This window comes from Pristis pectinata, chromosome 10 (genome assembly GCF_009764475.1).
Source record: "Pristis pectinata isolate sPriPec2 chromosome 10, sPriPec2.1.pri, whole genome shotgun sequence".
Taxonomy (NCBI): domain Eukaryota; kingdom Metazoa; phylum Chordata; class Chondrichthyes; order Rhinopristiformes; family Pristidae; genus Pristis; species Pristis pectinata.
In genome coordinates, this window is record NC_067414.1 from 98,938,035 (window position 1) to 99,082,213 (window position 144,179).

Here is a 144,179-nt window from a genome sequence, read left to right on the forward strand (position 1 = left end):
ACTGCACTGTCCCGGTCTGCACTGTCCGGGTCTGCACTGCCTCGGACTGCACTGTCCCGGTCTGCACTGTCTGGGTCTGCACTGTCTGGGTCTGCACTGTCCGGGTTTGCACTGCCTTGGTCTGCACTGCCTCGATCTGCACTGTCCCGGTCTGCACTGCCTCAGACTGCACTGTCCCGGTCTGCACTGTCTGGGTCTGCACTGTCCGGGTCTGCACTGCCTTGGTCCACACTGCCTCGATCTGCACTGTCCCAGTCTGCACTGCCTCAGACTGCACTGTCCGGGTCTGCACTGCCTCGGACTGCACTGTCCCGGTCTGCACTGTCTGGGTCTGCACTGTCTGGGTCTGCACTGTCCGGGTTTGCACTGCCTTGGTCTGCACTGCCTCGATCTGCACTGTCCCGGTCTGCACTGCCTCAGACTGCACTGTCCCGGTCTGCACTGTCTGGGTCTGCACTGTCCGGGTCTGCACTGCCTTGGTCCACACTGCCTCGATCTGCACTGTCCCAGTCTGCACTGCCTCAGACTGCACTGTCCCGGTCTGCACTGTCCGGGTCTGCACTGCCTCAAACTGCACTGTCCCGGTCTGCACTGTCCCGGTTTGCACTGTCCGGGTCTGCACTGCCCCAGACTGCACTGTCCGGGTCTGCACTGCCTCAGACTGCACTGTCCCGGTCTGCACTGTCCCGGTCTGCACTGCCTCAGACTGCACTGTCCCGGTCTGCACTGTCCGGGTCTGCACTGCCTCAGACTGCACTGTCCCGGTCTGCACTGTCCCGGTCTGCACTGCCTCAGACTGCACTGTCCCGGTCTGCACTGTCCGGGTCTGCACTGCCTCAGACTGCACTGTCCCGGTTTGCACTGTCCCGGTCTGCACTGTCCCGGTCTGCACTGCCTCAGACTGCACTGTCCCGGTCTGCACTGTCTGGGTCTGCACTGCCTCAGACTGCACTGTCCCGGTCTGCACTGTCCGGGTCTGCACTGCCTCAGACTGAACTGTCCCGGTCTGCACTGTCCGGGTCTGCACTGTCTGGGTCTGCACTGCCTCAGACTGAACTGTCCCGGTCTGCACTGTCCGGGTCTGCACTGTCCCGGTCTGCACTGCCTCAGACTGCACAGTCCCGGTCTGCACTGCCTCAGACTGCACTGTCCGGGTCTGCACTGTCCCGGTCTGCACTGCCTCAGACTGCACTGTCCCGGTCTGCACTGTCCGGGTCTGCACTGTCCGGGTCTGCACTGCCTCAGACTGCACTGTCCCGGTCTGCACTGTCCGGGTCTGCACTGTCCCGGTCTGCACTGCCTCAGACTGCACAGTCCCGGTCTGCACTGCCTCAGACTGCACTGTCCGGGTCTGCACTGTCCCGGTCTGCACTGCCCCGTCCTGTTGCCTGTGCTGCATTGAGTGTTGCACGTATGATCACCATGTGCACTGTCTCCTCGGTGAGGCAAGGAATTCCATTGCACCTGGCGTGTGTGTGAGACAAGAACCCGGTCTGTGGGTCGGCCGGCGTTCCGGGAGGGGCGCCGGGGGAGAGTTGGGAACCGGAGCGGCGAGGCTGCTCAGGACTCGAGGGGCCGAGGGGCCTCCGGGGGGGCGGGGGGGGGGGGGGGCGAGCGGGGACACGCGGCCCCTGTCGGCCCGGCTGGGAGCTGCGGCTGGCGGGGAGCCAGGGCTGACAGCTGGCGTGTGCCTGGCGCTCGGCTCCAGACCCCCGGCCGCCCCGGGCGGCGTGTGAAGCGGCGGCCCGACTGCATGCAGCCGGAGACGGGGTGAGGGCGGCTGCGGGACCGGGACAAGGACTCGGGACAGGGAACAGTGCGGCGTCCGGGACCGGGAACAGTGCGGGGTCCGGGACCGGGACTGGGACCGGGAACAGTGCGGGGTCCGGGACCGGGACTGGGACCGGGAACAGTGCGGGGTCCGGTACCGGGACGGGGACCGGGAACGAGTGCGGGGTCCGGGACTGGGACGGGGAACAAGAACAAGAAGAGATCCGGATCCGGGAACGGGACGGAACGGGGAGCCGGATCAGACAGGGCTTCTCCACCGCGCCGGTCCCGGGGCTCAGACCGACTTCACCTCCCACAGATGAAGCTTCGCCTTCGCTGTGGGTAAAGATGGTTTTTGTTTTAAGAAAGGTTTTCTTGATGGTGAAGTTGGGCAGAGCGGGGTCCACCCGGGAGGTTCACCATTGTGTCTGACACACTCCTGCACACTTGGGTGGTGGGACAAGTTCACACACTCGCTGTGTGCATGATCGTGTCTCGTGCAGTGTCTGGTACACTGTAGCTATGGGGGTTGTGGTGCGGTGTCTGACATTGTGTGTGTGGGGCTGTAGTGCTGTGTCTGACTGTCTGTGGGGTTGTAGTGCAGTGTCTGAGTGTCTAACTGTCTGTGGGGTTGTAGTGCAGAGTCTGACACTGTGTGTGGGGTTGTAGTGTGGTGTCCGACACTGTGTGTGGGGTGTTGCAGTCCGGTGTCTGACACTATGTGTGGCGCTGTATGTGGTGTCTGGCACTGTGTGTGGGGCTGTAGTGCGATGTCTGATACTGTGTGTGTGGGGTTGTAGTGCAGTGTCCAACTATCTGTGGGGCTGTAATGCGGTGCCTGACACTGTGTAGGATTGTAGTGTAGTGTCTGACGCTGTGTGTGTGTGGGGTTGTAGTGTGGTGTCTGACTGTCTGTGGGGCTGTAGTGTGGTGTCTGACACTGTCTGGGGTTGTAGTGCAGTGTCTGACACTGTGGGGGGTTGTAGTGCGGTGTTTGACTGTGTGGGGGGTTGTAGTGTGGTGTCTGACATTGTGTGTGGGGGTTGTAGTGGGGTGCCTGACACTGTGTGTGGGGTTGTAGTGCGGTGTTCGATACTGTGTAGGGGGTTGTAGTGCGGTCTGACACTGTGTGGGGCATTGTAGTGTGGTGTCTGACACTGTGTGGGGTGTTGTAGTGCGGTCTGACACTGTGGGGGGTTGTAGTGCGGTGTCTGACACTGTGTGTGGTGTTGTAGTGCGGTGTCTGACACTGTGTGTGGTGTTGTAGTGCAGTGTCTAACACTGTATGTGGAGTTGTAGTGCGGTGTCTGACACTGTGTGTGGTGGTGTAGTGCGGTGTCTAACACTGTATGTGGAGTTGTAGTGCGGTGTTTGTGGGGCATTGTAGTGCGGTGTCTGACACTGTGTGGGGTGTTGTAGTGTGGTGTCTGACACTGTGTTGGGGGTTGTAGTGCGGTGTCTGACTGCGTGGGAGGGGTTGATATTGACATTGGTTGGTATTTCTTTATTAGTCACTTGTACATCGAAACACAGTGAAATGCACCTTTTGTGTAGAATGTTCTGGGGGCAGCCCGCAAGTGTCGCCACACTTCTGGCACCAACATAGCATGCCCACAACTTCCTAACCCATACGTCTTTGGAATGTGGGAGGAAACCAGAGCACCCGGAGGAAACCCACGCAGACACGGGGAGAACGTACAAACTCCTTACAGACAGTGGCGGGAATCGAACCCGGGTCGCTGGCGCTGTAATAGCGTTACCCTAACCGCTACACTATCATGTCTTCTCTCCCCATAACCCTTAACCCCCTTCCCAATCAAGAACAGATCAACCTCTGCCTTAAATACACCCAATGAACTGGTTATAATATGCCACATCACCCAACCAATGTCAAATGAAGGTTCATCATGATGTCCTTCCCTCTGTATAAAAATTATATAAATACCTAAAAACATTTTTTTTAATAATAAGAAAAATCCATTAAAAATATCCCTGTATCCATGTGCTTTTGTAGCCACTTTCTCAAGCTGCCTCGCCTCCTGTGGCCCAGGTCTTCCAGCTCCAGCCCCCTTGCAGACCTGCCTTAGATCTCACCTGCACATACACCTCCCTTTCCATATCTGCACCAAGCCCACTTCTGTGCTCACAGTTCACCACACTTCCGGGTGTTGTTTCCTCTGCAGATCTGGAGATTGTGTCCGATGTACCCAGGTCCACGTCGTAAAGTTTGTGAAGAAAAGCAGCTTCATTCCTGTCACTTGGCTGCTGCATCTTCTTCCATCTTGTGGCCTGTTGGGCAGCACTCAGTTACCTTCAGAAAGTCCATATGGTTCACATCGACACAACCTCCTTCTCCAATTCTCTTCATGGCTTCATCAGAAAACTTTACATTAACCAGGATTTCTCTCCAACAACACTGGCTTCCCCTAAACAATCCACGTGTCCAAATAACTACTAATTCTTCCTTAAGTATCATTCCTAAAACTTCCCAGTGCGGGAATTGAACTGACCGGCCTGGGGTTTATTCCTGCATTTTAGAGAGGTTTACCCTCTATGCATGCCCGGTATGCTGTCTGACAGCCTTGGTGTGTGCACTCATGTGCACATCTGATACTCTCTGTGCATCTGGGGATATTGTCTAATCTAGTGTATATGGAAATACTGTGTATTGGAATTGGTTTATTACTGTCACTTGTACCGAGGTACAGTGAAAAACTTGTCTTGCATACTGTTCATACAGATCAATTCATTACACAGTGCATTGAGGTAGTACAGGGTAAAACAATAACAGAATGCAGAGTAAAGTGTCACAGCTACAGGGAAGTGCATTGCTGGTAGACAATAAGGTGCAGTGTCTGATATCATATGTGCATTAGGGCTACAGTGCCTAATATATCCATCACATGTATATTGGTACAGTACTGTGTGTGATACACTCTGTGTGTGTGTGTGTGTGTGTGTGCGCGCGCGTGTGTGCGCGTGTGCGTGTGTGTGGAGAGTTCCAGAAGATGTCTGACTTGATCACTGTATCATGTTCGCAATATCATGTCAGGCTCAGACACAGTAACCTAGTTGATGTGTACTGGAGACAGTGTGTAGTGTCTGATATTCTCTTTAGGTGTATGAGTGTGTGCTGTAGAGTCTGACACACTCCGTGTGTGGATTGGCCCTGCACTGTGATTTCGTGACACGGTCTCGGATCAGCCTCCCACATCTACCACTCACTGTGGATCTCATAGAAATGGAAGCAGTCCAGGGACGGACGTTGAAGTGTCTCCTGGCCGGGGATCTGGAACCAGGGGTCAGCCGTTGAGAAGACATTTCTTCACCCAGAGGGTGTTGACCCCAGAGTCCCTGGTCTGAGAGGCTCAGTCACTGAGGCTGTTCCAGACACCAGTTGATTTTTCGATACCGAAGGAATCCAGGGATGAGGGATTGATGCGGGAACGGGGCCTGGAGATGACGGTCACCCGTGACCTTACTGAAAGGTGGAGTGGGCGTGAGGGGGAGAAGGGCCACTCCTGCCTCCTGCTCCCTGCGGTCACTGACCACACAGAGACCTGATCCGCTCTCATTCTCTGTCTGCTCTCCTTCCAGAGTCCCCCGGCGCCCGGGAAGGATGGTCGCCCTCAGGAAATCCGTTCTGGCTCTCTGTTCCCTCTGCACCTTCCTCCAAGGTCACCGGTGTTGGGCGCTGGACGGTGAGCCTTGGGGCACCAGCCGGGCAGCAAGGCTGGGGGGGGGGGGGGGGGTGGACCCATGGGGGGGGGTGAGGGCCAGGGGATCGGCTCCCCTTCGTGGGAAGGCGGGGTTTGGGGAGAGGGAGAGGGGATCGGCTCCCCATCGCTGGGGGTGGGGGGAGGGAGAGGGGATCGGCTCCCCATCGCTGGGGGTGGGGGGAGGGAGAGGGGATCGGCTCCCCATCGCTGGGGGTGGGGGATGGGAGAGGGGATCGGCTCCCCATCGCTGGGGGTGGGGGGAGGGAGAGGGGATCGGCTCCCCATCGCTGGGGGTGGGGGGAGGGAGAGGGGATCGGCTCCCCATCGCTGGGGGTGGGGGGAGGGAGAGGGGATCGGCTCCCCATCGCTGGGGGTGGGGGGAGGGAGAGGGGATCGGCTCCCCATCGCTGGGGGGGGAGGGAGAGGGGATCGGCTCCCCATCGCTGGGGGTGGGGGGAGGGAGAGGGGATCGGCTCCCCATCGCTGGGGGTGGGGGGAGGGAGAGGGGATCGGCTCCCCATCGCTGGGGGGGGGAGGGAGAGGGGATCGGTTCCCCTTCCCTGGGGGACTGAGGGGGGTCTGTGGGGGATGGGACCGGAGGGGATGGGTGTGCGGCAGGAGAGGCTCCTCCGCTGGGAACAGCATCTGAAGAGCTGAGGTGGGGTGAGCAGGGGTGGTGTGTGACCGACTCTGGTTGTCTCTCCCTCTCCAGGTGTGGAGGTCGTGCCATGTGTACCCGGCTGTAACCTCGCCCACGGACACTGTGAGGAGGCTGGTGTGTGCAGGTATGGTCCCCAGTGCCAACCACAACCTGGGCAAGGTTGTAAACACAGCAGCAGCTCCACGGGCAGACAGTTCTGACCCAAAGCTGGATCTTTGCCGGTTGACCAACACCAACTAAAGGACAACTAATCCTCATGGCAGGCAGTCGGTTACCAACAAGAGGGCGCAGGGAACTCGGCGGGTCAGGGAGCACCTGTGTAGGCAGGGGGATGGTCAACATTTCAGGTCATGACCCTGCATTAGGACGACTCCTTCCTTCACCAACTTTCCACCTTCTGCCTTCCAGCGCCTCCTGAGGAAGGGCGTTGTTGAAGACTGGTGCCCTCTGAAGGGAAGAAGTTCTCACCCGTCTTAAACGGGCAGCCCCTAATTTTAAAATTGATTCCTGATTCTAGATTCTTCCATAAGAGGGAACGTATCTGCACATCTTCCTGTCAAGAGCCCTCACACACTTATGTTTCATTCAAGTCCTTTCTCACTCCTCTAAGCTTCAGTGGATACAAGCCTGACCTGTCCAAACTTTCCTCATAAGCCAACGTCCATTCCAGGTATTAGTCCAGAACTTTCTCTGAACTGCTCCTGACACGTTAACACCTTGCCTTAAATAAGACCAATACATACCCTGCACAGTCCTCCAGATGTGGTCTCACCTGTAGAACTGAAACATAACCTACTGCCTCTTGTGTTCATTCTTCCAGTAATGCACGATAACGTTCCGTTACCTTTCGTCCCAACCTGCTCTGTCCGCCTTTCGTGAATGTGCCCTGATCCCCTTGCATCTCAGCCCTCTGCGATCTCTCATTACTTGGATGGCATCCTTCAGTCTTGCTTTTGCTGCCAATGTGCACACCCTCCCGTTGCCACATCACACTTCGTGTGCCAGATCGTTGCCCACACCCACAACCTCCTGTGTCCTCTCGCAGCAACTGTCCGATCTGAGTTTAGCAACCATTGCCTTTTGTGCCTTCACCCGAGTCATTTACATCAACCGTAAAACGTTGAGACCTCAACACCAATCCCTGTGGAACACCACTCCTACCTCGCCATCCAGAAAATTCCCATTGATGCCAACTTTCTGCTTCCTGTTAGGAGCTGGACTTCCATCTATGCCAAGTGCTACCTGGTTCACCATCAGCTCCTACTTTCCTCAATACCTTTGATGTAGCAACTGATCAAATGCTTTCTGGAAATCTAGATCTCATATGTCTACCAGTTCCCCTTTATCCACAGCATTACTTGTCATCTACACGTTCACGTTACACATTATCTACTGTTGTGTGTTTATTGGAGGGCGCAGCGGAACAGTGGGTAGTGCCGCTGCCTCACAGCACCAGAGACCCCGGTTCGATCCTGGCCCCAGGCGCCATCTGAGTGGAGTTTGCACGTTCTCCCTGTGACCGTGTGGGTTTCCTCTGGGTGTTCCGGTTTCCTCCCATATTTCCAAAAACAAGGATCGGGAGGTTAATTGTGGATTGGTCAGTTAACTGACCACTATATATTGCTCCGAGTGTGGAGGTGAGTAGTAGAATCTGAGGGGGGGGGGTTTGATTTAGAATAATAAAACCAAATGGGATCAGTGTAGGATTAGTGTAGGTGAGTGGGTGATGGGCAGCATGGAGTAGGTGTGCCGAAGGGCCTGTTTCTGTGCTGTATCTCTCGGTGACTTTATTGGAATCCTTTGAAATAGAGTCATAAACTAATGAGACCTGGTTTCCTTCACAGAACCACGTAAGACTGGCTGATTGTTTTGACTTTTTTCGAAGTATCCTGCTGTAAAGTCTTCAGTGATAGTTTCTAAAATGTTCCCTGTGACAGACGTCTCCCTTTCGATTAAAGGAGTTACGTTTGCTGTTTTCCAGTCCAGTGGAAGCCTGCCTGAATCTAGGAAATAAGACACTGTCTTGTAAGGAGGTTGAAAGATATTCACTTGCTCATTCCCTCTCATGGCAGGTGTGACCCTGGATGGGAAGGCGAGCTCTGTGAACAGTGTGTCCGATCTCCAGGCTGTGTACATGGAACCTGTCACCAGCCCTGGCAGTGCATCTGCGAGAGCGGTTGGACCGGAAGGTTCTGTGACAAAGGTGAGGTCCAAGTTGACAGAAGGGTTGGAAGGGACCGATACAGTGCAGCAGAGCTGCAACGACGGTGTTGGCAAAGTTGAAGGATACCGGGACTCGACGTCAGGAACTAATGTTGAAGAGATGCCACCCGATATGCTGCAGGGTCCTCAGTTCGAGGTGTCTCGGGGGTGAGAACATTCCAGATGTAGATACGGGCACATGAATGAAGAGGATTAGGCACACAGCCCCTCAAATGTGTTTTCTCATTTAATAAGACTGTGGCTAATCTTGCCACAACGTGGAGAGATGTGACCCTAAAGTAATTGGAAAACAAGGAGAAATGAATAATCTAGGCAGTGCACAACTAGGGGGTAATGTAAGTGACAGAGCAGATGAGTGAATGGGAGCCAGAGCGAAAACTCTCTAGTGGTCAAAGATCCTTAAGGTTAAGGATAACTCGTGGTGACCGATGTCCTGTACGAGGTCTGCAGATTCTGCTGCAGATGGGGCAGGTAGTGATTGACCAGGACGGGTGTGAGGGTGGTTCAGTGAGGGTCCGTTCTCTCGTGCATCTTGGTGAAGATACCTGCAGTGGTTGGGAGCTCACTGGACGGGAGCCAACACAACCGTCTGCAACGTGTGATTGGACGGATGAGGTTGCAGTGACCTTGGTTCTGGAGCGGAGGTGGTACTGGTTGAACAGTCTCTCATTCAGGCCACCCGAGCAGGGTGTTTACGGGAGGTGAAGCACTTGGGGCAAGGAAGAATGAGGGAAGGGTCGATGCGATGACACAGCCTTGACTAACCCCGATGTTAACTGGGCGAACCTGTCACGAGATTCACGGCCAGCCACCATGGAACAGACAGAAACACGTCTCTATTGACAGCTAAACCTGATCCCTCTCGGTCACTGGTCAGAGGAGTTTGAGAGGTCATGAAGTTCTTGTAGAATGGTGGTGACTGTTATCTGAAAGTGAGATGGAACCAGGTTCCATGGCAACTTTCAGAAAGTGATTGAGCACAGGGGACTAACTTGAAGGGTTATGGAATAGAGCAATTGGACAACCCTGACAGAAAGTCACTGAATGCATAATGGGACAAATGACGGGCTCGGCTGTGGCACTGTAGGTCAGTGGGGAGGGCGAGGAGGCATGTGACCTGCTTTCTTCATAGGTTGGGGCACAGCATATAAACGTTGGGACATTATGGGCTCCACACCCATAGATCCCTCAAGGTTGCCGTGCAGGTCAATAGGGTTGTTAAGAAGGCATATGGTGTGTTGGCCTTCATTAGTTCAAGAGCCATGAGGTGATATTGCAGCGCTGTAGAACTCTGGTTAGACCACACTTGGAGTATTGTGTTCAGTTCTGGTCGCCTCATTATAGCAAGGATGTGGAAGCTTTAGGGAGGGTGCGGAGATTTACCAGGATGCTGCCTGGATTGGAGAGCATGTCTTATGAGGATAGGTTGAGTGAGCTAGGGCTTTTCTCTTTGGAGAGGAGGAGGATGAGAGGTGAGTTGATAGAGGTGTACAAGATGATAAGAGGCATAGATCGAGTGGACAGTCAGAGACTTTTTCCCAGGGTGAAAGTGGCTCACACGAGGGGGCATAATTTTAAGGTGATTGGAGGAAGGTATAAGGGGGATGTCAGAGGTAATTTTTTTTTAAACACAGAGAGCGGTGGGTGTGTGGAACACACTGCCGGCAGAGGTTGTGGGGGCAGATACATTAGGGACATTTAAGAGACTCTTAGATAGACACATGAATGATAGAGAAATGGGGGGCTATGTGGGAGGGGAGGGTTAGCTAGATCTTAGAGCAGGATAAAATGTCATCACAACGTTGTGGGCCAAAGGGCCTGTACAGTGCTGTAGTGTTCTATGTTATGTTGCAATATTACACGACACTGGTCAGGCCACACTTGGAGTACTGTCTGCAGTTCTGGTCACCGCACTGCAGGAAGGATGCGTTGGCGCTGGAAGAGGGTGCAGAGGAGAGTCACCAGGGTACTGCCTGGATTGGAGGACTGTAGTCATGGGGACAGACTGGACGGGCAGGGCTTGTTTTTCCTGGAGCGAAGGAGGCTAAGGGGTGACCTGAGAGGGGTGCACGTGATTATGAGGGGCAATAGATCGGGGTCTACGGGAGGGGAAGGAAGTTTGAAGGGGATGTGAGGGGGTTGGTATCTGGAGCTCACTGCCAGAGGAGATGGTGAAATCAGATGGAATCATTACGTTTCAGAGGCATTTGGACAGACACAAATAGGCAAGGCATGGAAGGATGTGGAGGTAATGCAGGAAAGCGTAGATGGGCAAAAAGTGTGGGCTGAAGGTCCTGTTTCACTGCTGTACCACTCTGTGACTCCATGGTTCTGGTAATAAGGTGAAGGAGAGAATTACATGTGGAGTCATGACCTGTACTATTAACCATTTCCCCTCTCCTCCTTGCAGATATTCACCCGTGCAGTCACCAGAGTCCCTGTGAGAATGCTGGCCAATGTTTCGATGACGGGGAGGGGGATTACTGGTGTACCTGCCCTGAAGGGTTCTATGGGAAGAACTGTGAGCTGCAGGCCGGCCCCTGTGCCAAAGCTCGGTAAGGAACTGGCTTTAAGACATTTGAGCGAGTGACAGGAGTCAGGCAAGGCCTGGGACAGAGCTCACGTCTCCACGTGAGTGTGCAAGAGAGCACAAATGGGGGAAGAGTGTGTTTTGGGTTCCTGAACCAGAAGCCCGTGGATCTGTCCAACATCAGAGCTCTCAGGTATCCAAGAGCCACCTGGGGAATCTGCTGGATGGCCCAACAGACATTGGTCGTAGGGAGGAATCAGTCAGGGAGGCTGGTTAGAGCGGACTCTGTGGGGGCTCTGCTCCAGGTGGGCCTCTCTGGGAGCCACTGATCTTTTAGATAAGACCGTCATGGGTTAACTCATTTGGTGTAGGAAGGGGATACCTTGAACCTTCTAAGTACAGATCCTGCACTTTATCATCAGATTCCTGAAGGTCAGCATGGACTTGGTGGGCTGAAGGGCCTGTGACTCGGCTGTGCTGTCTTCACCAGGAGAGGTTTAGGTGGTTGATTGAGATGGTTTATTGGGCGGGATGTTGTCCTGCCCAATTCACATTGACGGTTTCTGATTAAGCTGTTGCTCTTGCTGTTAATTCTCTGATGCATCATTGGTCTCGCTTGTCATGTTCATCTTGGGATTTGTCCTGTGAGTCCTCATCATTCCACATGTCCACCGGCCAGCACCTCAGCAACAGTCTCTCCCGTCTCCTTCGGTAACGTGTCAGTGTCACTGGTCTTGGAACAGGATTGTAACAGTGGGTTTAATCATGTTCTATAAGCTGCACAATGTTGTTAAAGGCAGAAGGTTGACACAGGTGCCTGTTGGTTGGGTAGTAGGGAAACACTGACGGGGAGGCTGTTGTAGCAGAGGGTGAATGGGATCGAATAATCCTGACATAAACACAGCAAACACTCAGCAGGTCAGGCAGCATCTGAGAAACCGAGTGAACGTTTTGGGTCAACGAGCTGACGAAGAGTCTTCAACCTGAGACGTTCTCCGTTTTTCTCCCTCCACAGCTGTGGCCTGACCTGTTGAGTGTTTCCAGCATTTTCGGTTGATATTTCAGGTTTCTGGCATCTGCAGAGTCAGTCACAGAGGTGCACAGCTCAGAAACAGGTCCCACCACTGCTGCGCACTGTACCTCACCTGAACTCATCCCAGTTACCTGGTCCGGTCTAGAGCCTTCCATTGCCTTGCAGCCATCTCAATGCTGCTTCAATGTCACGGGAGTGTGTGCCTCCACCACCTGCTCGGGCAGCACCTTCCAAACCCCAACCACCCTCTGCGTGGGAAAAAATTCCCCCTCCAATGCCCTTTAACTCCTACTGCCTCTCACCTTAAACACGTGGCCTCGCCTTAGGCACCCACAGCAATGGGAAAAGACTTTTGCTACCTCCCCTATTTATCCCCCTCGTGATTTTACATACCTCCATCAGGTCACCCCCTCGGTCTCCTCCGCGTCAGGGGAAGCAGTCCCGGCCTCTCTGGTCTCTCCTTAAACAGGTTTCTTTGATTTTCACTCTTGGTTTATTATTGTCACTTGTACTGAGGTACAGTGAAAAACTTGTCTTGCATACTGTTCATACAGATCAATTCATTACACAGTGCATCGAGGTAGTGCAGGGTAAAACAATACAGAATGCAGAGTAAAGTGTCACAGCTACAGAGGAAGTCCCTAGGAACAAATGACTCAATCAGCAACATGTTTCCCAGGATCTTGCTACCTAAATTAATCGGCAAATTGGTTTATTATTGTCGCATGTACTGAGGTACAGTAAAAACACATTTATTTTGCTTGCCAACATGCAGATCATTTCATCACGTCAGTGCATTGAGGTGGTACAAGGGAAAAGCAATAACAGAATGCAGAATAAAGTGTTACAGTTACAGAGACAGTGCAGTGCAGTCAGACAATAAGGTGCAAGACCATGATGAGGCAGATTGTGAGGTCAAGAGTCCATCTTATTGTACTAGGGGACCGTTCAATAGTCTTATAACAGTGGGGTAGGGACTTGAATGGGAGGAGGCTGATGTGGAGGGTAACACTGGTCTGGCCTGGCTCCAATGGCCTTTCCTGGGCCGTGTGCCCTCTACAGTCCCGTGGAACTCGGCCCCAGTCACACTCGTGCATTGTCAGAAAAGGCTGGTTAGCAAAATGAAAACCCGTGGAGTTAAAGGTTCAGCCACACGGATAGAAAACTGGCTCAAGGGCAAGGAGTGGAGATAAAAGCAGTTGATTTTTAGACTGGAGGATTGTAGGGGTGTCTCCAGGGGTCATAATGAGGTAGATTGTGAGGTCAAGAGTCCATCTTATCGTACTGGGAGCCACAGCTTTGTTTACGATGTGGTTCTGGGCATATGGATAAAATTCCAATATTTGCAGAGGCTACTGAACCTAGAGGTGTGGTGAACAGCGAGGAGGACAGTGATTAGGTGGCTGGCAGATCAGGCAGTCATGTGGCAAGTGAAGTTTAACACAGCAGGGAGGAGATACTCTGACACAACCGGGAGAGACAACAGGGGCAAAATGGAACAGTTTAAAACGTCCACAGTAACAGAGGCATCTGGGTGATTGAATGTTGTAGGACATGTTGACACAACAGTGTTAGGGTTGGGGTTAGGGATCCAGGGCTTCATAACATGGGCATGGAGTTCAAAGCAGGATGCTGGTTTAAACTTTTTAAAAGGTGCCTTAAACACTGTGTCCAATTCTGGCCGGGACTCTGTGGAAAGGATGTGAAGGTCCCAGAGACAGTGGAGGAAAGATTTAGTGGAAGCGACGAGGGATTTCATGATGGAGCAGAGGAGGTTGAGAGGGATGGGAGATCCCGACAGGATTAGACAGGGTAATGGGGAGAAAGTGGTCCCATCAGTAGATGGTTCCAAGACTGGGGAACTGAGATAGAAAACAATGAACAAAAAGACACAGGGAGGAGGGAAGGATTTGTTTCACAAGTGAATAACCTTAGGGTGATGCAGACTATCAGGCCTTTCAAAGGGGAGCTGGAGAGCACTGAGTGGGTGGGATCAGTCCACGCAGAGCACCGAACTCCTCGGGGTTGGTGAGCTGTCCCTACCCCCTCAGTCTAAGTGTAGGCACCTTTCTCTCCATCAGCCATAGAACCGTAGAACACTACAGCACAGAAAACAGGCCATTCGGCCCTTCTAGTCTGTGCCAAAACATTATTCTGCTAGCCCTACTGACCTGCACCCAGTCCATAACCCTCCAGACCTCTCCCATCCATGTACCTATCCAATTTATTCTTAAAACTTAGGAGCGAGCCCGCATTTACCACGTCAGATGGCAGCTCGTTCCACACTCCCACCACTCTCTGAGTGAAGAAGTTCCCCCTAAACCTTTCCCCTTTCACCCTAAAGCCATGTCCTCTCGTACTTATCTCTCCTAATCTAGGTGGAAAGAACCTACTAACAGCTGTGTTGTTCTCCCTGCAGGTCTCCCTGCAGGAACGGCGGGACGTGCTGGGACGAGAATGGCTTCGCTGCCACCTTGGTGTGCCACTGCCTGGCGGGGTTTGTGGGCCCCCGGTGCGAGACGGACGTGGACGACTGCCTGATGAGGCCGTGCGCCAATGGGGCCACCTGCCGGGACGCGGTGAACCGCTTCACCTGCCAGTGCCCCGTCGGCTTTGAGGGCCGCTTCTGCACCGTCAACCAGGACGACTGCGCCGGCAGACCCTGCCAGAACGGCGCCAAGTGCATCGACCGCGTCGCGGACTTCGACTGTGTCTGCCCCGAGGGTTACTCTGGGAAAACCTGTGCTGAATCCATGCGGAGTTACCAGGAGGAGCCAGCGACCAGGGCGCTGGTCGGGGGGCGCCGGGAAAACACTCGCCACTCTGGGAGCGTGACTGACTTCCAGCCGTGGCCAGTCGGTGCCCGGAGCCAGGCTCCGGGTGGCTCTTCAGAAGGTGCCAGCGGGGGGAGGCAGGGCAGTGGGGAGGTGCGGCTGAGGGTGGCGGTGAAGGAGGTGCTGGCGGAGAGTGGGGCAGCCATCACCCACCAGCAGCTGGTGTGGCTGAGCACCTTCGGGGCCCTGACGCTGCTCCTGGCGCTGGCCACCGTGCTGGTGGTGCTGAGGTGTCGGTCCAGCTACCCTGAGTGTCTGCGGCGGCCAAGCCCCGGGGAGGATGGCGACAACGGTTTCCTCCGCACTGCGAGTCGCCCAGCCGGGAAGGACCTCTACCTGGATCCAATATAACGGGGAACGTCTCACACAGTCGTTGTCAACCCTTTCTACCGCAGAGCAAACTTTCCGAATGCATTCGCATTGGTGGGTGAGATAGAAGCACTTAGCGTTGGATGGCTTGACCTCGACTCTCTCACCCGGGGCTGGGGTGTGCAAAACTTCATCTGGATGCCAGGTCAGAGCCAGTGAATCCCATGGAGGAAGACTCACATTCAACGGAGAAATGTCCCAAGGAGCTCCACCTCTACAGCCAGATGAAAACCCACACGGAGTGGGTAACGGAGATTATCCCTGTCCAAGAACCCACCTGAGGTTTGTGTGCACGAGTTGAACTGGGACTGAGGGGAGTAGCTGCGTCGAGCACATCAACGTGGAACTGACGGCCAGGACTTCACCGACAACTTCAGACCACCCTGGTGCTGCCCGGGTCTCTGCTCCATCCAGCCGTTTCACCTCGTACACACACACACTGTGCTGGGAATGACCTTCCACAGTTAAATCAGACCACAGGGACCCAGCTACACAGCAATAGTGACGTGTGATGTGCTTTGTGACCTGACTTCGGTGGGACAGGAGCAGATCACCAGATGTGAGGGGGTGTCTCTGCGCCAGTCTGTGTTATGTTTTATGTGCTGAGTGTGTCAGAAATTTGAACCTCACCCCCCTCTCGGGAGAGGAGGTACCAGGGAACATGCCTTCAAGCCAATCTGGCTGCCGTGACAACAGAGGGGTCATCACCATGGTCCTCCTGCCATTGGCTGAAGAGCCGTGTAATCTCCATGGTGGCCTGAACCAGGCCCTTCGGCCCACCACGCCCCTGCTGGCCATCACACACTGACTGACACGAATCCCATCTTCCCGCACTTGGCCCATAGACTTCTGTGCCACGTTGATCCAAGTGCTCATCTACACACTCACGTGTTGTGAGAATACCCGCTTCCAGATTTCAAATCCCCTCGGCGTCAAAAAATTCCTCAAATCCCCTCGAAATCCACCTGTTATCTTGAACCCACCCCCCCTCCCCCCACCTACACTCTGCTGAGGGGAAGCGTTCCTCACTACCCACCCTACCTCTGCCCTCGTGCCTATCCAGAATTCCCGCTCCAAGGAAAACTAACCCAGCCTCTCCCGTCTCTCCTCAGGGCTGAAATTCCCCATCCCAAATCCCGGTGAATTTCCTCTGCGCCCTTTCCATTGGGATGGCACCATTCCTGTAATATGGTGACCAGAACCGTACACAGTGCTCCAGTTAATTAGTGCCTTATAGAGTTGTAGCATAATCTCCCTGCTCCTACAGACAATGCCCTGGCTAACGGAGGCAAGCGTCCCATTTACCCTCATAACCACCTTATCTGTTGCCTCTGGGATCCCTGGACGTCTACACCGAGATCCCTCTGTACCTCAATATTCCCTGGTGTCCTAACTTTCATTCTGTATGTACTGGCATCATTAGTCGCCCTGAAATGTTTCAGCACACAATTATCAGGATTAAATTCCATCTGCCACTGCTCTGCCCATCTCACTCACTCATCAACATCAGTCGATAGCCCAAGATCACCCTCTCACCATTAATGCTTTGCCGTCTTCGAGCTCAACTAATCACACCTCCTACATTGACGTACAGATCTTAAATATACATAATAAACAGCAAATGTCTCAGCACCAATCCCCCGGCACACCACTGGTCACAGGCTTTCTGTTGCAAAGACAACCCTCCACCGTCACTCTCAGCATCCTATCATTAAGCCAGTTTTGGATTCAATTTGCCTGTTTGCCTTGGATCCCAAAGGCAGTAACCTTTTGGACCTGTCTCCTGTTTGGGACTTTGTTAAATGCCTAACGAAAGTCCATGTAGACTACCTGAGTCGCACTGCCACTGCTACTCTCAGTTACCTCGTCAAAACACTCAAATAAACCTGACAGGATCTCCCCTGAACAAAAGCATGCCGTCTTTGATTAATCCCTGCCTCTCCAAGTGCAGATTAATCCTGTCCTTTGAATTTTTTTCCAATATCTTTCCCAACATGGACATTCAACTTACTGGACTGTAATTGCCTGGCTTACCCCTGCTGCCCCTGAATACAGGAACCACATTCACAGTCCTCCAGTCACTGATGATTTAGGGCCCCAAACTACTCTTCCGCTACCTCCCACAGCAGCCTAGGGTGCATCTCAACAGGCCCTGGAGATTTATCCACCTTTAAGCCATCAACGTATCTAATACCTCCTTTCAGACAGTGATTTGTTCTTGATATGTTTTTCACTGCACAAACTCCTTTTACGTGGCCTTTATTCACCTGAAGCCTTTGACTTTGTCAGTCGAGAGGGACTGCAGAAATTCACCTCACTATATGTTTGCTTCATGACTGTATACAAGCTGTGATCCTTCCCAACAGGTCCACAATAGACTGGATACCACACCAACACTTTTCAGTGCATGGCTGCACCTCACCCCCCACAACGTGCTTCCTCCTGGAGTGGAACCTGTCTACAGAACTAATTAACCCATGCTGCTTCCTCTCCAGAGACAGAAACCTCCAGGCTCCACCTCCAACAAGCTGTAGCGTACACCCTTGACCAGGGAGAAGGGTTTAAATTATGTGGTGCGTAGAGGTGGATAGTGGGAGCATTAATGCATGTCCTTTGTCTTGGGGAGGAGGGGATTAAAGTCCTTTCCCTCCCCACGGGTGATGCACGTACAGAGAACATGGACCGTGAGGGGTTACAGCAGCGACACTTCTGTTACCATGCATTTTGTCATTATTCTGCAGCTTCCTCCCGGTAATATTTAATGTTATGTATTTCACTCTTGTAGATAATTTATTTGAAGCACTGCTGTAATGTGAAGATGAGATGTTTGGATTTTGACTATTTTTGATACTTGGAGTTTTAGTCTTTAAAGATTTGAATAAAGGAATTATTTGCGCTGAAGAACATGATGTAAACCCACAGCGTACAGGTTGGCAGACTCCAGTCAGGCTCCTGCGTCCTTGCTGACGGATAAGGTGCCACCAGCCCAGAGGTGCATGACCTCTCTGAAGGAGCAGAACAGAAGCTACCAAGGATAAAGGCACACTGGAAGATCCTCTCCGACTCCCTCAAGTGACCACTCCAGGGATCAGGACCTCCCCCTGGTGTCAATCATCTTTTAGACGTCTCTGCCCTAACCCAGTCTGTTCTTTTTTCACACTGGAAAAGTCTTCTTTCTAGCTCTCTGTTGCTGAACGGAAATAGACCAGGTGAACTGGCAGCTGGAAAGGTGGTACTGTGTAATGTAGGTGAGGGGAAGGAAGTGCTGAGGGATGGGAATGCTGGGAGAACCAGCACAAAATTGATCAGCTGCACGGCCACCCCCGGCATCATCAGGAAGTACAAGACCAAGATTATTGCCTCTGAGTGGCAGAGGTGCTTTGAGCTGGAAATAATTCCATGTGGTGAAGTCCAAAGGAGACCCACATCACCCAGATGTTGGGGGAACCACAGCTGGGCACAGTGCACCAGATGTGGTTTGACCAGTGAGATACACATGGACAAAATGGTGCTCGATTTCTGTGGAATGGCTCCAATCCTTGTTCATTATAATACAAGTTAGTTCCAGCTACGGTTTGTCTTCCAACCAATGAGGAGTGGCTGCTGCCTGAAGACTTTGATTTCAATACTCTAGACCTTTACAGTGAGTGATTACAGTGGTATAAAGGTATTGCACTTGCAGTTTGGACTGTCTGTTGTTTCTACCACCAGTACCAAGTGACAGGAATCAAGAGCACGAGAGGCATTTAACAGAGTTGTCAGCAATCAAGGGCTGGTGCTACAGTGCTTCTCCAAGGGAACAGTCCAAGTGCTCACCCCAGCAGCCTTGGGCTTTAGAAGTCCATGCACCATTTCCTCCAGCTCCTGCTTTCGTGGTCAGGGAAGGTTTCTGGTGGTAGCTCCTTTCGTAGCTGCATGGTTCCCCTTTCCTATTGTCTCACTTCTCTCGGTGTCAGTCACTGGCTGACTGATCATTTGGCCGGCGGGTTGGTTGCTGCAGTTTTCCCGACTTGCTTGAACTCTGCAGGCTGCTGTCACTTAATCACTGAGTACAACTGTTACTGACAGAGCGAGAGACGGTGCAGAAACACACCCACTTACACTGACCCTTCGTTAATCCCATTTTTTTTCTCCCCGTCTCCTCATCAGCTCCCCCCAGATTCACCTACACGCCGGGGGCAATTTACAGCAGCCAATTAACCTAACAACCTGCCCGTCTTTGGGATGTGGGAGGAAACTGGAACACCCGGGATAACCCGTGTGGTCACAGAGAGAACGTGCAAACTCCTCCCAGACAGCAGTCAGGACTGAACCTGTACCCTAGGACTGTAACACCCTCACAGCAGACCGTAGTCACAGGGTGTTTGCTAATTCATGTCTTTCTGCAAGTTGCTTCCTGACAGCCATCCAACTGGGGCACCGTGTATCACTGATCATTATTTAATTATACCCAGTGTATTCCTGGTCAGTTTTTAATCTCCCTCAGTGCAATCCTTTTATTTTCTTCATGTTGAAATATGCAAGGCTTCTTTCGATTTCTTAAACCGTACAGAGGTTGTGATCGACATAGAACACAGAACAGTACAGCAGAGGGACAGGCCCTTCGGCCCACCATGTTGTGCCAAACTCATTAAACTAGTAATTAAACACCTAACAAAACTAATCCCTTCTGCCTACACAATGTCCATTCTCTGCACATCCATGTGCCTGTCTAAGAGCCTCTTAAACACCTCTGTCGTATCTGCCTCCACCACCACCCCTGGCAGCACATTCCAGGCACCCACCACTATGTCAAAAAAACTTGCCCACACAACTTCTTTGAAATTACACCCCCCCACCTTAAATGCATGCCCTCTAGTATTAGACAGTTTGACCCTGGGAAAAAGATACCAGCTGTCTATCTATGCCTCTCATAATCTTATAAACCTCTATCAGGCCTCCACCGCTCCAGAGAAAACAACCCAAGTTTGTCCAACCTCTCCTTATAGCTCATGCCCTGTAATCCAGGCAGCATCCTAGTGAATCTCTTCTGCACCCTCTCCAAAGCCTCCACATCCTTCCTGTAATGGGGCGAGCAGAACTGAATGAAATTCGATGAATGCAAATCTTGGTCAACCTTCTCCCACTCCCGCAACTCCTGTATTTCATTCACTCACCTTCATTTCTTCAACTGCTGTTGAGCCAAGGCCTTCTGAATCCGGGTCTGGCATTGCTGTGCTTTGTAACCAGTCGATGCACGGGGACCACCAGAAACCCAGCGTCATTGCAAAGGCTTCCACTTGAATATTTGTGGGGAGATGGGAAAAGTTCTGCTTTCACTCCGAACCTGTCAGTAATGGAATAAATGCCATCCTGCCCCAAATGATTACAAATTAAAATCAGGTTTGTGGAACATGTTTTACTGAAGGCAGGGTCCCTAAAAATGGAAAGGAACAGTTCTTCTCTTGAAAGGGAGTCCTCACCTCATGTCACTTCCTCGGAGGTGAGATTATCCCTCATCTGACGCTTCCTCACCTGCTCCCGTCCATAGACTGGATAGGTGATGATTACTGATCTAGCCAGCACACAGTGCACCCCCTAGCCAGCCCATGGAAGTGACAACACAGGTCAGTGTGGCTCACATCAACAGCTGAATCTTAACCTATAGTGAAACTCAATACATGGAATTCACTTTAAAAATAGACAAGCAAACAGCAGGAGGGAAGTCTGTGTGGGTGCTGAATTTATTTATACAGTACAGGGGTCTCATGACTGATTCACCGAAGAGAAGGCACCCCAACAACAAGTCTACAAGCTGATCAGTTATCAGACATTCATGCATATACCCTCCATTATCAAATGTCATTGCAACAGCAGACAGATCATGGGACTGAGAGACCCAGGAGAACACAAGTGCACCCAACCAAGCAGGTGCGTGGTCAATGGGCTAAATTAGGTAACAGCCCACTCAGTTCTGCCCTGGGTGGCTCTGTCAGTAGAAACGGCAGTTACCAAGAAGATTGCATCATTGAGCAGCATCATGAGCCCCATCACAGTGAATGGTGGAAGGCAATGAAGGGCAGGCACAGGGAGGGGAGAAAAGTTAACAAAAGGGAACAAAAGAAACTCAACACAACCAGGGCTGGAGAGGTAAGTGTGAGAGTGCAAGGAATGAACAGGATGTTGTGCAGGACATGAGAGGTACGCGAGGGTCTGAGGGGGCCATGAGAATGAATGCGGAATCTCGGAGAGGGAGAAACGGAGCGAGTAATGAGGGGAAGTTGCAAGAGGGAGTGAGAGTGAGACAGGAACAGGGTAAAGGGGCAACGTGGAGAACTGCAGGAAGGAGGTAGATTGGTCAGTCATTACCAGAGTGAATGGAAGGACACAGTAGCTTTTTCCTCAGATGGATTATGGTTCCCAGCCCAAGCGAAAGGCCAGGTAACTGAGGATCAGACACCATCAGCATCATTCTCACCATCTCCAATATATTTCAAACCCTGTGCCTTGTGTTTTCCCTTTGCTGCTTGAAGTGCAGACGGTGCATTTAGCTTCCTGGCTCCCTAACCCAGACCGTCAGCTCTGCGAACGTTAAGTGCAGACAGAGCTAAGACCTGAGTCCATGGTGGGCATGTCATCCGGGGGCTACAGCACCTCCACTACAGCTCATCACTGTGTATGAGATGGTAGAAGTAGGAATCCCGGTCCTCAGAGAGAACGTCCGGTGAGTCAAACTCCTTCAATGTGCCAGCGTCCATCACCAAGACTCGGTCAGAATCCATTATTGTGTTAATCCTGAGAGATACAGAACCAAAAGGGGGAATTATGCAGAGATAGCGGACACCACAAGAGAAACCATGGCAAGTGGTATGTTTACACTGCTGGTGCCCGCCTTGCCCAGGAGATCCTTTTTTCTGACCTTCCCAAGAAGCTGCCACACATCAGTGACAGCCAGAAAGATGGGACATGTCCTACCGGCTTCACCCATCTGGATGCCAAACCTTGCATTCTCCGAGCTAACTATATTAAAGGCCTCTGGAATTTGGCAACACTCTAAAAAGTAATGTTTTATAATTAACCAAACCTGCACTGCCACATGGTCAATGCTTGTTGAAGGCTCCAAGTGTCTGAGGCCATTCAACTTCGCTTCCCTCAGCAGTCCAGAGACTGGGAGATAACTGAAGATCGATCCTTGCCCCAAACCGGCAGCAACAGATCAATAATGACCTTTGCTGTCAATGTTCCCTGTGACATGGTATGGTTGTCAGTACATGCCCTGTCTGAGACATCTTCAGAGCAGCAGGGGTGGAGGTTGGCAGAAGGTCCCTGCCCATTCCGCTGGTCAGAGCCTCAGAAAATGGACAGGTGTTGAAAAATTCTAAACATTTTGTAAGTTAGAGAATAAGAAATGAAGACAGATGAAATATTTTCTCCACCCTCCCAAACGTGGACAGTTATCACAGGTCCCCGGCTGGCTAGAGAGGGCACATGGCCTCTTCCTGCCCACAGTCAGCCTGATCCTTTCCTTTCTCCTATCATACTTCCCCCCCCCCCCCCAATTCTCAGCTCCTTGCCCTCTTGTTCTTTTCTTCACTTCCGTGACATTAAATACCTGTGGGCGATCGTTAATACTGTTTTCTCTGCAAACTGCCTTCGTATTGTCTCCTGCAGCAGCTGATCTGTTTTCTGGTCCACACTGGCTGTGGCTTCATCGATGCACAGAATCTGCACAACAAGGAGAGCGTTTCAGAACATTGATACAAGGTGTTGGTCCTGACACAACTGGACTGTTGCAGGAGGTGGTGAAGCTCCAGCAGCGGATGCAGGCGGGATTGACTAGAGTGGTTCTGGGTGAGACACTTCAGCTGTAAGGTTGGACTGAAGAGGCAAGAGAAGTAGAGAGATTTGATTTGCAAAGGTGTACAAATCACGACTAGTTTAGAAAGACTAGAGGAAAGCCGTCCACATTAGTCCAGGGTTCAAAGATTGGGGAACACAGATATAATATTCTTGTTGAAAGATAGAAGGAAGATGTGAGGGAAAATGTTTGATATTAGGGTTAGTTAGGAAGTAGGACACAGCCGATAGGGACAGTGAAGGCAGAATCAATCAGGGCTTTCAAGAGGAAACTGGGAAGGCACTCAGGGGATAATAATTTGCAAGGCTGCAGGGAAAGAGCAGATAGTCTGACTAGACTGCTCAGCTATTAACTGGCATAGAGTTAATGGGCTGAACGGCCTCTTTCTGTGCAGTAACAATTTAATAATAAGATAGAGCAGATAAAGCGCAGGCTCACCACCTGTACTAAGAGGGTTAGACTCTGAGCACGAGTTGCATGGACCATCACACAGCATCTGCAGTCTCTTGTGTCTCCACTCTGCATGGACTAAGCTTGCAGCTGCAAGCATGTCGAAGATGGAGGGGTGATCTAAATGAGCTGACTAAAGAATTTGATAAAGCCAATGAACTATTTGCACTGATGTGGGACAGGAACAAGGGGACAAAACCGTGAAGTGGAGCAAGTCTGGCAGCGTGAGGTCAGGCAAAACCCCTTCACACCAAGAACAATGGAAAGCTGGAACCCACTCCCTGGCACCCGAAGCTGCTGCTGGGGAGCAGTGCTGGGACTGATGAATCTCTGTCAGGCACAGCTATTAAAGGTTACAGGATCAAGACAGTGGACTGAGTTAAGATGGCAATCAGACAATGCAATGGCCTGAAGGGTTGTTCTGTTCCCGAGGTCTCTGAGAAACCACTTTGGGTTTCACTTAACTACAACCCAATCCTGGGCCACCTCCAACAGTTGGTTCTCACTGAGCTGCAGAGAAGTGTGCGTTAACCCACAGGGTGCCACGACGCACTTCAATCAGGAATCAGCAAATGCAGCACCACTTACACGGTGTGAGCAAACTGGGCTTGGCTGGCAAGGCCCATCTCCACCTGCCCAAGGTGATGCTGCTTGACCCATGGACAGTTCCCATATCTTTACCACAGGGCACGTTTAATTGTAGACTGTGTAGCTCCTGTGAGCATCGAGGCAAGAGCAAAAGTGTTGACATCAGGATAAACTGCCTGTCGTTATACCAGTGAGGGTCTGACGAAGGTCCCTGCGACGCCAGTTCCAGGATGGTACTGGATCCACAGTGCGCTGTTAGACCCCTTCAGAGCCTGACATGTTTCAACAAGATCACCTCTTATCCTTCCACACTCTGACGAGTGCAGTCATCGCAAGGACAGGGTACTTTAAAAAGAAATTAGAAGGGCAAAGAGGGAGCATGAAATATGACAATTAAGGAAAGTCCTGGAGCATTCTGCAGGCATATGAAGTGCAAAGAGTGGGACCCATTGGGGACGAAAGAGGCAAGGTCTGAAAATACTACTTCTCATCTGTGCTCACGAAGGAGATGGACATTGCACTTGGAGATAGTAGGTGTCATAGTGGGCATAAACATGGAACAGTACAGCACAGGACAGGCCCTTTGGCCCACGACGCTGGGCTAACCTGATTAAACCAATGACTCCCAATCAATCTAATCCCTCTTCCCCGCACATTGACCATATCTCTCCCTTCTCTGCACTTTCACGTGTCATATAAAAATGGATAGATCCCCAGGACCTGACGAGAGGCATCCCAGACTGCTCGGGGAGGCAAGGGAGGAGATTGTTGGGGCTGTCTGGCCACATTTGAGATGCCAGATGACTGGAAGCCAGTGTGGGACGTCAATTCAAGAAGGACAGAAAGACTCTGTCTTTACCTCTCGTTGTCTTGGTGTAGCACTGCACTTTCCTCTGTAGCTGTGACACTTTACTCTGTACTGTTATTGTTTTTACCTGTACTGCATCAATGCACTCTGTACTAACGCAATGTAACTGCACAGTGTAATGAATTGACCTGTACGATCGGTATGCAAGACAAGCTTTTCACTGTACCTCGGTACAAGTGACAATAATAAACCAATACTGATTCTCCTAAGCTTCTGGTGTCATGTGTTGGGGGAATCTGCAATGCCTGGTGCCGTGCTGTGGCTCAGGGCCCACGTCTATGTCAGTTCAGCCACACAGCTGCAGCCTGTAATAACCCACGTAGTAGAAACTGTAGCTGAGGATGGAGGAACGACAGCAGGCAGAGAGCCAGGTGTCCACAGACATGCAGGTAAGGGAAAGCCCTCTCGCTCCTCGACTGTATTTGGTCACACACCTTACTTTTTGTGAGAAGTGCCCTCGCCAGGCACATCAGTTGCTTCTGTCCGATGGATAAATTCTTCCCTCTCTCACCCAGCTCTGCGTTTAATCCACCTGAAATGGAGATGGTCAGACCAGGTGAGGAACAACTCATTGCCGAGGGAGTGGGTGCAGTTCTCATGACTGGGCCTCACTTACCCATTCTGTGGGTGACCTCCAGTAGGTGACACTGGTGAAGCACGTCCCATAGCTCCTGGTCCGTGTGGTGGGTCAGTGGGTCCAGGTTTTCGCGCACTGTGCCACTGAACAGGAATGGATCCTGTGGGATAATAGCCATCCTTGATCTGGGAAAGAGACAGAATGCTGGGAACAGGGATGCAGTAATGTCACAAATTTGGCTCCCCTAACTGAGGAAGTAGCCGGACTCTGTGGTCCTGCTGTAAGGGCGCACAGGAGAGCAGCAGCTTCCAATTCTACGTTCAGTTGTTCACTTTCAGGACCTGACCATCATTTGGTGCTCATCCTGGATTCCCTTAAACCGAGTAAGCCTTAGGGCATTTTCTGAGGAGAGTGAGGAATCGAGCACATTGGTGTGGTTCAGTCACACACGAGCCAGGTTATGTGAAGGTGGCAGATTTCCTCCCTGAAGGACATTAATGAACTGGTGGCTATGTGGACATCGTCACGAGTAAGTCATACTTTCCAAGCTCCAGATCGTTGACTAGGATGGGGGTAGAACTCAGCTCTCTGGATGACATAGAACAGTACAGCCCTTCGGCCCATCATGTTGTGTCAGACTAATTAAGCTCATGATGCCTAATAACACTAATCCCTTCTGCCTGCACACGGTCCATATCCCGCCACATTCATGTGCCTATCTGAGAGCCTCTAAATCAGCTCTGTCTTACCTGCCTCCACCCCCACCCCTGGCAGCACATTCCAGGCACCCACCACTGTGTCAAAAACTTACCCCTCGCATCTCCTTTTAACCTTCCCCCTCTCATCTTAAATGCAGCCCCTCTAGTATTAGGCATTTCAGCCCTAGGAAAAAGATACTGATTGTATCTACGCCTCTCATAATCTTACAAACCTCTATCAGGTCTCCCCTCAGCCTCCACCACTCCAGAGAAAACAACCCAAGTTTGTCCAACCTCTCCTTACAGCTCATGCCCTCTAATCCAGGCAGCGTCCTGGTGAACCTCTTCTGCACCCTCTCCAAAGCCTCCGCATCCTTCCTGTACTGGGGCAATCAGAACTGAATGCAGTACTCCAGATGTGGAAAAACCAGAGTGTTATAAAGCTGCAACGTAACTTCCTGAATCTTGAACTCAATGCCTCAATTAAGAAAGGCAAGCATGCCATACGCCTCGTTTACCACCCTATCAACTGGTGCGGCCACTTACAGAGAGCTAGAAACTTGGACCCCAAAATCCCTCTGTACATCAATGCTGTTAAGGGTCCTGCCATTAACTGTGTACTCTTCCTTTACATTTGATCTCCCAGAGTGCATCACCTCACACTTGCCCAGATTAAACTGCATCTGCCATTTCTCTGCCCACATCTACACCTGATCTATATCCTGCTGTATCCTTTGTCAATCTTCTACACTGTCCACAATGCCACCAACCTTTTGTGTCATCCATGAACTTACTAACCCACCCAAACACATTTTCATCCAGATCATTTATAAATATCACAATGTGGAACACCACTAGTCACGGACCTCCAATGACCACAACCCTCTGTCTTCTATGGGCAAGCCAATTCTGAATCCAAATGGCCAAGTCACTGTGGATGCCATGGATCTTAATGTTCTGGATGAGCCTACAAGAGGGACCTTGTTGAATGCCTTACTAAAATCCACGTAGACAACATCTACTGCTCTACTTTCCTTTCAGGTTGCTAGGTTTAGATTCCTTCCAGATTTCTGGTAATTTAAAATGAAGACAAGACACTGAGAGCAAAAGGCTGTCGGAAATGAGAAATAATTAGGTTGAGCTGTCAGGGCAGAGAAACACGCCACATCTGTGACAGGTCAGTTCTGCACATGAAGTCTGCAAATAGTGGAAATTTAAAATAAGAACAGAAAACGCTGGAAACACTCAGCAGGTCGGGCAGTTAATGTTTCGGGTTCAAGACCCTCCTGAAAATTTGTGCCGACCCCTTGCCCCAACCCCTGACCCTGTGTCACTCTCCCTCACCCAACCCCACACCACCACTCCTCCCCCTGATCTCACACCGGTCCCTCTTCACCAGCCTATCTCGGCATCTTATCCTGGATTGATGCCTCCAAACCTTGGCGTGATGGTCACTCTCCTTCCACTATCTGTGCTCAGCCTCAGCTCTCCCAGACTGACACCCACCATCAAGCCCACCTCAGCGTAGTCACCCACTGTCCAGCCCCCATCACCACGAGACGTGTGAACTTACCGAAGTTCTAACAAACTGACAGTTCGAGTGTCAACACTGTCGATGAAAATCTGACCCTCAGTCAACTCCACCATCCGAAATAATGCCAGGAAGAGAGAGGACTTTCCTGAACCTGTCCGTCCCACAATCCCAACTTTCTCACCAGGATTAATCTTGACGTTAATTCCGTTGAGCACAGTCGGTAGTCCGGGCCGATACACAAGGACCACATCTTGGAATAAGATCAGACCACGCTGTGGCCATGTGGAAGACACCTGAACACAAAAATATACAGGCAACACTTCAACAAATCTTTCACAGGAACAAGTCTCTTAAAATGCCCTTGAAGCCTAACTGGCCTTTCAGCCGATTGCAGAAGGCACTGACAAAGAATTCTGGAAGACTGAAGAAAAATGCTACTCTCTGCAAAAGGATGTCCCAGGATGCAGAGTTAGTGATCTACCTGTGGATAGAGGAAGCCCTGGAAACAATCTGCATTCTACCCCGTTGTGACGTGGCATCTGTGTTGTACCTATGATGCTGTGGAATACAAATGGAAGATTTCTCCACAGGGTTAGTGGCTCTTCCAGAGTACGGAGGGAAGCATTCTAGCCACTGAAAGAGTCCAAGAAAATATGTAGCATCTGCTAGAGGATGTTCTAAAACAGAGAAAGATGAATTGTACCCTCTGATGTTGGTGTGGGGATTTGCAGTGAGGAACTGATGCAGGCTGAGAGGAGGGACTTTGACACAAGAAGCACTCTCCCACGGATGGTGGATGATGTGAAACCTTTCTATCCACTGACTGTGGATGTTGTGAAGCTTCCAACCATAGCCACCAATATGTACTTGGATTGGAATGGAAACAAAGTGGTACACATTATCCTAGGTTTGATCGCACCTGGCACTACAGTAAGATTTACTACTTGTACTGCAACTACTAAACAGTAAAGGCCAGCACACATTTACCTTCCCAATTACTGCTGTATTCTGATGTTCCCATGCTGTGAAACTCTATGTCTCCCCTGAGGAGTATAACAGATGTAGGAGTATACTTAAGGAAATCAGGAGGGCAGAAAGGGGACATGAGATATCCTTGGCGGACAAGGTAAAGGAAAACCGATCTGTACAAGATGTCGGTGAGACCTCACTTGGAGTGTGCAGTTCTGGTCGCCCTACTACAGGAAGGATGTGATTAAGCTAGAGAGAGTGCGGAACATCTTCATAAGGATGTTGCTGGGACTGGAGGGCTTGAGCTATAAAGGAGAAGCTGGGATGTTTTCCCTGGAGTGAAGGAGGCTGGGGGTGACCTTATGGAGGTTTATAAAATCATGAGGGGCAGAGATAAGGTGGATGGTCACAGTGTTTTCCCCAGGAACCAGAGGGCATAGGTTTAAGGTGAGAGGGGGAAGACTGAAAGGAGACCAGAGGGTAACTTCTTTTGCACAGAGGGTGGTGGGTATGTGGAACGAGCTCCTAGAGTGGTGGAGGCGGCTACAATGACAATGTTTAAAAGACAGTTGGACGGGTACATGGATGGGAAAGGTTTCCAGGGATGTGGGCCAAACACAGCAAATGGGACTGGCTCAGGCTGGCACCTTGGTGGGCATGGACAGGTTGGGCCGAAGGGCCTGTTTCTGTGTTGTGTAGTCAGTCCTCTATCCATGCAACCATGCTACCCATCCCCAAGAGCGTTTACTTGGTGTAAAGGTCTTTAGTCCAGCATCTTATCGAGCACCGTGTGAAATCACAGGCACGCTACGCCATACTGCTTCACTCTTACCCCACCCTCAAAAATTCCATGAGATTTGACAAACATGATTCCCATTCCGTACAGACAATGCTGGAAACACTCAGCAGGTCAGGCAACGTCTGTGGAAGAGAAGCAGATTTAATGTTCCAGGATGAAGACCCTTCATCAGCCCTTCGTCAGACCAAGTTCTGATGAAGGATGCTTGACCCTGAGTGTTAACGGTTTCTCCTCCGCAGACACTGCCCGACCTGCTGAGTGTTTCCAACCTTTTCTCTGTTTGTTTCAGATTTCCAGAATCAGCAGGTTTTCTGATTGTCATTTCATATAAGATAAGATTCTTTATTAGTCACATGTACATCCAAACACACAGCAGAGTGTTCCGGGGGCAGCCCGCAAGTGTCACCACGCTTCCGGTGTCAACATAGCACGCCCACAACTTCCTAACCTGTACGTCTTTGGAATGTGGGAGGAAACCGGAGCACCCGGAGGAAACCCACGCAGACACGGGGGGAACATACAAACTCCTTATAGACAGCAGCTGGAATTGAACCCGGGTCGCTGGCGCTGTAATAGCGTTACGCTGACCGCTACACCACCGAGCCAATCATTCTGTCCAACCGTAGACAACGTTCACCCCAGTGATCCGGCTGTAACAGCACACACCCCAGTCACTCCTCCCACCTTCAGCTTTTCATACAACACCCTCTCATTTACTCCCTCCCTCTCATTCCTTCTCCCCATCTCCATCCACCACCCAAAAATTTCCCCTTACCTCAACAGAGTCATCCTGAGGCTCACTGGGAATTTCGGTGGTATACTCATCCAAGCGCTCCACACTCACCATCTGTGTTTCAGTTTGTGTGAAGCTAGAAATGGCTCCGGAGAGTAGGTTTGTGATTGACAGGGCGTAGGACAGCGCGAGACCCACGAGGCCTGCGAGAGAGAAAAACACGACGGTAGTTACTCACCCCAAGTGTGAGACACACCCGTGATTGACAGGTGAAGAGACACTGCGTCGATTGGGCTTATATTTGTGAGAGTTTAAAAGAACGAGAGGAGATCTCGAAAGTTACAAATTTCTAACAGAACTGGACAGAGTAGATGCAGGATGGATGTTCCTGATGACAGGGGGGTCCAGGACCAGGGGTCACAGTCTGAAGAGAAGGGACAAGTGTAAACATCACCAATACCTTGTCCTGGTCCAACCATAAAGACACCACGGCCAAGAAAGCACACCAGCACCTCAACTTCCTCAGGAGGCTAAGGAAATTCAGCGTGTCCCCGAAACACGAGAAGTGTGTTTGCACAACCACCACACAAAGAATGAAACTGAGAATCATTTACCTTGTTAATCGGGAGGCTAAGGCATCAAGCCACAGTCCTGAGACCTGAATGTAAATTCAGTAGGAGACTTTGGTAAAGCAAGTGGGCAAAACTTTGGATGGATTTCTATGCAGGTGAGTGCAAACTAATAGCGCTCAGACTAAGTATTGCTCTCAATACTGTGTAAATGGTGCTCGGGACAGTGGAGGTCGAAAGAGATTTAGGGCACAATTAACACAGATTACTATAATTAAAAAAAAATAATCCAAAAGACTAATGGCACGCTGTTATTCATAACTAGAAGGGGATATAAATGACAGGACATTTTGTTGCATCTATTCCAAGACCACATTTGGAGCAGTGGGTTCACCTTCCTACTCTGCACAATTCAGCACCTAGTTCACCAATGTCAAATAATCAGCATTCCTGCAACCCGGTTTTCCAGGGTTCTGTTGCCAATCTCAGGTAATTTCTCTTCTGGTCTTGGTCGTTAAGGCCAGGAAGACTTTTGTCATTCAATCTCTCCTGTCCCTCACTTTCCCATTGGTTTTCCCTCCCCACCACTATGTGGGACAGTCCGTCAGTGGTGTTCCAGTGTGGGGTGTGGAGGACAGTCGGTCAGTGGTGTTCCAGTGTGGGGTGTGGGGGACAGTCGGTCAGTGGTGTTCCGGTGTGGGGTGTGGGGGACAGTCGGTCAGTGGTGTTCCGGTGTGGGGTGTGGGGGACAGTCGGTCAGTGGTGTTCCGGTGTGGGGTGTGGGGGACAGTCGGTCAGTGGTGTTCCGGTGTGGGGTGTGGGGGACAGTCGGTCAGTGGTGTTCCGGTGTGGGGTGTGGGGGACAGTCGGTCAGTGGTGTTCCGGTGTGGGGGACAGTCGGTCAGTGGTGTTCCAGTGTGGGGTGTAGGGGACAGTCGGTCAGTGGTGTTCCAGTGTGGGGTGTGGGGGACAGTCGGTCAGTGGTGTTCCAGTGTGGGGTGTGGGGGACAGTCGGTCAGTGGTGTTCCAGTGTGGGGTATGGGAGACAGTCGGTCAGTGGTGTTCCAGTGTGGGGTATGGGAGACAGTCGGTCAGTGGTGTTCCAGTGTAGGGGACAGTCGGTCAGTGGTGTTCCGGTGTGGGGTGTGGGGGACAGTCGGTCAGTGGTGTTCCGGTGTGGGGGACAGTCGGTCAGTGGTGTTCCAGTGTGGGGTGTAGGGGACAGTCGGTCAGTGGTGTTCCAGTGTGGGGTGTAGGGGACAGTCGGTCAGTGGTGTTCCAGTGTGAGGTGTAGGGGACAGTCAGTCAGTGGTGTTCCAGTGTAGGGGGTGTGGCAGTCCGGCAGTGTTGCTCCTGCTCCGTTCAGCTCACTGACTGTCTCTGGCACTGCTGCAGCTTGTGACGGTGGGGATGGTGCCGTGGCATTGGGATACGGTGGGGATACTCTGCTCTGGTCCCATCATTGTGCCCCTTATCTTGAGGTGCTAACATCTTACCAGGACTGCCACGGCTCAGGCTGTGCTCAATGACAGCAATGACAGCGATGGACGTCACTACAGTAACAGCAATCATCTGCAGCCTGATGTCGAGCCACTGCATGGCAGTATTGGCAGCGTAAAGACAGCGCTGGTTCAGTTCAAGGCGACGGCTGTTCTCCTTCTCAAACCTGAGGGTGGAACGGGAGTGGAATTAGCCAACAACTGAGGCAGCCTACGCACACGGGCATTTCTGGAACCGTAGGTAAAACGAAACGCCAACAAGCTCACAGCCACCAGGCAGGCTGGGAAGGAAAATAATTTTGAAGCATGTTTGAGGTAAATGCTTGCACCTGAGGAGCTGTTTTGGAAAATCCTCCCACATTATTTTAAATCAATTACCATTGAAAAGAAGGATCTTTTCCACACCTCAGTGGGTTTGGTATATAAATTGCCAGGTCCCTATGAGATAGAACCCAGGCTGCCATGGGGGCAAGGAGGGAGATTACGGAGGCTTTGACAGATGTTTAAACCATCTCTGGCCAGAGGTGAGGTACCAGACAACTGCAGGGCAGCAAATGAGGTCCCTTCATTTAAAAAGGGCAGCAGGGGTAAGCCTTGTAACTATAGGCCAGTGAGTCCAACGCCCCTGGTAAGGAAATTACTGGAAAAATTCTCAGAAACAGAATTAATCTGCCCTTGGAGGAACAGTCTGCACGGCTTAGTTAACGGAAGATCTTGTCCAACTAACTTGATTGAATTTTTCAAGGAACTGACAATGTGTGTTGATGAGGGTAGGGCAGTTGGTGTGGTTTACATGGACTTCAGTAAGGCCTTCAACAAGGTTACATATGGAAGACTGGTCCAAATGTTAGAGTTCATGGGACCCGGGGAAAGTTTGCAACTTGGATACCAAAATGACATGATCAGAGCAGCGATAGGTGGTGCAGAGTTAGTTTTGAGACTAGAAGCCTGTGACAAGTGATGTAGCACTGGGATCAGTGTGGAGACCTCTACGCTTTAGAACATAGAACAGTACAGCACAGGAACAGGCCCTTCGGCCCACCATGTTGAGCCGAACTAATTAAGCTAATGGTGCCTAATTACACTAATCCCTTCTGCCTGCAGATGGTCCATATCCCTCCATTCTCTGCACATTCATGTGCTTATCTAACAGCCTCTTCAACACCACTATCGTATCTGCCTGCACCACGACCCCTGGCAGCCAGTTCCAGCACCCACCACTCTCTGTGTAAAAAACTTGCCCCGCACATCTCCTTTAAACTTTCCCCCTCTCACCTTAAATGCATGTCCTCTAGTATTTGACATTCCCCACCCTGGGTAAAAGATTTTGACTGTCCACCCTATCTATGCATCTCATAACCTTATCAGCTTCTGTCAGGTCTCCCCTCAGCCTCCACCACTCCAGAGAAAACAATCCAAGTTTGTCCAACCTCTCCTTATAGCTGATGTCCCATAATCCAGGCAGCATCCCGATGAACCTCTTCTGCACCTTCTCCAAAGCCTCCACATCCTTCCTGGGATGGGGCGACCAGAATTGAATGCAATACTCCAGATGCAGCCTAGCCAGAGTTTTATAAAGCTGCAACATAACTTCCTGACTCTTGAACTCAATGCCTCCACTAATAAAGGCAAGCATGCTATAAGCCTTCTTTACCATCTTATCAACTTGTGCGGCAACTTTCAGAGAGCTATGGACTTTGTTGTATTTTAATGATATGGATTTGAATGTAGGAAGTATGATTCGTAAGTTCACAGGTGACAGGATGATTGGTGGTTTTCTTGATAGTGAGAAGGGTAGTCTTTGCAACAGAATGATATTGAGTGGTTGGTAAGAGGGACAGAGAAATGGCAGATAGAACTTAATCCTGAAAAACGTGAGGTGATACTTTTTTAGAGGTCAAATGAAGCCACGATATACATAACAAATGGTAGGATCCTAGGAAGTACAGAGAAAGAGAGACCTTGATGTACACATCCAAGGATCCCTGAAGGTTGCAGCACAGGTAGGGGAGACATACAGGATACTTGCCTTCATTAGCTGGGATGAGAACAGGGAGCTCTTGTCCAACTTTATCAAACACTGGTTAGGGGGTAACTGGAGCACTGTGTGGAGTTCTGGTTGAACATTGTAGGAAGGATGTGATTAGAGGGTGTGGAGCAAATTCACCAGGATGGAGTTTCAGATACAACACGGGCTGGGCTTGTTTCCCTTGGAAGTGGGGGGAACATTGAGTACATGATGTTATGAGGGACACAGATAGACAGTGAGAAACTTTGACATCTTTGCTAAGAGGAAATGAACAGAGGGCAAGGTTTAAGGTACAGGGTAGGAGGTTTATAGGGAGCTGAGGAAGAATGTTTTCACCTGGGGTGGTTGAAATCTGCACCTCAGTGCCGGGGGTGGGGGGTGGGGAGGTTGGTGGTGGAGGCAGGTTCTCTTACAGCATTAGAGTACGAGAGGGCATAGGTTTAGGACTGGAGGGGAAAGATTCAAAGGACAAGCTTTTTACAGAGGGTGGTGAGTATGAGGAATGAGCTGCCAGAGGAAGTAGTAGAGGCAGGTACAATTACAACATTGAAAAGACATTTGGGCAGGTTCATGGATAGGAAAGGTCTAGGCTATTATTTATCAGACGTCAGACTACACAGTTCAGCACATCACGGAAACCAGCCTCCCCTCCACGGACTCTGTCGACACTTCCCGCTGCCTCGGTAAAGCAGCCAACATAATCAAAGACCCCACCCACCCTGGACATTCTCTCTTCTCCTCCCTCCCATCGGGCAGAAGATACAAAAGCCTGAAATAACGTACCACCAGGCTCAAGGACAGCTTCTAGCCCACTGTTATAAGATTTTTGAACGGATCTCTTGTACGATAGATAGACTTTTGACCTCACAATCTACCTCATCATGGCTTTGCACCTATGACTCATTATCCCACTGCTTGATAAAGAGCTCACCTGACGATGGCCCGCGATGCCCGGACAGTGGTGAGACCCTTCAGTGTCTCGGAGAACTGTGTATAGATTGGGGAGAGAGTGATGGCAGTCAGGCGCTTGAGCTCCCTGGAAGTGAAGCGGTAGTAGCGTTGCAGGTAGAAGTAAATGATGCCCAGCGGCACCAGGATCAGCATGATCCATGGCAGACTGTAGCTGATCATCAGCACCATGCCCAGCAGGCCATACAGAGTGGCCAGGAAGATGTTGAGGATGAAGGGAAGCGTGTCGTCCACACTGTAGAGGTCTGTAGAGAAACGGTTCACAATGCGTCCAATGGGAGTTGTGTCAAGAAACGACGTTGTGGCCTAAAACAGAATGAAAACCAATTGAGACTCTGCCATTTCATTGCTTGATTTCCCTTTCTAAAGCTTCCATAGCTACCAAGGCAGGTTATTCCATTGTGGAGCTAACCCCAAGCCAACCCCAAAGGCAGTGGTGAACCTTCTCACAGACAGCCACAGGATAGAAATGCTGGATTTGCCTCCCAGATCACTAAGTGGACTCTGCCCAGTACGTAATAGGCATATCCCTCCCCACCATTGGTAGTATCTACATGAGGCACTGCCTCAGGAAGGCAACATCCATCAAAGATCCCCACCATCTGGGCCATGCCGTCTTCTCCCATCGGGCAGGAGGTACAGAAGCCTGAAGTCCCACACCACCATGTTCAAGAATAGTACTTCCCTTGAACTATTCGGTTCTTGAACCAACCGGCACAACCCTAATCACTACAGTCTGGCAACACTATGACCACTTTGATCACTTTGCACTTAAATGGACTTTTTTTGTTCGAATTGTGTTCTTTCTTGTAAAAAATTGTGTATAATTTATGTTTAATTTATTTTTCTTGAGAATGCTGCTTATCTGATGCTGTGTGCCTGTGATGCTGCTGCAAGTAAGTTTTTCATTGCACCCGTGCATGGATGTACTTGTGCAGATGACAATAAACTCGACTTTGACAACAGAGTGAAACTCCTATCCCTCCACACGGTGCAGGGTTTGAACATGTAATCCATGCACAGTCACATGTCTGCACGGAATCTACAGTCTCCCTCTGCAATTTATTTCTTTGAGAAAAAGACTGCCCAGACTGATCCTTTAAAGCTGGGAATGATCAAAGCCTCTCAATTACAGATCAGGAACTGATCCTAGTCCGAGATGAATTTGTAATCCCACTCACGCCTAATAAACAGGATTGAAAGAAACAGGTTCACATTGAAACAAACGTATAAAGGTCGGTAGTAGATGGACCACTAACCTTCATTACACGAAGTAAAAGTTTGTTGTGAATAACCACAGCGGCATGGATAGCACCACAGGCAAAGAGAAAGGCTCGAACTGCCGTGAATGCAGTGTTTGCAGCAGCAATGCCACCAAAAATTATCAGGAACAATTTGACATCTGGTGACAGTTCTTGTATGGAGAGGGACCTTGCAACAAAGACAGAAAGCAACAGACAGCAATTTTACTTCAACTGATCGATGTTATGGATTAACTGAACTTTGCAAAGCTGCCTTGAGCATCTACACATTTCCCTCTGTTGCTGAGTTTTCTAAGAAGTGACATTTGCAAACACTAAGTTTTGAATGATGAAATGCCAGAGCTCCCAAAAAGGCAAGGATTCACGATTTAAACCTTCAACCATCATATGAGACAAACACAATGAACTACACCAAACCACATGATGCGGGTACTTTACGTTATATTGGCTGACAACATGTGGGCAACAGTCGCCCGGTACTGATCCACACAGCGGGGGCAACAGTCGCCCGGAACTGATCCACACAGCGGGGGCAACAGTCGCCCGGTACTGATCCACACAGCGGGGGCAACAGTCGCCCGGTACTGATCCACACAGCGGGGGCAACAGTCGCCCGGAACTGATCCACACAGCGGGGGCAACAGTCGCCCGGTACTGATCCACACAGCGGGGGCAACAGTCGCCCGGAACTGATCCACACAGCGGGGGCAACAGTCGCCCGGTACTGATCCACACAGCGGGGGCAACAGTCGCCCGGTACTGTTCCACACAGCGGGGGCAACAGTCGCCCGGTACTGATCCACACAGCGGGGGCAACAGTCGCCCGGTACTGATCCACACAGCGGGGGCAACAGTCGCCCGGTACTGTTCCACACAGCGGGGGCAACAGTCGCCCGGTACTGATCCACACAGCGGGGGCAACAGTCGCCCGGAACTGTTCCACACAGCGGGGGCAACAGTCGCCCGGTACTGATCCACACAGCGGGGGCAACAGTCGCCCGGTACTGATCCACACAGCGGGGGCAACAGTCGCCCGGTACTGATCCACACAGCGGGGGCAACAGTCGCCCGGTACTGATCCACACAGCGGGGGCAACAGTCGCCCAGAACTGTTCCACACAGCGGGGGCAACAGTCGCCCGGTACTGATCCACACAGCGGGGGCAACAGTCGCCCGGTACTGATCCACACAGCGGGGGCAACAGTCGCCCGGTACTGATCCACACAGCGGGGGCAACAGTCGCCCGGTACTGATCCACACAGCGGGGGGAGCAGTCGCCCGGTACTGTTCCACACAGCGGGGGCAACAGTCGCCCGGTACTGTTCCACACAGCGGGGGGCAACAGTCGCCCGGTACTGATCCACACAGCGGGGGCAACAGTCGCCCGGTACTGATCCACACAGCGGGGGCAACAGTCGCCCGGTACTGATCCACACAGCGGGGGCAACAGTCGCCCGGAACTGATCCACACAGCGGGGGCAACAGTCGCCCGGAACTGTTCCACACAGCGGGGGCAACAGTCGCCCGGAACTGATCCACACAGCGGGGGCAACAGTCGCCCGGTACTGTTCCACACAGCGGGGGCAACAGTCGCCCGGTACTGATCCACACAGCGGGGGCAACAGTCGCCCGGAACTGATCCACACAGCGGGGGCAACAGTCGCCCGGAACTGTTCCACACAGCGGGGGGAGCAGTCCCACATTCTGAGGGTGGGATCTAATCCTGTTCAAGCAGTGAGGAAATGCTCACTGTGTATTAGGCACCTCTGCCAGAAAATCTACCCGTGGTGATTCACACGCTAACGGACACACAGACTCCCAGAAATACATCGAAGGAAATGTTTGGCCATCTGCCCGTGCCCGCACAGCCTGTGCTTACCGAATGAATCGCATCTTCTGTCGGGAATAGTCCCACGTTGAATGGTTGCTTGGTATGGAGCCATTTTTGTTCTGCAGGTGAGAGATCCAGTGGGAGAGCCACCAATCGGACAAGTTACGAGTGGCTGCAACGGAAGGGATTGCGAATTGTTACATTTATAAATCCGTCCTGGTGTTGGGAAGGCAACACCATCCTGGTTCTGGTGTTGGGAAGGCAACACCATCCTGGTTCTGGTGTTGGCTGTAGCTGGCACGTAGGAAGCGAAGCATAGAAATGCATGGCAACTGTAGTCAAGCCCCTGTCACAGGACCAGAGACCTGAGTCAGCAGAGCCCGCTTGGTCTCATTGGGAGGTTAGTCACCTACCCCTGCTTGACAGACATAGCAGAGACCAAGGAAAGGTGAGAGAGGAGGAGCCTTTCACTCCAATCCCGACCGATCTCAGCACTCCTCGGCCAGATTTTCAGACATCAGTGACACTCACCACACAGCAACGGCAAGTCAAACCGGCCACTGATGTACAATTGAATGAGCCTCTCTGATTTAATGCAACTAACCTTGACCCAATTTAGGACTCCAACTCGAGGATCAGTCCTATTGTTTTCCATGAATATCTTGAAACTGAATCTCTGGTTCCAAAGTGGCCCCTCCACACCCCCACCACTGATACATCAACCACTTGCCCAGCCTCATATCCTCAGAAAAGGAGAGAACAATCTGCAGGACCGAAGGGAAAGGGGTGCAGAATGGGAGGTTGGGATCACCCTCTGGCCAACTGGCCAAGACTTGATCAGCCACATACCCTCCCTCCCTGTTGATGATTCCGTAACTTTATCACTTAACAGCTCATGTTGGATGCAGAGTGTGGACACGGTCAAATATCTTACCTTGCATGAGGAACATTGAGAAGAGTATGAGGAATGCCAGCCATCTGCCAATCGACAGCCAGTATGATCGGTACACATTCAGGGCCACGGTTCCCACCTTCTTCTCCTCGTCTTCGTCCTCTCTGGCCTCCAGTTGGACCTCCATAGTTTCTTCAGCTGGCTCTTTCTGCTCCTCCTCCATCTCCTTCTCGTCCACTTCCGGGCCTTTTTCCTTTGCTGAGTTTGAAAACAGCCATTCAGACAGATGTAGTAAGTGTGAGAAGGGGAATCAATTAGGAATTGCTTGCGAGATTCGACGTTGGCTTTCAGTGACTGGGGGCAAAGACCCCCACATGTCTTTGAGCATCAACATTTCCAGTTTATTGCCAGTTAAAAAATACTCTGTTTTTCTGCTTTGGAGAGACAATCAGGTCAGCAACGATCTTGAAAGTCAGCATGAACGGCAGAGCAGGTTCAGGGCTCAAGTGGTCTACTCTAGTCCCTAATTTGTGTGTACAGTCCCCTTGTTCTCTCCATCTCTCTCCCCCTGCCCACCTACTCCCATCTCTGCAACTTAAAACAAGCTTGTTTTCCAACTCTTCCTAGTTCCAATGAAAGGTCATTGACCTGAAACAGTAATCTGCTTTATTGACCCATCTGGCCTTTGTGCAGCTCAGCCTATAGCCATCTGGTCAACTCTTAACTGCTCTATGAAGTGAACTAGAAAGTGCTTCTGAGATGTTACCTCTGTTTTTCTCTCCACAGACGCTGCCTGACCTGCCGAGTGCTTCCAGCATGTTCGGGTTTATTTCACCCTCTGGCGTTTGGAAGTGGAATTCACTTACCTGCAGCTTTCTTTTTTGACTTTTTTTTGGTCTTGGCATTTTCCTCTTCTGTTTTCAGGACTTCCTCAGGGGTACCTGCACGTTCCAGGAGGAAATGAGATTGTCAATGGAAACTGAAGCAACCAGGGGACCCTGCCTTGCTGTCTGACTCTGACCACCTGAGTAGGAGACTGCTGCTTGTCCTGATCGTTTCAGGTGGGCACCAGAGATCAGTATCCTGTTGGTCATCACAGTTTTCAAATTAGGCAAAGCTTACAAGAGGGCTGGGATATTGGTGGGGGGAGGGGGGCATCAAAGAACCCCATCCCGAAGGACAAAAGTTCTCACCATTCTGAGCTCTGCGGCAGACGACTGTGTATCAGACTGGAATTGGTCACGTTAGTTAAACAATGAGGTGGCACTGCATTCAGCAACGTAGACCCTCTTGGGAAATCTCTATGTCACTTTCTATCTTGGCTCCTGGTCCTACGCAGCTTTGCTTCCTTTCACCTATGATGAGAAGTTGTAACTAATAAACTACCAGCTAAGCTTCCTACCAAACCAAGCCTGTCGCTGTAAAAAGATAGCTTATATTGAGCAGGTACTCTGCACTAAATAGACTTCACTTTTGCACTAAAATGGACTTTTTGTTCTAATTGTGTTCTTTCTTGTAAGAATTGTGTATAATTTATACGTTTTTTCTTGTGAATGCTGCTTATCTGATGCTGTGTGCCTGTGATGCTGCTGCAAGTAAGATTTTCATTGCACCTGTGCACACATGGACTTGTGCATATGACAAAAAGCTTGACTTTGACTTTGAGATACTCATCTGTCATCACAACACCCACTTGTAGTGGCTGAGATGCTCACATGCAAGGAATAGAGTTTGACGTCATTACCAGACAAGTTCTTTGTCACAGTCTGCCCAGCTAGCTTTAACCTATCATGCTATCAACAGATTCCAAGCAGAGCAAGCCCTGTGCACAAATAACAGGCACTACTGGAGCCTTCATGATAACCCAGACTATAGCTGCAGTAAAGCACAGACACATCACTTTTTGTCAAGAGTTACTTGTGAAGTGTAGCGCTGGACACTGAGGACACCACTGCAGAGTTATAGAACATAGAACAGTACAGCACGGAACAGGCCCTTCGGCCCACGATGTCTGTGCCGACCATGATACTAATTTAAACTAATCCCATGTGCCTGCACATGGTCTGTAAGCCTCCATTCCCTGCCTGGTCACGTGCCTGTCTAAATGCCCCTCAAATGCTGATGTCGTATCTGCCTCCACCACTTTCTGTGGCAGTACACTCCAGGCACTGTGTAAAAACCTTGCCTCACAAATCTCCCTTAAACTTTCTCCCTCTTGTCATAAAACTATGCCCTCTATTATTTGACATTTCCACTGTGAGAAAAAGACTCGGGCTATCTACGGCATCTCTTATAATTTATCATCTTATGAGATGATAAATCTCATCATTTTATATATTTCTATCAGCTCGCCCCCAGCCTTTGATCCTCCAGAGGAAACAATCCTCTCCTTGCAGCTAATACTCCTTAATCCAGGCACCATCCTGGTGAATCTTTCCTGCACCCTCTTGTTATAACACACACATGAACTACACACCAGGAATCGGCGAGTGTGGCCCAGTGCTCCTTACATTGATCCGAGCTGCTTCCTCACAGAGCAGCAGAATTAGCCCTTCATCCCGTTCTGCTCCGTCAGCACCCCTCAGCAGCCTGATGGGGCTCCAACAGTTTGCTGCTTGGGGAGAGCCCTTACCGCTGACACATCAAACAACATCAGCACAGTAGTGAAGGACACGTTCCTACTTTATTTCCCCCAATTTCGCCAGCTGCTTGTCCACTGAATATTGTGCCACAGTGTCTTTGATGATGAATGCTTGTTTTTCATGTGTGAATGCGAACTGTTCAAGACAGAAGGTTAGAGGTTTCGGGATGGACGTCTGTGAGCTCTCCCTGCAAAACCACACACTCACTGGCTCACCCGTTTTTACTATCCGCCCATTTTCCATCATCACCACCATGTCAGCTTCTTCCAAAAATTCCGTCCGGTGTGTGCAAAGGATAACGGTCTTATTTTTCAAACTTCCCAGGATACAGTTCTTCATGAGGCGATTGGCCACGTCTGCATCCACTGCAGCTAGTGGGTCATCAAGAAGGTACACATCTTTGTCCTGTAAGAGACGAGGATGCAGGGCTTGAAATTGAAAAGGGAATTATTAACGCAGTTAAGCCCAAGTGGCAGGAGGTACACAACAGAATGGTGAGTAGGTTCTCAAACCTGCAAGAGACTGGATGTGTTTTCCCAGGAGGAGGATGGATAGATGTACACAAAATTATGGGGGGCATAGATACAATAGTCAATAGGAAACTTTTCCACATAACAGAGGTGCCTAAAACTAGAGAATAATGGGGCAAGAGGGGATCTGTGGAGGATCTTTCTCCCCCCCAAAGGTGGCTGAAATCTGGAACACACAGCATGTGGGTGGTGGAGACAGGTACTCTCACAACAGTTAATAAGTATCTAGCTGAGCACTTGAATCACCAGTGCATGCAAGGCTAAGGAACAAGTGTTGGTAAAAGGGATTAGTAGACAGGTACTTGATGGCTGGCATGGACATGGTGGGTCTAAGGCCTTATTTCTACACTGGATGTCTGAGATACCTGCATTGGGACCACAACTATTCACCTTATTTATTAACGACCTAGAGGACGCACTACCCATGTTTGCTAGCAGCACAGGAAGGATGGCATTGCAACGGTATAAATGAAAGCATTAAGTTACAGTGATAGAAATGGACAATGCTGTGGCAAATGGAAGGTCATGCACACTGCATCTTTACTTTGTAAATGGAGGGAAAACTAGAAGCATTTCAGGTCCAAGGAAACTTGGGGATCCATGAAGATAGATCAATAAAATGTCATAGTTAGGTGCAGGAATCAATCAAAAAGGTGAATGAAACCTTGGGCTTTGTACCTAGAGGACTGGAGTACAAGAGGAAAGAAGTTTAGTTCCAGCAATATAACGCTCTGGAGGTATTGTGTAATTCTGGGCACTACACCTTTGGAAGAATACACAATATATGAACAGACAGACAGACAAGTGAGGAGAAGGGACAGGTTTTTTAGCCCTTTGAGCCGACTTGGCGATTCAACAAGATCACGGCTGATCTGACTGGAAACTCATCCCCACATTCCCATCTAACTATGACATTTGCTGGACCTTCTTCGGAGGGTTTAAACTCCTCTGGCAGGGTATTAGGACCCAAAGTAGCAGTGTGGCAGATAGGCTGAGGTAAATAGAGAAGTTAAAGTGAGAAAGTCCAGTCGGCAGGACAGGGAGTGAGGAAGGTCTGATAATCTAAACTGCATTTATTTGAGAGCAAGAAGTCTGACAGCTAAGGCAGATGAGCTCAGGGCATGGATAGGTACATGGGACTGTGATATTATAACTATTACAGAAACTAAGGTCATAGCTTCAAGAATTTAAAAAGGGGTGCTTGAAATTTTCATGTAACGAGGAACTGAGGGAATTTTGTAAAAGGGATATATAATAGACAGGTAAATGGAGCAGGGGTACAGTTCAGTCAAAATCTAACTGAATGACACAACAGGCTTGGAGGATTGAGGAGTCTATTTGATTCTTCTTCATCTCAGCTATTCATGGTTCCATGTGAAATTCTCCCCTCACCATAGAGGCCTCCCGTCTCTCAACCCTTCACACATCTACAAATAGGAGTCCTCACTCCTCTAAGTGCCGTGTTAGTGAATGTGCAGAACCCCAGATCTCCCCTTCCTTTCACACAATTGCAATGAACAGTAACTGGAAGGGAGATGTGGGACTGCAGACAGAGGCTGTTCATGGTGTGCATTCCCACATCTCCTCTCTCTCTGACTATGAATCAGCAGAATGACCGTTACCATGTAAACTGCTCTGGCCAAGGCAATGCGGGCTTTCTGCCCACCACTGAGAGTCACTCCACTTTCTCCAACGCTCGTCTGGTCACCATTCGGCAGGACCTGCATCCAAATACAAGGCAAAGTTGCTGTGGTAATTCTGGATCAATGCTGCCAGCATTTGAGAATTAAACCTGATGTGTTCAGGGAATAAGATCAGACCATAAGGCCCAGGATGGATCTCAGTTTACCTAACCCTCAATCCCTTACACCCAGCAAGCTATGAAATGCTACTAGAATTCAGTATGGACGTGTATGTACTGGTTTGCTTTGAATTACCAAACAGCAGAGTTTCCTGCAGGTGTTTTATTTACTCACTCATGGATTGTTTACATCACTGACAAGCAGTTCCTGTTAATTGAACTCAGGAGCCTGCCTTTTTGGAGAGCAGTTAATAGTTGACAACAGCAGTGGGTCTGAAATCAAACCCTATCTCTGTGTGACAGGGATGACTTTGTTCTTGGTCACTGAAGGTGTCAGCATTGCCAGTGTTAGTGGAAGATGATGCACACAGTTGCATCATAATGTATCACAGTTCATGGATTCAATAAGCACTGATGAAACCATCAGCTCTTCCCATTATTTTTCTACACTCCCCCCCCCCATAGTTACAGATGATTACAAGATTGATACAGAATATGTAGTACATTATGTCCTTCGTAAAAGGGCATGTCGAGGTAGGGTGGGGCGGTAGTCATTCACTGCCGGGATGGAGAATCGACACCAAGGCCAGCATTTCTTCACCTTCCGTGGCCACAATAAGACGAGTCAAACCTGTAACTGCAGGTCTGGAGTCACGTTTAGGTGACTGTGAAAGAAGTAGATGGGTTTTATGACAAACCATAAATGTCACTGTCACCATTACTGATGGCTTTACCCCAGATCTATTTCAGTAACTGACTTGCAGGCACGGAGTGAGAACATAGGATAATTAGTCCAGATCTCAAGATCTCAGTCTGATGAGAATCATCATGCCATTGGTTTTGCAAATGACAGGGAAACACAGGAAATAAACTCTTCAAATAACAATTTTTACAAACTATTTCACACATTTCATTAGAGAACAGATTTCAGCACGAGGCTCACATTATGCCTGTAGGCCGACAGATCCCCATCGCTGTATTAATTATTTTTCCCACCCTGCCTCCTGCAAGGACTCCACCCCATTCTCCCAGTTGCTCCACCTCTGTTGTATTTACTTCAATGATGAGACTTTCCATACAAGTGCCTCTGAAATGTCTTCCTCCTTCCTGAACCATGGCTTCCCCTCGACCATTGTTAACAAAGCCCTTGTTTACCGTACCCCTGCTTTTGTCCCCTTCTCCTCGTGGCGAGGACAGAGTCCCCCTGGTCCTCACCTTCCACCCCAGCAGCCTCCGCTGATGACCGTCCTACACAATTCCTGCCAGTGTCAATGAGACTCCGCCACCAGCCACACCATTCAGCATCTTGAAAAGCATTGCTTCCTTTGCCACTCCCTGGTCCACCGACCATTCTCCTTCTTACAGCACTTTCCCGTGGAACCGCAGAAGATGCAACACCTGTCCTTTCGTCTCATCACCCCCCACCATCCAGAGAAGGCTTTCCAGCTGAAGCAGCGATTCACTTGCACTTTGTCCGATCCAGAGTCATTGCATTCGCTGTTCACAATGTGGTCTCTGCGCTGGAGAAACCAAACACATTCAGTCCACTAGGGCAACTCAGAGCCTCCTATTGCCCGCCACCTAATTCTCCATCCCACTGCCATTCTGACCCATCACTGTCACCTCCTGCACTAATATAGTATAGATGGGCACTCGGTGGTTGGCATGGACATGGTGGGCCAAAGGGTTCTATGCTGTACCAGGCTAAAAGACCTCATCTTCTGCATGGGCATGTTGCAGCCTTCAAGACTTGTTATCAGATTCTCAAACCTCAGCTAACTTGCTTTCTCTACCTGTACCAGAACCAGTCACTTCTGTAAACGAACGATATTGGCTCTTTTTCTCTCTCCATCAGCACCGCCTGACCTGCTGGGCACGTCCCACGGCCCTGTACTTCACGACTATTTATGCTTCTTTCTTTGTTTCCTCACTTTCTAACTGCCCTTATTCCATAGCTTTTATTAGTTTACTTCTCTCTCTCGTCCCACCTGCATTAACCCAGATGACATCCACAACTTATCTCCACGACAACCGTTGTCTCACCCATCAGAGATATTCCCCTTGTACTGTCCATCCTTCCCCCATCCCCTCTTCAACTTAAAACCATCTTGTTTTCTCTCTTTCCCAGTTTTGATGAAGGGTCCTTGACCTGAAGCATGAACTCTGTGTCTCTTCCCACAGATGCCGACTGAACGGCTGAATGTTTCCAGCAGTGTTTTTCTCTTGCATTATGTTCAACCTGTTGCTACTCCACGGTCACTAATATAAGGAAACATCAACTCTGATTAGTACATTGGGCAGGGGAATGAGGGAGATAGGTGGGAGAAAGAGCGATTGGTGAGAGCCACATTTGTTCCTCTGCTGGGGTCGTTGGGATCTTTCTCTCTGTAATTATCTGATCTTATCTTATATCCTGTAGGGAATCTAATGACCCAAGTTATTTCATACATTACACGTGACTTACTGACACGTGTAATGTACGAGAGGACCCGGATCATTAGATTTTGAATAACTCTTAGCACTGAGTACGTTAGAGAGATCAGTAATGGATCCCACACCTCAAGATCCTCCAAGAGCGCACATGCCTCGATCACCTCCCGGTAACGCTTGGCATCAAATTGATTTCCGAATAGTATGTTCTCACGGATTGTAGCAAACTGAATCCAGGACTCCTGAGCAGCTAGGCCAAAGCCTTCCACTTGTGTTGAGATGTACACTTCTCCCTCAAGCCTGCAAGGAATAAGAAGCACGAGCATAGGATTAGGAGAAGGGTTTTTATTCTAAGCCTGTACATCCATTCAACAAGGTCGTAGTTTATCCATGACCTTGCTCCATGTACCGGCCCTCCTTCCATTTCCTTTTTTTAAAAAAAAGTACACTGCTGATCTCCTTATTTAAGGTAGTATATTCTTGCTTTAGAGGTGGTGCACTGATTCCTAGGATAAGGGAAGATTGAGCAGAATATTCCCTATTCATTCTTTGGGAATATCAACATTGTCCATTCCTAATTGCCCTTGATCTGGTTGTACTGAGCCACCTTTTTGACCCGTTGCAGTCCTGGAATAGGCCTGTTCTCTCTGAGGTTCTTAAAGGGGTCTCAGTGAGTAGATGCTGTGGGGATGTTTCCCTGGTGGGGAGAGTCTAGAGCAAAGGAGAGCAAGCAGGATAAGGACCCAACTACTCACGGGAGAAACATGCAGGAATTTCTGCTTTCATGTCAAATAAATCTTTGACATTCTCTGCCAACAGAAGGTGGCTGCTGAGTCGTTGTACATTTGAAGATGAGGTAGATTGATATTTGGACAATGGGGAAATCAGGCAGGAACGTGAATACAAACCAAGGTCTAATTTGCCACAAGTAAAAATTAGAAATGCTGGAAATACTTAAGCATGTCAAACAGCATCTGTGAAGAAAGAAACAGTTAATGTTTCAGGGCAACCTCTCAGAGATCTTTGTGCCACCTTAATCCTGCCACCATCAGTTGCCCTTAATATCCTGAGAAGTCTGATGGAATCATCACCCTTCAACCTTTTTAAATTCTGGGAGGTACAGCCTGGCTTCAGCTACCTTGCCTCAGAATTTAAGCCTCAACTTCAGGTAGCATTCACTTACATCTACAATGTGCTTTTTCCAAGGCCAAACGATCCTAATACAGAGGGTGGCCCATTGGAATCCTCACACTCCTCCAGATATGGTCCAATCAGAGCTTGGTATGGCTTTGACATAACTCTCTCTACTGAACATGTACTCAGTACATGAAGACCACCATTTCACTAATCTAAGACCTAAACATAAGATTTTAATTACCATTGCAAGAAGAAAACAAATCCACTCACGCATCGATTCTGCTGCTCTGCAGCCCAATTTAAACAGAGTAGATACAACAATAAAGATTTCTTCAAAGGCTGAGACAAAAATCAGCCTCATGGCACTTCAGAGGGAGGCTGGATTAGTTGCCAAAATGGCAGTGGAGAAGAACAAGTGGGTTCAGATGCTATCCAGGGATAGGGAAGGATTATCACAAACCAATGGCCTTCTCTGTGCATTGGCCCTGCATGTAATGTTTGTTGTTATAAATGAATAACCTGATAGCAGTACCAAGGTTTAAACAATGGATCCTTTAGTGATAAACCTGAGACTCCAGGCTGCCCGAAACTTCATTCCAGTAAAAGTCAGAACCTCCTGGAAGGGGAGGGGTAGAAAATGGTTTAAAAAAAATGTGAAAGGTTTAACCTGAGACAGTCCGTAACAGTGGCAGCAATAATTCCTCTCTGTCCAGCTTTAGCAGGATGCCTTTGATGTGAAATGTTTCGGGAAGGGTCAAGCAGCATCTGTGGAGGCAGAGTTACGGAGGATATTTCGGGTCAGGACTGGAATATTAACTTAGTTCACTGCCCCACATAGACTGCCTGATACGCTGGGGATTTCTAGCATTCTCCTGCTGGATTCTGGTTTCAGCAGCAGCTCTGAACTGCATTTCAGAGGTAGAACAAGTCTTTTCCTTTGTTTACTTCTCCCTCACTGCCTTCATTAACCTATTGGTTCCATAAACATTGGGATCACTGTGTGTATTTTTCACATTTCCTTATGACACAGGTGGCCATTCGGCCCTATGCTGGTTCTCAGAGCAACCCCATAGATCCCACTCATTCCTCTGTAACCTGTCCTCCCTCAATGCCCATTAACTCTTGATTCTCCTAGCACCCCACTTACACTAGGGCAGTTTACAGTGACCAACTAACCGACCATCCAGCATGTCGTGGGATGTGGGAGAAGACTGCAGCACCCGGGGAAAGCCCGCAGGGAGAACATGCACGCTCTGCAGAGACAGCAATGACTTTTCTTTTGTGTCTAACCCCACTTTAACATTCTTACCTTGATAGAGATGAAACAGTCCTAGCCTCCCAGGAGCTCCACATCTGTGCAGTGAGAGCTGGGCTATCAGACTGAGGTAGTGGCAGAGGCAGCGTGGGTGCTGACACTGGGCCGTGCTCTGCGGAGTGCCCGGTCAACATCAGGGGCAGCTGAGGGAATGCCCGGACCGACATTGGGCAGTGTGGGGTTTGCACTCGGGCCAGATCAGGCTGGTGGTGGGGAAATACCTGGGCTGATTTCAGGCAGTGTCAGGGGAATGCCCAGGCCGACAACAGGTTAGCTAGTCACTGTCGCATCCCAAACAAGAGCTTTCTTTTACTATTCCCAAACACTCCATCTCACATCAGACTGTTACAGAAAATCACTGTGAATTCACGGTTTTGCTGTATAGTGTGTGTCACCGGCTGCTGCCCATCTCCACCTGCCTTCCGATGAAGTCACTCACTGGACCTTTCAGAGAGCTGTCAGTGTGAGCTCGCATACAAGGCAAGGCTGATCATAAGTGAACCAGATGGTCCCTCACAACAATTAGTATCACAGACAGTAACTGAAGAAACTGAGCTGAAATGTTCCTCTCTCCAGGATGTTGCCTACCCCCAACATTCTCTGTTTGTATCACAGATAGTAGCTTTGTATTCCAGATTTTGTAAGTTAACTGAGTCTAAATTCCACCGGTGCCAGGGTGGGAGTTGCCATATTACTGTGGGATTAGTCCCCAGATCACTCGTCACAAGAACACAAGAAAATATCAGGAGTAGGCAATCGGGCCCTTCAAGCCTGCCCCACCATTTAATATGACCATGGCTGACCTCAAGTCCTCTTCTGTGCCATTTCTTTATACCCCTCTATTCCTCGATCTATCAAATATTTACCCACCTCCACTTTAAATATTTCTGATGATCCAGCTTCCACCACTCACCAGGGCAGGGAATGCCAGAGATTCACCACCCTCTGAGGGAAGAAATTTCTGCAGAACAAACAATGTGCTGGAGGAAGTCAGCAGGTTGAGCGGCACCTGTGGGAGGAAAGGAATTGTCGAAGTTTCCAGTCGAAACCCTGCATCAGGACTGAGAGTGGAGAGGGGAGGTAGCACTGGGAGCCCTTTGTGTTCCTGCTTATCTCCCTCCCACCTTGCTTTATCTGTTACTTCCCCCGTTTTCCTCTCTGTCTGCCTCCATCTATCATTCACCTGCCACTGTCTCCCAACTCCACCCCTCCCCGGCGCAACCTGCCTGTCATCTTACACCCCTCCTCAGTCCACCAATCAACTCGGGCTGCTTTCTCATCTCTGGCCATCTCCACTCTCAAGTCCTGATGCAGGGTTTCAACCCAAAACGTCAACAATTCCTTCCCCCCCACAGATGCTGCTCGACCCGCTGAGTTCCTCCAGCAGATTGTTTGTCGGTCCAGATTCCAGCATCTACAGTCTTGTGTCTCCAAATTTCTGCATACCTCAGTGTCAAATGACTGGCCTCTATTTTGTGGTTCTGACCCATAGTTCGATGCTCTCCCACTAATGGAAACATCCCATCATCAACCCTGTCAAGCCCCCTTAAGATTTTATATATTTGAATAAAGTCATGCCTCATTCTTCTAAACTCCAAGGAATACAAGCCCAAACTATTTCATTTAGTTCCTCTTGGGAGGACAACCCTCTTATCCCAGGTAGCCTGTGAATCTCCTTTGGACTGCCCTCGATGTTAGTATATCCTAGGTAAAAATTTACCCAGTAACATAACCACTCGAACACTTCAATGACAGAATTTCCAGCATGTGAACCAGCCCACCTTCTACAACCTAACGAGTCTGCAGGGCTGACTTATTACTCTACAAGCTGGCCAGGAGGTTGAGGTAACATTAAAAAGATATTCAACTCCTTCAATAACTCACACCTGAGGGACTCTGAGTTATACTCTTACTACCAACAACTGTCAGAACAGACATTAACTTGTCAGCTCTCATTTGGCACCATTGGGAACTAACTTGGGCAGGCGGTGGAGGAGTATTGTTGGCAGTGGGAAAATAACTCTCCTCTTTTCGCCGTATTGCACTCAGCATCTCTGCACGACAACATGTCGTGAACAGGAATTGAAGTACACTCAAAAGAGGCCTTCCTGAAGCAAGACACATCTCTCCTTCCCAGTTCTTTGGAAGACATTTTAATAACTTCTAATTCTAGTCTACAAAGCCAAAAGATCAGGCAGAAGGATCAAGAACAAACGTAAGAGATTAAGGCAAGGGAACTTTACAGAGACGTGAGAATGAACAACTCTTGGTTGCTGACACAGAAACTGTATTAACATTAATGATTAGATTGGAAAGGAAGGTGGGGGAAAATGTAGTTAAAGGAAAAACATCCTTAAATAAACAGTAAAAAAAAATTAGGTTGAATACTTGTCTCCATATTGCAATTTCTATACATTCTGATATTACCTGTTGAGTTCTCCCATTATTGCTGCTAACAGTGAGCTCTTGCCACAGCCCACTTTCCCAACAATTCCTATCAGCTGCCCCTGTAGACAGATGGAAGCAGAATCTGTAAGTGTGATGAATGTATCTATTTGAGAACACAAAAACATAGCAGAAAGTGGTCAGAAATCTAACTGAACCTGCTCCACCAAACAATAAGACCATGAATGAACTCCCGCATCAGACCAGATAGAAGTTTATGGAATTATGACAGGCATAGATAGGGTAGAATCTTTTCCCAGGGTAGAAAATTTCAAATACTAGAGGATATGGATTTAAGGTGAGAGGGAGAAAGTTTAAAGGAGATGGTGGGGCACGTTTTATTTTACACACAGGCAGTGGTAGGTGCCTAGAATGGACTGCCAGGGGTAGTGGTGGAAGAGGCTTTTAGATAGACACATGAACATGCAGGGAGCAGAGGGATATGGATCACATGCAGGCAGACAGAAGAGATTTAGCGCTGACCTCATGGGCTGAAGGGCCTGTTCCTGTGCTGTACTGTTCTATGTTCTAAACAAAGGAAACGGCAAAGGCACGAGACGCAAGTTGGCTGTGATAGATTGGGGTGCCTCATTGAGAGGCATGATGGCGGAGGGGCAATTTAAGGAACAAATGAAGGAACTGCAACAAATGCAGAAGCAGGAAAGGAAAAACGACCTGATCATGGTGAACGAGAGTTAGGGATAGTATTAAAGACAAAGAGGGGTCACATAAAAAAAGTAGCAAGCTTCAGAATGAGGAGCAGTTTAGAAAGCAGCAAAAATGAAACAAGAGGTTGACAGCAAAAATAATGCACGAGAGTAAACCTGCAGGGAGGATAAAAGCGGACTGTAAGAGCATCTACAGATATATTTTTTAGATGATTTAATAAAGACAAATATGGGTCCCTGGAGTCAGAAACGGGAGAAATTTATAGCACTGAACAAAGAAATTGCAGAGCAATTCAGGAAAATCTTTGGTTCTGTCTTCATGGAAGAGAACACAGATAACTAGGGAAGCAAAAGTCTAATGGAAAGAAGGAATTACAGGAAATTACCATTAGTAAAGAAAAAAGTACCGGAGTAATTAATGGGAATGACAGGTGACAAACCCCTTGGGCCTGATATCTGTCTCCCAGAGCACTAAGAGGTAGCAGTGAACACAGTGGATGCCTTGGTTGTCATCTTCCACAATTCTGCAGATAATGAAATGGCTCCTGCAGATTGGAGGGTGGCAAATATAACCCCGATATTTACAAAAGGAGGGAGAGAAAACTTGGATCTACAGAGTTAGCAGAACATCAGTAGGATGAAAAATGCCAGCGTCTATTATAAAGGGTGTGATAACTTAGAAAATATCCACAACATTAGATAAAATCAACATGATTTATGAAAGGGAAATTGTTTTTGACTATTGGAGTTTTTGAAGATATAACTAGTAAAACAGATAGGGGAGAACGAGTGGATGCGATATATTTGGATTTTGAAAAAGTCCCACATGGGGACCAACAGCATAGATTGAAAATTTTGTTGACAGACAGGAAACAGAGCAGAATAAATGAGACACACTTGGGGTGCCAGGCTACGACATGTGGGATTATTGCATGGATTACCTCAAGGACATCATACCACAATCAGATGATAAGAAGTGGTCCAAGCAAATAGCAAAATATTTAAAATGCATTGTCCTATTTAAAAGTGTTCCTGTTGGGTCTTAGTGTTTTAATTTTGTTGCTGCAATGGAAAACTGTCAGAAAGATTGTTAAAGCAAATACAACATTTAGTAATTCTATTAAAATGGTGCAAGGCCTGGAAGTAAACCATGATGGTCAGATAAGACCAATGTAGTTCTAATGACAAAGATGTACTGAGAATTATGCTGTGGGACAGTGGTATTTTGTTGGCAGTACAAATAGCTTGGATGAACAACTACATTAAATCTACCAGAAACACGTTAATGAAGTACTTGCTTCGAGTAAAGCTTGGACAATGTGATTAATCCTTCCCTTAAAAGAACATAACATAACTATTACTTTTTTTTAATATAATGAGCTTACCTTTGTCAACATCAGATTCAGATTCAAGAGCATCAGGCTGCTGTCTTGCTCAGTCTCGCCATTCCCATTACTTTGATCATCAGAAGTTTCACTGGGTTTCCAGGAGAAGGTAGCGTTATGCAGCTCAATTGCTGAGTTAGGATCATCGGGTCTGCCTGTACCAGACACACAGTTCCAATGTTTCAGGACTCTTCCACAATACACGATATAATAGAGCACATAGAAAAGTTAACTTCAAAGAATTATTTTTGGAAAGAATTCGAGGAAAACAAGAGGAAGAATTTAACCTGGTGTGGGATACATTTAAGTCAGTTCAAAAGCTTGCTTGCGGCAGAGGGCCGATCAAATATAGCTAGAAAGGTATTTTACAACAAATCGGATGCTACAACATGAATTACTCTGACATTTATTGGCAAGTATCTTACCCATTCACAAATGGAAGTGATTTACCTGCCCTGTAGTAGGTGCGGAGATCCTGGTCAGAGAGCAACAAGAAGCGCTGGATCCGATCCAAGGAGACCTTTGCCTGCAATATCCCATTCAGGACCCAGGGGAAGTTATTCAGGGGCATGATCAGCATTCCCACCAAAGCCAAGGCTGTGAACACCTGTGAGAAGGAAAAGGGAGCATGTCAGAGAAAAGGAAAACGTAATGGGGAATGGATTGGGGAGGTATAGCGAATGGATAAGGCTGGGTTTTGAAGTGGGTGAGAGTTAGAACTATTGGGCAGAGAGAAATGGATTGGGACATGGATGGAAGGGGTGATGTGGAAGAGTGGTTGTGGAAGGGTTAACAGGCTGAGAATGAGAGGGTGTTGTGGAGAGGGAGGAGATGTGGGGCAGTGGTCACAGGAAAGAGTGGGTACGGAAATGATAGGGAATGTAGAAAAAGGGAGGGACGTGAAGGGGGAGAGAAGTTGCACTACCTTCAGCAAGATGTCACCCTCTTCCCTTACTCTCCCCTTTCTGCATTCTGAAGGGACTGTTCCCTCCCTGGTCCACTCTGTCTTCTCCACAAACCGTTCCCCTTCTAACTGCTTTTCCCCATGCAGCTCGAGGAAGTGCACCACCTGCCCTTTGACCCCACCCTCTCAGGATCCAACATTCCTTCTGGGTAACCAGTGATTCACTTGCATTCCTTCCAATACAAGCTTCTGCATTTGGTACTCTCCTCCACACTGGCAAAACTGACGCAGATTGGGGGACTGCTTTGCAGGGCACCTTCGTTTTGTCCGCATGAGTCATCCTGGGTTTCCTGGTATCTGTCACTCTAATTCTCCATCCCACTCTCACTCCAGCCTGTCTGTCCATGACCTCCTGAACTATTCCAACGAGCCCCAGCACGACCAGGAACAGCACCTCGTTTTCCATCTGGGGATGTTGACGCCTTCTCAACTCAACACTGAATTCAACAACTTTAAGTAATTCACTTTTTCTTTTGCATTGGAACTGGCCTGTTCTGCTGGTTCCTTCTTTCCACTGACACTGCCTGATCTGCAGCTCACAACTTTTACACACCTTTTATTTCTAACTGCCAGCCAAATGGCTCCATCAGCAGCTTATCACCACAGCAATCCAGGACTTGCCATATTCTCACCATCTTATCCATCCCTCTTCAACTTAAAGCTAACCTGTTTCTCTCTTCCCCGGGTCTGATAAAAAGTCTTGCATTGGAGGAGATTCAGCAGGATGTCGCCTGGAATGGGGCATTTCAGTTATGAAGAGAGACAGGAAAGGCGGAGTTTGTTTTCCTTGGAGCGGAGGAGGCTGCGGGTGGGGGCACCTGATAGAGGTGTACAAAATCATGAGGGGCATGGATAACGTGCAGAGTGAGAAACTTATCCCAATGGCAGAGATGTCGAAGACCAGAGGACGGCACAACATGGTGGGCCAAAGGGCCTGTATTGTGCTGTATTGTTCTATGGTTTAAGGTGAGGAATAAGAAGTTTGGAGGGGATCTGAGGAAGAATTTTTCCTCCAGAGGGTGGTTGGAGTCTGGAACACACTGCCCGAGGCGTTGCTGGAGGCAGAGACATTTAAATATTTAGATGAGCACTTGAATCGCCAAGGCATGGAAGGCTATGGATCAAGTGTTGGAAAAAGGGATAAGTACAGGAGGGTACTTGATGTACAGCCAATGTCTGTGCTGTACAAGACCATGACTCTATGTTTTCAGCCTGAAACATTAACTTCGGTCCTCTCTCCACAGATGTTGTCTGACCTGTGCAATATTTCCAGCACTATCTTCTGAGAGTGAGGGTGACCCCGATTTTGACTTTAAGAGCAACGTTCGTTGTTTGTTCACTGCACAAAACTCGAACAGCAAACCAACAGGTGTCTATACTGATCTTAAAGTCAGAGACAAGGTCACCTTCCCTCTCAGAAAGCCTGCCTGCTTTCTCGGATGATCCATGCCATATATTATACTTTGCTACTCACTGCTGCATTGCAAAATTCAAAAAAAGCTCTTCCCGCTAAGGGGGGAATCTTTGATGAAATGTGACTTTTGCATTTTCACCTGGAAGGGGCACTTGGCTCCAGTGCAGAGGTCAGAAAAATGTAGGTATTCATATGGGGCACGTACCCTAACAGAGCTCTCCCTGGCCTTGAATGCCTTTTACATAAGCAGTTTCACTAATCATTCATTCCTTGCCAATGGTCCCCAGCAGGTGAAGGGGTATTTGTCGTGTGGTGGTATGACCCTGTAGGGGCTCTTGCTGAAGGCAGAGCTGTGAGGAAAGGAGCTATCGACACAGTAAACTCAATTTTTAATCTCTGCTCTTCCTGAAACAGCCTTCAAGTGCTCTTTTGGAACTGATATCATTACATTTCACAAATTTTACAACTTTTTGAAATATCCTTAGGAAGTTTCCTAACATTGTTAAATGTCTGAAAAAGTGTAAACCCCAATTGTTGGCCAAACTCTTTGCTTATCATTAACACTGTGGTCTGTCTAATCATCAAAGAACGATTCACTTGCTTCTGATCCATTTTATTGGCTCACTGCCTCCTCTGGCCTTACTCCTGCCTCTCTCTGCAAACTAGATTAGGGTTCAATGAGGCATCTTTTCACAGTTGCTGCCTGAGCCGCTGAGTGTTTGCAACATTTCCTTTCGTTGTTTCAGATTTCCAGCATTAGCTTCTTTCTTTGATTGGCATCCCTGCTGCCACATACAACACTTTGCAGCTCTGCTGCCAAAGCGAGAGCCTTCAGCTTTCGATAAATAAATCTTTCATATTCGCACCTGAATTTGTTTGCAGAATCGTGTTCCCAAAAGTGCAGGCAGCTACAAAAGGGCACACGCCCCCTGATAACAATTCCCTGGCAACCTCTTACCATGAACACCAACTTTTCCTCTCTCTAATGTCTTTTTCCAGTATTTTACTCATTTTTGATCGGATGAACATAAAACTACTTCAGGATTTCTTCTGGCACTTCAAGCAACTCATCTTTGAGGGGGAATCTGTTGAACTCACCTGGGGATGTGATAACTGAGGTCCCAGTTTGGGTCTGTCTACCTGAGGTTTGTTTGGTCTTCAACTCTGCCTATGAATTCAGGAGGCGTCTGATGCTTTAAATAAACCATCAGCGTTATTAAGTTTGCCCTTCAGTGAGAGAACAGTGGTAGTCGTGACTCAAACCAATGGAGCCAAGAGTCTCCCCAGCAATGAACTTGGGGCACTGTGCAAATGTTTACATCATGTAGGCAGTTGGACACCACAGAATACACGAGCACAAAATTCTCACAGCAAGAAGTCCGTAACTTATTAACAACCAGCATGAACTCATGCACAAAATTGACTAACGCAACTTTCATCTTGCACGCCAATTTTTGGGGATATTATGCAAATGCATTTCAAGGCCTTTATGTTTCCCCAAAAGCCGCCAGAGGAATTTAAAATGAATGGGCCACAGTCCTTGCCAGGAGCTCTGCACATCCTGGGGAGATGGTCAAACTCAGTATTTTGTTTCTTGATTAAGTTCATCCATTTCGCAGAATGTGCAGAAAGTTCTCAGGCATCTGGGAACTTCACTAACTTTGTTGTTAAAGAAATTTGGCAGGTCCCCGTTGAGCCTCACCAATTTTTATCAGTACACCACAGAAAGCATCCTATCGGGATGCATCACAGCTTGGTACAGCAACTGCTCTGCTTGAGACCACAAGAAACTGCAGAGAGTTGTGGACACAGCTCAGCACATCACGGAAACCAGCCTCCCCTCCATGGAGTCTACACTTCTCGCTGCCTCGGTAAAGCAGCCAACATAATCAAAGACCCCACCCACCCTGGACATTCTCTCTTCTCCCCCCTACCATCGGGCAGAAGATATGAAAGCCTGAAAGCATGTACCACCAGGCAGGCTCAAGGACAGCTTCTATCCTGCTGTTATAAGAATATTGAACGGTCCCCTAGAACAATAAGATGGACTTGATAGTAATGTTCTCAGGTACATCTATTTCAATGCAAGGAGTATTGTAGGTAAGGCGGATGAGCTTAGGGTGTGGATTGGCACGTGGGATTACGATGTTATTGCTATTAGTGAGACATGGTTGCAGGAGGGGCAGGACTGGCAGCTTAATGTTCCGGGCTTCTGTTGTTTCGGACGTGATAGAGGGGGAGGGATGAAAGGGGGAGGAGTGGCATTACTGGTCAGGGAACAGATCACAGCTGTGCGTAGACAGGACAGCTTGGCGGGCTCGTCTACAGAGGCCATATGGGTGGAGCTGAGGAACAGGAAAGGTGTGGCCACACTAATAGGGTTGTATTATAGACCGCCCAATAGTCAGAGAGAATTGGAGGAACAAATCTGTAGGGAGATAGCAGACCGATGTAAGAAACAGAAAGTTGTAATAGTAGGGGATTTTAACTTTCCACATATTGACTGGGACTCCCACACTGTGAAAGGGTTGGATGGCTTGGAATTTGTCAAATGTGTTCAGGAAAGTTTTCTAAATCAATATATAGAGGTACCAACGAGAGAGAATGCAATACTTGATCTCCTATTAGGGAACCAGGCAGGTCAGGTGACAGAAGTATGTGTAGGTGAGCATTTTGGGTCCAGTGACCATAATGCAATTAGTTTCAAGATAATTATGGATAAGGATAGGTCTGGTCCTTGAGTGGAGGTTCTAAATTGGAGAAAGGCCAATTTTGTGGAAACGAGAAAGGATCTAGGTAGGGTGGATTGGGATAAGTTATTTTCTGGCAAGGATGTGCTCAGTAAATGGAAAGCCTTCAAAGATGAAATTTTGAGAGTGCAGAGTTTGTATGTTCCTGTCAGGATTAAAGGCAAAGGTAACAAGCATAGGAAACCTTGGTTTTCAAGGGATATTGGTGAGCTGGTTAAGAAAAAGAGAAAGGTGTATAGCAGGTATAGGCAACTAGGAACGGATGAGGTACTTGAAGAGTATAGGAAATGTGAGAAAATACTAAAAAAGGAAATCAGGAAGGCAAAAAGAAGACATGAGGCTGCTTTGGCAGATAATGTGAAGGTAAACCCAAAGGGTTTCTACAGGTATATTAAGAGCAAAAGGATAGTAAGAGACAGAATTGGTCCCCTAGAAGATCCGTGGTCGTATACGTGTGAAGCCTCAGGAGATGGGGGAGGGCTTAAACCGTTTATTTTTCCATCAGTATTTACTCAGGAAACTGGCATCGTGGATACGGAAGGAAGGGAAACAAGCACTAGTGTCATGGAACATATAGAGATTAAAAATGAGGAGGTGCTTGATGCTTTACAGCGAATAAAGGTAGATAAATCCCCAGGGCCTGACAAGATACTTCCTCGGACCTTGAGAGAGACTAGTGTAGAAATTGCAGGGGCCCTGGCAGATATATTTAAAATGTCCTTAGCCACGGGTGCGGTACCAGAGGACTGGAGGATAGCTCATGTTGTTCCATTGTTTAAGAAAGGCTCGAAGAGTAAACCAGGTAATTACAGGCCAGTGAGCCTGACATCAGTAGTGGGTAAATTATTGGAAGGTGTTCTGAGAGATAGGACGTATAAGTATTTGGACAGCCAAGGGTTGATTAAGGATAGTCAGCATGGCAGATCGTGTTTAACGAATCTTGTGGGGTTTTTTTGAGGAGGTCATGAAGAAAGTAGATGAAGGTAAGGCTGTAGATGTTGTCTACATGGACTTTAGTAAGGCCTTTGACAAGGTCCCACATGGGAGATTAGTTCAGAAGGTTCAGTCAATGGGTATCCATGGTAAGGTTGTAAACTGGATTCGAAATTGGCTGAGTGGGAGAAGACAGAGTGGTTGTGGATGGTTGTTTCTCAGACTGGAGGCCTGTGACTAGTCGTGTGCCTCAGGGATCTGTGTTGGGGCCATTGTTGTTAGTTGTATATATCAATGATCTAGATGATAATGTGGTAAATTGGATTAGTAAGTTTGCGGATGACACTAAGATTGGAGGTGTAGCGGACAGCGAGGAAGGCTTTCAAAGCTTGCAGAGGGATCTGGACCAAATGGAAAAATGGTCCAGAAAATGGCAGATGGAATTTAATGCAGACAAGTGTGAGGTGTTGCATTTTGGAAGGACAAATCAAGGGAGGACAAACACAGTAAATGGTAGGGCACTGAGGAGTGCGGAGGAACAAAGGGATCTGGGAGTTCAGATACATAATTCCCTGAAAGTAGAGTCACAGGTAGACAGGGTTGTAAAAAAGGCTTTTCGCATCCTCGCATTTCTAAATCAAAGTATTGAGTATAGGAGTCGGAATGTTTTGGTGAGGTTGTATAAGTCATTGGTGAGACCAAATTTGGAATATTGTGCGCAGTTCTGGTCGCCGAACTACAGGAAGGATGTCAGTAAGATTGAAAGAGTGCAGAGGAGATTTACAAGAATGTTGCCGGGTCTTCAGGAGTTGAGTTACAGGGAAAGATTGAGCAGGTTAGGACTTTATTCCTTGGAGCGGAGAAGAATGAGTGGAGATATGATAGAGGTTTACGAAATGATGAGGGGCATAGACAGAGTTAATGCAAGTAGGCTCTTTCCACCTAGATTAGGAGAGATAAGTACGAGAGGACATGGCTTTAGGGTGAAAGGGGAAAGGTTTAGGGGGAACATTAGAGGGAACTTCTTCACTCAAAGAGTGGTGGGAGTGTGGAATGGGCTGCCATCTGATGTGGTAAATGCGGGCTTGCTCTTAAATTGGATAGATACACGGACGAGAGAGGTCTGGAGGGGTATGGGCTGGGGGCAGGTAAATGGGACTAGCAGAATAATGTTTTGGCACAGACTAGAAGGGCCAAATGGCCTGTTTCCTGTGCTGTAGTTTTCTATGGTTCTATGGTTTCTATGACCCTTGACCTCACAATCTACCTTGTTATGACCTTGCACCTTATTGTCTGCCTGCACTGCACTTTCTCTGTAACTGTAACACTTTATTCTGCATTCTGTTATTGTTTTTCCTTGTACTGCCTCAATGCGCTGTTGTGATGAAATGATCTGTATGGATGGCATGCAAAACAAAGTTTTTCACTGTACCTCGGTACATGTGACAATAATAAACCAATTTATCCATTAATTTACTTTAACTGGAAAGAGGGAAGAAACAGATCTGGGCTACTGTCAAAGGTACGTGACTGACCTTGGCTGCAGTAAGCTGGTGTCCCATCAGGGTGTAGGTGACAAAGGTGACTATGGAGATCACGACGGGAAGGGCTGCCCACATGTAAACACAAACTGCATCGAGATACTTAATGATTCTGAGATGGTGCAGCTCCTTCTTCCTGTAATTATCAACTTTTTCAATGAAGTGGTCTTCCCAGGTGTAGAACTTTATTATCCGCATTCCAAACAGAACCTCAGTCATCAGCTGGGAAATCAAAACAAAAAGTTAGCTTGGGATCCAGGAAATGGGATCCAGTACAATCACCAGGTAGAGCAAGGGATGAGATGTGCCCTTCAAAATCAACAGAGTAAGACACAAGGAGTCTTTCAGCTTCGTATACAGAATGCTGCATTCTTCTTTATGCTCTTTCCCTTGACTAAAAACTGCAAAGACTGAAGCTGCTGAGTTTGTTCCTGGTTAATTTTTTTTGGAAACATGCAGGGCCAAAGCTCTACTGGAACAGTACAACAGGATGGTTTTGGAGCAAAAGAATTCAGCTTTATTCCCAGGACGTTACATGGGGCCCACAGCCTTTCCTGCCTGCAGTGTTCTCAGCCATTTCTTCATTTCACGTGGAGTGAATCAAATTAGCTGAAAACCGTGATCATGGGGACCTCAGGAGAAAGTGAGAAAGGATTATACACAGGCACTTCTGGAAGAGGTTTATTGCAAATGATCCAGCCTTTACTCAGCATTCACGTGCTGAGTTCTGTCATCAGTGAGGACAGAAATGTTCTTTGAGCTCCCCCCTTTCACTATTCACTCGGTTATCCACCACCACTCATGACTGGATGCAGTAAGACTGCACAGCAATAGCTGATCTGTCAGTCCACAGGGAGCTGCTTCCACTGTTTATCACATGTTGGCCTGTGTTCCAGCATCACCAGGTCAGCACCTCAGCTAATGACCAGGGACAGCAGGTATGCCGAATCTTGAGGTGCCAGATCCAGTGCTGACGATGGACGATGAAGTCCCCAACCACCAAGCCCTACTGCCATCAGTATGGCTTCCAAGTATTTGTCAACATGGAGTTCTCATTCATCAGCTGAGGGACGACTGCAGGTGGTGAATAGGGACCAGCTTCCTTATTTGCCACATGCACAAGCATGCACAAACCTACTGGGAATCTCCTTGACGAGCAAGGTGCACCTGCAGAATGCCTTCAGGTGCACGTACTTGCATCTGTAAGCAACCTCTAGGAATATGTACCTATACCTCCAAGATGCCTCCATGGGGGTATTAAAGGCAGAGATTGATAGGTTCTTGATTGGTAAGGGGGTTAAGGGTTACAGGTAGAAGGCGGGGGAGTGGGGTTGAAAAACAAACAAAAGCAAAATCGGCCATCACTGAATGGCAGAGCAGATTCGATGGGACGAATGGCCTAATCCTGCTCCTACGTCTTATGGCATGCACCTGCATCTTTGGGGAGCTTCTGGTTACATGCCTCTGTAGCCACAGGGGGCCTCCTAAGACTGCTGCAAATACAGGGATCTCTAGCACTCTGTGTCTGTACACAGGCAGTGTTTGGAAGCATACAGACTGCACCTGCAGAGAGCATCCAGCAGCATGCATCGTACCTGTAAGGAGCCTTGAGGAGTATGCACCATACCTACAGGAGGTGTCCAGGAACATGTATTTGCATTACAGTGAGTGTCCAGGAGGGTACATCTGTATTTACAGTGAAGCTTCAGGAGCATGTGTTTCTATTTATATGGAGCTTCCAGGCAAGTACATTTGTACTTAGAGAGAGAGGTCATTTGTACCCAAGGGAAGCCTACAGAAAGTTGCATCTTTACTTACAAGCGAGCTCCAGGATAGTGCATCTCTAATTACAATTTGGCAAGTCTGGGTGAATAATCGTCTCTTGAAAGTTCACTATCTGCAATACCATACACCAATAGGAATTCCCATCATCAGGGGTGACCGGTGGAACTTTGGTGAAATTGTTTCATGTGGACTGGTTGTTGGGCTTGAAGCTTCATTGAGGCTGTGATGAAGGTACTAAGTTACAGGTCTGGAATATCTGGTACCTGCAGAGTCAGTGAAAAAGTAGTCAAAAAACAAGCTGGCTGCCAATGACGTGGGGTTAAATAGGCTTCCTCATCCTCAGAGAAGGAAACCAGGGACTGGTGGTGAAATCGTTTTATTCACCATTTAAATGAATGATCTGAACCATGAATCTGGAGAATAATTTCACAATTCAATGATACCAGCAACTGCAGGTAAAGTCAACACAGAGGAAGAATGTAATAAACACATTACATTAATAAAACCCAAACGTGCTTGTAATTGGCAAATTAATTTCAACAATGGTAAGTGCAACCTATCGCATTTTGGCAGATGGAAGGAGGTGGCTGCAAAAAAAGTTAATACATAGAAACACATCGGGATATCTATGTTTACAATAAAATCAAGGTTAGGGCATTCCAAAGAATTCATTTTAAAGTATAGCAGCATCAAGTGTATTGAATAACATTGGAATAGAAGGGTAAAGGTTCACAATATAAGCTTACAAGGTCTTAAAAAGTGGAAGAATATGTTTCATTTCCGGACCAACAGAACTGATAAAGAGAAGGATGGGAAACTGGATAAAAATGAAAGGGTTGTGAAACCTGGGCTTGATGAAGTAATGATGACAGTTCTGGTCCCATATTCTGAAAGGACAATAAAGGGCACTGCAGAAGGTTCAAAAAGGAGTCAGAGGAAGGATTAAACACACAGGGACTGTTTGGAGATGAAGATTACTGGATGACTAACTAGGAGTTCTTTAAAATTGTTGGAGAAGTTGTTTCCTTGTGGGTGAGCTCAAAACTTGTGAACATAGATACAAATTATCCACAAATAAACCCCAATAAAGCCAGGAGATACACACTTCGAATGTGCTGCCATGAGGAGCAGTTAAGCCAAACTGTACACATGGAAGGGAGATAAATGTGAAGGAAAACGGTACAGAGGAAAGGATGAAACAGTGGGGGGGGGGGGGGGGGGGGGTGAAAGGTGGATTGTGTAAAGAATAAACCACTTGTGCAGTTTATGTAATGCTTACCATGACTCTGGAATCCTTATGCCCGAGCATTTTCTTGTTATTCTCCATTATGATGTTGGCAATGATCTTGTTTATTGGTACCAGTAGTAACCCTAGAATAAGGCCCCCTAGGAAAGCCACACCAACCTGCTGGTACAGAAGGTACAGAGTGATACTAAACTGAAATGGTAGGCTCCACACCTCGTGAAAGCTGGGAAAGAAATTCACTATCCGGTCTGTGTCAGTGCTCATGAAGTTGACAATCTCACCCACGGAGAATCTGGACAGAGTAGTGGCATTGACACGCAAGGCTTTGCGATAGATGGCAGAGATCAGAGCTGCCCGAACTGACATGCCAACCATCATGACTTGATAGTTGAATTGGTTGAGGATGGCGGCACCTGCAAAGGTGCTCAGGAACAGTCCCAGTGTGTACCAGATGCCCTTTGTCATCTGCTTGGTGCCAGACTCCATGAAACTGACCAGCAGGTTTAAAAGCAGAGGTCCTGCAAAGCCTAACATGTTGCCCATAAACTTCAATATCCCCAGGGAGTAATAACGAAATCCAAAGGCTTTGTGCAAGACCGACAACAGGCGCACTTCCGTGTCTTTGTTTGCAGGCGTGCTCTCTTCCTGGCTCGCCCCAGACCATCTTCGATCACTCCATGAATTTCCATGGGGGCTCCGACTCCTATCAGGTTGAGGTTTCTGTCCAGGTTGCTTAGTTTCCTTCTTTGATGCTATGAGTGCACACCTCTGCCAGCATTTGCGATAAAGTTCTTCAATGGTTTCGGTGCGAAGTTTTGGCGGAAGCTGGTAGACATTGTTGGGCTGGGCAATCTGACGATTATACCCTTGCTTCATCAGGGGGTTCATCCAGAAGTAGAAGAGGCGAGAGACCCAACTCGTCCCCTCCTCGGCTGCAATCTGTTCCTCAGGTCCGGTACTCACACCCTGCAACAGGGGCTCCCGTTCAGAACCCTGTTCGTCTCTTCTAGAGTGGGAGGCAACAAGCACAACGATATAAGCAAGAAGCAAACTTAATTCTGCACTGATCAAAATGAATCGCAGCCAGCTTGAGAGGTATTCTGAGCATGTGACTTGTCCATTCTGACAATCAGCTACCAGAATGATAATTAACGCAGGGGCAGGCAGGATGGCAAAGATCATCAGTACTGTTGGACCTAACGAGCGTCCATACTGCGATCTGCTGAGTGCTATCATTGCCAGTCCATGAACAAGCCAGGCTACCACAGCAACAGAGTCCACCAACACCTCCAGCCATAGAGTATTCAGGTTTGGAAAAAAGATGATTGCCACCACGTCAATGAGGAAAAGAGCCAACATAACGAAAGAAATGATAATCCTGCATTCCCAGCTCCATGCGAAATTCTGCCAGCGAGATCTGTCAACGAAAGAGTCAAGTTCAGAAGATGTTAAATTACTTTTATTCTTTAATCAAACCAAGAGGTATTGGCACTTAGGAAGCTAATGCTAAATTTCTCATTCGGCATATTGTGCGAGCACTTCCATTTTGAAGCATCTGTTACTCTATGTAACTCCAACAACGTAACAGCTACCATCTCAGAACTACAATTATTTTGCACCTGGTGACATCTTTCCATGTTGCACACCACTCAAATTATACCCGTTCATAAAACTGGCGATTCAGAACCAAATTAGAGACTAACGGCAGAGATTAGAGCTGCCCGAACTGACATGCCAACCATCATGACTTGATAGTTGAGTTGGTTGAGGATGGTGGCACCTGCAAAGGTGCTCAGGAACAGTCCCAGTGTGTACCAGATGCCCTTTGTCATCTGCTTGGTGCCAGACTCCATGAAACTGACCAGCAGGTTCATGTGCTAAATCCAAGTGATGTTGCTGCAACTGTTATTTTTCATCCAGAACCATTACAGATTCTTTCACCTACTACTCTTAAAAATGTTTGCAAAAATGAATAGATACAAGGAGTTTCAGAAGAAAGTGTGATGAGAATAGGCAATTCACTACCACAATAAGTTGTCGAAGTGAAAACTGTGCATGCATTTCACATCTGAGAAAGAATAGTAGAGAGGATCATGCTGACAGATGTCATACAATCATAGAATGGTTCGAGCACAGAGTGAGGTGATTTGGTCCATTGTGTCCTCATTGGCTTACAACTACTGCAATTCACTAGTTCCACCTCTTGGCCCTTCCTCCCTCACCTTGCAAATTTTTCTCCACTGTATATTTATCCAACCCCCTCTCAAAGGCCGTAATGCAACCTGCTTGTAACAAATCTGCAGGCAGTGCACTCCATATTCCAATCACACGCTGCTTAAAAAAAATCCTCATATCACTCTTAATTCTTTTCTCCTTTTATTTTATACCCATGATCTCTACTCCACCAATGGGAACAGGCTCTGACTATCCACTCTGTCCAGTCCCTTCATCGTCTACGTACTTCCTCCAACATCCTCGCAGCCTTCCCATAATATGGTGACCAGCTTTGAACACAATGCTGCAGTTGAGGGTGGACCAGTGACTTACGAAGGTTCTGCATGACTTGCCTGTTCTCTACTCTATGCCTCTGTTGTTAAAACCCAGAACTGTTTATGCCTTCTTAATTACCTTCTCATCCTGCCCTGCCACTTTCAATGACTTGTGCACATACATCCAGGTCTCTATTAGAACACTATCCTTGATTGTATGTTCTCTCTCCTTGTTCTTCCTACCTTATAGTTCTGGATGCATTAAACTTGATCTGCCATGTGATTGGCCACTTCACTTGGCTGTTTTTATCCTGCTGCACCTATCACTACCTCTTCACAGTTCAAAATATCATCCGCATATTTAGAAATAGTAGTTTACACCCAAGTCCAAGTCATCAACAGAGATCAAAGATTAATAGAGATCAAAGATAGTTCCTCACCAATCCCTGGGGAACAACACTATTCACCTTCTTCCCGTCTGAAAGACAAGCATTCACTCAACCATCCGTGGTCCGTTACTTAGCCAACCTTGTATCCATGCTGTCAATATCCTTTTTTAGCCATGTGCTTCAACTTTGCAGATAAGCCTGTTGTGTGGCATCTTATCAAAAGCCACCAGGCAGATCGCGTACAGCACAACAATGGTCAAATCGGTTAAACGTAATTTGCCCAAAATAAATCCACGCCGACTTGCCTTAATTAATCCATTTTCTTCTTGATGATGATTAAACCTGTCCCAGAGCAATATTTCAACAAGCTTCTAAAAATCAGCCTGACATGCCTGTTGTTTCTGGGCTGACCCTGCTCCCAGTTTTGAACAAGGAGTAACATTTCGTACTCTCTAGTCCTCTGGCTCTAGATGAGAAGAGGAGGCTTGAGCCGAGCTTAAATGTCAGTAATGACCGAGTTGGAATGTATGTCCTCATTAACAGTAAGCATGAAATGACAGGATCGTCACAGTGGCCCAACTGCTTCACCTTTATCCTTTCGAGGAGGATATCTGCTGTCCTTGCCGACCTGGCCGATCTGTGACTCCACAACAATGCAGTTGACTCTTAACTGTCTTCTTTGTTCAGGACTAATTAAGGACAGAAATGAATGCTGGCATTGCCAGCAATGTCGTAATTATCTACATCCACATATGTAACCTGATGACCAAGGCCTGCATTGTAATCATCTGTCCAGGCTGTGGTTTCATGCAGCCTCAGTAAAAAAAAATAACAACTTCAGAATCAGCCAGCCACTTCCCTTGATTCTACCCTGAATTGCTCCCAATATGACCTCTGGGAGACGGCACTTGATACAAAAACAGAGACGTGGAACTCACGTACCGAGGGGTGTTAAGATAACAAGCACTGGCAAAGGCCAGGGCAGCATGTGGCACCACATTGAGAACTAGCTGAGTGAAGCAGTATCCAACGCTACCATTTTGCCACAGTGGAAATGGGTTAGAAGGATCAGAGTCACACAACGCAGCCAGGAAGTCAGCCATGCCAGGGTAGCAACCACAGCATCAGGGAATACCTGGGGAAAAAAACAAAGAGTATGATATATAAATAAGGCAGCAAGCTCAACAACTCCATGGGTTTACAAGACGCATAGAACCGACACAGAGCAACCTGCAGATAAAGTTACTGCCAACTTTTAACGTATATTTCCTTGTTAAAATAGACTTGGTTTCACTGGTGAATGAATGCTTCACTCGTGGTCCAAACCAGAGGGGCCAAAACTCCACTGCCTGTTGGTTGAGATTGGCTCAGCAGGAATTAGGGCAAGTAGATAGGCAATAATGCCATAGAGTCATAAAGCTTTAGAATCCTACAGCATGGAAACAGGCCCTTTGGCCCACCACGTCCATGCCAACCATCTCTACTACTCCCATTTGTCACCATTAGTTCCATAGCCTTCTATGCCTTGGCGATTCAATTGCTCACCTGGATACATCTTAAATGTTGAGAGAGTACCTGGCTCCACCACTGCAGTGGGCAGTATCTTCCTGATTCCAACCACCCTCCAGATGAAAAATTCTTCCTCAGATCCCCTCTAGACTTCTTACCCTTACCCTACATCTATACTCTATTTGAGACCTCATAAGAACCAAAGAAATTGGGAGGAGAAGGCCATCTGGCCCCTTGAGTCTGTTCTGCCATTCAATATGATCTTGGATGATCTACCCCAGGCCTCAACTTCTTCTCTGTGCCAGATTCTTACAGCAGTTGATCCCCATTATTTCAAAAATTTAAATCGGCCTCCACTTTACCTAATGGTCTAGCTCCCATGACTCTCGGGACAGAGAATTCCAGAAATTCACGACCCTCTGAGAGAAGAGATTTCTGCATACCTCAGTTTTAAATTACCAGCCCTTTATCTTGTAACTATGTTCCCTCATTCGAGACTCACCCACTAATGAAAACATCTCAACATCTATCCTGCCATGACCCCTTAGGATTTTATGTTTCAATAAGATCACCCTCATCTTTCTAAATTCCTCCAAAGAATACAGACCCAACCTGTTTAGCCCCTCTCAATAGGACAATTCTCTCACCCAGAAATTAGCCTGCTGACTTTCCTTTGGACTGTCTCCAGTGCTTTTTCCTTTCTTAGGTAAGAGGACTAAAACTCCAGCTGCTCTGATAAGGAAGAGTTCCCTAGTATTTACCCTGTCAATGCTCCTCATAACTCCATACAGCTCCATCAGGTCCCCTCTCAGCTTCTCTGCTCCACACAAAACAAACCCAGCCTTTCCAGTCCCTCCTCATTACTGAAACTTTCCATCCTAGCCAACATGCAGGTGAATCTCCTCTGCACTCTCTGCAGTGCAATCATCTCCTTCCAGAACTGTGCACAGTACTCCAGCTGTGGCCTAACCAATGTTTTTAAAGCACATAAAATGTTTTATAAAATGCATTTGTATTCTATGCCCTGGCTACAAAAGGCCAGTATCCTTTTTGCCTTCTTCACCACCCCTTCAGGGATCCCCGGACATGCCTTTAAGTGGCCGCCCCGTACACCGGCCGGCTCTGGACGTGCCCCCGCCCAGCTGAGGGGCGCGGGGGGGGCGGTGGGTGCGCCTCCACAGGCGGACGCGTCGGTGGTGCGGGGTGAGCGATGCCTGACGGAGGAAAGGGAACGGTCCCCGTCGCAGGGCTGGGATCCCCCCTCACCGGCTTCACCTCCGCTGGCGACACCAACCCTCACACCACACCGGCAACCAGCGTCACCCTGCTGTCCCGGACCAAGATGGGCCGCCCCGGCTGCGGGGAGGCGGTGGAGCGGGTGGAGCGCCGCCCCGCAGCCGGAGGCTGAAAGCGCCTGTGCAGTGGCTGCAGACGCTGCTCTCCCGCTCTGACCGAGGCTCCAGGACCCTCTCGGGCAGGTAGGAGCGAATGTCCATGTGTTTCCCAGTGGGGCTGGTGTGTGACCTGGAGGGGAACCTGCAGCAGGCGGGGCCTCCACGTCCCCACTGCTTTTGCCCTTTGGTGGTGAATGAAAACTTTGCGTCTGTCTCCATGGATTAAAAAAATAAAGGTATCAAACCGCAGAAAGAATTTGTAAATAGAGAGAGCATGTTGAGTAGTCCAGCATCGTCGAAAGTAGATAAATTGCTGGTCAGCATGCAGAGTCATGAGGCATGGAACTGGGCCTTTTGACCCACCGAGTCCGCACCAACCACCCATTTACACGACTCCTATTTTGTTCCACCCACATCCACCCTCCCCAGACTCTACCCCTCACTTACACACCAGGGGCAGTTTACAGCGGCCAATTAACCTACCAACCTGCACGTCTTTGGGATGTGGGAGGAAACCACACAGACAGTACCTGAGGTTAGGATTCAGCCTGGGTCTCTGCCACTGTGAGGTGGCTGCTCTACAGCTGTGCCACTACACCACCCACATTCCTGAGAAAAGCAAGAGTTCAGAGTGCAAGCTCTGAGAATCATTTTGAATCCTCTCCGACTATAGGCAATGGTGCCAGGAGACCAGAAGGTGGCTAACATGTCGATGTTGTTAAAAAGGGATATAGTGAATGTAGGCCGGTTCGACTGACAATGGTGATGGGCAAGTTGTTGGTAAAAATTCTACAGGTCAGCACACATCAACATTGAGAGGAGCACAAGCTAAGTAAAAGTGGTCCAATTATCGTGGAGAAAAGTAGTGTCTGACGAACTAACAATTGAATATTTTGAGGAAGGCATTAAGGTGAGCACAGACAGGAAGGTGCAGTCAGACCCATCTGAATTCTGCTTTAGGCACAGTTCACCAGCACCTTCTCAGAAGCATTTAGGGATAGGCAATAAATGTTGGACTTGCCAGTGACGTCCACATCCCAAAAGAAAAATAAACAAAAGGATAGAAGGATTTTAAGCAAGGCAAACCTATCACTGCTCTGCTTTTCCCTCCTATATATTGGGCTTCCCCTTTTCCTATCTTTAGTCCTGAAGAAGGGTCCTGACCCCAAACGTTGACCGCCTGCTTTTCTCCATGGATGCTGCCTGGCCTGCTGAGTTCCTCCAGCACCATTGTGTTTTTCATCTGGATTCCAGCATCTGCAGTCCTTTGTTTCTCAAGCTCCCTTGGCAGATTGATCAAGAAATAAAAACCTCTTAGAATCCAGTGGAAAGCAGGAAGCTGGAATAAAAATTGGCCAAGTAGCAGAAAGCAAAGGATGTCAGTAATTTTAGTGACTGGAGAGCTGTTTGCAGTGGGGTTCTGTAGGGTTTGGCCCTTGGCCTCTTGCATTTCAATGTTATAGGTCGATGACATGAACAAATATTGGTGCTGAAAATGGCAGTGGTTGATAGTGAGAAAGTAAGCTTGAGGCTACGGGGAGATATCAATGGATTTGTTAGGTGGACAGAGAAATGAAAAATGGCAAAAATAGGCAAGGGAATATACAATAAATAGTAGGATTCTAAGGGGAACAGAAGAACATTGGAACCCATGTCCATACATCCCAGACAAGTGGATTAAGGAGGTGATTAAGAACACCAATTGGATACCTTCTTTTATTGGTCGAAGCTTAGAATTCAAGAACAGGGAGGTAGGTTATGATACGTAAAACACTACTTAGGCCTAGGTTGTGTACAGCTCTGGTCACCACACTGCAGGAAGGATGTGGCAGTACCAGAGAGGATTTTCACAAGTATTGGTGGTGTAGGAGAGCTACAGTGAGGAGGAGAGACTTGCTAGGCTGGGCTTCCATTGTTTGGAAATAAAGAGGAATAAAAGGAAATTAAATTGAGGTACACCAAATTATCAGAGGTAAAGACAGGTAATGCACATTCACTAGAGAGGACAAAAACTTGGTGACAGGGAACTACAGCTTGGTGAGCCCCTCAGTGGTGGGAAAGTTACTGGAGGGGATTCTGAGAGATCGATCTGCACAGGGACAGTCAGCATAGCTTTATGCATGGGAAATCATATCTCATGAATTTAATTTTCTTTTTTTGTTGAAGAAGTGACCAAGAGGATTAATGTGGGCAGGGCAATAGATGTTGTCTACATGGACTTTAGAAAGACTTTTGACATGGTCCCATTTGGTAGACTGGTCGGAAGGTGGGCTCACTTGGGATCCAGGGTGAGCTACCCAATTGGATACAAATGGTGGAAGGAGTCAGAGGGTGGTAGTGGAGGGTTGTTTCTCAGATCGGAGGCCTGTGACCAATGTTGTGCTGCAGAGATTAGTGCCGAGTCCACTGTTGTTTGTCATAAAACGTTAACAGTTTGGATGAAAACTACGAGTAGTTGGGGTAAGACCAAATTTGAGTATTGTGCACAGTTCTGGTCACCCAGCTATATGAAGGATGTCAGTGAGCTGGACAGGGCACAAAAAAGATTCACAAGTATGTTATTGGGACTAGAGGGCCTGAGTTTTGAGGAGAGACTGGATAGGGTGGGATTTTCTTCCTGGAGCGTAGGAGGCTGAGGGGTGACCTTATAGAAGTATAGAAAATCATGAGGGGTATAGATGAGGTGAATGGCCACAGACATGTTCCCAGGGTAGGGGAGTCTAAAACTAGAGGGCATAGATTTATGGTGAGAGGGGAAAGATTTAAAAGGGACCCAAAGGGAAACTTTACACACGGAGGGTGGTACGTATATGGAACGAGCTGCCAGAGGAAGTGGTAGAAGGTAGGTACGTTAACAATGCTTAAAAGACATTTGGACAGGTACGTGAATAGGAAAGGTTTAGAGGGACATGGGCCAAGCATAGGCAAATGGGACTAGCTCAGATAGACATCTTGGTTGGCATGGATGAGTTGGGCCAAGGGGCCTGTTTCCCTGCTGTGTAACTCAGTGAGAATGTAAGTGGCATGATTAATACGTTTGCAGATGACACCAAAATTGGTGGTGTGGTGGACAGTGAAGAAGGTTGTCTAAGGTTACAACAGGCTCTAGATCAACTGGGAAGTGGGCAGAGAAACGGCAGATGGGATTTAACTCGGACAAGTGCAGAGTGATGCATTTAAAGCAGGGCAGAACTTGCACAGTAAATGACCTGACTCAGAGGATTGTTATAGAACAGAGAGACCTGAGGGTATAAGTACATCATTCCCTGGAAGTGGCAACACAAGGTTGTGAAGGAAGGCACATGGAATGCTTCACTTGGGATATTCAGGGAGGGGCTGGGACTGTTTTCCCTGGAGTGAAGGAGACTGATTGATGAACTTATAGAGGCTGATAAAATTAAGAGGGGCATAGATAAGGTGGATGGTTACAGTCTTTATCTCAGAGTAGGGGAGTCTAAAACTAGAGGGTATAGGTAAGGTGAGAGGGGAAATATTTAAAGGGGACCTGAGGGGCAACCACTTCACACAGAGGGTGGTGGGTACATGGAACAAGCTGCCAGAGGAAGCTGCAGAGATGGGTACAATTACAACTTTTAAAAGACATTTGGACAAGTTCATGGACAGGAACGGTTGAGAGCATTATGGGCCAAATGTGGCAAATCGGACAACCTCAGAAGGTACTTTGGTCGGTATGGACGAGTTGGGCCGAAGGGCCTGATTCTGTGCTGCATAATATTATGACTATAGCTGTTAGCTAAGTGGAAGGAGGAGAGAAATTGAACTAATATATTTTTCACTTAGTCAGTCTAGAACTCTGCCTGAAGGGCAGGAAGAGCAGAATGCTCGTGACATTTCAGTACCACCTGATTGAGCGCACGAAGAGCCATAACCTGCAGGACTATGGACCAAGAGCTGAGAAATGGGATGAACCTGCAGTCCATTTTGGTTGCATGGACACAGTGGCTGAATGTTCCCCTTTCGTCATCAAGTTCTGTGATTCGCTCTTCCAACAAAGCTCGAGGAAGCTTGAGGGGTGACCCCTCATCTTCTCACTGGGTGCATTAAAGCATTCCCAACATTGAGTGAATTCAGTCCTTTCAAGTTTCAACATTTCCAGTATGACAACTTCTCATATCTACAATTCACATCTTTTTTTGTCTGATAATTCAGATAATTATCCTCCACTGACCTTTTTTTGTTCACTAATCTCTTTACCCTCTTTTATCCAGCACTATTCATCTCTATAGGCATTTATTTTTTCCTTTCTTGCACCCTACCATAAACATTCCTTTTTGTTCTCTCCTGTACTACCCAATAGCCCCCTGCCACCTCTCTGCGTTTTAATTTTCCCAGTTCTAATCAAAGGTCTTAACATTCCCTCCTCCCCACCTGGCTCCACCTGACCATCTCCCACCATTTTTTTCACCCCCTCACCCACCCTTCCTTCCCTCCGTCCCCCCCCCCCCCCACCTCCCCGCCAAATTTGGTTCCACCTATCACCTACCAGCCCCTCCCTCTCAGTTCTATATACCGGTACCTGCCCTCTACACTCTCAGTCCTGATGCAGGGTCTCGACCTGAAACGTTGACCACGCCTTTGCTCCCACACGTGCTGTTTGACTCGCTGAGTTCTTCCAGTGGTTGATTTTTTTGCTCCAGATTCCAGCATCTGCAGTCTCTTGTGTCTCTGTATTTGATTACTTTGAAATGTTTTGCAAAAATTTGCCGAAATTTCTCAATCTAAAAATATAATTTGTATTTTTATGCTTGCATCGGGAAAACTCATAATGCTGTCTGTCCGAGTCATTGCTAAACTTGGGGAAATGGCGTTCTGTTTCATCACCTAGTTCATTAATAAATACAGGGATAAGTCGAGGCAGCAAGACAGATATGGAAAACCTGCATTTACTATGCCAGCGGTAAGAGCTCCTTTTTCTAATTTCCTTCACTGCTGAGTTTCTGAGCCAAATCTGTGCTACTCTCAGCTTCACCAGCAGTCTATACGTGACTAAAACAAACACAGTACATGGAAATGTAGTCTATACATGACATGAAACAACCCAGCTTCCATTGACGTATCTGAAGGCTATGAGACCTTTCATCTTCAAGGTTTTAATATATTCTTGCTGATGCACACTGATCTCATAATGTAGAGCACTGATAAATGCCAACAATAAATCATGTTCAGGCACATAACTGTGTAGCTGATTAATTCTTTGATGATAACAGCCCAGTAGCTCAGTTACTGGAGTGAGTGTAAAGCTGTCCATGTTCCACTGAACGTCTCAGCTTCAATCTTGGGCTCTGCTATGTCAGTTGATTTAACTGGCAGGCAGGAAGAGGAGAGCATAATTGGCCTCAACACATCTAAGTAGAGAGGTTAAAAAGAATTCAGCTGGAGTTCCCACCTTGATTGCTGTTCAGGGAACCCTGCTGCTTGTGTGCAACTTTGAAAGAAATTTGGGCTGGGCCCAATCAAGATCGATACAAGGTCAAAGTCCCCTCATACTCACTGCCTAGGTACACATATCAAGAGTGGCTGCTCGGACATGTCGACAGGCAAATGGTGCTGACAGAATCATAGCCCGGCAAGGAGTCAAAGCCTGCAGGATAGAAGAGAAAACTGTTAATAAAATCCCTCCTTGCACAACACATTCTCGAACACTCACGGATATCTTTTCTAACTCTATGTTCTGTATATGACCCAGAAGGAAGTTATCCAGTCCTTCTGTCCACATTGGTCAAAAATAAACTTCAGGGTCTTATTTAATTCATTTTTCAGGATTTGGGTGTCACTGACAAGACCATCATCTATCGTGCATCCCTAATGCCCTTGAGAAGGTGGAAGTGAGCAGCATCCTTGATCCTTGAGTACTCCCACAGTGACGTCCCGGATGGAGTTGCAGGAGTTCCAGCAACAATGAAGGGATACGTTTCCAAGTCAAGATAATGTACACCCTGCAGGTGCTGGAGCTGATGTGCACCTGCTGCCCTTGGTGATAAAGGCTGGAGGTTCGGCAGATGCGGACAGATAGCCTTGCAAGTACCTGCAGTGTATTTTGTTTATGGTCAGCAAGTAGTGGAGGGAATTAATTTCGAGGGTGGCAATTAAGCAGTTTTGGATGGTTTTGAGCTTTTGAGTATTCTTGGATCGACCCTTGTCATCATATTTCATCATATTCATGACCTGTGCTTTATGGATGATGGAAAGATTTTGGGATGGCAGTCACTCGCCATAGGATACCCATCCTTTGACCTGCTCTTATAGCCACAGTATTTACTTTTCTGGCCCAGTTAAGTTTCTAATCAATGGTGACTTCCAGGGCTGTTGATGGTGAGGCACTGATAATGACATTGAATGGGGACAAGGCTTTTCTTTCCATTCAGGGTCATGAGGTATGGGTAATTAAAGTCCTGTGCATAGCTGTACCTGATGAGCGTGGAACACTAGGAAATAATTCTGATTATGTCCAGCGATATGTTTGGTTGGAAACAGGAAGCAGTGCATTGTTGGAGCTGTCCGATGTGCATTCAGTTTAGACAATTAAGAGGACCTGTGTGTTCCAATTGCCCATTGGCAAGCTGCCAGAGGGTTCAGCACAAATTTACAGCATAACAGTCCTTTAGTACTTCAAAACCCGATTATGTCACATGCAGGGAAAGGAAGAGAGTAATGACCCGCTGCCCACAACCTCATTCCCAGAGAGAAGTACTTGTATATCAAAGTCAAATTTATTGGCATGTGCACACGTACGTGTGTGCACAGGTGCAAATGAAACACTTACTTGCAGCAGCATCACAGGCACACAGCATCAGAGACACAACATTCACATGAAGAACATAAAGTAAACATACATTATACAAAACGATACAAGAAAGAACAGAATTAGAACAAGGAAAACCAAAATCCATTATAGTGCAAGGTGGTCATAGTGTTGCTACACTGAGGTAGTGATTAGGGTTGTGCCGGTTGGTTCAAGAACCTGATGGTTGAAAGGAAGTAGCTGTTCCTGAACCTGGTGACGTGGGACTTCAGGCTTCTGTACCTCCTGCCTGATAGTAGCTGTGAGAAGTGGGCATGGCCCGGATGTACATGGAACACTGTTGTTTCATTGATTGAGAAGGGCATATTGCACACAACAACCTTCACAATCAACTTACATGGCTGGGCAGTTTACAAGACAAACAGATCTTCAAAGTTAACTATAAACTATTGGGTCCTATACAAGATCATCCAAGGCAAGTTGTTAGGTAGGTCCCTTCATCACTGACCAATGTATTGCCAAGATCTGAATGTTATTGCACATTCAAGATATTTAATGGATTTTAGAGTAATCCTGTCAGATTAGAGACCAGTACAAATTTGCCTTCATGTTCAAGGAGCAACAGCCTAGTGTAAGAATTCCACAACTCAGTCACAATCCTCCCTACCAGAAGTCTTTCTCTTGACCTACTTGTCTGTGCAGTATGCGGACAACTCTCTTCTAGTCACCTCTACCATGGAACAGCACCTGCAGCTATTAGATGAACTCTGACAATTAGTTGTGCGAGGTCTGAAGATTAATTTGAACAAGGTAGAAGGAGAGGATGTAATATGTAGTGGGCTCTTCCTATCAGTGGCAGGGAATGGCAATGACGATGACAGGATGTGCATCGTCAGTGATCAATGGTTCACTCCCAACCACCCCATTGATACATAGTCCAAGAGTGGAGTTCCTACTCTCTCGTAATCACAAGGGCAATTACTGCTCCTCTGATTCATCAGTCAACAAGAGCCCAATCCTGTTTTATGCATCCCACTTGTCCTATAAAAAGAAATTATATATCTCTTTCACACATATCCCATGGGAGGTTTATTCCACAGTGCCCATACTAGCCAAATGGATGGAGGCCTGGGATGTCATACCATGTGGATACCTGCACGTGGTGCTGCCTGGCATGCTTACAGACCGATCCTAGTTTGTGAACTGATAGAACCTTCCTACAGCCTCATCTGGCCCCAGACCACAGACCCATCTCAACATTGATTTTTTAAGACTCCTAACGAAGTCTGCTGGGAACTATTCTTGTGCTTTGTTAGTAATTGATCAATTCACAAAGTAGAGGCGTTTCCCCATCATACATAGACAAGGACAACAAAGTCGAGTTTATTGTCACATGCACATGTACGTGTGTGCACAGGTGCAATGAAAAACTTACTTGCAGCAGCATCACAGGCACACAGCATCAGAAGCACAACATTCACAAGAAAAACATAAATTGAACATAAATTATACAAAATAATACAAGAAAGAACTCAATTAGAACAAAACAAAACGATGTCCATTGGTAGTACAAAGTGGTCGTAGTGTTGCTGTACTGAGGTAGTGATTAGGGTTGTGCCGGTTGGTTCAAGAACCAAATGGTTGAAGGGAAGTAGCTGTTACTGAACCTGGTGGTGTGGGACTTCAGGCTTCTGTACCTCCTGCCCAATGGTAGCTGCAAGAAGATGGCATGGCCCAGATGGTGAAGCTTTATAAAACACTGTTTCAGCCACAGTTGGAGTAGAGTACACAGTTCTGGGGGCTCTGGGAAGTTTAAAGAGAGCAAAGAAAAGACTTACTAAATTGATTCCAGGAATCACAGCTCTTAGTTAGGTGGCTAGAACTGGAGAAGCTGGTATTGTTCTTGGAACAGACGAAGCTGCAAGAGGGTCTGATGGAAGCATTTAAAATCACTAAGAGTGTAGAAAGTGTAGACAGAGAAAAACTGTGCCCATCGGGAGGGTGATCAAGAACATGGGACAATTCAATAAATGTGATTGAGTAAAGAACAAGCAAATACAAGCACATCTTTTTTACATGGCTAATGCTTTGAGTATGGAAGGCATTGGCAAGACTAGTAGAGGAAGCAAATTCAAAAATAGTGTTCAGAGGGGAGCTTGATAAGTTTCTGAAACGAAAGTATCTGTAGGGTCATGGGAAAAGTTGGGGGGAATGAAACCACTTGGATTGCTCTCAGATAGTGCTTGTATGAACTCAAAAGCCCAAATGGACTCCTTCAATTGTATTACTCTAATAAAGCTGTAGAGGCTGAGGGCCAATTGTAGATTTCAAACTGACATTGACAGATTTTCATTAGCAAGTGTGGTGAAGACTACAAAACACAGCAGGGAGATGGATCTAAGAGCAATCATGATTTAAATGTGTGACAAACATACTCAAAGAGATGAATGGCCCACTCCTGTTCTTTTTAAAGCACAGGGTAAAAAGAACAGGAGCAGGCCATTCATCTCTTTGAGTATGAAATAAAGCCCCTTTCCTTTACCCCTTGCAATGATGGCAGAGTTCCGACTGCTTTCAGCCACTGTCTGGAACTACCTCTGTAAACATTTCTGACCCTTCAGCTATGTACGCTTTTAAGAACTTTCTCAATAGCCTTCTGCAAAATCAAGCTTTTGGTCACCACTCCCGAGTTCTGTGTCTTCCTTCTGCTGACTACTGGTGCATCAGACAGGTACAAAGAAGACCAGTTAGAGCATCTGGAAGGGGATGTGAGGCTGAAGGAGAGTGGAGAGATGAGGTAAAGAAAAGTCAGGCACAAACACACACACATAAAGAAGAGATTTTAAATCTAAAATATTACTGCAGCCATGCTAGGTCAGTGAGGATGAGAAGGGGAGAGGTGGTAAGTCAGAGAAGTTTAGTGTTGGACCAATTATGCATGCATTAAATTTTTATGATCCCTGGCTCCTACTGAGGTTCCACAAGGGAGATCTGCCCCATCAACCAGTGTGCAATGAAACTGACACCATCAGGCCACTGTCATATTTAAAAGGGTCAACAAATTTATCACCTACTTTAACAAAATGCTAAAGTGGCAAGTAAAAGGCTCATTTAGGGGGCGGGGCATTAATTCTCACTTAAACATTATGACAGGCATTAATGTGACCTTAGGGATTTCTTCCCTTAATGTAGGGCTATCCATCAAAAGGAAGAGATTCCATATTCTGTTCAGCTTCTTTGCAAAGAGTCGTGGCTGACCTTGAGAAGATTCATGTGATTCTAAATCTATTGTAATCAAAGCTTCACCCATGTATGAAGGATCACTAGCCATAGGTCTCAGGGAAATCAGATCACCCATGAAACCAAGAATCTGACTGATGCCCGTGTAATACACAAGAACACCAGTAGAAGGGAGATTAAGAGCCTCATCTTTTCACTCTGGTACCCCAATGCTGTGTTCCCTGGATTGGATGGGAAACACAAGGTACGACATTGTTTTGTCAAACCATCAAACTATCGTGATATGGGATACTAAAAAGTGTAGAAGAACAGAAGGACCTTGGGAGTGCAAGTCCATGGATTCCTTAAAGTAACAGAACAGGTAGATAAGGTTACTGAGGATGTATTTGGATAAGGTGACTAAGGATGTATACCTGCCTTTATTGACTGAGATTTAGAATACAACGGTGGGGGGGGGGGGGGGGTGATAGTAAAACTCTAGTAAAACACTAGTTAGGTCACAGCTAGATTACTATGTACAGTTCCACTCACCAAAAACAAGGTTGATGACATATTTAAAGAGGGTACAGATGAAAGTTGTAAGGATGTTACCTGGACTGAAGAATTATAGTTATGAGAGACTAGCAGATCAGGATCATTTCCTTTGGAACAAAGGATATGGAGGGAGATTTCACTGAGCACAAGAAAATAGGAAGAGTAGGTAGCTTAACCCCTCAAGCCTGCCCCACCATTCAGTATGATGTTGGCTGATCTGCCCCCCGGCCTCAACTCCTCTTCTGCGTCAGCTCCACATCACTCTCAATTCCTTGATTTATATAAAAGTTTATATCAAAAATTTATATACCTTCTCTTAAAATTCTTCCAGTGATCTAGTCCCCACAACCCTCCATGGATAAGAATTCCAGAGAATCACCACCTACTGAGAGAAGAAATTCCTACACACCTCAGCTTTAAATGACCAGCCTCTTGTATCTATATCCCCTCGTTCAAGATTCTCCCGCTAGTGGAAATAACTCAACATCTGCCTTGTCATTCCCTTAAAGGATCTTACATGTTTCAATAAGATCACTCCTCATTCTTCTCAACTTAAAAGGATACAGAATTAAATTTTAAAGCCATTCATCAAGGACAACTCTCTCATCTTGGGCAACTGGCCCAATGAATCTCTCTTGGAATGTCTCCAATGCCAGTATATCCTTTCTCAAATAAGGGGGTCAAAACTGTGCCCTAGTAATCCAGGTGCAGTCTCACCAACAGCCCGTACAATTGTAAGAATGGTGCTTAAAGTTATGAGGCATGGAAAAGATAAATAGAATGACCCATTTCCCTTAAGCAGAGACACCAGTAACTAGGAGCATAGACCTAAGTTAATTGATAGAATGATTGGAGACAAGTTGAGGAAGAGCTTTTTTCCCTTTTATGAGAGTGGGAACGTGGAACTCACTGCCTGAAAGTGTGATGGAGGCAGAAACACTGCATTTGAAGATGTCCACCTGAAGATCCATAACTTCCAAGGTTATGTAGAAGTCTACCCAGGGATAAATTAAAGCCTGCTCACATCCTTGCAATGGTTCTGCATATTTGACTTGAGGGCATTTGCAGAAAGCAGAAAAACCCCACAGGCATTGCTACTGACCAACAATAGAGAACAGGTGGTAACAATAAACAAATCATCCTGAGCTGGGCTGGCATGGGACGGCCCAACCTGAGCTATTTTATCGTAGTATACATTCGACCCAACCTGACACATCATCGTGTCCCATTAGACTTGGGTCAGTGAGCTAGGCTTTATGCCTATGAACTTGAATCAAATAGAGATGCAGCACAGAAACAAACTCTTCAGCCTGATGGCCGACACAGACCATCAACGACATTAACCCTATATTAATCCCATTTTTTATTCTCCCCACACTCCCATCAGATTCTGTCACTCACCTACGCACTGGGGCAATTTCTAGTGGCCAATTAACCTACCAACCTGCATGTCTTTAGGAGCACTTGGAGGAAACCCACGCAGTCACAGGGAGAACATGCAAACCCCACACAGCACCCGAGGTCAGGATTGAACCCGGGTCTCTGGTGAGGATTGTGGATAGAATAGAAATGGGATTAACCCAAATGCTCCATCTTTAGCCCACATGGAAATAATGGGCCAATGGCCTCCACTGTTCTGTAAATTTTGACGATATGGCTCCATGCTTCATAATCCTGCTGCGCCTAGATGTAGATGAGTCCCATGCAGAAGAATGATATGACATAACTAGTGACCAGCAAAGTCTTTGTGACTTGAGGCAGCTGGTAACAGAAACCCGACAAAGGGTCTGGTGAAGAGTCTTCAACCTGAAATGTTAGCTCTGTTTCTCTTGCCACAGATGCTGCTGGGCCTGCTGAATGTTTCCAGCATTTTCTTGTTTTTTTTAAATTTTATAATAACAGAAAACTACTTGGTTTGAAAAATCTCTTCTCTCTGCAAAATCATCCCAGGATATTTGCCAACATCAATAGAATTTAAATGCAATTGCCACTCCCCAGTCTCCGCTGCTCATGTCAGGCACATAAAAGCAAAAGAAACAAGAATAACAAACTATATCTACTTTACAGCATTTGTTGTGCCAGGAATTTATCGTCTTATACGCTCAACATTTCCTGGGTCTTGGTAATTGAACAGTGCAAATGTCACGCTGCCTAGTCTGTTCATTCTAAGTGCTCCCTGGTGAGAGCAGGAAGTACAGGGGCTGAATTCTTGATAACTTTGAGCGGTTCAAACCAATTGGAGTAGCTCACTTGTTTCTTAAGTTCCTGGAATTGTTGTTGTGGTGCTTGGGTTTGTTTGCCTCTAAGGGAAGATGGACTGCCAAATGTCCACCAACTGAGTGCCAAGAACATAACAGCGCAAACAAAGAATTGGCAATAGACCCCTCAAAGCTGATCTGCCATTCAGTGCAATAATAGATCGAATCCTGGCCTCAACTTCATTTTCCTGCCTGCTTCCTGTAACTCTTGGTGCAAAATTCTATCTCAGCCCTTAGCACAGCTAATGGATCAGCATCCACAGTTTAGGTGGACACAATGCCAGAAATTCACAGCCTTCTGAGAGAATAAAGTTTCTGCACATCTAAGTCATAACGCTGACCCCTTTTTCTGAGTCTATGGCCCCTAATTATAGACACTCCCAAACAACCACACAGTATCTATCTCACCAAGCGGACTCAGAAAATTTACTTACTTACTTTGCACAGGAAGGGCCTTGTTGGCGAGGCCAGCATTTACTTCCCCAGCCCTAATTGCCCTTGATAAAGTGGCGGTGAGCAACTTTCTTGAATTGCTGCAGTTCTTCTGGTGAAGGTACTCCCATAGTTGGAGGGAGTAACAAGATTTAGAGCCAGTGATTATGAAGGACCACTGAAATACTAACAAATGAGGATGGTGTGAGACTTGAAGGGGAATCTTACAGGTGGGGGTGTTCCCATATGCCCTTTCCCTTGTCCTTTGTGGTGGTAGAGGTCATGGGTTTGGGAAATGAATTCACAAGAGAATGAAGGTGCTGGAAAAAACAAACTGCTGGAGGAATTCAGCAGGTCAAGCAGCATCTGTGGGGGGAGAAATTGTTGCTGGTTCAGGTCAAGACCCTGCATCAGGACTGAGAGTGGAGAGGGAAGGTAGGCAGTATAAAGTGGAGAGGTGTGGTGGTGAGGGGTGATGGGCAGAAGGAGCCGGGTGGGGGGAAGGACAGGGTGAAGGTGGAGACAGCTGCTGGAGGGTGATAAGCAGGGGGCAAGAAGGATGCCAGCGTTGGAATCTGGAATGTTAGGGGAGAGGTGAACGGCAGATGGAACCAGATGGGGTAGGGGATCCGCTGGGTGAAATATGTGGCTAGTAGGTGAATGGAACCAGGAGAGGGAGGGGGATGAAAATGGGTGATGGGGGGGCTGAAGGGATCAAAAATGGGGACCAGAGGGGAGGGGGTGAAGAGAACGAGACAGAACACAGGAGGTAGGTGTAACACGAAGGGGTAATTTACAGTTGCCATTGATGCTCTCATTAGATGTGGGCGGACATTGAAGCATCCGGCAGAAATCCATGCTATCACAGGGAGAAATTGCAAAATCAACACAAGCAGCAAATGAGGTCAAATCAACCAGGGTCCCTGGAACTGTGAGGCAGCAGCACCAACTCCTTGCAACTCTTGCTTTTCTCTCCAAAGAGGCTGCCTGACCTGCCGAGTAGCTCCGCATTTCATGTTTCTATTTCTAATCAAGTGATCCCCTAAATACATGGGCCCCTCAGTATCCCAGTTGTAACATGGTGCTGACAATGTGCCAGAAGTCTCAGTATGTCCTCTGTCCCACATTGTGGATAACCTAACGAAGGTCACTTAATCAGCAGATCATTCACATTATCTTCCAACTATTACTTTCCAGTGTGGGACACATTGACAAATATTAATGAATTTGCATATTGTTCTTGAGATAAAGCTTCCAGCACCATTACACTTTGATCCTTTATTAACTCATAACTAACTATTGAAAGGCATGTGCCGAGCTTCTGGGTTAATATGTTGCAAAAATATGAAGGAAACTGTCGTAGGGGAAAGAATATTGAGGGCTAATAACTAGTAAATAGGGAGGTGGATTGTGCTGATGTGGTAACAGGGAACTGCAGACAAGCCTAAGAGTAGAGACATGGACTGCAGCAGTCAGGAGCTTCATTTATTATGTTATAGCGAGCACCCATTATTGTAATAGAAAACTGGATTGATGGTTAGACTTGTGGATAATCATTTTATTCCGTAATCAAGGCTTCGTTTGATTCGTCTTTCTGTCGTCACCATTCTGTTATCCAAACCTAGTTTTACAGTTAATCAAGTTTTTGTGTAATCTTGTCAGCCGAGAATGTAAAAGCTGCACCAAACTCGCACTGAGGTGGATCAGCTTTAACTGGTCTCTTGGTGCACACTAGTTTCAATAAATTGCCCGTTAGTTCAAACACCAACTCTGCGTGGCCTTTCCGTTTGCTCCTACAGAAACCAACCACCAGGAACTGCCTGGAGTTAACATGAGGAAGAGTGACACAGTCACAAAGCTTCTTCCTTTTAGTAAAATACAACCAGCATTGTGACTATGTTTCAAAATTGCAAACAATTGGTATATTTGTTAGCAAATTTCCTCATGGAGTTATCCTACTGTGAAAGTAAGTCATTCAGATTGACACGTTTCTAGGCTGTCATGGGTTAGCATTGTAGACTGGGCCAGAAAAGCTAAAATGTTGTCTGAACACCAACAGTATACCATTAGGAGCAGATAAGATGAAAAAAGATCAACATAAATTAAACTAATTCACTGTGTTAATGAAAAACAAAAAAAAACTACAGGTACTATAAAGCTGTTTTTGATCAACTTCAAAGCCTGTATGAACAGAGGGGTTTACCCTTTCAGTTATGGTACTGCTTTCAATGGAATATCTGAACTTCATGTTGTTAAACCTCAGACATTCCTTATTCTCTATGAGGAAGTTATTAACACTCCCAATAGCCTTGTGTCAGTAAATAATAGTATAAAACAACTGCAGATGCTGGACGTCTGAAATAAAAACTGAAAATGCTGGAAACACTCAGCAGGTCAGGTAGCGTCTGTGGAGAGAGAGAGATAGTGTTAACATTTCACATCCAAGACCCTCCAGCATTTTCTCTCTTTATTTCAACTCTGCATCAGTATTTTTAAAATAATGAAAAGAGGAGGAGATTGGAGAAGAAACAATAGTAATCAGTTAAGTAAATGCCCAGAACAGAATTTGCTGGAAATATTCAGCAGGTCAGGACACATCTATGGGGAGAGGAACAGAGTCAACATTTCAGGAAAGAGACCCTTCTTCCGAACTTCTTCAGGGTCTCGAACCTGAAATGTTAACTCTGTTTTTCTTCCCACAGATGCAGTCGGACCTGCTGAGTATTCCCAGCATTTTCTGTTTTATATTTCCAGCATCTGCAGTTTGTTTGATTTTCAAGGTCCAGCATGGATTTGATATTCAAGGTCCAGCATGGATTTGATATCTGAATATTGTACCTGGCATCGGTAGTAAGCTAATGCTAGACTATTATCAAGGAAGAAGCAGTAAGGGATTTGTAAAACAAAATAGAAACATGATTGGGCAGGGTTAGCATGAACTGATGAAAGGGAAATAATATTTGACAAATCCGTTGGAGTTTTTTTGAGGTGGTAACTAGCAGAATAGGTAATGGGAAATGGATGTGGTGCATTTGAATTTCCAGAAGGCCTTCAATGGGATACCATGCAAAACATTGTTAGATAAAATTAGATCACGCAATATCAGGGGTAGTGTATTGGTTTGGGTTGACACAGCAGAATAAAACCAAAAGGGTCATTTTTGGAGTTGGGGGCCTTGTTATTTTGTAGGGAGCCACAGGGATCAGTGCTGAGACTGCATCTGTTTACAACGCACATCAGTGATGGGGATGAGATCACGAATAATAAGAAAGGAACAATGATACAAAGCTAGGTGGCAGTGTAGGCTGTGATAATGATACAGAGCGGCTTCCAGGTGAAATGGACACAGGAGGTAAATGGGCAAGAACATGGCAGATGGAATATAATGTGAAAAAAAATGTGAAGGGATCCATTTCGGTTGAAAAAATGTTTTAAATAGTGAGAGACTGAAAGGGGCACAGATCACTGAAAGTTAACCTGTACATGTATGGAGCCTGGTGGGGAAGGGAAACAAAATTGGATAATGGGGGCTGTTGGTGGGGGGGGGGGGGGGGGGGGGGGGGGGGGGGGGGGGGGGGGGGGGGGGGGGGGAACGGGAGGCGGCAGGTTAGAAAGAGGAGGGCGAGAGAATTTGGGCAACCATTCCATGTTGTCATCACTTTATTGTGATGGTCCATGTTGTGTTTTTAGGAATGGTAACAGCCATTGTAGTGTCTTAAATAGAATCAGTTCAAGCACGACCAATTTAAGCATTACAACTTTCCCTCTATACATCGGCAAATGTCTTGTTAATTAAGCAAGTTCCTTTCTATTTTGAGCTCCCAGTTGCAAGCCATTTCAATTCCCCTTTCCATTCCCACACAGACCTGTCCTTGACCTTCTCTACTGCCGGGGTGAGGCCAAATACACACTAAAAGAACAACTCGGCATTCGACCTGGGTAGTCTACAACCCAGTGGGTATGAACATTGAATTTGACAATTTCAATGTTCATTACCCACTGGGTTGTAGCCTGCCTCAAATTCCTTTCTCTCTCCTCCCTTCCGATGTATTTCCCCTACCCCACCCTCTCTCTCTCCTTTCAACCCTCCTCCAGTCCACCCTTTATCACCCATCTTTATCCCCTTCACCCTCCTAGTTCCATCCACCCACTGCACACATGGTTCACCCACAGGCTCCCCACCCCCCTCCCCAATCTGGTTCTGCTTACATCTGCCATTCACCTCTCCCCTAATAGTTCCAGCACTGGTAGTCTTTTGTCTTCCTGTTTATCTCTCCAGCAGCCGTCCCCAACCACACTCCCCTTCTCCCACCTCATTCCATGTCTGCCAACATCTATCATCCACCCACCACTGTCTCCCAACTCCACGCCTTCCTGCACAATCTGCCTGTCATCTTACACCCCTCCTCAATCCACCAATCCCCTCGGGCTCCCGTCTCTCCACTCTCAATCCTATTGAAGGGTTTTGACCTAAAACACATCAAACAAACTCTTCCTTCATATCATCCAGCTTCAAATAAAGCGGCTGATGGAAGAGTTACGGAAGCCATCAAGAAGTAAGTATTTCAAGGATAGTTAAAACTCAGCACTTTCTTGCTGAGGTACAAAACAACTCTTCACAATACCTTGGAGTACACATTTGCAGAATTCTCGATGAAATAATATTGAGAACATGAGGCTTGCTCAATCAAATTTAGCTTCAAGAATTTAACAGAATTATATGAGACAAAATGTCACTCTGATATGAAACAGAATTCAAGTTGGTGATGCAAGAGACTGCTGCAGACACTGGAGTCTGGAGCAACCAACAATCTGCTGGAGGAACTCAGCAGGTCGAGCAGCATCTGTGGGAGGAAAGGAATTGTCGATGTTTCAGGTCAAAACCCTGCATCAGGACTGAGAGTAGAGAGGGAAGATGGCCAGTATGAGGAGGAAAAGGAGAGTGGTGAGAAAGCAGTCCATGGTGATTGGTGGACTGAGGAGGGGTGAAAGATGACAGGCAGGTTGTGCCAGGGAGGGGAGGGAGTTTGGAGACAGTGGCAGGTGAACGATAGATGGAGGCAGACAGAGAGAGGAAAAAGGTGGAAATAACAGATAAAGCAGCCAGGGAGGGGAGGGAGTTTGGAGACAGTGGCAGGTGAACGATAGATGGAGGCAGACAGAGAGAGGAAAAAGGGGGAAATAACAGATAAAGCAGCCAGGGAGGGGAGGGAGTTTGGAGACAGTGGCAGGTGAACGATAGATGGAGGCAGACAGAGAGAGGAAAAAGGGGGAAATAACAGATAAAGCAAGGTGGGGGGGAGGGGAGTGGGAAGATTAGAGACGGCTACTGGAGGGAGATAAGCAGGAATATTTTTAAGATGGCTTTAAGAACATCCTTAAAGTATATCTCTGCTTTGACGTAAATTGGAGTAGAGTTCTGTTTCAGGAGCTTGTTGTCGGTCATGTGAACAATTTGGCCCACACACTGAAGCTGGCTGTGAATAATTCAAGCCTGGACAGTGGGAATGCTGGCTTGGGAGAGGATACTGATGTTGCTCCATTTATCCTGCCAGTGGATCTGGAGCAGAGACAGCATTGGTGGTACAGCACTGAAACAGGCCCTTTGGCCCATCAGGTCCAGGGTGCCTATTCCGCCTATCAACACTAATTCCATTTAACCACATTCAGTCAATAGCCTCCTATGCCTTGGTGATTCAACTACTTCTCTAGATGCTTCTGAAATGTCTTGAGAGTATCTGTCTCCACCACATCTTCAGGCAGCATCTTCCAGACTCCTACCACCCCTGTATGAAAAAGTACCCCCTCAGATCCCCTCTAGACCTCCTACTTCTTACCTTAAACCTATGCCCTCTAGTATTTGACACCAGGTGCGGCAAGAGATTTTATATATCTCTATCAGGTCAGCCTTTAGCCTATTCCACTCAAGGAAAAACAAACCCAGCCTATTTAGTCTCTCCTTATAACTGAAATGTTCCAATCCAGGCAATATCCTAGTGAGTCTCTTCTGCACCCTCACATCTTTCCTGCAGTGTGGTAATCAGAACTGCACACAATACTCCAGATGCAGCCAAATCAATGTTATATAAAGTTGTAATATGACATCCCATTTCTTATATTCTGTGCCAGGACTGATGAAGGTACCTGCCACAGATGCTCTACATCTCTGAAGCACATACAAGGGCAGGGACCACTGCTTGCTGTACATGCATGTTAACTTTCAATGAATTGTCTACAATGAAAAGGTTTAGAGGGACATGGGTCAAATACAGGCAAGTGGAACTAGCTCAGGTAGACAATTTGGTCAGCATGGATGTGTTGGGCCAAATTGCCTGTTTCCATGCTGTATAACTGTGTGGCTCTTAGGTGGATATGGGATGATATTTGCCCTATCTTGGATAGGGGTAGGGGTGTCTCAAAGCAGGGCTTATGGTCTCAGAATAAGGAGCTGGACTTTCAGGACAGAAATGGGAAGATTTTTTAAAGTTATTCAGCCCATTCTGTCAATTCAGGACTGGCTCCATGCCATATGGTGATAATAGCATGGTATTTTTTAAGTTATAATTTAAAGGAGGAGATTTGGGAAAAGGTTTATACAATTACTATGGCATAGGAGCCACCATTTGGCCCATTGTGTCTTTATCACCTCCTGGTAGAACAATCCTGAGTATTCCACTACTCTGCTTTTTCCCTGTAGTGCTGAAGATTATTCTCTTGTGACTACCAATTCCCTTCTGTAGGCAATGATTCATTCTATTTTTAACCACCTTAGCAGGTGGTGAATTCCAGATGTTTATTCAAAGCACAAAAAAATCCTCATTTCCCCTTTATATTTTTTGCCCAATTTATCAATGTATCCTTCCTTGGTCTGAAAACCATCTGCTAATGGGAACAGCTTCCCTCTATTTATCCTACCTAGTCCAGTTTATGGAGGAAATTCCCGAGCTTGTCACTTCGGTTGCTGAAAGCATGGAGAGTTGGGGAACAAGGGGCCAGAGTTAGAGAAACATCGGATTTGGAAAAACTGAAAACGCTGGCGCCTACTCGACACTTGATTTGGATATGAGTAGCAGAGCTTCTGATGAGTTTAGTTGATGGAGAACCATGACTGGGAGACCATCATAAATACATACAGGACAGAAATAGGCCCTTCGGCCCACCTCACCCATGCTGACCGTGATGCCTAACTACGCTAATCCCATTTACTGGCATGCCTCTATGTCCTTCCTATCCAAGCACCAAATACAAATGCCTTTTAAACATTGTAATTGCATCTGCCTCCACCATCTCCTTTGGCAGCTTGTCCAGATATTCACCACCCTCTGTGTTGAAAAAGTCAGATCTCCTTTTAATTTCTCCCCTTAAACCTGTGCCCTCTGGTTCTAGACTCCACTGCCCTGGGAAAACAATGTATGCCCTTCATAATTTTATTAACCCCTATGATGTCAAGCTCCAGCCTCCAATGTTCCAGAGAGAATAAACCCAGCCTTTCTAATCTCTCTTTATAAATTGGTTTATTATTGTCACATGTACCGAGGTACAGTGAAAAACTTGTCTTGCATACCATCCATACAGATCATTTCATCACAACAGTGCATTGAGGTAGTACAAGGGAAAACAATAACAGAATGCAGAGTAAAGTGTTACAGTTACAGAAAGTACAGTGCAGGCAGACGATAAGGTGCAAGGTCATATTGAGGTAGATTGTGAGGTCAAGAGTCCATCTTATCGTACTAGGGAACTGTTCAATAGTCTTATAACAGTGGGATAGAAGATGTCCTTGAGTCTGGTGGTACGTGCTTTCAGGCTTTTGTATCTTCTGCACAATGGGAGGGGGGAGAAGAGAGAATGTTCGGGGTGGGTGGGGTCTTGGCTGCTTTACTGAGGCTGTGAGAAGCGTCGACAGAGTCCATGGAGGGGAGACTGGTTTCCATGATGTGCTGAGCTGTGTCCACAACTCTCTGCAGTTTCTTGTGGTCTTGGGCAGAGCAGTTGCCATACCAAGCTGTGATGCCAGCAGATAGGATACTTTCTATGGTGCATTGATAAAAATTTGTGATGGTCAAAGGGGACATGCTGAATTTCTTTAGCCTCCTGAGGAAGTAGAGGTGCTGGTGAGCTTTCTAACTTTATAACTACAGTCTTCCATTCCAGGCAATGTTCTGGTGAATCTTATCTGCACTCTCTATTGCTACCACATCCTTCCTGTAGTGTGGTGACCAGAACTGTACACAGTACTCCAAATGTGGTCTAACTCCACCAATTTTTGTATTGTCTGCTATGGAGAACTTAAGATTAATCTGTTCTGCATAGAATGATAGAATATTTATGGCATTGCAGGAGGCTATTGGGCTCATTACGCTGGTGCCAGTCAAAAAAGGGATGTCCAACCTAATCCCATTTTACAGTCCTGCAGGCCAGTTCTTCAAAGATACATTCTTGAACCGTTTAAATGTGATGAAGAAAGCTGCCTTTCAGGTAGTGAACTTCAGACCTCTAACACCTCTGGGTGAAAATAAAAATGATCTTCAGGGTTATTTTTACCAACTATTTTAAATCTGCCTCCTCATTTTTGATGACTCTACCGTGGGAAATAGGTCCTTTACCAGCCTGGTTCCAGGGATGGAGCTGCAGCACAGGGTGAGTAGATTAAGCCCTTATTTGCTACAACTTGGAAGGATGAAAGGAGAGGTCATTAAAACATACAAAGGCTCAACAGGATGGACACAAGGACAATACTACCCCAGGCTGAGAACCAGGGGCAATCTCCCAGTATAGATAGTTCATTCAGCACTCAGATTGGAAATGTCTTCATTGAAAGGGTGGTGAATCCTTGGAATCTTCTACCCTCTCCTGCCCTGCACTGATTGCTGGAGGCCTAGCCAATTGAAAGGATTTCTGGATATTCCAGGAATAGGGGATATAGGGTGCTGAGGTACAAGATCAGCCACAATCTTGGTGTGTGATCCATTTGCCTGGGTGAGAGGAACTCCAGTAACACTGCAGAAGTTTGACAACAACCAGCACAAAGCAGTCCATCCATTATTCCACAAAATATGTTCCTTTAGCCCCTGACTGTAATGTATACCAGCTAGAAAATACACTGCAGTTATTCATGAAGGCTATTCTTACAGCACTTCACAAATCTGCGCCGGGAAGCATAAGGATTTCAGGCATGTGGATACACTATCACCTGCACACTTCTCTCCAAATCACACACTACGCGGATGTGGAATTATGATCACCTTTTCTTCAGCACCACCAGGACCTGGAACTCTTCCTAAATCCTGAAACTCTCTCCCTCTCAATAGCATTGAGGGGAGTACTGCTACCAGAAGGATTTTAGCAGTTTACAAGGCAGTTCACCACCATATTCTGAAGAACTATTATGAACGGGCAATAAATGCCCCAGACCCCAAAAATATTTTTAAAAGATGCAGTGAAAATTTACACAAATAATTTCTGGGCTGGAGCATTATGGTTACAAGTACTCCCTAGGCTGGCATTAATTTCTCTGGAAGAAAATAAAATGACAACAGATTTAATTGGAGGCAGAAAAAAATTAACAGTGGCCTAAACAGGCCATGGACTAGCAACATCATAGAACAGCAAACTCAGATGCAAACAAGAGTTCAAGCTACGAGGTGAGAGGGAAGAGATACAAGTGGAGTTTATGTCAGAATTATCAGCTGAACAAACCAAATACATAATGGGATAGCAAATATTATGTCGGTAATAAAGAACTACTTTTGATATAGTTTTATACCTGGCAACATTATTGTGAATTGATTGATTGATTAAATAAAGATAGCAATTCTTCAAAAGGAATAATAGCTTTAAAAATTGAATCAATTTTTCTTTTTAAAAATACAGAAACCAGGTTTCAGGCTTTTAAGCTTACAAAAAAAAATCATTTAAATGACACCTCAGCCCAGGAAAGTCGTGGTTGACAAGATCAAAGAATCTTAATTTATTTCCTTCCTTGACAAAGCAAGTAAAATGCAAGGTAGTAAGAAAGAATAGTAAACCCACGAGAAAGCAAATGAAGCAGAATTTACAATGAACAGGAGGTATTGCCACAATGGAACATGATATCCAGAGTTGTAAGGGATCATAAAAGAAAAATGGGTATGATATAGCAAACAGGTTTAGACATTTCCCAACATATTTTGTAGGATTTTATCATTGCAGTTGGAAATTAAACACTCTTAAAGGAAACAAGGATCAGTAAGCTCGTGAAGGATACATCTAATTTTTGATTTCTACTAACCATGCTCTTAACAACAGAGAAGGCAAACTCCAGCCTCCCAGAAAACCTCGACTCATTGCAGCTTGCCTACTGCCAAAACAAGTCCACGGCGGACACCATCTCCCTGGCCCTACACTTATCTCTGGAGCATCTGGACAGTAATGACACGGATGTTAGATTATTGTTTATTGACTACAGCTCTGCCTTCAATACTACAATTCCAGGTAAACTCTCACCAAACTCCACGACCTGGGACTCAACACCTCCCTTTGCAACTGGATCCTTGACTTCCTGACCGACAGCAAGGATAGGCAGCAACACCTCCAGCACGATTATTCTCAACACTGGTGTCCCACAAGGCTGCATCCTCAGCTCTACTCCCTATACACTCATGACTGTGTGGCCAAATTCTGCCCTAACTCCATCGACAAGTTTCCAGATGATACCACTTTGGTAGGCCATTCCTCAAATAACGATGAGTCAGAGTACAGGAAGGAGATAAGAGAGTTTAGTGACATGGTGTCTTGAAAACAATCTTTCCCTCAATGTCAGCAAAACAAAAGAGCTGGTCATTGACTTCAGGAAGGGGGGCAGTGCGTATGCTCCTGTCCACATCAATGGTGCTGAGGTCGAGAGGGTTGAGAGCTTCAAGTTCCTAGGAGTGAACATCACCAATTGCCTGTCCTGGTCCAACCACATAGATGCCACAGCCAAGAAAGCTCACCAGCACTTTTACTTCCTCAGGAGGCTAAAGAAATTTGGCATGTCCCTTTGACACTCACCAATTTTTATCCATGCACCATAGAAAGCATCCTATCTGAATGCATCATGGTTTGGTATGGCAAATGCTCTGCCTGGGACCACGAGAAACTGCAGAGAGTTGTGCTGAGCTGTGTCCACTTCACAGAAACCAGCCTCCCCTCCATGGACTCTGTCAACATTTCTTGCTGTCTCAGTAAAGCAGCCAGCATAATCAAAGACCCCACCCACCCCGGCCACCTCTCCCCCCTCCCCACCCAACACAACGACCTCCCTCCCCCACCAACGTCCATCCCCATTCCTCCTAGCGATGTCTCTCCCACCCATGTCACTCCCCTACACACCACCCACCTCCCCCTCCCCCTCCCACTCCACCTCCCCCCCTCCCCTCCCCCCCCTCCCCCCCCCTCCCCTCCCCTCCCCCTCCCCCCTCCCCCTCCCCCTCCCCCTCCCCCCCTCCCCCCTCCCCCCCCTCCCCTCCCCCTCCCCCCCCTCCCCCCTCCCCCCCCTCCCCCTCCCCCCCCCTCCCCCTCCCCCCCCTCCCCCTCCCTCCCCTCCCCCCCTCCCTCCCCCTCCCTCCCCCTCCCCCCCTCCCTCCCCTCCCCCCCTCCCCCTCCCTCCCCCTCCCCCCCCCCCTCCCCCCTCCCCCCCTCCCTCCCCCCTCCCCCCCTCCCCCCTCCCTCCCCCCCTCCCTCCCTCCCCCCTCCCTCCCCCCCTCCCTCCCTCCCCCCTCCCTCCCCCCCTCCCTCCCCTCCCCCCCCCTCCCCCTCCCCCCCCCTCCCCCTCCCCCCCCCTCCCCCCCCCTCCCCCTCCCCCCCCCTCCCCCCCCCCTCCCCCCCCCTCCCCCTCCCCCCCTCCCCCTCCCCCCCCTCCCCCTCCCCCCCCCCTCCCCCTCCCCCCCTCCCCCCTCCCCCCCTGCCCCTCCCCCCCTCTCCCCTCCCCCCCTCTCCCCTCCCCCCTCCCCCCCTCTCCCCTCCCCCCATCCCCCTCCCTCTCCCTCTCCCCTCCTCCTCTCCTCCTCCCCCTCCCCTCCTCCTCCCCCTCCCCTCCTCCTCCTCCCCCCCTCCCCTCCCCTCCTCCTCCCCCCCTCCCTCCACCTCCCCTCCCTCCTCCTCCCCCCCCCTCCCCCCCCCTCCCCTCCCCCCCTCCCCCTCCCCCTCCCCCCCCCTCCCCCCCCCCTCCCCCCCCCTCCCCCCCCCCTCCCCCCCCCTCCCCCTCCCCCCCCCCTCCCCTCCCCCTCCCCTCCCCCTCCCCCCCCCCTCCCCCCCCCCTCCCCTCCCCCTCCCCCTCCCCTCCCCCTCCCCCTCCCCCCCCTCCCCCTCCCCCCTCCCCCTCCCCCCCTCCCCCTCCCCCTCCCCCTCCCCTCCCCTCCCCCTCCCCCTCCCCTCCCCTCCCCCTCCCCTCCCCTCCCCCTCCCCTCCCCTCCCCCTCCCACCACTGCACCTCCCACCACTGCGCCACCTCTGGGGCGGCGGGGAAACTACCTACCCGGACATGCGCAGTGGGGGCGGCGATCCTTGCCCAGAGGTCTGTGCAGGAGCGGCTCCATTTTGGTAAAGCATCTCCGGGGCTGTTGTCCGCCCCGCCGCCGCCGTTGGAGCAGGTCCCGGCGAGTATCCCGATCTTGTTAAACCCGCCCCCCGCCGCCTTTCGCTTTTATAAACTTGTGACCCTGAGCTCGCCCTCAGCTGCGGGGCGCCGGTTCGCCGTTGCTGTGTCTCTGGCTGGCGGCCTTCGAGGCTGCGGGCGGGTGGTCGGGTTCCCCCACCCCCGGCTCCGGCTCCCCTCACCCCCGGCTGCAGCCGCCGTTGGCCCCGCTCCAACCGCCGCTCTCCGAATAACAATCCGTTGGTCGCGCGGGCTGGGGCTGGGGTGGTGACGCTGCGCACGCTCTGTGCCCCCCCCACCCCCCCTGCCCATCCCCCCATCCCCTGCCCGTCCTCCCCACCCCCCTGCCCATCCCCCTATCATCCCCCCCACCCCCTGCCCGTCCCCCTATCATCCCCCCACCCCCCTGCCCGTCCCCTATCATCCCCCCACCCCCCTGCCCGTCCCCCTATCATCCCCCCACCCCCCTGCCCGTCCCCTATCATCCCCCCACCCCCCTGCCCGTCCCCCTATCATCCCCCCACCCCCCTGCCCGTCCCCCTATCATCCCCCCACCCCCCTGCCCGTCCCCCTATCATCCCCCCACCCTCTGCCCGTCCCCCTATCATCCCCCCACCCTCTGCCCATCCCCCTATCATCCCCCCTGCCCATCCCCCATCCCCTGCCCGTCCCCCCCACCTCCTGCCCATCTCCCCCACCTCCTGCCCATCTCCCTATTATCCCCCCACTCCTGCCCATCCCCCTATCATCCCCCACCCCCTGCCTATCCCCCTATCATCCCCCACCCCCTGCCTATCCCCCTATCATCCCCCACCCCCTGCCTATCCCCCTATCATCCCCCACCCCCTGCCTATCCCCCTATCCTCCCCCACCCCCCTGCCCATCCCCCTATCATCCCCCCACCCCCTGCCCATCCCCTTATCATCCCCCACCCCCCTGCCCATCCCCTTATCATCCCCCACCCCCTGCCCATCCCCTTATCATCCCCCACCCCCTGCCCATCCCCCTATCATCCCCCCACCCCCTGCCCATCCCCCTATCATCCCCCCACCCACTGCCCATCCCCCTATCATCCCCCCCCCCCCTGCCCATCCCCCTATCATCCCCCCACCCCCTGCCCATCCCCCTATCATCCCCCCACCCCTGCCCATCCCCCTATCATCCCCCCACCCCTGCCCATCCCTCTATCATCCCCCCACCATCCCCCACCCCGCACACATCCCCCCACCCCCATCCTCATCCTCCTGCCCATCCCCCCACCCCCATCCTCATCCTCCTGCCCATCCCCCCACCCCATCATCTCCCCGCCCCATCCCCCCGCCCACCATCCCCCCCACCCCAATCCCGCGCCCATCCCCCCCATCCCGCGCCCACACCCCCAGCTCCCCTCCCCCCCCCCCCCCCCACTTTTGGCAGGAGGAATCAATCTGGTTGCTCCGTCCTCTGGGCAGCTCGACGGACCTCGGGGGCAGGAGGGGGACGGCGGTGCTTTTGCTGCAGGCTGGCCTTTTTCCCCAGCTCTCTACCTCCTCCGGGGGTAAGGCCTGGGGGAAGGGGTGGCCGGCCAGCTGGCCCGGATATGTAGCACATCGTGGTTGAGGTCACCTGTAGCCGCCTGTCTGGTTGCTGTAAGGTGGGGCAGAGGGGGGGTTCTCCTGGGCCTCTTCACCTCTCCACCTCTCACCGGCAGCGTGGATCCGGGCGCCTTTCTCTGGGTACATGGAAGCTCACCCACCGCTGCATCACACAGACTGGAGGACCAAGGGAAAGGTTAATTGTTCTTGTGACCTGGTAACTGCATTTATTCACTTTGCTTTGCTTTCCTTTCCTCCACAGATGGGATCTGAACGTGGGTTCAACCACCTTTAAGTCCATTTCTGCAGTAGTCGCGCCATCCACACTCAACTCGTCAGCATTGCTAGTGGATGGTCTATATGCCGCTGAGAGGTGGGGTGTGATTGTTTCTGGGTTTCCACGTTTACTGTGTTGTTTATTCGATACACATAGTAACTCATTCTGTGTATTTGCATTGAAAAGCTGCAAAATAAAACTGTAAGGAGACGTAAGAGACGGCAGATACTGGAAATCTGACATAAAAACGGAAACTTTTGATGTAAGTGACGGAAAGTGTAATTTTCAAAAGAAACACAGCAAAAAAGGTGAATGATAATTAACCAGAAGAATTAACTATCTTTCTGCCTCTATAGATGCTAAGAATTGTCTTATCAGAAGTTTTTGGAGGTGAGGTAGGATAATGAAGTCGCTGCTTGGCTTTTACTGTTGAATAAAGCAGTAAAATGATAATAGGATCTTAAATAACTTTGGTACTTGGTAACTACACGTAGCCTTTCAATGACAATTTTTTGGGATTTTCTGCAAGGTTTTTCATTCAAGTTCAGTGTCATTGGGAACTCCATTGGAAACTTTGCATTCTCATATGACTTGGAGAGTTCTGCTTTGTGATTGCAGTCATACAGCATGGAGACAGGCCCTTCAGCCTTACTCGTACACAAATATCTTAATAAATAATCCAGGTACAGTAACAAAGCTACTGGAACTATTGTGCACTGCTGATTTATGGACTAAGTATACAGACTGAGATGACTTGCACGAATGGACTAAATGGGCTGTGTGCAGTATTGAATAGTACGTTAGGCCCTTCACACTCCTCTGACTTGTCTATTAAGACTGCCATCAATTTTTCCATAAAACGTGATGTAGGCTGCAACCCCCAGCCTTAACCCTGTGCTTAATAGCTGACCAGCTCTGTAACTAGGATTCCTGTAGAAATATAGTTCCAATCTTTTTTTTTGAAGTTGTTCAAGAACAAAATGTATTGGTTGATTGGTTTTATAAATTACATTATGTTAATAGCAATCCCACACAAGTCTAATTTTGTTATTGTTAACTATAGTGATTGGAAATCTGAGGTTGTAAAAAAAAAACTCCTGGCAATTTAGTCATTGAACAACTAGATCATTGCTTTCTTGGATATTTAAGACTTTGAAACCAATTTCAACAGATACTTGGGGAAATGTTCAATCTAGTTCTTTAACCACTTGCATGGCAATTGGTTTGCATAGCAGTGCAAAATAAAATTACAGTTCATCTGTTTTCAGTCAGCACTCCAGTAAATCTAAGTGACTGTTGGTTCATTTCTTGATATGGAGTCTTACAGCATGAAAACAGGCCTTTTGGCCCAACTTGTCCATGCCGAATCTGTTGCCCAGTGAGCTAGTCCCACCAAAGAATGAGCCGCATATCCAGCATGAACATATTGAGTTGTATGACCTCATTTTTGGCATAAATTTTCTACAGTTTTATGATTCTATCTGTTGGCTGGGAAGGGGATGCAAAACATTAGCCTGCTTCCTGCTTGCTGTCCGAAGTTGGGGACATCAAATTTAAATGCTTAACATTTAAATATCAAATAATTAGACGTGACTGTTTACAACTGAAAATGTTTGCTTATAAAATGTTGACACTCGAGCAAGATGCTGGAGGTCCTCTTGAATCAAAGGAACTAAATTTTAATAATTATAGGGGGAGAGAAATTTGGAAAAGTAGTGCAGAAAAATAAATAAATTCCTGAAATGTGAAACTGTAGCAACAATTTTTTTTATTATATTAGTCCTCTCCCTCTTTGTGGTTTCTCTGTGCCATATGAGGATAATTGTTGGACGAATGGCACCAGTGTCAATCATAGACTGAGAAACCATGGATTAAAATCTGATTTGATCCCTCCCCCAGCAGCAATTGTACCTGCTTTGTGTCACTCTTCTATTGCCACTGGTACTTAATGGGTGCATCAGTAATCATTGGTTCAATATTAGTTGTTTTCAATGTTGCTCATTAAACATAGGTGTCTTGTGTTCTTGGTAATTCACAGTTGCTTTTTGCACAGTTATGAAATATATAATTCAGTAATTCAAAATGAGCAATGTAAATAGGAAAGTAAATTAATCAAATTCTACTTGTCATTTACTTGGAACCAAGCTGTTTGGGAAGTATTTGATGGGGATTACAGTGTTTGATTGGAATTGAATGAACTCTGGGGATGAAGTGCAAATTCTAACACTGCTTTCAGTATGTTTGACTTGGAAATTAATATGCAGTAAATCTCTGGTTTAGCATAATATTTTTACTATTACAGCTTGCATTTAAATCGTTATTAAAGTGGCCTGCCTAACTATGAATGAGTTGGGACTGCCTCCAACTATTCTACTGGAGAAGTCTTGCTTTTTTCCCTACTTTGTGCCACTTCTGCTTTGAGCTATTCAAACACTTCAAACTTAAAAATGAATATTTGTTAGTTTTAACTATAAAAACAAAATTTGGTGCCATAAATTTTATGGCATATTTTATTTATCTGAATGTGGGTATCGGTTGACATAGGCAGATTAGAACAAGCTTTACTTGTATGGCTGCAGTATGAGGTTCTAGAATTGATCATGTTCTATAGTAGAACCCCTGATGGTTCAAACTTTGGAATAGAAACTGAACGTTTAAAACCCTGTTGTCTACAGGCAGCATCCAGTCAGGGTGATTTGTAGATCTTGTGTTAATTACTGTGAAGCTTTCTCTTCAACCACAGAATTAGATCATCTTGGAGGGAAAGAAATGATGGTACGATTTTAAAAGCAGAATTTGTCATGTTAGATTCTGATGATTTTTGCATTATCAGTAAATTAAATGTACTATTTAACATTAAATATTAAAAGGTAGCCAGAGGCAGTGTGGTAAATCTGGTTATTGCAATAGGATTTAAAGTGCAATCTTTGGCAGTTAAATTTTGGGAATGCTTTGTTTGTAACTTGGTTATGACTTGAACTACACAGTTCAGTTTGCTCAGTTATGTACTCTGTGGGCTACCCATTGTAAAACTTGGTTAACAAGAACAAAAGCCTAAGTTTACAAATTAACTGTTAACATAAAATATTCCAAGGTGCTTCAGAAGCACCTAATCAACAAAGTTTAACATCACAGCACATAGAGATAACAGGGCATATGACCACAAGCTTGGTCAAAGAGGTAGGTTTTAAGGAGTATCTTTAAAAATGGGGGGGAGAGAGAGAGAGAGATCAAGGAAAGGAGTTCCAGAGCTTAGAGTACTGGTAGCAGAAATTATGGCTGCCAGTGGTGGGGCAATAAATTCAGGGATAATCAAAAGGCCTAAATTGGAGAACTTCAAAAATGAGGTTATTAGATTAGAGGTGATTTGAGAGGTATCAGACTTTTTTTTTGAAGGATTTGAAAGAAAGAATGATAATGGAAGCAAATTCATACTTAACTGTGAGCAGCTGTTGGTCAGTAGTTCCAGATGATGGGTGACTCTTGCTATTAGAACACAGGTTGCAGAAGTTTGAAGGACAAGTTCAGACTAGTTGAAACGGAGGCCAACCAAGAATGTGTTGAAACAGACAAGTCTAGAGTTGACAAAGCAATGGATAAGGGATTTAGTAGGAGATTTGCTGAAGCAGGGATAAAGTTAGTCAACATTAGAGATGAATATAGGCAATCTTCGGGATGGTATGGTCTAATTGGGAACTCAGCCCAGGGTCATATATAGTGGACAAGTTACCAGGAGCTATACTTCAGTTTTATAAGTTGTCAGGGAGAGAGGTGGAAGCAGTGGCCACGATGCTGGAATTTGTTGCTGGGATCAAAGTTGGTAGCTTCAGCCTTCCAATATGCTTGGCACATAATCTGGAATTTTAAAGAGTGGATGGGTCAAGATATGTGGTGGAGAGGTAAACCAGTTGCTCTTGGATTGGATGATGCTGCTTGACCTGCGGAATGTTTCAGCATTTTTATATTGGATAATCTCTTGGGTTTAATCCCTGGGCTAAAATAACTATTGATGCAGGAATACTGCCATTAGCCCACTGCATCATTGATGCTTCCTAATATTTAATGCTGCCTACAGACTCTGCATGGAGGACTGGTCAATGTTGAATTCCTTATCATCACTTACCGAGGGTAAATGAAACAAAATGTTGAAGTCTTGTGGGTTCTTTTGAACTGAAAATTAATGTAAGCATCATAGGCAGAAGGGAGAAAATTAGAGTTATACTATGCAGAAATGGGCTCTTCTGACGGCTGAGTCTGCACTGACCATTAAGCACCTTCTTGCACTTCTCCCATTTTATTCTGCCCACTTTCCCTTCAATTTCCTCCACATCCTACCACTCATCTACGCTAGTAACCAATTAATCTACCAACTCGAGTTGTAAGGGGTTCCAAAAAGATATTTCCCCCTTGCATCAGTGTGATGCAAGGTGAAAGCAAACATTAATGTGTCACTGTTATGACTGTCCTAATGTCCCAAAGTGCTCACAAGAATCATTGGAAAAGTACTAGTGTCTTGTGGCTAAGTGCACCAGCTAATTTAGCGTTTAGTGTTGAGATGCATATTCAGGGAAAAAGGAGAGAACTGGGATTAATTGAATAGCTCTTTCAAATAGTTGATAGAACATAAAATAGAATAGTACAGCACAGGAACAGATCCTTTGCCCACCACGTCTGCACTGAACGCAATGCCAAATTAAACTAAATCTCTGCCTGTACATGATCCATACCACTCCATTCCTTGCATGTTCGTGTATCTAACAGTCTCTTAAATGCTACTATTGTATCTGCTTCCACCACTACCCCTGGCAGTCCGTTCCAGGCACCCACCACTGTGTGTGTGAAAAAGAAAATACTTGCCCCACACACCATCTTTAGACTTTCCCCCTCTCACCTTAAGTGCATGTCCTCTAGTATTTGAATCTGCTAAATGGCCTTTACCTGAGAAGTATGATTCTGATCAGTGTGTGTTTCTTAAGTGATGAATGTTGGCAAGGACATTGGTAACATTTTCTCCTTAAATTATCCCATGGGATCCAGAAACAGCTCCTCTGTTAAAGCTGCATTTCTTCAGTGCTGCTCTGTAGTGACCTGGATTAAACCTCTTCTGAGTCAAGATAACAGTGGAAAAGCAGAACCAAACTAACACTTTTCATGCCATTTAAGGCCCTTACTGTTCTACATATGGTAAAAGTTTGATAATTGGCACTTTCAGGACTAGCCGGACTAGCAGATTTTCATATCGTTCCTATTAAAAGCCAATAAACTTTAAATTGTTTTTAGATGTTATCGCAGTAGTGCTATAATAAACTTTCCAGTGAACTTGGTAATTATAAAGGGAGTGCAGGAAATGGAGCCCTGGTGAGTTTCAAAGGAATGCGGGAAATGGAACCTGTTGAATTTACAAGGAGCGAGGGAACGGGGTCCCAACGAGTTTATAGTGAAGGTGAGAAATGGGGCCCGGTGAATTTACAAGAAGCACAAGAAATGGGTCATCAATGAGTTTACAAGGAGTGGGGGAAATATGGCCCCGGTGAGTTTGTAAGGAGTGCTGGAAACAGAACTCGGTGAGCAAGAAGCTGAACCATTGGGATTTCTGAACAGTGGGGTAGCAAGTTATCGGTTTTGCTGTAGATGTTTTTGTTATATAACCACAGATTTATGCCAATCAACACAATGTTTGTAACTCTTAATCTGGAATGAGGTGGACATTGTTGTCTTCCCTAACTTGCTCTTTGTAACCTACAGGGATGCAATGGCTGATGGTCTCATGTACAGAAGTTCTCTGTCACAATCCAGTCGTATGCAGGCAAAATATTCACTCCATGATGACCACTCTCGAGAGTTTCTAGGCATGATGCCTGCTGGTGACACATACAAACGCAGGTCAGACTACGGATCGCATTCTTTGTCACAGAGAGAAGGAAGAAGATCAAGTGAACGTGATGGGGACAGGTTTAAGAAGATTCCATACTCCCACTTGAGGTCTGATGATCGAGGAAGGGATCCCAAACGTTCACGACTTGAACACCGTAGCCGTAGCAGGGATCGTCATAGCAGAGAGCACCGTAGCCGCAGTCCAGAAAGGCATCGGAATTACAGAACCAGAAGTCCTGACCGGCCACAAAATCTGACTCCACATCGGAATCCAAACAACAGTCATGCTCAAGAACATTTTCCTTACAGCAAAAGTAAAAATGATGAATTTCGTGAATTAGAAATTGCTCGCAGGAGGAAGGAGCAAGAAGAAAGGATTATAGCAGAGATGCTTCCTCCCTCTCAGCGAGAACTCTCAAACTCCCCTTACCGTCTCTCTGAACATTTTGAGAAGAGTGCATTAGGCATGCAGCAGTCTCCCAGGAGTGGTTATGTTTTGCATAGACCAGATGAGGCTCCTCAGATGCCAAAGAAATCTATTCTGAAGAAGCGCACTGAACCAGGATTGGAACCGTCAGCTGCTATGCAGGTGTGATCTATTGGACTTGGTTTATTCTCACATATACAGAAATACAGTGAAAAGCTTTTGTTTGCGTGCCATCCAGACAGATCATTTCATAGATAAGTACATTGAGGTAGTAAAAAGGAAAACAGAATGCAGGATATAGTGTTACAGTTACAGAGAAAGTGCAATGCAGGTAGACAAGTAAGGGGCAAGGGCCATGATGAGGTAGATGGCAAGATCAAGATTTTTAAATCTTGATAAAGCTTTCCAAATCAAAGAACATCAATATAATTGCTTACTCATTAAGCATTTTTTGTATTTAAGTAGTTTTACATCCATTTAGATAATCTCAGGATTCAGGATATGCCTTGACAAAAATTAGATTTGAATTTGTACTGTGGGTAGAAGCTGTGCATATTGATACTCCACCACGACACCAAAAATTGGTGGTGTTGTGGATAGTGTAGAAGAGGATGCGGTGGGATATAGATTAGTTGTAGATATGGGCAGAGAAATGGCAGATGGAGTTTAATCTGGCCAAATGTGAGGTGTTACACTTTGACAGATCAAATGTAAATGGACAGTACACTGTTAATGGCAAGATCTTTAACAGTGTTGATGTACAGAGGGATCTTGGGGTCATAGTCCATAGCTCCCTGAAGGTGGTTGCATGGATTGATGGGGTGTTAAAGAAGGCATATGGCATGCTTACCTTTATTAGTCAAGGAACTGAGTTCAAGAGCTGAGAAGTTATGTTGCAGCTTTATAAAACTCTAGTTAGGCCACATTTGGAGTATTGCATTCAATTCTGGTCATCTCATTTATAGGAAGAATGTGGAAGCTTTGGAGGGGGTGCAGAAGAGGTTTACTGGCATGCTGCCTGGATTAGAGGGCATGTGCTCTAAGGAGAGGTTGGACAAACATGGGTTGTTTTCTCTGGAGTGGCAGAGGCTGAGGGGAGACCTGATAGAGATTTATAAGATTATGATTATGCCTCTCATAATCTTATAAGCCTCTATCAGTATCTTTTTCCCAGGGTCGAAATGTCCACTATTAGAGGGTATGCATTTAAAGTGAGAGCGGTTGTTTAGATGAGATGTGCGGGGCAAGTTTTTTTTACACAGAGTGGTGGGTGCCTGGAATGTGCTGCCAGGGGTGGTGGTGGAGGCAGATATGATAGAGATGTTTAAGAGGCTTTTAGATAGGCATGTGAATGTACAGAGAATGGAGGGATATGGACATTGTGTAGGCAGAAGGGATTAGTTTAGTTAGGCTTTTATTTACTAGTTTCAGTAGTCCGGCATAATGTCGTGGGCCAAAGGGCCTGTCCCTGTGCTGAACTGTTCCATGTTCTATGAAGAGACAGTCAAAACTGGAATTGATGGGGAGGGATTGATTCTCTGGTTGTACAGTGCTTGGCCAATCCTTTTCAAGAGTACTGTATGTCATTCTAACCCCACACCTTAAGAAGAATATATTAGACTTGTATAGAATGTATAATAGAAACAGATTGAGATAATTCAGTTACGAGGAAAGAATTCATGAAAGGTTTCTTGTTTAAAAGTTAATCTAATTAGTATGCTAGAAAATACTAAAAGATTTTGTAGATAAATCCAGAACACAACATGATAGTAAGATTAGAGCTAGGTCTTTTTTAGGAATGAAATCAGGAAATACTCCATGTGAAGGGCGGCAGAAATCTGCGACTACTTTCCTAGAACAGGTTATGATTAAAAATTTTTGTAACGGAGATTTTTCAGTCTCAGAAGAATGCGTTGAAAGATGTGGACCAAGATGGGTAATTTGAGATACAGGTCATCTATACTCTAATTGAATGATTGAACAGGCTTGAGGATTTGCATTGTGTAACCTTGTTGCTGCAACAGTTTGTGGGAGGTCATTGATCGTGTTCAGGGACAAACACAAGTCACAAATGTCACTCCTCTCCTGCTGCCTTGTGTTTGTAGAATGTTTTCATGGAAACATGAAGCTCTCTTGTTTCTTGCCTGGGCAGTAATCTTAGTGTACCTACCATAATTAAGTATTCATGAGTATTATGCTGTGTGGGACAAGCAAGATTGATTCTGTCTTAACCCAACATCCATAAATGTTTTTCACTGAGAGAATGGTTTACTGTTCCCCATAACCCAATGGACTAGATAAACTTGTAATGTTAGTTAAATATAAACTGTCATGTGAGTACAATTTGAGGACTAGCTTTCTCATTCAGCATTAGGTAACAGTGGTAACCTGTGTCTCAAAAGGTAATATGTTCTTGGGTAAATAAGCTCATGGTTTCTTTGTGCCGGTAATTACCCCAGTCACCCTTGATAGGAGCTTGATGTTAACTGTTGTCAACTGCTGCCTTATATTTAGATTACTGAGGGACATCAGGGATATCAGAAGCATTGAAAAATGATCACAACTATCTGGCAACACTTAGAGTAGTTTTGTAGGCTGAGCATGTTCTGGCCTGCCCATGTGTCTCAGTTTTGTCAACTTAGAGGCCTTGCTGATGCATGGAGTTTTGCATCTTGTCTGCAGGACAGTTTCAGGCAGTGAGATTTGCAAGACAGATTTGGTACAGCTGTGTTTGGGACATGGAGAATATGTGCAATCGAGGCAAATTAATAAAAACGTATTTGGTGTCTTTGAGTGAAGCACTTGTCATGGTACTAGATCATCAGGGTTCTTGGTCTTGGTGATTTCAATCTCCATCTGAACTCCGACTGGCCAAGCATTCCAGATCTTGCTCTCTGTAAAACTGACCCACTGCTTCATGATCGTCTTAAAAAGCAAAGGTACCTTTTTGGCTTCATTTCTTCATCCATTGTGTCCTCAAACCCCTCCAACAATGTGCAGCAGTGGTTTGTAACTAATGTTGAGATGTCTGCTGCTTCAGCTCTTTTCCTTGCCTGGCAGGAAAGCTTCACTTGTGACATTTTTCACTTGGTCTCTGATAACGTTCCTTTCCCCTTAAGCCCTCTTGTATCTCTTCTGGAGATTGTATCCTGCTTCCTTGACCATGCTGACAGTCTTTGAATTACTTATTATCCTTTCTTCGAAACATCTGCCCTCTATTCATGCTCTCTTTACATAAATCCTTAAACCTTGTTCCTTTTTTTACATGCTGATACCAACTTATTTTCCCTTTCTCGGTTTTAACAAAGGGTCTTCGACCTTTCCGTTTCTTTTTTGCGCAGTTGCTGCTTGACCTGAGTGTTTCCAGCAATTTGTTTTATATTCTAAGCATTCTGTTATCACTTTCTTAATAGGTTCCAGCATTTTCTATACTGTTATTGTCAGGCTAAGTAGTTTCTCTCTCCTTTCTTCAAGGTTGCTGCCTTCCATTCTATGTGAACTATCCCAGAATCTATGGAAACCCTAGTTTCATATTGAACTGGTCATTTTCACATTTGAAGTAAAATTGCAACATGTTACCTGTTACCATGTCCACTGTTACCTCAAGGAGCCTTAACTATCAGATTACTAATTAATACTAGATCTTAAAAAAAAGCTCTGAAACTCTGTAGTCTGGCAATTCCTGTGGTCTGGTGTGTTTGGAATCTAACACTGGTCTATAATATTTAACTAAGATCTGTATTAATCCGTAGCTAATTAACCCACTAGTGCAACTTCTGCGACCTCAGCTGACAGCATTTCTGACTTATGGAAACTTCAGATTACATACAGTTCTCAAAACTCTTATGTGACCTAGGGAGTGTCTATACTTAAAAGAACAGTTCTACTACTCAGACAAAGATGATTAGGGGCAATTTCAGTAGTCCATATTTGCTGTAGTTTGGCACCAGTCAGGTCCCAAGGGTGTTGGATTTGAGATTTTCAACCTGTAGCTTGTTCCTTCCTTGGTTCTTCCACCTTCTGACATCATCTCTTATTCACTCCACAAATTCGTCTTCCACTCTATTACTGCTCATTTGGTTTGCTCAGTCTATATGTACATTAGCAGTGTCCCATGATTATATTGTCTAAGGAAGAATTTATTCACCCACAAGGTGGCTGAAATCTGGAAAGCACTGCCTGACAAGCTGTTCAAGGCAGGTGCTTTCATGTTTCTGAAGCATCTAGAGGAGCACTTGAATCACAAGGCATAGTCGGCTACAGGACAAGTGCTAGTAAATGAGATTAGTATAGATTGCCCTTGATGATGAGGATGAAGAGCCTTTTTCTGTGCTGTATCACTCCATAACTCTGTTACTCTTGTTATATGCTCCTCTACTTTCCTGATTTATACTTTGCCCTCAATTACTGTGAAATAACCAGCAGTGTGACTGCTCCTTACTGACCATCCTACCGTGACCACGGTGAATGGCTTATTTTGGAAAACCTCATTTCCTAGGTTTTCCCGATTCCTTTTGTTTTGTAAGTCTGGAAATAACCAACAATGTGGGGTCAGCTTTCATAAGTATGCCAACAGCACTCACCTTTGCTCTTCCAAAAATGTGTCTTGATCCTCTGCTGTCGTTTTGTCAGATTGCTTGTCTGATTTCCAGAAACTGAGGAACTGCACATTACTCTGTTGTTGGTAAAACTGAATTCCATTGTTTGTACAAGCTCCATGCCATTTCTTTCTGCAGTCACAGTTTCTGGTTGAACCATATTGTTTGCAGATATCAGACCTGACCTGAGATTCCAATCCACTGTCTCTGATTACAGATGTGTACATGCAAAACAGGAGGAGGAGTAGGTCAGTTATCCTCTTGAGTCTGCTCTGCCATACAATAAGATCATGACTGATCTAATCTTGGCCTTCACTTTCCTGTGCTCTCCCCATACCCCTTGATTCCCTTATTCAAACGTCTGCCAGTCTCCACTTTTAATATATTCAATGACTTTGTCTCCACAGCTCTCTAACACAGATATTCCAAAGATTTATGAGTCTGAGGGGAAAAAAATTCCTTCTCAGCTCCTTTTGAAATCGGCAACCTCTTATTCTGAAATTATGCCCCTTAGTTCTGGATACCAGCACTGGAGAAAGCATCCTCTCACTGTCCACCCTGTCATCCCTATCAGAATCTTGCATGTTTCTATAAGATTGCCTCTCTTCCAAATTGCAATGAGTGTAAATGCAAGCATCTCTACCTTTCTTTATACATCAACCTCATCGTCCCAGGAATCAACATAGTGAACCTTCTCTACACAACCTCCAATGCAGGCATGTCATTCTTTAAATATGGAGACCAAAACTGTACATTATTCCAGGTGCAATCCCTACTTTTGTATTTCAAATAACCTGCAATAAAGAGAACATTTCATTAGTTTTCCTAATTACTTGCAATTACCAGCACGTTAACCTTTGTATTTCATGCCTTTGGGTTCCTGATCCATTTGTATCACAACATTCTGTAGTTCCTAGTTCCACCTTCCTAAGCCCATCTTCTTCTGAAATTCTTACCCATATCATTATATTGAGAACATAAGAGGCAGATAATGTCCTTGACTGTCCTCCAATCCTTGACTTTTTATAAACTTTAAAAACGTCTTAGCCTGCATACTTGCCTTGGGATTGGTACAAACCCATCAGGTAGAAGAATGAGATTTTAAACCTATGAAGTTCTGGAAGGTGTTTTTGAGGTAGGTGTTAAGAGGCTCTTCTGAGAGTTGTGTATCCTCTGTTATTGAGTATATTTAAGGTTGTGTGGTAGATTTTTGAGCACTAAGGGATTGGAGTGAGGGGATTGGGCAGGAAATTGGATATAAGGCATAGGATCAGCTGCTGTAGAGAAGAGCAGGGCAGGTTTGTCCAAGCAGGTTACGTCGACTCCACCTAAAATTTCTGGATGCATCTTTATGGTACTTGGCTCTCTGTCTTTTAGTAGTTGATATTTGCCTTTTTTTTGTCATTGTGCTGCTTTGGTTCCTCCTTTTGCTACCCCACCATTTGTGGTTTTAGTTTAAAAAATTTAGACTACGTCAGTGGAATTCACTGGCTCAATTCCAACATTGTCACCTGTTTTAGAACCTATTTTATTCTATTTCTTTAACCAAGATATGGAACATCCTGTGCGTCTTTACTACGTCTGAGTAAGCCACTCTCACCTCCCAAATCAGAAAGTTGTGGATTTGAGTCCCATTTCAGGGAATTCAGTACAAAAATCTTGACTGTGGTTCTGCATTAATGTGGGAGTACTACACTATCATTTGCAGGAGGGAAAATGAAAAGCATTTTATTTGAATTATGAGAGATGGCAGAACTCTGAAATGCAGAGGAATCCAGGGGTGCAAGATTTGCAGAAGGCTAATGTGCAGGTATAGCAAGTAATTAGGAAAGCTAATAGAACATTACTAGGGGAATTAAGTACAAAAGTAAGAAGGTTATGCTTCTGATTTGTTGGGCATTGGTGAGAATACATAAAGCACTATGGAGAGTATTCGTCTTCTTTAAGGAAGGATGTTAATGCATAGAAACAGTTCAGAGAAGGTTTACTTGAAATGTTGGGTTTGTCTTATGGGGGAAGGTTGAAGAGTCTAAACTGAAAAATTTAGAAGAACGAGAGTGATCTTGAGTGATACATTTTAGATCTTAAGATATCTTGACAGGCTGGATGAAGAGAAAAGGTTTCCTCTTATGAGAGAAGCTATAACTAAGGCGATGGTTTTTAAAAAAAACTATAAGGACTTTAAGATAGAAAGGAAATGTATTTTTTTCCTCTAAGGGCAGTGGAAGGCAAGTCTTTAAATATTTTGAAGGCAGAGATAGATTCTTAATAGATGAGGGGTGAAAGGTTATTGTGGATAGATGGGAATATGGTTGCATCTGGGTCAGCTGTGATCTTATTAGATGTTGGAACAGTTTCAAGGGGTAGCGTGGTCTAACCTGTTCCTAATTCATATGTTCATAAACTAAAGCCTTTCAACACTGAGTGTAAAACCTCCTATGGTATTGTTTTGAAGATCATCAGGAATCAACTAATGTTTATCCCTCAGTTAATAGAGCAAAAAATTCTTGTTATGACTGTACTGAATTGTGTGGGAGGTCATTGTTTGGGAATTGGCTTCCACTTCACTACATTTCTGTGGTGATTAGCCTTCCAAGAATGCTTCAATGGCTGTAATGCACAAGTGGACATCTTAATGCACAAAATAAATTGAGGCTGGGAGGTGATGGGTGGAGGGAACAAAGGGCTGTAGATTGTGGGATCTGATGAAGGTGAAGAGGAAACAAATAAAGGAGGTATGGTAGGTAGATGGGAACAACGAGAGGAGTCTGTGGGTGATGGGCAGATGGAGTCAGTTGGTGGACGAAGAACCATCAGGGTCAGATTGTAGCCCTTTGTTCCCTCCACTTATCACTTTCTAGCCTCTATCACTATCTCCAACCTTCCCTCTCCTACATGACTCCATCTGCCAATCAACCCTTCCTCACCTGGATCTATCTATCGCTTGCCAGTCCTTGCTCCACTCTGACCTGTCAACTCTTTATACTGGCTATCTCCCCTATACTCTTTTAGTCCAGGTGAAGGGCCTTGACCCGAAACATTGACTGTCCATTTCCCTCTACAGATGCTGCCTGACCCGCTGATTTCTTCCAGCAGCTCGTTGTTTGCTACAAGAACAATGCTGGAAGCTCTCAGCAGGCTGAGCAGCATCCATGAGGAGAAAAACAGTGGATATTTCATATTAAGGCTCTTCATCAGAACTGGAAAAGTGACAAAATAATTGTGTTTTAAGTTGCCAAGAAGAGAAGGGGTGGAGAAAATGAGAGAATGTCTGCGACCGGGTGCAGACCAAAGTTGTAAGGTCAGCAATTACAGAAACTGGCAATTAGAGACTGAAGAGGAAAAGAAAAGCAGTGTTGAAATGGCAAAGCACAGCCATGTTTGTGGAGAGAAAGGTAAAAAAGTGTTGTTCACTGAAACTGTTAAATTCGATTTTGAGTCCCAATGACAGCAAATTACCCAGATGGAGGATGAGGTGCTCTCTCATGAGCAATTTGGAGTAAAAGACAGAGGCTGGAGAGGGATGGAGAATTAGTGATGCTCAGGGTTGCTATTGTAGACTGAATGGAGATATTCTGCAAGGTGGTCACCCAATCTATCTTTGTTTCTTCAATATAGAGGAGACCACATTGTGAGCACTGAATGCAATGTGCTAGATTGGAAGAAATGGAAACAACTTGTTGCTTTACCTGGAAAGGGTGTTTGGGTTTCTGTGTGGTGGCAAGAAATGAGGTAAGGGGTTTGTTGCAGCTCCCTCAACTTGCATGGGAAAGTGCTGAGAAGAGAGGATGATGCAGATTGAGTGTGGATCAGAAAGTCACAGGGCCAATGGTCCCTTTGCAACACTGAAAGGGGTTTGAAAATGGTTAGGAAAGTTTTAGAAGGTAATGGGGCAAATGAGACTAGCTTGAATGGGGATTTTGATCGGCATGTTCCAGTTGGGCTGAAGGGCCTGTTTCTGTGCTGTGTTACTCTATGCCTCTAAAAGTTCAAAGCTGATTATTGAAAACTTGTATTTCAAAAAGCATGCAGTATTCTTAAAAAGTATGTGGTTCTCGCAGTTGTTCAGTCGCCAGATGTGAATACTAATAATATAAGAGTCAAAACTTCATTCACACTTCTTGTTTTTGACTCCCAGTAGTAAAAGTAATGTACTGATAGATAGCATTAAGTGCCCATTTAGAGGTAAAGACTTGGGAGCATGGGTCAAATAAACCAACTAAAAGATGCATTGTTTACTTTGCCTTTAATTTAGTTGTTCAAAGATTGCCATTTGATTTCTTTCAACTTGAAAGTAAAGAATATGTAAATCGCAGTGGAGATGTGCAGATGTTTGCTTAGCACAGAGCATGACTGTCTGTGGCCACAACAGAAAATAGCTAAATATAAATAAGTCTCCACCCCAGGAACTTTCCACTGCTCCTGCCGTAGGTGTAACACCTGCCCCTACGTCACCTCCGTCCAGGGACCCAAACAGTCCTTTCAGGTGAGGCAGAGATTTGCCTGCACCTCCCCTAATATCATCTACTGCATTCGGTGCTCCAAGTGTGGCCTCCTCTACATTGGCGAGACCAAACGCAGATTAGGTGACCATTTCATAGAACACCTATGCTCCATCTGTAACTGCAATCTGCATCTCCCCATTGCCTGTCACTTCAACTCCCCCCTCCCATTCTATCACTGATATGTCAGTCCTTTGCCTCCTCCACTGCCGGGGAGAAGTCCAAATGCAAACAGGAGGAACAACACCTCATTTTCCGTCTTGGGACCTTACAGCTTAATGGCATGAACATCGAATTCTCCCACTTTAAGTAAAATAAAACCCCCCCCCCACCTTGCCTCTTCTTTTCTTCTGTTTCCTAGCCTATCTCTTTTTTCTCCTTGCCATTTTTTTCTTCTCTCCTTTTCTTCTCCTCCCCTCCCTCCATTCTGCCTGCCTCCATACCTTTGACCCATCCCCTGGTGAATTTGCTCTCCCCTCCTGCCCTGCATCTGTCTATCACTCTCTTACCTGCCTCTACCTATCACCACATCATGTCCATCCTGCCTCCCCTGCTTTGTCCACCTATCACTGCTCTGTATCCACCCCCCCCCCCCCCCCCCCCCCGGCCAATATACTGGGTATACTGGGCTTCCCCTTTTCCTATCTTCAGTCCTGAAGAAGGGTCCTGACCTGAAACATTGACCGTCTGCATTTTTCCATGGATGCTGCCTGGCCTGCTGAGTTCCTCCAGCATCTTGTTTTTTCATCTAGATTCCAGCATTGGCAGTCCTTTGTTTCTCTAAATATAAAAAGTGTGAATATAAACTTGAAAATGTGATTTGTCCTAACTCTTAATTCTGTTGACTTTTTTAGTTTGATGAATATTGTGGTGTCACAGTGAATGAAAAGCCTGAACGTCGAGATAGTTACTCTCCATCGCAAAGCTTCATGCGGTTACCACAGCAAGAACAGAACTTCCCTGAGTCTGAACAGTTTTCTTTCATGCGAGACAACAGAGAAATGCATCGAATTACTGATCCGGGTGGGCTCCCTGGTTTAACAAATACCAACTTCCGTTTTGAACGGGGGCTTCCAGCCAAGTATGGCACAAAGTCAGAATTGGAAATTTCTTCTGAAAATAAAGACTGTGGTACAGACTTCCTACTCCCACATGAACAAGCCAGTCAAGGAAACAGTGGATTCTCTCGTATACTTGGCTTATTGGCAGAGGTTGACAATAACTTTCAAGAAAGGAAACGTAACTTTCCGGATATAGAGGATGAGGAAAGGTTCTTGTATGGAGAGGATGAGGAAGAAAAGACTGATTCTCTCAAATTTAGACCACTTGGTTCAAACAGGAATCTTCTTTCTGTAAGACAAACCAGTCTGCATGAGGGATTGTCCAGTACAGAAAGTGTGAAATCTGACAAAGAGTATGAAAAGATCCATGACCTACTGAGAACCATTGGCCTCGATATAGGTGTTTCAGAGATTAGCAAATTGGCAGCCCGTACTCAGGAGCGACTCCATGGGAAGAAAACTTTGACACGATCACCTGACCGTCCCTTGGAATCCCATAATTCCGGCTCTTGGGATAAACGGAGGACCCGAAATGACGCAAAGTCACTCGAGCCTCATCCACAGTCCCGAATGAAATTGTCAAAACAAGAAAATATCTCTCGCCCAGGTTTGAAAGAGAGCAAGGAATCCTTTAGAAGAGAAATGATTGTAAAGGCCAAAGAGCCTGAGAGGGTAGCTCCACGATATTCTGCTCCAACTAATTCAACGAACCGTAAGCCTGGTTTATTGCCAACTCCATCACCAGCATACGTCATGCCACCCTATGGTCAATATGCATTACCTCCAGTAAACTATCCGCTAAATCCTCCACCACTTACTTTTAATCAGTATGACCATTATCTTGCATACACAACTCCTGCCTGGCCAACATACCCACCTCCACAAGTTAGTGAGCCAAGTAGTCCAATAGTAGTAGTGATGCAGCAACCAAAGGTCTCCCGTCCAAATCTGAGGGTCATTGAAACAGTTGAGGCTCCCAAAGATACTGCAGACCACAAACGAGAGGATTCAGTGCTGGTGCAAGTGCAGACAACACCTACACCAACCCAAACTCCAGTATTGTCTTCAAACCGATTGATGTCCAAGTCTACTGAGGAAGATAAAAGAAAAGCTGAGCAGAAACGAAAGGTTTGTAGCTGTTGCTTGGGTATCTTCAGATAAAGTGAGGGTTTATGATGTGTTTTCTTTTTGTTTGGCAAGTTAAACCAAGAATATTGTGCTTTGTAAATAAGAAATGGATTAGCCAGGAAGTCCTGTGCATGGCCATCTCAACACAAGTTACTGTTATGGAGGACATGGCTTCCCAGAGAAAGATTTGAGGAAGACTGGGTTATGGTATGTTGTCATGCAGCTTCTAGCGGATATTTTGGTAAAGTAAAATGGGTGATCATTTGGGTTTAGCAATGTATCAAAAAATAGGTTGAAAGGGAATACTGCAGATTCAGTATTGCTATGTACCATTCACGAGGGAAGGACCATTGGTTCAGTCTTTAACACTATTTGGTTAAATGAAATGATGTGGGATATTGCCCAATTTTGAAAATGATGATTCCTCTGTCCTCTGGGATGCATGTAATTAGGATAATGGTGTAGCTGACACTGTGGATTCAACAAAGTGGGTCAATGAAAACGCGTTTTATTAGTTCAGCAGTGATGGTATTTAATATGTTATATCATTCTAGTTTCCTTGTAAATTATACTTTAAGCAAATGAAGTGTGGGAAAAGAAAAATTATGCAAATCAAGTTATAAATTGAGGAGGAACATGAAGCAGAGAAAGAGTAACTAAGTAGCAGAGGAAGAGAAGGTGAACCAGAAAGAGCAGAGAAAAATGTGAATATGAGAAGCACAATGGCAATGGGGGGGGGGGGGGGGGTGGGGGAAGCAAAGAAGCAGGTACAAAGTCATATAAAGAAAAATAAAACAAAAGATGCAAACATGCAAGAATAAAAAATGAAGTTACGCAGGTAGGCAATCTAAAGAGGCAGGAAAGAGAACACAAGTAAATAGCAACTGGAGTAGGCCATCAGGCCCTTCAAGCCTGCCCCACTGTTCAGTATGATCATGGCTAATCTATGTTGGCCTCAACACCTCTTCTGTGCCATTTCTTCATACCCCTCTATTCCTTGATCTATCAAATACTGGCCTTGACTCCTCTTCTGTGCCATTTCTCCATATCCCTCTACTCCTCGATCTATCAGATATTTATCCTCCTCCATTTTAAATACTTCTAATGATCCAGCTTCCATCAGAATTCCAGAGATTCATCACCCTCTGCAAGAAGAAATATCTGCATACCTTTGTTTTAAATGATTGGCACGTTGTAGTTATGTCTCTTTGTTCAAGACTCTCCCACTATTGAAAACATCCCAATGTCTTCCCTGTCAAGCCCCTTTGGATCTCTAATGTTTGAATAAAGTCATGCCTCATTCTTGTAAACTTCAAGGAATAAAGGCCCAAACTATTTAGTCTCTCTTGGAAGGACAACCCTCTCATCTCAGGAATTAGCCTGGTGAATCTCCTTTGGGCTGCTCCCAATGTTACTAGATGTTTTTTTAAGGTAAATGTAGAGTAACCTAGTTAACTGTATGCAATATTCCAAATGAGGCCTTACCAAGACCCTGTACAACTGCAGCAAAACCTTTCTATTTTTAAACGCCAATCCCTTTGCAATGGATGCCAAAATGCCACTTGCCGCCTTAACTACTTGTAGGACCTGCCTGCTAGCTTTTAGTGATTTATGCATTAGAATACATAGATTCCTCTGTACTTCACTCTTGACGTCTCTCCATTTAGATAATCTGCCTTTTGATTTCTCTTTCCAGAGTGCATGGCATCGCACTTTCCCACCTTAAAGTCCAATTGCCAGTCTTTTTTTCTGCTCACTATCTGTGTGTGTCCCATGGCAGTCACAGTATCCTTGTCACATCGTGCCCCTCCACCTAGCTTCATATTATCGGCAAACATGGAAACCTTAAATACTGTTGATACCATGGGCTTCTAACTAACGGCCCAGCCTTCTCTGTGGCACCTTGCGTCAGGTTCACCTCTGTCAACTCTCCCCATTACATCCTAAAAGAATTCAAGCAAATTTGTCAAACATGATTTACCTTTCATAAAACCATTTTGACTGGGTTTGATTATATTCGGCTTTTCTAAATGATTAGCTATTTCCTTTTTGATTAATGGCTCTAGCATTTTGCCAATAATTGCTTTTAAACTAATTGGCTTTCTGCCTTTCTCCCTTTTTGAAAAAGGGAGTCACATTGGCTGTTTTTACAGTCTTTTGGTACACTCCCAGTGTTTTGTGAGTTTTGAAAAATTACAACCAATGGGTCCACTATTTCTGCAGTCACTTCCTTTAAAACTCCAGTGTGTAATCCATCAGGTCCTGGTGACTTGTCCATCTTTAGCTCTGAGTTTCTCCAATACTTTACCCCTTGTAATTGGGCTTTGTTTTTACATTTTTGTTTACTAATACTGGATTTGCTTGATGCTACATACTTTTGTTTACATTTTCTTCCCCAGCCTGTCACCCTTTGCTTGTCAATTTCCCACTCACTAGCCTGTGCCATCATTCTTTCTTGTTTTATTAAACATTCATTCTTGGCGCACTGCTCCCTCTTTTTTGTCAGTGGTGAGACAGAACATTTGAGGAAATCAAGGGGATGGAGTAATCTAATTGTGCACATTTTCACAACTCAGTGTTCATGAAGACAAATTATCATTTGAGATACCCCTCCTCCCCTCCTTGGACTCTGTCTTTACCTCTTGTTATCTTGGTGAAGCAGCCAGCACAATCAAAGACCCCATCCACCCAGAACATTCTCTCTTCTCTCCTCTTCCATCGGGTAGAAGATACAGGAGCCTGAGGACACGTACCACCAGACTTAAGGACAGCTTCTACCCCACTGTGATAAGACTATTGAACGGTTCCCTTATACAATGAGATGGACTCTGACCTCACGATCTACCTTGTTGTGACCTTGCACCTTATTGCACTGCACTTTCTCTGTAGCTGTGACACTTTACACTGTACTGTTATTGTTTTTACCTTCATTACATAGTGCAGTTACATTCAGTTAGTACACAGTCCATTGATGTAGTAAACTCAATGTAACTGCACTGTGTGATGAATTGACCTGTACCTCGGTACAAGTGACAATAAACAAATACCAATACCAAAACTCAACAAAGATCAGTTCCAATCAATTTGGATAACATAACCAAAACCTTGAATAATAAAAGCTAGGTATTCAATAATTTTAACTTTGGATGTGTCTTTCCATGTGACTAAACTTGTCTTTCCATGTTTAGTTCTAGAGTTATGCAACAATCCGAAACTCTAAATCCATGCACCCTTAAATTTCATCTGCAGTTTTATCTTTAAACATCTTCAATAACTATTCAGTTCATTTTCTGGATGTCAGCAGATATTTGCTCTACGTGCCTTCTCGCCACATTTCTTTTAAATATACAGATGATAAAGTGAACCAGACCAAGGGTTTGGGTGAAAGGCTTCTCCTGTTGAAAGGAATAGTGAACCACTGAGTTTTAACTCTAACACAATCTAAATTCATCTATTCTCACATGCTCCCATTTACACCTCTATCCTTGCTCAACCTTCAAAAGTATTTAACTGGCTATAAAGCATTTTTGAAAATCCTGTGATCATGAAAGCATTATATTCCCCTTTTCTCCTTCCTCCCTTCAACCCAAAGTGCAACACTTTGCACTTATCTAACTTGAACACCATTTGCCATTCTGTGGCCCACTTACCCAGCTGATCAAGATCCCTCTAATTTTTGATAAACACCTTTACTGACTACAGTACCACCTATTTTCATGTCATCTTGTACATTCACATCCAAATGGTCTATATAAATGGCAAACAACAATGGGGCCAGCACTGATTTCTCTGGCACACCATTAGTCACAGGACTCCAGTCCGAAAAACAACCTTCTACTATCATCTTCTGCTTCTTGCCATCAAGCCAATTCTGTACGCAGTTAGCTAGGTCTCTGGATCCCATGTGATCTAACTTTGTAGACTAGCCTTCCCTGCGGGACCTTGTCAAGTGCCTTGCTAAAGTCCGTACAGACAACGTCCACCACCCTGCCCTCATCAATCCTCTTGGATACCTCTCTTTTTAAAAAAAAAGCTCCTAACAGATTTGTAAGACACTATTTCCTGTCCAGAAAGCCTATATCAGAGTCCTTGTCCATTCAAATGCTAGTAGATCCTGTCCCTCCAGTAACTTGACCGACATTGATGTCAAGCTCGCTGGGCTGTAGTTCCCTGGTTTGTCTTTGCTGCCCTTGAATAATGGTACAGGTGATGGAGACAAATACACTCTCAACATTTAAGAAGCATCTAACAAGCAATTGAATTACGAAGGCATTGAGGGTTTTGGCCGTAATGCTGGTAAATGGGATTAGTATAGATGGGTGTGGTGGTTAATATGGACATTGTGGGCCAAGGGTTTTTATTTGAGCTGCCAGAGAAAGTGATTGAGGCAGGTACAATGACTCTACATGTGCATGTTTTGAACCTTTAATATTTCAGTATTCTGCTTCTTTAGCGTGGAAGTTTTGATTGTCCTGATATCTTATTTTTTCACTCCCACCATTTTATGTTTGAGAACATATTTGAAGTTAAGATGCAAGGTGTTCAATTTTGAGTGTGATATGATGTACATGAGTGGGGGAATGTGGTGTAGATGCATGTTAGGACTGTCTAATACTTTCCTGCATTATGGCAAGATGAAGAGTTCTTTGACCTGACATCATCATGGAGCAAAAATTAAACTGCTGGAAGAACTTAACTGGGTCAAGCAGCATCTGTGGAGACGTCTTGGGTCGAGAACCTGCATCAGGACTGAGAGTGTGGAAGGAAGATGGCCAGTATATTGAAGTGAGAGGGAGGGGTGAGACAGAGGCTGGTGGGTAATCGGTGGAACCAGATAAAGGTAGGATGATGGGTAGATGGATCCGTGGGGGAGGGGATAGGAAAGGTGAACCGGGGAGAAGAAACCCAAGTGGATAGGTATTTGGGTGATGAGCAGGTTTAACCAGGTGGGGAGGGGAATGAGTTGAGGTAATAAGGGGAGGAGTTTGGAAAAAGGTGGACAAAGGGATAAAGAACCTGGTTGGTGATGTGGGTGGGAAAGAAACACGGGGTGTGGGTTACCTGACATCGGAAACTTCAGTGTTCATACCATTGGGTTGTAGGTTACCCATGTGGAATATGAGGTGTTGTTTTAGTTTGCGTTTGCAGTGGAGAAGGTTGAGGGCTGACCGGTCAGGGTGGGAATTGAATTACATGCAACCAAATTTTTAAAGTAAAATCAAGTCAGTCAATGTCATGTTGGCAGTTGGAAATGAAAAGGTCGAGGGAGGGTAAAAGGCCAGAAGGGCTGCTGTTCTGACTGGAGACCTGTGACCAGTGGTGTTCAGTGGGAATCAGTGCTGGAACCTCTGCTTGTGGTATACATGAATGATTTGGACAAAAGTGTAGGTGGGCTAATCAGTAAGTGCAGATGACACAAAAATTGGTGGAGTTGTGGATAGAGTGAAAGGTTGTCAAATGATTCAGCAGGATACAGCCCAGTTGGAAATTTGGGTGGAGAAACCGCAGCTGTTCTTTCATCTGGACGTGTAATTGTGTTGCATTTTGGGAGATCAAATGCAAGAGGAAAGTATACAGTGAATGGCAGGATCCTTGGGAGCATTGATGTACAGGGGGACCTTGGGGTCCGAGTCCATAGCTCCCTGAAAGTGACAACAGAAGTGGATGGGGTGATAAAGGAGACAAACAATATGCTTGCCTTCATTGAGTATAAAGGTCAGAAAGTCACGCTGCAGCTATATAAAACTTAGGTTAGACCACATATAGGGTATTGTGTGTAGTTCTGGTCGCCGTGTCACAGGAAGGATGTGGAGGCTTTGGAGAGGGTGCAGAAGTGGTTCACCAGGATGTTGCCTGGGTTGGAGAGTATTAGCTGACCAGACATTCAGGACTTAATCTTTGTCAAAGCTGATGCATTCCAAGCTCCTGCAGTCAAATACCGTCAGCCTCATGTCAGATAGTCAGGCTGTCCTCCAAATATTGAGTACTGACTTCATGGATAAGTTGGAGAAATGGGATCTGTAGCCTTTTAAAAAGGATTTGGAGTAAAACTGAAACACGAGGCAACAGATGCTGAAATCTGAAGCAACAACCAATCTGCCAGAGGAACTCAGCAGATCGAGCGGCATCTGTGGAGGGAAAGGAATTGTCATTTTTGGTTGAGGCTCTGCATCAGGACTGAGTGAAGAGGGAAGATATCCAATATAGAGAGGAGAGAGGGAGGGTTGAGATGAAGGTGATTGGTGGACCAAGGAGGTGTGAAGGATGATGGGCAGATGGAGCCAGGAGGAGGAAGGGGTGGAGTTGGGAGACAGAGGCAGGTGGGTAATGGGTGGAAGAAGACAAAGGGGGGAGAAAAGGCAGATGAAGCTAGGTGAGGGGAGGAGAGGGTGAAGGTGCAGACAGCTGGGAAGGTGATGAGTGCGAACACAAAGGCTACCAGTGCTGGAATCTGATAAGTAAGGATAATGGAAACCATTAGGGGAGAGATGAAGGGCAGAAGGAACATTATGGAGAGGGGTTCTGGTGGGTGACACATGGGTTGTAGGTGGATGGAAGGGGATGAAAATGGGTAATTGGGGGTGTATGGGAAAGGGGACAAAATTGGGAGGGCTGGAGGTGGATTAGAGGAGAGAGAGAGCACGCGGGGGGGGGGGGGGGAGAATGGGAAGTGGCTAGAAGTATATAAACATTATGAAAGGCACGGATAGGGTATATGGTCAGTCTTTTTCCCAAGGCGGAACTGTCAAATACCGGAGGGCATAGGGTTAAGGTGAGAGGGGGAATGTTTCAGTTTTTTTTCCACAATGCAAGTGGTAGGTGCCTGGGATGTGCTGGCAGCAGAAGTGGTGGAAGCAGATATAATATCAAAGTTTAAGAGGCATTTAGACAGGCACATGAATAGGCAAGGAATGGAGGGATGTAAACCATGTGCAGGCAGATGGGATGTTTAATTTGGCATCTTGGTCAGTGCAGAGCTCATGGGCTGAAGGGCCTGTTACTGTGCTGCACTGTTTAATGTTCTCTGTACTAAAGGGGTGTCCAAGTGGTAGGGGAGTGTTGGAGACGTGAGAAAGGATTGTCAGTGGGGGTTTACGATTCCTTGCTGAAGAAATCAGCAAGGAGGAACTTGCTGACTGAAATGAGAGTATCAGCTCCTTGATGGATTGCTTGTAACTGTTGTTACTGAAGGGATGAATGCACACTTGTTCGACAGCACAAGGTGGAAGAGAGCAGTATTTTGATATCTTTGCTGGGCTTTTCAGCAAGTGTTAATTTGGTGCTGTGCTTACATCTTTGTAAAAGTTTTCATCTCTCCTTGTTTTTCACTTTTTTATTATTTAACTCATTTACCCTTTTTCTCTTCATTACTGCATTTCGACAGCATTCTTTTGGGCAGATTGAAACTTAATCCCACTAATCTAGTCTTGTTTTAAATTCTGAACCTGAAAATGAAAGTGTTAATTTGGTTTTTATTTTATGTTTCTTACAAAGTAGTCACCAACACATTTGAAGCTTTGGTATGTGCTGGATGAGTTAGTTTTAACACCGTATTGGTTCCCTTCAGGTTTTGGAAGAAAAAGCAAAACTCCAAAAGGAGAGAGAATCTCGGCAGAAGCGCCTGGAGTATCTTGGAAATGAGTTGCAGAAGCTCTGTAAACAACAAGGTAGAAATCGGCAATGGGCTTGTGGCTTTGTATCTATTATGTTGATGTGTTCAACTGTTTTTCTTGTTTTGTTACAGAAACATTTATTAATTTCTGGTATCCTTTCATTGACCAGCTGTTTTAAAACAACCCACTTTGTCCATTCCACACAAGAATTGTGGTTAGCTGATCACTACTCCTTTTCTGCCTATTTATAAACCATCTTCCTTCTTTACTGTAGGATTGTTTTACTTTGTGGTTTATTTTTTTAAAAAATTTGCATTTCTGTGAACTTGGAGTCCCATGGTAGCTGCAGTTGCAGGGTGTATCTTGAATGTCTTTTGGAGTCTGGGTGCCCTACTTTGGAGGGAAGCTAACCATTTGTCGCTCACTATGGTGTGAAACATCATATTGACTAGGTAAGGACCACAACAAACATCAGTTTGCTTCTAAACAATATTATCATGGGAGACACCATGGTGAAGAGAAAGTTGAGGAAAAAATCGGTAAGAACTCGAAGCAGAAGTAGGCCATGTGGCCCTTGGCCTGCTGTTCCACTCAGGAAGATCACAGCTGATCATTTACCTCAAAGACAAATTGTGACGGCATTGACAAGGAAATTGGGCATAATGAGACCGATATTGCCTATCACGTGGCCGAATGGACCTCGTCAGATACTTGGGTCAGTGCCTCTTCCAGGGCAATCATTCCTACTTTAATGTTTACAAATTTGTGTTTCAGCCCCTCCCTCTAGGTGGAGCTTGAACCTACAAACTTGATCTACTGAACACCAATTTGTCTCTGAGCTTGTGCAGCAGGTAACATTTTCTGGGCCTGCACTCTCCTTGGTCAATGGAAGTTATTAAAATCGGAAAATCTGCAGTGGGCCTACTGCTGTAAAGCTGGGGAGGGGGAGAACTGGAGAGATGCGTATTAAATGAGGTGATAAGTTTTGAAACTAAATCTTCACCTCTCCCTTCCGCCTTTAACGTGCAAAGGGGAAATGCTAAGAAAGAAACGTCGGGAGAAGGATGGACACAAGGACCCTCTTCTGGTTGAAAATGGCAAGCTTCAGGAAGATATTGTCCGTCAGATGTCGATAGTTCGTCAGCAGGTTGAGGAGACAGTCAAAAAGCTTTCCGAGTTAGAGAAAGTGGCTCAGATCTTGGGGGTGGAGATTCAAGAGAAAACTTCAAAACTTTCTGATTCAAATAAGGATGATGCCTTGGAAAAGGTGCTGCTAGAAGGAGAAACATTGCCGTCGTCAAAGGTAGTGACTTTTGAAACTTTTGTTTGAAAAATCTTGTCAAACTACTGAAATAGTTGGACCAATAAAAAGGACGTCATAATATGATATTTTGAAACTTTTTAATTGAAAAATGCACTTTATATTTTTTCTTCCATTTGGTTTCATCTCCTGCAGCAATCATTCCTTGACTCAGTGAATAAATGGGAATCTATTGCCAGAACTCTTCACAGTAATCATCAGTGAGGAGCTTATTTGAACCCCTCTTTATGTAGAGCATCCTGGTCTCCTCCCCTCATTGTTACTTTTGATATTGTCATCTGGAATTAAACGTGCAATCCTGCACTCTACCTTTTGTTTAATTATGTGGGCCCAACTGCAAATTGTTGAAAGGCACATTATCATCCTATCATGACGGCCTTTTGCATGGTAAATTTGGATTTGTTTGAACCTTAAGTTGTGCTATTGTATATGACCATCTCTGTGGGTCTTAATACAGGAGATTTCAACAAGAAAAGGATCTCTGAAGGAATTGGATGATAAAACAGAGAAGCTCTGTGAGAGTTTCTCTGAAGCTGGGGATGTGTACGAATACTATGATGCAGGAAACCACTGGTGCAAAAACTGCAACACTATTTGTGGGACACTCTTCGACTTTTTCACTCACATGCATAACAAACGGCACAGGCAGGTGCGTATGCTTAGACACTGTTTTCTGATACCACCTTCACAGGAATTTAATTTGAAAAGTCACACTTCATATGCAGCAATGTAGGCAACACAGTGGCATTTGTATCATGGAAAGAACCATCATTTGTTTGGAAATGAATTTTAAGAAATTCAATAAAAGGAAAAATTATGCAGTTTGAAATAGAGGAGTTTTGAGTTTATCATATTTGAGTCAAAGCAGGAGAGCTCTGGCAAGGTAAAGCATTTGGTCTCAGAAAACAAATCTTCAAAATTTTGCAGTTAAAAGTCAATAACAAGAAGCATGTAGAGCATTGTAAGCTTTAGTTTTAAAATTCTCAAGTATGCACAAATAACTAACCTTACAAACTTGGAAAATCTAGATGTGTGAGGCTGCAAAAAGATACTGAACAATCGGTAGGTAAATAGGATGCTGTGATGATTAGATGCCACCAAAATATAAATAATTCAGTATATCTCAGGATCGTGGCTACTTCCTGAATGTACATGAAAGTAGTGCTTGGAATAATGAGAGAAGCCAAGAACCAAGGAGAGCCTTGTGTTTTCAATATGTGTGAGTCAGCACATTTCATGGTTTAGCCATGATAGATGTATGTAAAATCAGGAATAAAAGCAAGTGAAAATTTGAGAAATGATGGGGCTTCGAACTCTCAAACAAAGAAACTCACCCCTGACCAAATGGAAGATTATTCTGGAATTTAATACATGAAGTATCCTGAAATTGTTACATAAGTTTTGGGAATTAGTGAAAATTAACTGAACTTCATTCTCCCAGTTTAGTGAAATTTGTATTAATAGTTATACTTTTTTCATGTTAAATGAAGGGTGAGGGAAGAGAAATGCTATATTCAGATCAATTATTCAAGGGATAAACTTGCATTTGTTTCAGAAAATTAAACCTTGGAACTGCTTGTAGCTCTACAAATGATCATGGAGTTCTATCACATCCCTTTTGTTCATTATCTTAAGTGGTGTAATTTTAAAACCTATCATACAGAATTAGCCTATGCAAAGGTGTGCACTTGATGTTTCTCACTGCTATCTCCAGTCCCGGAGCAGCTTGCAATCCACGATCCAACTTCTCTCAGTGCAATTCAATTGCCAATTGCAAATACGTGATAAATACCTAACCTTTTCAACTGCAGATTCTCATCTTGAAGTGAATGACTTTCAAAGTTCTATGTAAACAGCTCTACACTTCAATACAATTTTCTTTGTTTAAATCAGTATTGGAAAAATTTGTTCTTATTTTGTCTTCATTCTAACATGTGTCTTGCCTTCTCCACAGCAATTCGTGTGCACTGATAAACCACAGGAAGGAAATAGCATTTAAGACGCAATTGTAATTTACTGTTGTGCTGTAACAGATTGTATTTTCAGTACGTATTGTAATGTGCTCTGTGTAAATTAATGTACAAATCCACCATATATATACCTCTGTCACTATGCAACTAGACGCTGGATCCTTACGATAGACCATGGTCTGCAAAGATGCCGGGTGAAGATAAAAACGACTCCATTAAGCGAACTGACAAAATAACTATGCCGGCAAAAGGTGAGTTTGTACTTGTGTTTTACTCATTTTGCGATTTATTCCAAATGTTTTAAAAGGTTTACTTTAAAGGAGAGGGTAGATGAAGAATTGAGCTTGCTTTACAGTGCTTCTGTTTCTGCATAGAAAACTCCTTTGCATGCCATTCACATAGTAAGGTGTGACAGTTAGATGATCTAGTAGCGAATGTAATGCTGATAGAATTCTACAATCATTGTCCATTTAATCCTTCCCATTGTTCCTCGAAATTCCTGTTGTAGAATGGCCCTTCACAACTTGTGGGTGGCAAATTATCAGTTTTTTAAAAATTATTCTTTCAGGACTTAGATGTTACTTTATTCCATTTATTGTCCATCCTGAGTTGCCCCTTGAATCGAGATGCTCGCTTGACCATCTCTGTGGGCATTTAAGGATCAACCTCTGTGGGTCTGGAATCACTTACAGCTGTTTATAGGGCAGGTGGGATAAGGACAGCAGGTTTCCTCCCTCAAGGACATCAGTGAACCAAAAGGGTTTTGCAACAGTCTGGGAATTTCATGGTACCTGTTAATGTTGCTAGCTTTTTAGTACGCTGGCTACACTTACTAAATGAACCAGACTTAAATTTCTCATTTCTCATGGTGGGATTTGAACTCGTCTCTCCAGATCATTAGCCTGATCCTCCTAGATTGCCATTCCCTTGTCAAAGTAGGATAGTTTGTGTTATGAATAGAACTGATCGGATGTGTTGTTAAGCTTCATTGATGTAGAGGTTGCTGCCATTGGCTTTGGCATCCTGTGTGTTAGACTGGAAAAATTGAATTTTAATCAGTCCCCACCAGAAAACCTGCAGATAGGTATCTGTAATGGTGGCATTTGACTTGGTCATTGTTAACCAAGTGGTCAATGAACACTCTTATTGTTGTGAAATCATGGAACTGGACATCTCTTAGTCACTGTGGTCCAGCAACTACTCATTAGTTTTCAGAAAGGGCTAGTGGAAACTAAAACAGAAATGCTTTAATCAGGGTAGTTACCAGAATTAGATGTGTATAGCTAGAATGAAGTCAACAGTTCGGAGTGATGTATTGACTATATGGAAATAATGATTTTAGGATGTTCATTAAATTGAACCTTTCCTGTATTTTCTCATCTTCTGACTGTCAATGTCTTATTTTTCTCAGGTTCAGAGTTTCTGATGCCAGTCACTGGATTTTACTGCCAGCTCTGTGAGAAGTTCTACGGAGATCAGATCTGTGCTGAAGATCATGTCAAATCACATGGTCATAATGATAAGTATAAGGTTAGGAAGAAAAATTATAAAGCATTTCCAGAAAGGAGATAGCTATCTGGGAACATAATGCACTGATTATGTATCCCAATTGTATAAAACACACAGCACATGCTCAGTGGGGCAGATGTACACTGGCAGAAACCTTCATCTCTATGGCACGCACTGTCTCCATAATCTCTGAGTTGTAATTCTACATTATAACAATGGCCACACTTTCAAAATAATTCATTAACTGGTAATGTGTTGGGATTTCCTGAGGTCATGAAGGTGCTATAGAAATGCAGTTTTTTAATCAATGTTTTTTTTTCCAGAAATTCCTTTTTTTGCAACTGGGAATCAATGGTGACAAAAACTTGCATTTTTTTGTATAGCATCTTTTGTTTGGTTCTTAGTAAAAATAATTTGTGAAGCATTTCATGGGAGTCTTGTACTTGTGTTCAAAATACAAGGTTATAACCATCCTCCAAACATTTATAAAGGGATGAAGTCAACCTGATCATTGAAGAGATTCTGACACACATCTTAAATGTTTTGGCTTTACAGAACCTTTGGTAATTGGCTGCACACAATGGGGTGTTCTACAGTAACTGAAATAAAAATGTCACTTTCTGGGGAATGAAAAGCAACTTTTTGACCAGTCTTGTAATGATCAATTAGTATACAGAACAGCTTGAGCTGTAGGGCAGGTGCACATGTCTAAGTATGAGGCTTTGTGTTATTTCTTTTTTTAAATGTTACATATTTCACTGGGATAACCATTTTCTCTAAGTTTGCATGGTAGTAAATAAATTTATTTATCGTAGTGAAAAATGCTATGCGATAACCCTATTTATTAGTCGCAAGTTGTTTTGTCTTTTCCTATTTGGTGCCACAAACCTAAGGTTGACAAAAACAATTGAAGACTGCTCTGCAGATTTAAGATTTGCTCAAACCTGCTGCTCTAAATTGTGGCAGAACAAGCCTTCCAGAATGTACATCAGTGATTGAAATCTTTGACATTTATCCAAAAGTATTTAAGAAAGGTGTTTGAATCATGTCAAGAGTTTCCTTTTTACCATGTGTCAACGGTCATTTTTATTAGTTGAGGCATTGTATAAAGTAATTCATCTGTTGAAAATGATGAAATTTCAATATGTGCGAACATTAATTTAGGATAGATTTCTCCTGAGTTAGAAAATTGGCCATGATTTTGAATGGCAGAGCAGGCGTGAAAGGCCAAATGGCCCAATCTTGCTCTTATATCTGATGTTTTTGTTCTCTTAAAAGGAATTCCTACACGCTGATCTCTGTTGTGGCAGACTATAGTGCACATGAAGTTCCTTTTCTTAAACAAAATGTTTCATTTCAGCATGATGATATCTTTGAGGCTCAATGTGAGGTACCATTTTTTTTAAAAAGTGGTAAATGTTTTGCCCATCTAACACAAAGGCTTTACCCTACACACATGCTGTGTGTATTTATACTGTACCATGGTGCTGGATGCATGAAAGAATGCACATTAATGGTCAGATTGCATTTGCTACATGCAGCTGTGCACAGCTGTTAGATCTCCACAGTTGGTTATCTACCTTATCAGTAAGGCCAGGCCCATTCTGGAACTTCAGAATAGCTTGGTTGCCAAAAGCACTTATAGTTCGTGTTTGAAATTTGCAGAGTTTTTTTATTTTCAGCCTTTAGAGCTGTATTTTCTAATATTTTACATTGTGATTAAATGGAGTTCAACTGGTAGATGTGTTTGTATGCCATGTGTCAACACTGGATTTGCCTTGGACATATTTTTATTTTCACAACCCGTCTCCATCTGCCTAATGGTTAAAGCTTACTGATACTTGCATCAAGAATTTGATATGCACCATGATATACCGTTAGAGGATAACTGATCCTGCCTCTCACAAGCTAGTTTGTAAGGAAAGACAATGTCATTGTATCCAAACTTGAGAGGGAGGTGGGCAAACAGAACTGAGGTTTTATGTCACTTTACTTAACTCTTTAAGTTAATCCTATTATACTCCATTGTTCATTGGTGGGTTTTTTCTCCCTTGTGTCCCAAATTTTCACACTATTCCAGGTTGCACTTCCTCTTTTGGATGTCGCTGTTGGACTTGTATCTTACCAAACTACCTGGCCTTTGTTTCTGTCCTTCCCAACCCCAGGGCAAGATGTACTTCAAAAACCCAATCCACTTAGAAGGACAAGGGTAGCAGGCACATGAAAACATAACCACTTTTAAGTTCCTCCCCGGGTGGCATACTGATCTGACTTAGAAATATATGGCCATTCCTTCATCATCACTAGGTTAAAATCCTGGGACTTGCCATGCAACTGATCACCATTATCTTGTCACGGGCAGGTTGGTTCCTTTCATGAGTTGATTCTTCACTGTCTCTCCAATATTGATTCATGAACTTGCCTTGCACACTTTTTGCTGTGTTTTAAACTGTGGAACTGCATTCAGTGAACCTTCTGAAAACCAGTAGTAGAAATGTTTGGGGGTGGGGAAGGAGGACCAGAGTCTGGAAAAGGAAACTTTTTTTAGCAAGAGGAATTATTGCACAGAGTTGCTGACATTTTATTGCGTTTATAAGTACGGGTTTGGTTGAGATGGACGTAATCTTATTTGTTTTGAAACTACAGATGGTGCATATTTTCTTAGGGTAACAGCATTTCTTTCTATACTTTTTGATAGGAATATTTAAATGAGAATCCTGTGTACGAGCAGAGGAGGAACCTAGACCGCCAGGCTGGCTTAGTGGTGATCATGGAGACGGAGCGACGCCGCCAGGCAGGGCTGAAGAGGAAAATAGACGAAGAGAAGGAAGTTCAGAAACAGAAGAACTTGGAGGAAGGTGATGAGAGAAAGGCAAAGCAAATCAAGCTGGATGTGGAGGAGTGCGAGGGTGTCACTGAGCTGGAAGAGGAAAGAAGTGACCGTTCATCCTCCCGCAAGGTAGAGCCCAGCAGCAAGCCTGGGATAAAACTAATGCTGAAAAAGGATGAGATTGAAGATAAGAAAGATGAGGAGCAAGGGTTATCCTTTGGAAAATTTAGCTGGAAGAAACCTGAGAAAGAAGAGGAGAAAAGTAGCTCGTTGGGAGCCAAGGAGGAACACGCTGAAGGCAGCAGAGAGAAGGATGATGGCAAGGGGCAGGGGGCGAAGTCTGCCGCTAAAACTATTGAAATTAAACTCTCGGGAAAGACTCTCATTGCTCATACGAATCCTTGGGTACCACTTACCTCAGTAACCACCACGACGCAGGCAAAAATCAGGCCCAATCTTCCAGTTGCTAATGTGCCACAGAGGAAAGGTAACGTCACGTCTATCAATAAGCCAGCACCTTTGGACACATTTCTCTCTATTCGGTCTTCAGGGGCTTCTAACAAGCCACTACCTGTGGTTAAGGCTGAAATGTTGTTGGCTCCTGAGGTGATCTCCAGAGCCTTTGGTGGTGAAGAAGTGACTTTAAAAGGAAGTGTTCTAGATGTACACAGGGAACCAGATCCTTTGGCTGAAGAACCAGCCCCTGGTGTGTCCGAATGTGAGCAAACTATATTGGCTATTCCAGTTCGCCCACCACCGCCGCCACCACCCATATCCCTCAGTGACTCCAGTAAAAAAATGGAGAAACCCAAAAGTTGTCTGGCTGCTGCAAATGCTAAAGATTTGTATGGTATTTACTACAGTAGCTCAGGGAAGAGCCCAGCTGATTGCAGACTTGGCAGCAGTGCACAGAATACCAAATTGGTGCATGGTACTCTGAAGTCAGTGCCAAGTCAGGTCAAAATTGGGGATGTAAGCTCTTCCAAAGAGCTGATAGTCGCAGAAAATACTGCTGTGGGCATTCGCAAAGCTGCAGTCCCAGATAAAAGAAATGAAATGGAAACAGATGAACAAACTGGAAGTCGGTCCATACCTGATGTGCTCTGTCGAGATGATGTTTCAAGTAACTCTAAAGCAGAACTTCAGAATAAAAGTGATGGGGTGACTGTTGCTCAGCATCACAGCTATGCTGAGAAGAAAGTGATGGGCACTGTCAAACAAGGTGACAGCAACTTCCCTATCCTCAATTTCGCAGAAAATGTTGAAGAACTGGATAGCTCTGGCTTCCAGACCATAGTTGAACAAACACAGCAGTATGATGCTGGAACTAAAGAGGTTGAGAATGTCGAATTGCATGCTCCCATTTTAGGGGGCAGTGCTGAACAATCTCTGCAACGCATCATCGGCACAGTTGACCCTGTTAAGGACATGGATATTGATGCTGTTGTAGTAGGTAACAGTGCAGAACATCAACGGTCTGCTTTAAGCACTTCAAGTGCATTAAAAGTGAAAAGCACGGAGCTGGTTGCAGAGCAGCTACAGGCAAGTGATACGGATGTATGTGACCCCACTGCGGGAGAAGCTGAAGACGTTGATGCCACTGTGATAGCAGCTGGTACTTTGTCTGATGCCCAAGAAGTCTCCAATCTGGCAGAGCAAGTTACAGATGAAGTGGGTGTGTTAGATCGCACGGTAAAGTATCCAAAGCAGTGTGTTGGTAAATTAAATTTCCCTACTCCAATAAAGCAGGGCCACGATCTGGAAATGGATGCCCGAGTGTCAGATAGCACCACAGATCCTCGAAGGAAATGTGATGTTACCTTGAGCTTTCCTGAGCCAGTAGATGAAGTTAAGGATGTGGAAATGGGTTCCTCTGAGTTGGACACTCCTGCAGACCAACCAGGGGGATGTTCTACTGGCCCCATCCTCTCTCAACCGATGGATGAAGTTGAGGACGTCAAGGAAGATGTCCCTGTTTTGGACAGCACTGGAGGTCAACTTGAGCCACGTGAGATGGGCATAAGTTTCTCTGAGTCAATAGATGAGGATAAAGATGTGGAGGTGGATCCCCCTACATTCAACGATGCTGAAGACCAACCAGATGAATGTGATCCTGTCCTAAGCTTCTCTAAGCCAGTAGAGGATGTGAAGGATGTCCCTGTTTTGGACAGCACTGCGGATCATTTGGAGCAGTGTGACACCAGCATAAGCTTTTCTGAGCCAATGGATGAGGTTAAGGATGTGGAAGTAGATGTCCCTGTTTTAGAGAGCACAGCAGATCAACTGGAACAATGTGACACTGGACCAAGTTCCTCCGATGCAATGGATGAAATTAAGGGTATGACCGTGGGTGCTCTTGTATCAGACAGCACAGCAGTTTTGCCAGGGCACTGTGATATTGGCATACGGTTTTCTGAACCAATGGACGAAGTTGAGGATATAAAAGTGGATGCTTTTATACTAGATAACAGTGCAGAGGCCCACGGCGATGCTGACTTCAGCATTCTTAATCCAATGGACGAGGTGGGAGATTTGGAAGTTAATGCTCCGATGTTACGTAGCACTGTAGAACAGCAGCAGCACCTTGATGAAGTGGAGCAGGTGAGGGATGAAGAAATAGATGGTGAGAAACTAATTGGAAATAGTGAAATGTGCAGTTCACTTCAGACAGATCTGTGTCCTATCCTGGATCAGCAAGAAACAGAAATAATCAGTTCATTGCGTGCTAAATCCTGTAACGATGCTGAGGTGGGCGCTTGTCTTACTGAGGAACGAGATACAAGTGTGAGCAGTTCACTACAGACTGAACAGGTTGGTAATAGTGAACTAAGTGTTGTTAATCCTGAAGAACAGTGTAAGAACACAAGCAGCTCACCACAGCCCAAGCTTAATAGTGAGGTAAGTGTCTCTGATGTAAGACAAAATCAGGATCGGGATGAGAGCAGCTGTCCTGAACCAGAGCATCTAAATGGTAGCGGTAGAATTAATATTCCAGATCAAACCAGGTGTTGGGGTGAAAGTGAGGTTAGTACCCTCAACCCTGGAGTGCAGACTGCAGACAATGGAGCAGATCCCTCAGGAGAGCTTCCCCTTCCTAATGTTAATGTGAGCACATCAGAGAGGGCAGAGAAGGAAAGCAGCGTGCCAATCATCACTCAGTCGGGGGAAGCTGCGAGCGGTGTCCACGTGGGTCCTCGAGAGGAAAACAAGGTCAGCGGCAGCTCACGCACTTCTAGACGAGCAGCACAGGCTGGAAAGGCTGCGATGTGCGTGCAGACTCCTGAAAAGACAGCTGAAAAACGTGAATCAAATGAGTCTACGAATATCCAGACGTCTGCCAAGCAGCTACGTCGCAGGAGTGCAAGAAACCTTCGGTCAGCAAAGTAATACTGGAAAATGGCACTGAAAGGAGAGTGAGATGTCTGCAGACCAGAATGAATAATCTGTTCATTAATGGACAGTGAGGCACACTGAATCCTCAATGTTCTAATCTGCTGACTGGCCAACTCTTGTCTGCCTCTCTGACTATTTTTTAACAAGTTGTGGTTGTTTTTGATTTGTTTTTCTGTTTTTTTAAGACATGCATGCTATAAAAGTTCCAGCAAAGATTTCCAATCACATTGTAAATGCTTTGTAGCATTATAATATTTTTCTTTTCGCATGGTGCTGCATTATCTTATAACAGGCACCCTGGACACAGACATTCCACTTCAAAAAAAGAGATACTTAATTAAGTACACTCTGTTTCTAAATTACAACTTGACCAGTTTGAGAAGACAGAAGCCATCTGGTTGCAGTATTTGCAAACTTGAGTTAAAGCTTTTTCAACACTTCTGTAATTTGTTGCCATTATTCTACTGGCCAGAAGAAATGATCTGTAACTAACAGTAAAACATTGAATGGTTTTTATGTAATTTGTAGTTCATTCTGTTTATTCCCTGTGTTGTACATTAAACAGTAGTGTCAAGTCTGTGTGTCTGTCTTTTGTTCCTTCGTTTCATGATTCTGCAGTGTTGTCTCCACTGACTAGATACACTTCACTGGTACATCTCGTCCTGTGAGTGGGGAAGTGAGTTGGTAAGAGAGGACAAGAGCATGGACCAAAATTGTGATTGTTTAAACTTTTCACTTTTTTTCTGTAAATGCTATGGTTTGTAATATTACCCAATATTATAGCATACAGATCAACGCAGGAGAGATGAAACAGAAATGGAGGAAGGAGATATTCGACTTGTTCTCTGCCTGAACACACTTTCAAAGTATCACTTCATTGGCAATTTTGGTCTGATTCTGTTCTAAACTGTAATGTAAAAAAAAACACATTTTGTGAACTTGATGAATTGTAACTGAAAGTTGCTTGGAAAACACTTATTTGCATTATTGCTATGTTGAAATGTTATAAATAAAACTTCATTCAACTGTAGAAAGGTGCCTGTCTTGTCTTTGGATCAGTTTGCAGCTGCAGGATGTTTTGGAGTGGCCACAGAGCAGTATTATTTTCATCAATATGTTATTCATGTGGTTACTTTGAGGGTTAAGTTCAGTTTGAAGACTTCCATATTTGCACTGTGGTGGAGGGGTGATTAAATTTGGCTTGGATGCGTAGGTGTGTGAAGCTAATATTGAAAACACAGTTAACCAGAAAACTGCTTTCTCCCTCTCATTGAGGGTCACCGGGCATTATTTTGTCTGACTTGGGGAGGTAGGGAGAGAGTCTCCTTCATTCTGTTTCATCCATAAAGAGTACCTAATTATTTTGCAATCGTTATGCATCCTTTCCTCCCTAACTCAGCAGGGCCAGGGTACCAAATGGAATTAAGTTCTAAATTTTGAAATGCAAAATGTCTTTTACATTAATGCTATGATCTTGGTTATAATGTTTGATCATGTGCAGGTAAAATGTTTCTAATCTATGATATGTTTGCATTTAAAGTTCAGATCTTTCAAGGAGAATTCTGGCATTCTTGGAGAAGATGCACTGTGCAGGGAATTTGTGGTATGGTGACTTATATATCTTGCTATAAACTGGAATTTTCTTTAACATTACAGTTTTCTGTCAATCTCTTATGTGCTTTCTGATATGTCCAAATACTTCTCTTGGTATACAGATATAGATGAGATATAAATATTGTTTCCCACAAATCTGCAGGTCTTTACAACAGGCATTTTGTAGGAACAGATCTGGAGGTTCAAAGTGCTCTGTGAATAAATCTGAAGATATTCTCCGAGATAGTGTTATGCAAAATTTACAACGTAGAGGGCAGCCATTTGGCACAGTGACACAGGAATTAGCACTGCTGCGTAACTGACCCTGGGAACTACCTGTGTGGAGCCTTCATGTTCTTCCTGAGACCGTGTGGTTACTGTATTATTACCCCTAGTGTAGATGAGTGGCAAAATAACCAAAGGGGAGTAGGTGAGTTGAATGAGGACAAGTTGCAGGGGTACGGGGAAAATCAGGGGAGAAGAAATGGGACTGACAGGATTGCTCTGCCATGAAGTGGTATGGACCTTAATAGGCTGCTTGGCTATTGTGTGTGTCACAATAAGTAATTGAATCCTGTTCATGTCAAGCCTAACGTCACCTTCCAACACTTGGTATGTAGCCCTGCTGGTCATGGCTCTTCAAGTAGTGGTTGAAAGTGATAAGGTTTTCTGCCTCTGCCATCCTTACAGTCTGTTCCTGACCCCCACTCCGCTCTAATCCCATAAATCTATGGCCCCTGGTATTTGACTCCTCTGTTCAGGGAAAACAGTCCCTCCTGTTCACTCCTGATTTTTGCACAAGTGATAGATGAGTCTTTGTGAAGTACATTTGTTGTCAGTACACATTTACAATTCCGCGTGGTTGTCGGAATGAACGTGCCACCTGAGGAAGCTCCCTTTTAATATATTCAAATATGCGTTTAAGTATATATGGCATGAGTAAAGAGAATAAGAATCTCATTTATTTTTAAACCAGAATATTGATATTATTGGAAAGCAATATCTTGTTGCTGTCATTCACATGGTTGCACAGTTTTCTGCTTAAGTTCCTGTTCAACAGCTATCCATGGTTGTGCGTCTTGGATAACACAAGACCTCTGTATTGGCATGAGACAATGGATAACAACATGAGCACAATCATACAAAAAGGAGCATTTCTTTGAGTAGGCTATAGAGACATTCATGATGGCAAGTCCTGATTGGCAAGTCCTGTGTCTGCTACTGAGTCTCAAAGACAAAATTGGATCTACTTTTAGACCTAGAGGCTTCCCAGACCATGGTTCAGTGGATGCTGACAGAGCAATGAGAGGGCATAAAATTATTGTGGCAAAATGGGCCAATTTGACAAAAGTTGAAAGACAATAGCCTCAATAGAATATCGGAATGAACGTTGTTGTCTTGGCAGTCATTTTATAACTGCTTTAGGCTTAATGTGATGTATATGAAATCAGTAATTATTATCATTCCTTTCAAATTTTAATGGAGACACGAGACTACAGATGTTGAAATCTGGAGCAACAAACAGTCTGCTGGAGGAACTCAGCGGGTCGAGCAGCACCTGTGGGGGGGGGGGGAATTGTCAACGTTTCAGGTTGAAACCTTGCAACAGCACTGAGTGGAGAGGGAAGGTGTCCGGTATAAAGAAGAGGGGAGCAGTGAGACAGAAGTCCAAGGTGATTGATGGACTGAGGGGTGGTGTAGGATGACAGGGAGGGGAGGGGTGGAGTTGGGAGACAGTGGCAGGTGAATGATAGATGGAGGCAGACAGAAGAAAAGTTGGAGTCTGATGGAGCAAGGTGGGGGGAGGAGAGTGAGGGTTGGAGGCAGCTGCTGGAGAGAGATGAGCTGCAACACAATCTGATCAGGAGGTTCTCCACCTCAGTTTTAAATGACCAGCTGCATATTTTGCAGCTATGTCCCCTCGTTCGACACTCTCCCATGAGTGAAAACATCTACCCCATCAAGCTCTCTTGGGATCTTGTATGTTTGAACAAGGTCACCCTTCATTCTTCTAAACTCCAAGGAATGCAGATTCAAACTGTCAAGCCTTTCTTGATAGTACAACTCTCTCATCCCAGGAATTGGCCTGGTGAATTTTCTTTGGACTGCCTCCTATGCTGCTATATTTTTAGGTAGGGTGACCAAAACTGTACAGTATTCCAGGTGTGGCCTCACTAACACCCTGTACGATTGTAACCAAACCCTATTAAACTCCAACCCCTTTGCAATAAAGGTTGATGTGCAGTTTTTGTTCTGATCTACTTGTTCGACCTGCCTGCTAACTTGTTGTGATTCTTGCGCTAGAACTCTGAACTTCATTCTTTTTCAGCTTCCATTAAGATAATCCACCTTTTGATTCTTCTTACCAAAGTGCATGATCTCGCACTTCCCCACATTAAACTCCATTTGCCAAGCTTTTTCCCAATTACTCACTCTATCTATATTCCAATGCAGAATCACAGTGTCCTCATCACAACATGCCCTTCCTCCTAATTTGTTACAGTTCACAAACTTGGAAACCTTGCATTTCGTTCCTTCCTCTAGGGAACTAAGTAGTAAACAATTGAGGGCCACAAACAGATCCCTGGCAAACTCCACTAGTTACATCCCTCCATCTGAGGAGGAATTGTTTTTTATGTGACAGCCAGTTTTCAATCCATGCTAACACACTTCCTCTAATACCATGGGCTCTTAATTTATGCACCAGCCTCTTATGTAGCACCTTGTAAAATGCCTTTTTGAAACCTAAATGCACCACATCTACAGTTTACCCACTATCAACTCCCTGTTAAATCCTCAAAGAATTCGAGCAAATTTGTCAAACATGATGTACCTTTCATAAACCATGTTGGCTAGATTTTTTTATAATCAGCTTTCCTAAATGCTTAATTATTTACTCTTTGATTATTGACTCTCGTATCTAGCCAACAATAATGTTAAACTAATTGGTCTATAGCTCCCTGCGGTCTTTCTCCCTTTTTGAACAAGGGAGTCACGTTGGCTGTTTTTCAATCTTCTGGTATGTTCCTGTAATTTAGTGATTTTTTAAAAAAAAATTTCAGCCAGTGAGTCCACCATCTCTGTAGTCATTTTAAAACCCTTGGGCGTAGGATGGGTTCTGGTGATTTGTCTGCCTTTTGTCCTGTGACTTTCTCTACTGCTTTATCCTCCTGTGATTGGGATTTTTACAAGTTCCTTCCCATTATTTGAAATTAAGATATTTGCAGTGCCCTCCACAGTGAAGACTGATGCAAAAAATTGATTTAACATACCTACCATTTCTTTGTTTCCTGTTATTAATTCATCAGCCTCATTCTCTGGAGGTCCCTCACCTACCTTAGCTGCTTTTTTCCTGTTTCCATATCCATAGAAACTCTTACTATTTATTTTGATGTTACACTCAAGTTTTCTCTTATCAGTTTTCTCCCTTATGATCTTTTCAGTCTTTCACTGCTAGATCCTAAAACTTCCCAGTCCTTTGGCATACTACCAGCCCTTGCTACTTTGCATGCCCTACTTTTCAATTTAACATTATCCTTGACCTCCTTTGTTAACTACAGATTGTGCCTTTTTCTCCTGGAATTCCTTTCCAATTGGGATAAATTCTTGCTGAGTGTTAGAGTCGTACAGTGCGGAAACAGGCCCTCCAGCCCAACTCGTCCATGCTGACTGAGGTGCCTATCTATGTTAATCTCATTTTCCTGCATTTAGCCCATACCCATGTGCTTATTTGTGATTTCAACTCAAACTGATGCCACATTACCATCCACTGCCTCTGTATTATGACCCATCACTGCTCTGATACCTTCCTTAATTAACAACATCCCTTTTGTTCTGCCCTTTTGGAACATTGGATAACCTGGAATATTGAGCATCCAGTACTGGTCACCAGGTGTGGTTATTGGAGATTTCACCTAAATGATCTGTGACAATGCAAAATATTCACTTCTCCATGTGAATATGTTGTATTGGTGAGAAGAATAGGGTGAGCAGAGTTCTCTTAAGTGAAAATTTAAATACTTAACACATTTAAAACGCTTTTCCTCCCATTGGGACAGGGTGGTGTTGCCCCTATATTTCATAACTAAGTGACTGTTTAAATACAGATGCTTAGTCTCATTAGTAGAGTTTGTCAATTACATTTAAAACAATAAATACATGTCTCTCAGCAATCATAATAGAAAATTACAAAGTCATATTTATATAAACTATTACATCCTGTAGTTATCCTGTATCTCCCCTCAAAGTGGGCTGAGTACAGAAGGAACTGAAGATAAAGAGAGACGTTGCTAATAACGTTCAATTGTTGCACACTCAGCCACGCATTCGGGGCAATAAACTGGAACTAGGAAGCTCGACACCATACAGGGCATCGCAACCCACTTGATAGGCACCCCATCCACCACTGACACATGGTGGCAGCAGTGTGTCCCATCTCCAGGAGGCACTGCAGCAACTCAACGACTCTCCTTAGACAGCACCTTCCAAACCCACCACCTCTACCAGCTGGAAGGACAAGGGCAGCACAAGCACGGGGACACCACCCCCCACCCCCTGGGAGTTGCCCTCCAAGCCACACACCATCCTGACTTGGAAATACATCACAGGTCCTTCACTGTCGCTGGGTCAAAATCCTGGAGCTCCCTCCCTGACAACATCGTGGGTGTCCCCACACCTCAAAGACTGCAGTGGTTCAAGAAGGCAGCTCACCGCAACTTGCTTGAGGGCACTGAGGGATGGGCAATTAAATGCTGCCTCAGCCTGCGAAGCCCACATCTCTTAAATGAATATTTTTTTAAAAATGTGATGTGATTCATAATTCTGTAGTTCTATTGTCTGTAGTTTGCTTCTACCCCTTCCCAGGCCAAGAATGAGCACACATCTCCAGAAATGTGCAGCAGTCAGACCTTGTGTATAGCTACAAAGCAATGCATACCATCTGTATTGAAGGGGAAATGGACACTTGACGTTTGGTCGAGACCCTTCATCTGGACTGAAAGGTTAGAGGGGAGATGGCCAGTATAAAGAGGTGAGGGGAAGGGGTGGAGCAAGAGCTGGCAGGTGTTAAGTAAATCCTGGTGAGGAGGGGTGATAGGCAGATGGAGGGGGGAAATAGTCTGAGGGAAAACAAAAGTAAGGAGGATCAGAACTATAGAAAGGGAATGATATTCATGGGAAAGGGAATCCAGAAGTTTTAAATTGGCATATAAATAGTGATGAAGCAGTAAGAGGAGGTCTGGTGCCAATTAGTGACCAAGAGGATAACCTATGCTTGGAAGCAAGGCATGATGAATTGCTAGATGAGTATTTTGCATTAATCTTTATAAAGAAAGAAGATGTTACCACGTACTCTGGAGAAGGGAAGGTGGAGCTCAATGTTGGCGTGAAATGGTTTCCATTAAGGATCAGGGACCCTGATTCAAAGTGAAGGGAAAATGATAGTGGGGAAAAGTTTATGCAGGGAGTGGTAATGATTTGGAACTTGCTGCCTTTAAGGGTTGTGGAAATGGCGTTATTCAGTGTTTTCAGAAGGTGAATTGGATGGACGTTGGAGGGAAAATAATTTGCCAAGAGTAAGTGGAAAGTAGATTGTTGGGACTGAATGGAATATTCCACAAAGATCAGGTACTGACCTTGTAGACTGGCTGCTGCTTCCGCTGCAACAATTCTATATGTGCTTTCATCATCGGCCCAGCATTGCAGTTTGCAGTTAACTTTTCATACAGAGTTTTAAACTTCTGATGGGTTCCGATTTCTGGAATTGTGTTGCTTGACTATGTGCATTTGTAAGCCTGGTGTCCGAAGTAGAATGGAACTAATCCGACAGTTCTTTCAAAGAACCCATACAGGCACAATGAGCTGAGTAGCATCTTTCTGAGCTGCCTCGATCTGTTCCTCATGAATTCAGCAGAAAGATTTGAACTTAACTGAACAAACATAGGCTATAGCAGAAAATAATTCTTTGCACTGACTTGTTTGATATCCCATTCCCATTTCATCCTTTAAATGAGGTATTTAAATCTAATAAGCAGAAAGTTGTATGTTACTGGTTAGGATAATTAAAACATTTCTGAGGCCACATAACCACATGATTAGTGCATTCTGGTAAAGGTTGTTGACCCAGGCAGGTAAAAGGCATCATTGAATCATTTGGGCTATGATGACAGATTTGTGGTTTATTTTCCTTTGACTTGTTCTTTTATTTTCAGATTCTTTTCAAATTCTAGATTTTACAGTGTAACGACTACAATAACTACTTTTTGTCTCGTTCTTATTAAAGGTCATTGACCTGTAATTTTATTTCTGTTTCTCTACCAGTAGATATCTGACCTGCTGAGTATTTCAAACACTTCCTCTTTTTTTTATTTCGGATTGCCAGCACCTGCAATACTTGGATTTGAATTGCTTAATTCATTGCTGTTTCTCCTCCAGAAGTATCCACCTTGAAGAAACTCTGCTCCACTCAGTTTTACTCTTTTATTGTGTTCACCTTTGTTGACTTTCATTGGTCTCTTGCCTCCTCCCTTTCTTGATACTGTAAGACTTGTTTTACCTCTTTCTTTCCCAGTTGTGATAAAATATCATTAACCTGAAACAAAAACCTCCTTTTCTGTCTCCACAGATGCTTTCTGACCTCCAGCATTTCTTATTTCGTACATTGTAGTGCTTTTCTTTGAACTACCTAAGTTACAGTGATGAAAAGACTGAACATTGAAGTGATTTGTGATTTATATAGTTATAGTTTATGTTTGTACATCTCCAGGGTCCACTCTGTGTCTCCATTTCCAGAACATTTAAGATCAATAAATGAGATCTGAATCAGTACTGAGGTGACAGTTATTATTTCAAGGTTCAGCTTATTCATCTATGAAACAAGGAAAGTAATGATTCAAGCAGCCTGCATTGTCATCTTGCACCACCTGACAACCTGCTCTTTAGATGGTGTGCTAAGCCAATCTACCGAACTGTGCCTTTCACAATACTGAGATTCAGCACAGCAGACTTCCACAAGTCACCAAGACACATTATTTGCTGATGTTCATAATCCCTTCACTATTGACACTGTGTGGAATAAAATTTATGTATCTGTAATTCTCCCCCTCCCCTTCCCATTGGAAGTTTTGCATGCATTTGTATTAATCACGACCAGATATGTCATTTAGATATAGGGTATTTTCTACTCCAGATCCAGTATTTCTGCTTGGTTTCATCCCATCCATTTGGTGAATACCTCAAAATCATTTTTCCAGCTGTAGATATAGAGCAAAGAATACAATTTATTGGGGAGATATTGGCATATAAATATTTTTTGCTGGCCAGTGAGTAACATGTCTCTGACCTGAGTCAGTGACTGAAGTTTGAAAGAGCCACGAGCGACAGGCACAGATTAGAACTTCAGTGGGTCGGGTGACATTTCAGAGGTGGACAAATTCTCAATAACGTGACATTCCATTGAGAAACGAATGCTTCATGGAAAAATGTCCCAGCTGTGGCTAACTAAAGAAGCTTTAGATTACAGGGCTTTTAATATTGTGAAGAAGGGCAGTAACTCTGATTAGAGAGATGTTTTAAAAAAAAGAAAGAATTCTGAAAAGGGAAAATGTTGTGACGATGAAAATTAAGGATGGCGAGGTTCAGGAACCTTGGATGATAAGAGATGCCGTAAGTTCAATTAAAAGAAATGGGAAACGTATGTGAGTATTAAAGTTAGCTTGATCGTAGAAGACGAGGGTAATGGTGGAGGGGTGTCTTTCTGACTGGTGGTCGATGACCGGTGGTGTTCTGTGAGGATCAGTGGTGGGCACTCCATTGATTGTCATCCAAAGCGTTAATACATATTACAGTGTAGGTGGGCTGATTGGTAAATTTGGAGATGAAAGGAGAATTGGTACGGTTGTGTGTAGAAGGAAAAGTTGTCAAAGACAACAGCAGGATATAGATTAGCTGGAAATTTGGACAGAAATGGCAGGTGGAGTTTAATCTGCGCAAGTGTGAGGTGATGCATTTTGGGATGTCAGGATGCAAGAGGAAAGTACTCAGTGAATGGCAGGACCCTTGGGGGCACTGATGTACAGAGGGATCTTGGGGTGCAAGTTCATAGCTCCTTGAAGTGGATAGGGTGGCAAAGAAAGTGTATGGCATGCTTGCCTTTATCAGAGCATTGAGTACAAAAGTTGGGAAGTTGTGTTGCAGCTCTATAAATGTTTGGTTAGTCACATTTGGGGTATTATGTGCAGTTGTGGTCACCACCCTACAAAGAGTGTGGAGGCTTTGGAGAGGGTGCAGAAGAGCTGCACTAGGATGTTGCCTGGATTGGAGTGCATTAGCTATTGGACAAACCTGGACTGTTTTCTCTGGAGTGTTGGCGGCTGAGAGGTGACCTGATAGAAGCTTATAAAATTATGTGAGGCATAGATAGGGTAGACAGTCAGAGTCCTTCTCCCAGGGTGGAAAGGTTATACACCAGAATCCGTAGGTTTAAGGTGAGAGGGGATTTATGTGGCAAGGAGTTTTTACACAGAGTGGTGGGTCCCTGGAACGTGCTGCCCGGGGAGGTGGTGGAAGCAGGTACAATGGCAACATTTAAGAAGCATTTAGACAGATACGTGAACAGGTGGGGAATGGAGGGATACGGGCCATGTGTAGCAGATGGGAT

At 45.9% G+C, this 144,179-nt stretch overlaps 3 protein-coding genes across 4 annotated transcripts; 2 read left to right on the forward strand and 1 right to left on the reverse strand.

Moving 5' to 3' along the window:
* Positions 1 to 1,670: 1,670 nt before the first annotated feature.
* On the forward strand, positions 1,671 to 18,025 carry dlk2 (delta-like 2 homolog (Drosophila)). Of its 2 annotated transcripts, none has more exons than XM_052024838.1 (6): positions 1,671 to 1,770; positions 5,368 to 5,471; positions 6,202 to 6,274; positions 8,223 to 8,353; positions 10,784 to 10,928; positions 14,356 to 18,025. In XM_052024838.1, exons 1-6 carry the CDS (start codon positions 1,754 to 1,756, stop codon positions 15,119 to 15,121), a joined length of 1,236 nt encoding a protein of 411 aa, XP_051880798.1. In that variant the 5' UTR covers positions 1,671 to 1,753; the 3' UTR covers positions 15,122 to 18,025. The 2 variants fall into 2 exon arrangements, with proteins under 2 accessions (XP_051880798.1, XP_051880799.1); XM_052024839.1 differs by lacking the exon at positions 1,671 to 1,770 and adding an exon at positions 1,984 to 2,108.
* A 2,814-nt stretch (positions 18,026 to 20,839) lies between these two features.
* On the reverse strand, positions 20,840 to 70,085 carry abcc10 (ATP-binding cassette, sub-family C (CFTR/MRP), member 10). The gene is made up of 22 exons (XM_052025402.1): positions 69,707 to 70,085; positions 68,050 to 68,242; positions 64,263 to 65,646; positions 61,193 to 61,420; positions 54,047 to 54,203; positions 53,597 to 53,751; positions 51,526 to 51,605; positions 46,775 to 46,946; positions 44,038 to 44,136; positions 42,101 to 42,290; positions 40,110 to 40,184; positions 39,286 to 39,501; positions 38,400 to 38,523; positions 36,518 to 36,689; positions 35,221 to 35,564; positions 32,258 to 32,427; positions 30,235 to 30,395; positions 27,731 to 27,984; positions 25,499 to 25,644; positions 25,317 to 25,414; positions 22,731 to 22,843; positions 20,840 to 21,913 (listed from the first exon to the last, which is right to left on the reverse strand). Exons 2-22 carry the CDS (start codon positions 68,208 to 68,210, stop codon positions 21,778 to 21,780), a joined length of 4,635 nt encoding a protein of 1,544 aa, XP_051881362.1. The 5' UTR covers positions 68,211 to 68,242; positions 69,707 to 70,085; the 3' UTR covers positions 20,840 to 21,777.
* A 25,674-nt stretch (positions 70,086 to 95,759) lies between these two features.
* On the forward strand, positions 95,760 to 134,895 carry znf318 (zinc finger protein 318). Its single transcript, XM_052025401.1, has 10 exons — positions 95,760 to 95,854; positions 97,690 to 97,800; positions 103,450 to 104,167; positions 113,960 to 115,294; positions 122,862 to 122,961; positions 123,939 to 124,210; positions 124,686 to 124,877; positions 126,350 to 126,449; positions 127,610 to 127,728; positions 130,406 to 134,895. Exons 3-10 carry the CDS (start codon positions 103,457 to 103,459, stop codon positions 133,922 to 133,924), a joined length of 6,348 nt encoding a protein of 2,115 aa, XP_051881361.1. The 5' UTR covers positions 95,760 to 95,854; positions 97,690 to 97,800; positions 103,450 to 103,456; the 3' UTR covers positions 133,925 to 134,895.
* The last annotated feature ends 9,284 nt before the right edge of the window (positions 134,896 to 144,179 follow it).

Excerpts from the sequence above, each read along its gene's own strand:
- dlk2 (XM_052024838.1), top strand. Across the intron at positions 8,354-10,783 it reads CGGAAGGTTCTGTGACAAAG|ATATTCACCCGTGCAGTCAC; the intron begins GTGAGGTCCAAG and ends TCCTCCTTGCAG. Across the intron at positions 10,929-14,355 it reads GGCCCCTGTGCCAAAGCTCG|GTCTCCCTGCAGGAACGGCG; the intron begins GTAAGGAACTGG and ends TTCTCCCTGCAG.
- abcc10 (XM_052025402.1), bottom strand. The coding sequence starts at position 68,210 with ATGGCTGACTTCCTGGCTGCGTTGTGTGACTCTGATCCTTCTAACCCA. Across the intron at positions 54,204-61,192 it reads ACCAGCTTACTGCAGCCAAG|GTGTTCACAGCCTTGGCTTT; the intron begins GTCAGTCACGTA and ends TCCTTCTCACAG. Across the intron at positions 40,185-42,100 it reads TGGGCGGATAGTAAAAACGG|GTACCCCTGAGGAAGTCCTG; the intron begins GTGAGCCAGTGA and ends TGGAACGTGCAG.
- znf318 (XM_052025401.1), top strand. The coding sequence starts at position 103,457 with ATGGCTGATGGTCTCATGTACAGAAGTTCTCTGTCACAATCCAGTCGT. Across the intron at positions 124,211-124,685 it reads AAACATTGCCGTCGTCAAAG|GAGATTTCAACAAGAAAAGG; the intron begins GTAGTGACTTTT and ends GTCTTAATACAG. Across the intron at positions 124,878-126,349 it reads ATAACAAACGGCACAGGCAG|ACGCTGGATCCTTACGATAG; the intron begins GTGCGTATGCTT and ends CTATGCAACTAG.